This window comes from Theropithecus gelada, chromosome 8 (assembly GCF_003255815.1).
Source record: "Theropithecus gelada isolate Dixy chromosome 8, Tgel_1.0, whole genome shotgun sequence".
Taxonomy (NCBI): Eukaryota; Metazoa; Chordata; class Mammalia; order Primates; family Cercopithecidae; genus Theropithecus; species Theropithecus gelada.
The window spans coordinates 11289750-11433928 of NC_037676.1; the positions used below are offsets into that span (position 1 = coordinate 11289750).

General features: G+C 44.7%; 1 protein-coding gene, 1 long non-coding RNA gene and 1 pseudogene across 4 annotated transcripts; 2 read left to right on the top strand and 1 right to left on the bottom strand.

The window, feature by feature from the left end:
• Positions 1 to 2459: 2459 nt before the first annotated feature.
• FBXO25 (F-box protein 25) lies at positions 2460 to 67515 on the bottom strand. 3 transcript variants are annotated; one of them, XM_025394828.1, is made up of 11 exons: positions 67257 to 67515; positions 61036 to 61176; positions 41380 to 41483; positions 39895 to 39944; positions 36902 to 36994; positions 22293 to 22386; positions 20945 to 21129; positions 13817 to 13999; positions 9200 to 9343; positions 4571 to 4597; positions 2460 to 3609 (listed from the first exon to the last, which is right to left on the bottom strand). In XM_025394828.1, the coding sequence occupies exons 2-11, from the start codon at positions 61167 to 61169 to the stop codon at positions 3520 to 3522; spliced, it is 1104 nt and encodes a 367-aa protein (XP_025250613.1). In that variant the 5' UTR covers positions 61170 to 61176; positions 67257 to 67515; the 3' UTR covers positions 2460 to 3519. The 3 variants fall into 3 exon arrangements, with proteins under 3 accessions (XP_025250613.1, XP_025250614.1, XP_025250615.1); XM_025394829.1 differs by lacking the exon at positions 4571 to 4597 and having other exon boundaries at positions 3276 to 3609; XM_025394830.1 differs by lacking the exons at positions 4571 to 4597; positions 39895 to 39944 and having other exon boundaries at positions 3276 to 3609.
• A 29701-nt stretch (positions 67516 to 97216) lies between these two features.
• On the top strand, positions 97217 to 98080 carry LOC112629843 (annotated as a pseudogene).
• Positions 98081 to 121726: 23646 nt separating this feature from the next.
• LOC112630477 lies at positions 121727 to 133336 on the top strand. The gene is made up of 2 exons (XR_003120877.1): positions 121727 to 121799; positions 130989 to 133336. It is a non-coding gene; the product is annotated as an uncharacterized LOC112630477 (long non-coding RNA).
• Positions 133337 to 144179: the final 10843 nt, after the last annotated feature.

Genomic DNA, 144179 nt, shown 5'->3' on the forward strand with positions numbered 1-144179 from the left:
TTATGAAGGCTAAAAACCACATTATCTTCTCAGGAGATGCAGAAAAAGCATTTGACAAAATCCATCACACCCTTTCATGATAAAAACAAACTAGGAATAGAAGGGAACTTCCCCAACCTGATAGAGGGTATCTATGGAAAACCCAGGGTTAACATCATAGTTAATGGTGAGACTGAAAGCTTTCCCCTAAGATGAGGAACAAGACAAGGATGTTTACCCTTGCACTGCTATTCAGTATTGTACTAGAGATTCTAACCAGCGAAGTGGGGCAAGAAAGAAGAATAAAGGACATCTAGGCTGAAAGGAAGAAGTGAAACTGTCTATTCACAGATGACATGATTTTGTACATAGCATCAGGAATCTACAAAGGTGTTAACAGAACTGATAAATCTTATATGACAGTTTGGTTCTAAAAGCAGCATTTAAGGCAAAAATTGTTCACAGATCATTAATTTTTTTTCATAAAGTAGACACAGTTTGCTGTGTACAGCCCTGTACAGGACACACACACAGTGCATACAGAGATCCTGTACATCACACAGTAAACCATGACAGCTACAACTTGGTCTGCTCCTGAGAGGCTACTGCATGCCTTTCCAATTTGTGTGTATTCATAAATTAGGTGAGGAATGTGACTTTCTGACTCTCAAAATAGGCAAAAGGAAGTTGTAACTGGGTGTCAACAGACACCAGCCCTGAGTGAGCAGCGCAGACTGGGAACAGGTCCGAGAATGACTGGAGATTCTATCTTGAGAGTGTCTGGCATTGCCTTTTGCAGGAACGATGGGTGAGTGAAACTTACTGCCTGGCTTTAGGCTCTTGGTGTCCTAAATTATCGACTTCATTGCAATGAAGGCATCAGAATGTAATTTAATCTCACAGGAGTGGCATCTCTACTTTTGGAAGGCCCCGTGAGAGAAACTGTATTCAGAAATACCATTCCAATGTGGAGATTTATGATTCCTCTTCTCATCTCTGTTTGGTGTTGTCTGATCTTCTGTAAGTGCCTCAAAATTGTCTTTGTTCTGTCTTTATACCCTCCATTAACCTTTCAATCTCTCCCCAGCAATGTAAACCATCCCTGCTTACCTGCCCAGCTCCCACAACTTGTTCCTCGAACGCACCTGCAGAAGGCTGTGACTCATGCACTGGCAGTGCGGCTAGCTGTGTCCATGGCCTGTGGAAATATGCCAGCCCAGCAGAACAGCTGGAATCCTACACTATTAATATGGTTGTTTTCCAGGCAAGTACTGCGCAATTTATACAAGTTAAATGCACGTATCTGTGATTCGATAGCACAGCTGAGAACTGTTATAATGTCTAACAATTAAATGACAGTAATAGTATATGACAAATTAGGGGAAAGAACCACAACTTCAAAAGGATAGTTTCCTTCTAAGAAGAAACTAATATGAAAAAAGACTAACATCCCCCCCGACAAAAAACAGGCAAATAACACATTAAGTAACACATTACTTTTTGGTAAGTAATTTACCAAAAACAAGAAAAGCAAATGGACAATAAATATATGGAAATATTCAAGCTCACAATTTATCATACATCAAATTCTTCACTTATTAAAACAGCACCAACAGAAAAAGAAATACCTGTGCTTCAGGGATAATGGAAACTCCACGTACTTACTCCCTTTCCTAGATTAAAACGATTTCTTTTTTCAGCTGGACGCGGTGGCTCATGCCTGTAATCCCAGTACTTTGGGAAGCTGAGGCAGGTGGATTGCTTGAGCTCAGGAGTTTGATACCAGCCTGGGCAACATGGTGAAACCCCATCTCTACTAAAAATACAAAAAAACAGCTGAGCATGGTGGTACATGTCTGTGGTCCTGACTACTTGGGAGGCTGAGGTGGGAGGATCACTTGAGCCTGGGGGACAGAGGTTGCAGTGAGCCGAGATCATACCACTGCACTCCAGCCTGGATGACAGAGCAAGACCCTGTCTCAAAAACTCCAAAAAAATTTTTTTCATAAACAATCTAGAAATATATTTAAAAGCCTTAAAATATGTTTGACTCATGATGTTTGACTCATGATGTTGACTACTGGTTTATTGTAAGGAGACGGCCACATTGTTATGTGTGATGATGCTAATCACAGTTATTGATGCTAACAGCGAGACACTCGGGAACCCCAGGATGCTGTGATGATAAAGCCTGTTCCATCTGGGTGATTCTACGGAGCTAATAAAAACCAAGTTTCCAAATAACATTCAGGATATGGTTCTGTTTCTAAAAAAGGTGGGGTGGAGGGGTTGTGAAATAACAGTGGGATACAGGACATTTATGGTTTTATGAAAACTCACATATATTCATGGAGGCCCCAGGTATTTGCATCGCCTCAGGAGAAACTATAATTTGACAAATAAATGCATTCTTGGCCATTTGTGTCAGTTCACAGAAGTGGGGCTGAAAAGTCCAGAATCTTTTTTTAGTCCTATTTATAAAAGCTATAAAAGTATAATTTTATTATGCTTAGAGGAAAAAAAAAGTAGAAATGATTTGCCTGGGTTCCTTGACCCTATTCGAAAATGGAAATACACAACAATGCATTTCTGTCCTATGCCTGCTGAGGGGAGTTTTCATACTCTTTTCAGCATGCACAATCATCTTTGGGTGGTGGGACTGATTTTCTGATTTTCTAAAATGGACATGCGTTATTTTAAAAACAAAGCAATCTTTTAAGGATTTAAATATCAAAATCACTAACAACATTTCTCAGTAGGATGCAAAACTGATGAAGTTTGTATCAATAGATAAACATCATTTATTACTTTGTCTATTAAAGTAGTTTCAACACAACTGAAGGTCAGACTGCACTGGGCTGTTGCCATCACAGTCCGGGATTATGCACAGACCAGCCCACACCCCGAGCAGGGGTACCCTTGCCAGAACCTGTGCTGGATGCCTTAGGACCACAGAGACCACTGCCCGTTGTTGGGCTGTGTGTGCACAATTCATATCCCGATCCATAAGCCCTAAGACAAGAATGGCTATCATGGCCCTGGGTTCACTTTTTATTCAAAGAGGACTCATCTGGGCACAGCCAATGTAGTAGTTAAAATGCATTTTGAGAAAAAATAAATATTCTGTACAATGTATTTACAAGGATCAACTGTTTTGTCACCCACTCCCAATTAGTATAAAATTGGGAAACTGTAATTTGACAGTTAAGAAGCATATTATTGGCTGTTAGTGTCAGGTTAACAAAGAATGTGGAGCTGACCACCTGAAACATTTTTGAACTATATATATATAATATGCAAAATTTCACATTTTAATATGCTTAGAAGAAGAGTTTAAAGTAGAAATGACTTCCTTGGCCTCTGACCTTCAATGATGAAAATGCAACCATGCACTCCCCCTGTGCAGAAGGGCAGTTCTTCCCAAGCTTTCTGGAAGCAGGGGCCTCCCAGGAGCCTCCCCCCACCTCACAGAACACTCACTATGAGCCCTGCACAGACAGCATGATGCACAATCTCCAACAGGGATGGCAGGGGCAACTCTTAAAACTTGAAGAGGTCGATGAAGTGCTGCGGAGACACAGGCGTGAAGCAGCTGTCGGGGTCGGCCGCCGTGCAGGGATGTCCTGAGTCCTGTGGGGAGGTGGGAGATGGTTAGGAGGGGGCCCACCACCAGCCACACTCTAGTGATGGTGGTTGGGGGGTCGTCAGCTGCTTGTTGACATGGACCCTGGGCCCCACCTCAGAGGTACATGAGAGAGAACTTGGATGAGAATGATCAACACAAGGGCAGCCGCAGCCGATTCTACGCAGAGGTTTTCCATGGAACTCCTGCTCAGGTAGGGCAGGAGATGGTGGCCCCAGGTCAGCCCTCCAGTGCCGAATCTGGTATTGAGTCAGAGGAGCCAGCTGCTGACGCCACCCTGCATTGCCCGGGAATCTACAAGGCCACAGAAGAAACCACTGGGGACTTTCTGTCCTCCGGTCCCAGCCATTCCTTTGTCCTGTCCTGTTCCTGGTGCACTTTGGTGCACAGGGTTCCCTCCACCCACCATTCATCCCTCAATCAGCCTGGGCTCCCTGCACAGGACAGGAGCGTGGGGACACATGGCCTCAGCCCCTGAGGCTCCTGCTTGCTCCAAGGGAGCCGGCCATGCTCACATACCTAAGGATCCAGAATTTTATTCAATATGAGAAGCGACAAAAGAAAAATTAATTTTGTGGATGAAGGCTGGCAGAATCTTAGGCGGAACGTAGGTAGACGGGACCAGAGGCCTTGGGGTCAGTGCTGGGTCTCTCCATGGCATGCCCTGGCAGTGCTGCCAACCCAGGTGCTGTGTGGTGAAGTGTTTATGGGCACGTCTAGCATCCTCCCTCAGCACTCGGGTGGTGTTCTGCGAAATATTTCATGAACACTCTCATCCTTGCTGAGGTGATCAAAGTGGCCACTCAGCCCTGCTCAGGGTCCTGAGAAAGCTCAAGTCAGCGAGAGCTGGAATCGAGCTGGGCAGTGACCAGGATGACGTGCACGAGATGCAGCACAATGCAACGTTTTCATCCTGAACACGGGATGTGTGGCAAGACAGGGAAGTACCTTGAATAGTAAAGCAAGGTGGTAGTCCTTTGAGATCATGAAGAAAGAATCAGGAAGGAATGCAGTGAAGGGAGGGAAAAAAAGGAAAAGATTAGAAAGAGCCAGACTGTAAGCATTCAGGTTTGATTCATATTATTAACGAAAATAACTAAAAACATCAGGTAACTAAATTTGGACAGTACAAGGTTATTTAAAGCAAGCAAACAAGGCATCATCAGATAACCCAAATTCCCAAACTACTTGAAGACAGTCTTAAGACAACATATCTTTAAGTCTTTCAAATTGGCAACTAATGAGGCTGCCGTGCTAAATAACCTTCAAAATTATTCACTGAAAAAGAGATGCTATTTCCATGTGCAGTTTATATTAAAATTTTGTAAGTTTTTTGGGGGAAAGTTCTGTTATTTAATGTCCAAAGGGTCTGCTCTGTGCTAAATAAGGCACATTAAGTCAATTCCACACTTTAAGCCAGCCCCCACCTCTGACACTTGTTTCTTCAGACCAGTGGGTGTCACTTTCCAACACAAACCCAAGCCTCAGCTGCTGCCCTCCTGTGCTGTCCTCCCCCGCTGGTTCAGGCCGCACCAGCGAAGCGGTTCCCCCGCAAGACCAGGACCACCAGACCATGGAGACCTCATCTTAGATTCTGGCTCCAACTTTGCTCCTGATGTCCACACAGGACTGTGGGGTGAATGTCAGGTGTCCAGACCTCTATTCTGGCAACTGATACACCAAGAAAAAAATAGGACATAAAAATGCCAAACGGCTCATCCTGGCTTCCCTGACCCAGCCGACAAGTCTACAGTTTTTAACTGAGGTTTTGTACAGCCAGGAGATAACGCCACCCCTCTCAGTGACCCTGAGTGCAGGGTGCACCAGTGTACCCTCCCAGGGCCATCAAAGTCAGTCTTTGGCTCCAGAGCTGAACTCAGCCCAGTTACTTACAGACTGCGTGAAAGGCTAAGGCAGGTAGAAAAGTTAAAAAAGAACTCCAGTATAGTAGAGCCAGAACAGATGGGAAACCAGCTTGGGAGCAGATGAAGCAGCTCCACAGCACTGCTGACTGGAGAGCTCCAGGCTTATGTACTGTGGGAAATGATAAAACACCAGATGCCGACCTGAGACAGATGCACTGTGGTGTCGGCTCATGACCAAGTCCCAGGGCCAGGTAAGAATTTACAGTCACCAACACCCAGTCTCATTTTCTTACTAGCTTTGATATTACTTGAGTTTCTCAGTCAACATAAACTCCTGGGATGCTAAACAAACAAAAACCAAGCAGTAACCCTAACCCTAAGTGCCATTTTCTGAGTACCAGCTATGTGCCAGGTTTCCAGGTGCAGGACTGTTGGACATTCACAGCTCCTCTGTGTGATAGTTCATGGCATCAAACCAAGGCCCTAGGAGGGCAGCAAGCTCAGGAGACCCTGGAGGCAGGTCCAGGTCTGCCTGACTCCAATCTGGGTTTGGCCTACCAGGCCACTCACCTCCGGTTAGCCACACTGATGGAGCAGATGGGAGACAGGGCAAGAAGTACCTGACACCTTCAGGGGTTAAATTAGGAGGGATGGCTCTTTTTGAATACTTCCATGCATGGATTCAGAACTAAACACGTGGACTGCCTTGTAGAATGATACTCAGTGGGAGAAGCTGTGATGGGGCCATTCACTGTAGCTGCAGTGAAGTGGACATCACAGCCTCCAGGGCAAGACATGAACCTCCCAGAACTAAGAGATGGGCAGCTGTCTTTGCTAGGAGAGACTTGTTCTCAATTTTCATGACTTGATCAAGTATGATAAGGTTCACTAAATACAAGAATGGCAAAGCAAATTCTTTTGGAAGGCTACATCATCTCTCAATTTTAAAAAATCAGAACTTACATATTTCAGGAAACTAAGGCAGCACATTCTTATACACATGGAGCACCTGTAATCCAAAAATCTGAGATGCTCCAAAATCCAAACCTTTTGAGCACTGACATGATGCCACAGTGGAAAACTGCACATTAACAAGTACATAAAATTACTAAAACATTGTATGAAATTATCTTCAAGCTCTGTGTAAATGAAACAGATGAAAAAAATCTGAAATCTGAAACACTTCAAGTCCCAGGCATTTCAGATAAGGGAGATTGATCTGTACGGCCCAACAATGCAGAAGCGAAGGAGTGTTTTTCTTTGTTAGTTGCTTAGCAGACGGGGAGAGCTCCAATATTCATAAATGTTGTTCTAAGAAAAACACTATCACATACAAAACTGAAAGCCTTCTACCTCTTCTATGAATGGTATTTTCCTCCATAAAAATATCGTTGCTTTTAATAGTTCTATAGTACAAAACAATCTGCTCAGGAGAAAAAAGAAAAGTAACTCTTAGGAGAAGCACTAACTCAACTTAGAAATTACAGTATTGTGTCCACTCTTACTCTGTGACTGAAGACACAGCCACACGTTTTCAGTGTTAATATTTCAGAGAAGAACAGGTGTCAGTCCTAGAAGGAACTACACAGAAGGGAGGCCCTGTTCCCTCCAGGGTCAGGTGTCAAAGCTGGGTGAGAACCTGGACTTCACTCAGTTGACCCTTTTCCTTCAGTCCACAAGCATCTGCCTGTGACTTCTACTGCAGACAACTCACCCCCATATTGTGCTTTTTGTGCCATGTAACTGGGGAGAAAAGAATAGAATGAGGGCTCTCTCCTGTATAACCTAATCTTACTGATGAACTGATTCGCTGACCTCACCAAGTTGAGAATAAACTGGAATCAAGATGTTCCCTGCTCCTGAGGGATAATATTCTACAAGACAGTTGTACTACTGCAGAAACACATAACACAACTTGCATCTTTTTAATTTCAGGAAAGACAGAAGTCATACCAAAATATTAAAAATCAGAAATAAAATCTCATATTCATGTATGATGCTGTTTACCTTTGACATACCAAACAAAACTATTAAAATAATACAAGAAAAACACATCTTTACATTCTTTGCTCAATCATGGATTAATTTTTAAAGTCACACTTAGAATAAATGTAATTTGAAATGAAAAGCAGTTGTCTCTTTCCAACAGCCTAGAGCTTGCCTTATGACCTATCTGATAACAAATTTAGATAAATGTAAAGCAAAGGTAAAATCACAACAGGTTACGGTGTCTATCAGGCAAAAGCCTCATCTCCCTAGACCTAGAGAAGGCAAGAGGCAGAGACAGCCCACTCCTGCAAGAGGCAGGGCCTCATCTAGACCAGGGACAGTCAGGGGTTCCCTCCGCAGAGCAGCCGGCAGCTCAGCAGGGTCACTCCAGGACCAGCTTCTGCCTAGTTTCAACACTTGTTTTCCCCCATGGTGAAATCTCACAACATCAAACATTCAAATGCAAGGCAGACCATGGAAACATACTCCAGGGTGAAATAATATTAACATGTTAAGAAAGAAGTGGATAATAGCCGGGTGCCATGGCTCATGCCTGTAATCCCAGCACTTTGGAAAGCTGGGGCAGACAGATTGCTTGAGCGTGGGAGTTTTGAGACCAGCCATGGGTAACACGGTGAAACCCCGTCTCTAACAAAAAAAACAAAACAGACAACAGCAACAAAAAAATCAGCTGGGCATGGTGGCTCACCCCTGTGGTCCCAGCTACTCAGGAGGCTGAGGTGGGAGGATCACTTGAGCCCAGAAGTTGGGGCTGAAGTGAGCCATAACTGTGTCACTGCACCCAGAACTGCGTGGGTGTCAGAGCAAGACACTGCTTCAAAAAAACAAAAAAAAGAAGTGAATTAGTTGGGCATGGTAGCACCTGCCTGTAGTCCCAGTTACTCGAGAGGCAGGAGGTAGAGGCTGCAGTGGGCCGTGGTGATGCCACTGCACTCCAGCCTGGGTGACAGAGTGAGACCCTATCTCAAAAAATAAAAAAGAAAAAAAAAAAAAAGAAATAAGCAGTTATCTCTGACTGTGAAAAACATTCTTTTCAGACATACAGTCTGGATGGTGAGAACAGGAAGTAACTGGATGAAGGGAAGAAACTTGCAGATAAGTAACAATAGTCTTGTTAAGTTCTGATCATATGAATGAGAAAAATGCAGACTTTAAAATCTGGGACTTCTCTATGGATGCTTTTTCTCTAAGAATATGGCTTTGAGAAATGAAGCCTAAGCTGGTCCTGGCCCTACACAGATGGTGGGGACATAAAGGGCCAAGGGCTAAGTCTGGGGAAACGAGGAAGGTGCACTTGTCCTCAGATGGACAGAGGGGTCACACTGCAGCCTTCAACCTCAGGCTGGGGGTCAGCAGGGAACCTGGAGCTGCTGCCAGGAAAAGCCAGTGGCCGCAGTCCACCTGCGATGCCCTCCTACATGCTAACTTCTGCAAAAAGGAGAAGCGTTTTGGTTTGCAGCATTTCTGGTTTAAGCCCAAGTTGAATGAACATCTATTCCCCTACCCCAATATTTGGTAAAATATAGCTCCTTAACTTACTTGTAACAGTACTTTCTACTTTTTAGTCTTACACTTAGAATATAAGTGATTAGTTTGTTTCACCAAATTTTAATCCTGAGATTCCAAGAGCGTATTTAAATCAGTACCTTCCAAAAGAGAATGCTGCAGTGCCGACAGAAATGCAGCGCGTTTAAATCAGTACCTTCCAAAAGAGAATGCTGCAGTGCCGACAGAAATGCAGCGTGTCTCCGTACTGCTCCTTCGCTGGGTAGTGTTTCCGGAGTGCGAAGTACATCAACTTCCATTCAATATGACCTTTTTCTGAAAGGATCAAATGTCTACAAAACTAAACAAACAAAACCCCATTCAGAATCAGCATAAGATGACTTTCAAAGCATAATATTAGGTGTACAACTTTTTCATTTTATTTTAGTTTTTAATTTTTTTTAACTTCAATGGCTTTAGCGGTACAGGTGGGTTTTGGTTCCATGGATGAACCGTACAGTGCTGAAGTGTGGGATTTTCGTGCTCCCATCACTGCAGAAGCAAGCATTGACCCACCATGTAGTGTTTCATCCCTCACCCTCCTACCCTTCCCTCTTCTGAGTCTCTACTGTGTATTCTACCGCTCTGAATGCCTTTGTGTACCCATGGCTTAGCTCCTACTTATAAGTGAGAACATGAGGTATTTGGTTTTCCATTCCTAAGTTATTGTACTTAGAATAATGGCCTCCAGTTCTATCTGAAATTATTTTTCAAAGGCAGTGTAGTACATAAAACAATTATTTGAAATTAAACTCACTTGGATTAAATCAATGAGTGACAAATCAAAGAAATTATGCTATGCCTGTATAATGGAATACCAAGCAGCTGTTAAACAGACTTAAATATTCCAATCCAGAATAATGTCCATAATATATTAAATTAAAATAAGCTACACACATATTTGATAATGGACTTATATCTAGAATACATAAAGAACACTTAAAACTCAATAATAAAAAGACAAATAACCCAATTTTAAAAAATGGGCAAAGGACTTGCAAAGACATTTATCTAAAGAAGTCACAGAAATGGATGATAACCTCATGAAAAGATGCTCAGAATCCAGTCATCAGGGAAATGGAATGAGACCCACTTCATGCCCACTAGAATGGCTTTAATCAAAAAGTGAAATAATGAGCAGCATTGGGGAGGGGTGGCAAATCGAGAGACCTCACACTGCTGGGGGAATGTGAAATGGCGCAGCCACTTTGCAAAACAATCTGGCAATTCCTCAAAAAGTTAAACAGAATCCACCATATGACTCAGTCATTCTACTCCTAGGTTTATAACCAAGAGAAATGAAAACATGCATCTACACACAAACTCGAACATGTTCAAGGCAGCATTATTTGTAAAAGCCACAAACTTTTATCAAACAAACTAAATGTCAATCAACTGATGAATGGATAAACAAAATGTGGATACAGAGAGTAGGATATTATTCAATCTTGAATGAAGCTCTGATTTATTCTACAACATGGAGTCGTAAGGACATCATGCAAAGGGTAAGAAGCCAGTCACAAGACAACAAATGCCATAGATTCTTCTTATATTACACGTCCAGAACAGGGAAACACAGAGACAGAAAGACAATCAGGGGTTGCTTAGGGCTGGGAATGGTAGCTGAAGGGCAGAGTTTTTTTTGTTTTTTTGTTTTGTTTCCTGAGGTGATGCTGATGTTTTGGCTGTGTCCCCCGCCAAATCTTGAACTGTAGTTCCCATAATTCCCATGTGCCGTGGGAGGGAGCCGGTGGGAGGTAACTGAACCATGGGGGCAGGTCTTTTCCATGCTGTTCTTGTGATAGTGAGTAAGTCTCACCAGACCTGATGGTTTTATAAAGGGCAGTTCTCCTGCACACGTTCTCTTGCCTGCCGCCCTGTAAGATGTGGCTTTGCTCCTCCTTTGCCTTCCACCAGCATTGTGAGGCCTCCCCAGCCATGTCAAACTGTGAGTCTTTAAAAATTACCCAGTCTCGGATATGTCTTTTATTGGCAGCAGAGAATGGACTAATACAGATCTCAGTATCCTAACATTGACTGTAGTGATGGCTGATAAAGTGGAGGGTATCTTAATAAAGGTGTTACCAAAAACATCAGTGTTACAGAGTGACCTTCAATTACAGTTTTGAAAACGACCAGTGCACAGCTAGATAAATTAATGTGTATGTTTGAGTGCACATGAAAGCCTGAAATGAAACAAAATGCATGGGCTAAAGGAGTAACAGGGATGCCTTGGGGTGGGGGCCTTTAACTTGTTTGCACAACACTGTACTAGTCTTTAAGGCTGTTGCTGCAATGAGCATGTTTTAATTTTCATAGCTAAAAACAATCACTTGTATAACATACTCATACTTCAGTCATGGCTTTTGAGGACTCTGGAAATTATCATGGAGTCAATGAGGAAATCCTGTTTCTAATAAAATTTGAAAAGAAGACTACTTGCAAAATAAAAAGTAGTTATCAGCCTGTTTATATTTAGTATTAATTTCTGTGTCCTCTAGGCAGGCACTGTTAAAACATTAGTTCCCAGAGACTAAAAACAACCATTTGTTGTCTCATTTCTACTTCTTACGAATTCTGTGCTATACCAGTGTTCACGGGGAGAATCCCCTCCCATGGTTTTTCTCCTAAATAATGATCTGTGATTTTTCTGAACTCAAATGCAACATCCCACCAGATGCTCCAGTCAAGAGCATTTAGCTGACTTTTCCTTCCATACTATCTTGAACCAGTCCGGTTTTCTCAGGTATCTAGTTTTTATTTTGAGGATGCTTCCTTATCTATGCTTTCTCATAAAAGCTATTTCTGATATGCTTTTTTTTTTTTTTCAGGGCCTTAATGTTAGTTACTGACGCCTGAAGAACAGATCATTATTTTCTGATGCTGTGTTTTTATGATTCAGATAAGAAAATGTGTACAAATGAGATGCACCTGCAGGTGCTAATTGCAACTTAACTATTCTAGGGTATCAGTGCAGAACAGACGTTTAACTTATTTAAAGCAACTCTTTTAAGAATGGCAATGACCACAGAAATGGCCAAAAGACATCCTTAAGTATGTTTAGGGTCTGGATGTATAAACACCTGCCAGGCACTCTCATTAACGCCTTTTGGGAACAGCTCGGGCCTGCACGTGATAGGGAGTGTCCCAGGGCAAACTGGGAGGCAGAGGGTTCATCCCAGATGACCTTTATTTACCTCTTTTCCTAGGATCTAAATCCTCCCCACAAAAGTCTATCCACCCCCTCCCCCATGCCCAGTGCTGGCTTAAAATTCGATCCACTGATTTCTCCTACTCAAATTAATATTGGAATTCTTTTGCTTCTCCCGAACAACTCCACTTGAGACAGTTCTCCCCAAGGTATCCATAACCTCTGCTCAGCTAAATCTCACAGGCTTTTCTTTGTCCTATTAATCTCTCTGTCCATGGCTTTGAGGGTCCAGCTCCCCCCAGGTTCTGAGGCACTTCATCTATCACTCAGCATTGGGGTTGGTGCCCTCACGCCCTGCTCAGGCTGATCCCATTGCCTCCTGTCCTCTCCATATGCATCTGTCCAGGCCCTCGCTCCACATGCCTCTCAGACACACTCCATGAGGCCCGTGTTCAGGCCAGCCCCTTCCTGTGGGAGCCCCCATCCCATCCCATCCCATCCCATCCCATCCCATCAGGGTCATCTTCTGATGTCTTCCCTGATGCCCTCGTGCACTTCCTTGCCCATAACTCTTATTTTCCTGAGGCAGGATCCTGATGGATCCTCTTGTATCCACTCCAGCCTAGTCCTCAAACAAGAACAGAAGCTCTTCTGAAAGCTGCAATTCCATGTGCTTTGCTGGCTCCCCTGAGCTCACAGGACACAGACAAAGATTCTTCATGTGGCTTGGCCTCTTTTGTGCTTCCTCACCATCCACCACTCACACACACAGCACCCTCCCCATGGTAGGGTCCTGCTCTCTGCCTAGGCCCTGTCCACTGCCCTGCACTCCAAGGGTAGACTGTGCTCCTCATGAAAGGCACCCAGTCCCATCCTAGGTCTTCACAGTGCTGACCACAGTTCCAATCCCACCCCATGAGGGGCACAACGCGCCTCCCTCCAGCCACCTGCCTTCCCTGGCTGCGCCCAGCCCCAGGCAGAGCAGGTGCCTTGGACATCTGTGGGGTGATGAGGGGAACCCCCAGTTTCTGCAGAGGCCCAGGAACAGGGACCACAAGGTCTCATCGTGGATGCGGAATGAGCAGACCACCCTGGAAAGGCCTCGAGCACTGACAGCAGAACACACCTTATGCTGCCCCACGTGCAATCCCACGTGCAGCAGGCAAAAGGCAGTGGCGGGGCGCGCTGTGGACACTCAGGAGTGCCATCTACCAAGTGCTGAGAGCACTGAGGCACACAGAGGGCGCTTGACTTTTCAAAGATGTGCAGCTTGGTCAAAAGCAGAACTGGAATCTGATTCATCAAATCAGGAGAAAAGGCAGTCAGTGAGCCAGGGACTCTACGCACCTCGTTATCAACGGGAGAGAAAAGAACTCAGCTCATGCTTTGCTGTTCAGTTTTGGGTTATTTTAGAATCATGGTTCTTTTTCAACAGGAAGAATAAACCTTACATTCTGTAGGAGAGAAACCACAGCAATCTCAATAAATTCTGATTGTTCCTGGTTCTTTCAAAGTGGAAAACACTCAGCCATTCTTTCTCTTCAGGTGAGTTTATAGGGTATGGCCCCTAGGCAGAGTCTACTAAACTCCCTGCCTGAAGGGACACTGCTGCATCCCACTCACCTGCTTTTCAGCAAAATGGTACTGACACAGCTTCTTCCACAGCTGTCTGTCTTCACTGAGCATATACAGCGTGGGGGTCACCTGGCCTAAGGTGATGATGTCCCATCCGTCTGAGAACCGGTAGAGGATGTTGTTCAGCATGTGCAGAGGAAGGTCACTGAGGGTGAGGCCATTGTTCACTTGCTGAAAGGAACACACAACAGCATCTCACTGAGAAGATGGCCAGTGTTTGTTCACACAGTAACTGAAGAGTCAAGCTGGAATGAATGCTTCAAAACATGGCAACACAAAAGGAGCTCTCCAGGTCATGCATTGCAAGGCATCAAGGGGCCTGCATCCACCACCCTGGGGAGGGCTGGAGGAGGAGGGCAAGGGAGGGCTGCACAGCAGGCCAGAACCAGGCTGTTCCTGGGTGAGGCCCCACTGCTGCACCTCCCCATGCGCCACGTGTCTATCAGCATCAGGAGGTCAGTACTCCTCTACGGCATCGAGACACACCTGGAGAAGAGCAGGGTCTGCAGACGTGGCACTGCTGCCCAGATGAATCCAACGCACCAGGAGGGCAACATGACACCCATCACCAGCAGGGGGCATGGCCTGCGCCACACCGTCTGGGTGGCCTGGACAGCCCCTGGGCCTTGATGGGTCACAGCTGGTCACCCCAGTGATGAGGGAGGTTGACCACATCATCTGCAAAGCCCCTTCTAGCTTTGTGGGTTTTTTCCCTTTATTGAAGTGTAAGTGATAAATGGACTCTGTCTATACTGGCAGCACGTGGTGTTCTGTGCTTGTATGCGTTATGAACCAATGGCCATAGCCCAGCTCGCTGTCTGTCACCTCAAGTCATAATCCTTTTATTTTTGTAGTGAGAACATTTAAGACCTACTCTTAGCAAATCTGAACTGAAGGATGTATAATTATTAACTGCAGTCATCATGCTGTGTAGACAACCTCTAGAGTAGACTCCTCCTGCACTACAGAAACCTTTCACCCTCCGTCCAACATCCCCCAACCTTCCAGCTTTACATTTCTATGACTTCAAGTTTACAAACCATTTCTCCCTCACGCACACCAGAGAGTAAATGCAGTGCATCTGCCCTCAGAAGATACACGTGTGTGCACGTGCCAGGCTGAGGAAGGGTGGCTGTCCCTGGCCCCAAGAAGTGGGCTCAGTCAGTTCAAAAATTAAACTGCTCTGAGGTTGACCTGAGAAAGCCCTGGGTTGAGTGCATACTGTTTCAGACTCTTCAGGCCTCAGTTATATCTAAATGATTCCCTTCATTCTCACTAGAAGCACCTCTTCCTGACAGTGGGGTTCTGGCTGTTTGGGCGGGACAGAGGCTACCTGGTCCCGCCTCGGTTCCTGACCTCAGTCTGCTCACCCGCGAGCTTCTGATTTGTATTTTTCTTTTGTTCCCAATAGGCTGATATATGTACTTGGCCACAGGGAGAGCTAGCTTCCTTCTGATGTGTTGTGCCCTTCTATATTCCTGCTGCACACAAAGCACAGTGACCATCTATTTTTGGCTAGAATGAGCTAATTCCATGAGTTTGGTTCTTGAAATTGCCTGACCTCTGTGGACAGTGGAGTGTAGGGAGAGGTGACTGGGGCACCCGTGCCTTGACACCCCATTTTCTTCTCCTGCTCCCCTACAATGCCCTCGCGATGGAAGCAACTTCCTAGGACTTCAGAATGGAAACTGCTGCAGGGCGCTTCTCCTGTATCCCAGTGGGCAGCATGAGGATGGACCACCAGTGATGCACTCTAAGCCACCTTCACCTCATCAAGCACACTATGCATCTGCCAGACACGAGTGGGGCCTCAACACTGCCTGGCATTTGTGAAGTGCTCTAACATTCTGGACATAATCATGAAGCTTCCATGGACTGCACCACTGCACCGTGTTGTAGGCTATGGAGCTGCACAGTCCGAGACATCACTTCCCCAGCAGCCAGCATGGTGCCGGCAGGCTCTCAGCAAACTTCTTTGTTCATTACTGATGAGTCTGACACATTTGATTCAAGTCTTAGCCTATCCTTCCATCTTTATTGTCTAGCATATGGCAGAGAGCACATAGAAAAGAGAAAATGGCCAGGCTGGGTGGCTCACACCTATAATCCCAGCAACACAGGAGACTGAGGTGGGAGGATCACCTGAGCCCAGGAGTTAAAGCCTGCAGTGAGCTATGATTGAACCACTGCCCTCCAGCCTGGGAGACAGAGCAAGACCCCATCTCAAAAACAAAAACAAAACAAAACAAAACGATAACGTGCATGTAAATTAATCCCCAACTAAAAGTCTAACACTCTCACAAGAATTATGTCTTCCAGGTGCTTCATTCTAATTCCTATTGAGAAAAATTTCTGTAGCAGACAGGAGTTTACAAATACTCTGCTGCTAAAATTACAAAGTTTAAAGGGAGTATGAAGCGGTGGTATGAAGGTAGTACAAAGAAAAAAAATCCTGGATTAGTAGTTATAGAGTCTGGTGTGACAACTCGGCATTTGGGATTTCTGGCAGAGTCCAGTTTTACAGCCCTGTTAATGGCTATAACAAGAGGGTGTAGCAGAAATGCCAGCACTTCTCATCCAAACGAAATCTCGAAATGTGACAAGGCACAAAAGTCTTGCTGAACATGTCAGAAATCCTGCTGTGTTTTTTGCCACACCTCCTCCACTGATTAGCTACATGCTCTCTGCCATTATGAAATCTCTCACACCTACACCGCAATGGAAGGAAGAAACGCTGCTGTCTGCTTCTCTTGCTTCAGGAGTCTCAGCTATTGCATGCGACTGTTAACAATTCCCGTTTCTCTGTGGAAGCACTTCCCCTAACAGAAACTTGTGTTGCTATTATCATTCTATTTTACACAGAAAAAAAAAGAGATACAGATGAGTTGACTGGCTTGCCCAAGGTCGGGGTCTAGCTTCGATCAGGGTTCAGCCTCGAGCCCAGTCTGCCTGGTCCCAAGTCTGTGTTCCCAACTGCTCTGCCCTTCTCCACGGGAGGCCCATCCCCTCACTATGTGGTGAGTAACTGAAGTCTCCCTCAATTCTTCTTTCCCTCGCACCCACTTAAAAGTCACCAGTCTAGTCTTTTGCTAAAGTATCCCCAAGTTCATCCTTCCCATATAACTGTCATTCCTCATGAATGCAGTGAGGGTTTGCTTCCCTCCAACCTGGCTGGTCCCTGCCTGGCACTGAAGGGGTACCTCTAAACATGGACCTTTCAGTGACCCTTGGCAGAGAGCAGCAAACACTCTGCAATGCCCATAAAGCCCTGAGTCTGATCCTAATGCCCTGCACCTTCTTCCCAGCAGTACGCACGTTTGGCACACCACACTCTATCAGCCCCTAGACGCAGAAGTTCCCACACCTTCTCACAGCAGCCAGCTCTGCAACTTCTGGGAATTTTGTTAGCCAGTTTACTTTTCGTTGGCGGCTTGAAGTCAGTCATAGTGGGAAAGTGACAAATGCTACAAATCAAACCTCTTGCCTCTGGAGAGCCAGTTGTTAAGCACTGACCAACAGGCTTGGACACTTTCCCCTCATTTTTTTTTTTTTTTTTTTTTGAGATGGAGTCTTGCTCTGTCGCCCAGGCTGGAGTGCAACGGTGTGATCTCCATTCACTGCAACCTCCGCATTCTGGGTTCAAGCGATTCTCCTGCCTCAGCCTCCCAAGTAGCTGGGACTACAGGTGCCCACCACCACGCCTGGCTAATTTTTTGTATTTTTAGTAGGGATGGGGTTTCACTGTGTTAGCCAGGATGGTCTCTATCTCCTGACCTTGTGATCCGCCCGCCTTGGCCTCCCAAAGTGCTGGGACTACTGGTGTGAGCCACCACACCCAGCCCATTCTTTAAGCTCCACCTAAAACATCACATCACTAGTGAACCAATGTAATGTCAACAGCCCTGTGTGCATATCTGTTATAACCCACTGAGTTCTGTGACTCACCGTGGGCTCATCTCCCTGGGCCCTCGGACGCCCCACGCTAAAGGCCACGCCTGCTGATCCATGTGTCCCACCTCCAAGGGGCCTAGCAAGCCCATGGGGGCATCCAGGAAGTGCTGACTGGGTGAGGAAGCATATGAACACGTTCCTGTGTGTCCACTCTGACTGAGTCACAGAGATGTGCACATGAAAGCACTTCCAGTTCATCAGCACTGCCATATCTTCAAATGCAGCTTCAACAGCAAAGTATATTTGTTTTTTAAGAAAAAAATTTCTGATGTTCTTAGGAACTTTTCAACATAATATATACTAAATTTCTGCTTACTTTTGGGACTATGAGAATTTAGATTTAAGGGGTGTCGAGGTATTTCTTTTTTGAGATGGAGTTTCACTCTCGTTGCCCACGCTGGAGTGCAATGGCACGATCTCGGCTCACTGCAACCTCCACCTCCCAGGTTCAAGCAATTCTCCTGCCTCAGCCTCCCGAGTAGCTGGGACTACAGGTGCCTGCCAACACGCCTGGCTACTTTTTGTATTTTTAGTAGAGACAGGGTTTCACCACGTTGGCCAAGCTGGTCTCCAACTCCTGACCTCAGGCAATCCACCCGCCTTGGCCTCCCAGAGTGGCTGGGATTACAGGTGTGGGCCACTGCGCCTGGCCAGGGGTGTCAAGGTATTTCTTGTTGGGATAATCTAGAAGACAAAGACGACTGTCAGCGCACTGGAGAAAGCTGGTCCCTGTATCCTGTGAGGCTGACATGGCGGAACTTTAGGCGGTATGCTTGAAGTTCCACTGTCAGGGATCCGGGAAGGCTCTCAGCTGCTCTGTTCTAACCCCATCTGCTCGAGTCACCTCAAAATTCACATGAATAAGTGTGAGGTAGCAATCCAACATCAGCCAGCGGGACAGGAGACCAGATCTTTACCTTAAGCAGCCTCAGACCAATTTGGCTGACTGAGTCCGGCATCCACAAATGCAGCTCAGTTAACTGAATTGGTAAAGTGCTCTTTCTACTGGTTTCAAGTAACATTCCCAGAGAGGTAAAACTCCTCTGGCCAACTCCTACAAGGGAACCTGACCCTCCTCGAGGCTGGAAGCAGGGCACAGGGTCCAGAAGCCAAGATCCTCACAGAGGCACATGCCACGCTTCCTGCTTCAGAGAGCACTCAGGGACTGAGGTGAAGAGATGCCAGGCAGCATGCAACCACTAATGAAACAAAAGAAACCAGTTCAAGGTCTTTGATGGTAAGATTTGAGTGGACATGACGAAAACTGGCACCTTTGTGTTATCGGTGCTTTCTTATTCCTCAAAGATAAATCATTAATTTCATTCTTGTGCCTTATTTTTCCCACTTGATCAACATGGCACTATGCTAACACCTAACCTTCTGTGCTGAGGCAGAGAGGTACTGCCGTGGGAGTGTGCTCTGCCTACCAGGGCTGTGGGAACCATCCCAGGCCAAAAGCAGAGTGTCTTCCTTCACAGGCTATGGGCAGCCCTGAGTGGGCCAAGCTGGGGCCACATGCACTTCTGTTATCCCTCAGCCCGTGCCTCTTCCCAGGTAGTATGAACGGAAAGAAGATCCAGAAGGAAGCTCAGCATACAGCTGTGCCTTCCTGCTCTGTCTCAGCCCACCCAGTCAAAGATGCAAGCTTCTCCCTTGCTTTCTCCTTTCTCTCCTCTTGGTGAGGTGTGGCCCAATCCTTGGAGCTTTGTTGTTGTCTCCACTGGTCCACATCTCCCCACTGGCTCCCCATCTCTCTCCAAAGAATGGAGAGCCACTAATCCCACCTGGAACTTCCCAGCCAGACCAGAAAGGCTGCTTCCTGGCCTTTCCCGAACACCCCCATCCTTGGGATCCTGACCATGAAAACCCACCATGGACAAGGACACACCCTGTTCTCTCCCCAAGAAGGTCACTCGCTGGACATCACTACCAGGGACCTATCTCATCAGGAGAAAGTCACCCGCTGGACATCACTACCAGGGATCTATCTCATCAGGAGAAGGTCACTCGCTGGACATCACTACCAGGGATCTATCTCATCAGGAGAAGGTCACCCGCTGGACATCACTACCAGGGATCTATCTCATCAGGAGAAAGGGGACTTTGGCCATGTGACCTGGTCACTCATGTCAGGACTTCTACAGCAAGCCTGTGCCATGCGTGTCTTACAGGCGGACTTTTAGTACAACTCACCTATGCATGGCGAACGCAGTAAAAGAGGCAGCCAAGAGCCAGCCTGTGCAACGCTCTGAACGACTACAGGGTCACACCAAGACAACCGAGCAGGGTCCAACGTTTATAACAAACTTGCTTAACTCTTACCGACGCTGAATGTTACATTATTAATGATAATTTCAGACTCAAAACTAGGCAATCATCACTCTTTTTGTAAGTCCCATATTTAGATGGCAAATAAACAGCCAAAAGTTAAGGCATTTGAAGGGCACTTGAAAACCATTCCTTTATGTGGAACCTGGGGTGCTATGATAAAAGGTTAACTATGACCCTACCAGTACAATCTGCAGAATCATTTATACCACTAAGGCTACATAAGTCACACCACTAAGATACATCTTCAGTTTATTCTTTTTCTTATTAGTACTAGAGTTAAATAAAACACTATGTAAATACCTGGGGCAATGGTGTTAACATTTTTCTTGTTGAAACTAGTTACCAGAATTAAGAAAAAATATCAAACACAACTGATGTGATTTGCACCTTCTTTTGGCCTTGTTCATTGTTGCCAAGAACTATAAACACATCCCCAAAAAAGATAGCAAGGAAGAAGACAAAAAATTACTAACTTGGGAGAAGCAACAACTAAATAAATAGAGAATTACTGGCAATACAATTTAGCCTTAATTTACTGAATGTTATTCTAATAACTGAAATATTCAATTTCCCATGAAGGTAAATCTGTTTACATCTAATCACCCACAGGATCAGCCTGGTTTAATGATTGCTATTCCCACTGCCTTTCCAATAGCAATTATAAGCCATTAGGGGTCTGTGGTCCTTTTCTATTTTAAAACAATTTAATGAATACTTATGAAAGCATCAGAAAATCTTTCAAAAAGCTATAGCAGTCTTTCATGTATGCTTAGAAAAGATAACAACTTTTGTAATACAAAGAGTGTAGTAACTCTTACGCCGATATATTTATACCTTAGTCATCTGAAGATCCTGTAGCTGTTGTTGCCAGGCGAGAATAGTTTCTAATCGGCAAATCCAAATATTGATGTTTCCCACTAATACAGACTTCCCTACTCCTCTAATAAGAATGCAGAGGGTAGAGCTTAGGTCTTGCAGAAGATCTTTGATTAAGCGAGGATTGTGGTGGTCATCAAGAACTGGAATAAATAAAAATAAAACTATGGATTGACACAGTTAAGCAACACTTTAAAAAACAATCTGGTTTCACAACCCAAATGTCCACCGATAGATGAACAAACAACGTGTGATCTATACATGAATAGAATATTACTCAGTCTAAAACAGGAGGGAAATTCTGACACACAGTCAGCATGGATGAACCCTGAAGACATTATGCAAAGTGAAATAAGCTAGTTACAAAAGGACAAATATATAACTCCACTTATATGAGGCACCTAGAGTAGTCCAATTCATAGAGACAGAAAGTAGAATGATAATTACCAGGGGCTGGCAGGGAGGAGGAATGGGGCCTCAGTGTTTAAGGAGATAAGAGTTTCATTTTGGGACAATGAAGAGGTTCTGGAGATGAATGGTGGTGATGGGTGCCCAATAATATACACGTACTTAATGCCACTGAACTGGATGCTTAAAAACTGCTAAAATGGTAAATTTTATGTTATGTGTATTTTAGCACAATAAAAAAGATGTAATTTCACTGCAACTGAAAAGTGACATCATTTTTGAGATATCACAAATATAATGAGATTTTTCAAAACTTTAAAATTTTATCTGATAAATTTTCAGTTGGGTCTACAATTTTGCCTTTAAAATGGTCAGTTTATACTTTCTTTTGTACTTATCATAAAGTGGCTACTTTAAAGTGGCTTAAATATGGAGTCATATATTCCTATGTATGTATAAAGTCATGGTGTAAAATTTAAAATTCCACTTACTAACAGCCAGTAACTTACCAAGGCAAGCTCATTAAATTAAAAAGAAAATTACTGGCTTATCTGATGCCTAAGTGAGTAAATCACAATCCTGCTAATTTTGGAAGCATACATCTAAAATGAACTGTGATTAGCTAACCATGAAAAGGTAAAACAGCTTTTTAAGTTCTGGGATTAGTTATTTTTCCTAGTATATTGCTTTGTATGCAAAAGCAACTTTAAAAAAGTAAACAGCAGTAACAGAACACTGGGAACTAGAGGGATGACCTGTATTTCTGATGTTATCACATTATTTACACAACTGTTTTTGACAGCATGTGTACTAGGTAAAGATAAAAGAAAAATCCCATCTCGTTGCACCAAATTTCTAATTAAGATTTAGAGTATTAAAAATACAGTGATCATCTTACCCTTTTGAACGATTTTATCCAAAATGTTGAAGTAATTCTTTTGTGCCACACCACTCAATGAAGTTAACTGGGATTTTGCAATTAGCTGCAATAGCTTAAAGGAAAGACAAAAAAAAAAAGCTGAGCAATATATAAATCTATTTAATATGGAATTACAAACCACGGCGATATAACACACATGCATGAAGATTTCTAACATGCCATCCTAAATTAAGCCACTGTATCAGAGTCCGGGTACAAGAAACAGTCACTACCCATGCAAACCTGAAGAGACCTTTGTACAAGGGAGCTGAGGCAGCTGCGGCCTGCAACTCTGTCTTCTAGTCTTGTAGGCATTCATTTACTTAGTGGAAGCATATCTCCTCCCAGAGCCCAGGCTGCAAGAGTCTGAAAAGGAGCTTTTAGCTTTCCAGTCTCTGTAGCACAAGGGCATACCAGAAAGAGGCTAGAATGAATGGTTGGGCACTAACAAATATTTTCACAGCCTAAGCCCATACTCGCAGTTGTTTGCCGAACAGACAATCAGAAAATCAAACAGCCCTTCCATGTAGAAATTAAAAAGGAAAAACATCACCAAACTCATTTTTAAATAGCATTTTGTATTTAAAAACTCATTATTAAATAGCAAATAAATTGCATTAAAATAAAATACTGTAGAATTTGTATTCTAGGAAGCCACAGTAACAAATCCCTGTGACAGAACCTGTGAAGTAAAGGTCTCCTGTGGGAATGACAAGCAAGGCCCTCGCCGCTGCTCTGCTTGCCCTCCTGGGATGCTCTGCTCTTCCAGTTGCCCCTACTCTGATGTGCATTATGGCAGGAAAACGTGGGCTGCTGCTTTCCTTTAATGCTTTTTGTCCCACTTTATTTTTTATTTTTGCCTAATACATCTTTTCATTCTTGTATTTTCAACTTTTGTAAATCACTGTTTTAGGTGTGCTTCTTACATACAACTTCGAGTTGGGTTTCACTTTTTGATCCAATCTGAAATCTTTTACCAGCCTTCAGGTTATGTGTTTACATGTATAGATACAACATGTTTGGTCTTAACTTTATGACATGTTTTTGTAGCTTTTTTTGAAAAAGTTTTCATTCTCTCTGTAGTTCTTCTGAAACTTGGAAATGCTTGCACTATTTTGTCCTAGGGGTTACTTTTGGAATTTTAACTCTACGTAATTCCCTCTCCTTTGGACTCCTCATACAACACATCTTCGCGTTGTTAGTTTCCTGTTCCACACTGTGATAAAACTGCCGTTCATCTTGCTCCTTCCTTCCATCCCTCTCCTGTACAACTTGATTTTCGTGAACGACATCTTAGTGCCTCCCTGTGATCACAGGTGAGACAGTCAACAAATCTCTAGCCACCGACCTTTTCTCCTCTGCCCTCTGCTCACACTGCTCCACCACCCTCAGCCACACAGCCGATGCTGTAGAGATTCACTGACATCCAGTCTGATGGACGCTGTTTCTCCAGCCAAAAATGCTCATGAGAACAATAAGTATTCCCTGAGTTCTCACGTGATCAATACTGTTTGTTTGCAGCCTGGCAGCCAGACAGTTTGACTGGACATAAAATTTACGGGCCATCCTTTCTTCCTGGAGGATCCCATAAGTAAGGATGACTCCACTATCTGAAGAATTTGGAGAAATCTGAAGCCACCCTGATCTCTTCCCTTGGTAAGAGATGACACGCTGTTTACCCATTGGGAGGTTCTTGCCTCATCTTCAGAGTTTAATAATTCCTGTAGGATGTGGCGCACTCATGACCTGTTCTCAGTCAACCTTCCCCAGCATAAAATTTGCCCTCTCACAATGTACGCTTCCATCTGTTTTTACCTGAGCAGAATTTTCCTGAACATTATCTTTAAATATTTGTTCTGTCCTTTTGTTTTGTTTTCCTGCTTGAAGATTCCAATGATAAATATGCTGGAACCCCTCTCCCTGTTCTCTACAGCTGTAATTTTCTTTCTAGTTCCTCTTAAACTCATGATTATGGTTTCATTCTTATTAATTTTCTCATTCGTACTATTTCCATCACCTTTTTTTGTGTTTCCCAAAACATCTGTTTTCTCCTGGGCCCTTCCAATCCCACCTTCGCCTCTGTGGTGGTTCTCCCGGCAGATGCCATCCTTCCTTCTGCCAACTTGGCTTTGTCTCCTGCTGTCTCACTTGGTTATACAGGTTGAGCATCCCTAATTCCAAAATCCAGAATCCTCCAAACTCTGGAACTTTTTGAGCACTGACAAGTGGAAAATTCCATACTTGACCTCAGGTGATGGGCTGCACAAAATTATTAAAAATACTATATAAAATTACCTTCACGTTATGTATATAAGGTGTATGTGAAACATACATGAATTCCAAATTTAGATTTGTATCCCAGCCCCAAGATATCTCATAATGTATACGTAAATGTTCCAAAATCTGAAAAAATCCAAAATCGAAAACACTTCCAGTTCTAAGCATTTGGGATATGGAATACTCAACCTCATTAAAATCTCTTTTCTGTTTTGTGGCATTCCTGCACTGGGATCTTCTGCTACAGAACTGCTTCATGAGTTTCCTGGTTTTTTTTTTTTATTCATGATGAACTGTCTGGTCATGATTCCATCCTGCTTCACAGACACATTTCCCACAATTTCCTTAGAGAATATCCATGCAGTGACATCACCTTCTTCTCTAACAGGCATTTCAGAGTGAGGTGGGACTTCCTAGGGTGTCTGTTTTGCAGAGGCCCTCAGGGTAGGGGGAACGGCAGCTTTCAGCCTTCCCAGTTCCAGCACTCTGTCCCCCAGCTGCTACCTGCATGTACGTGAATCCCTGGGTGACCCCACAGCCCATGTCTCTGAGTAAAACTGGATCCGGAAAGCCCTTTGCTGTCAGTGGTCCTCCCTGGAACTTCTGCACTCTGCAAGCTGGAGTTAAACATCTGTGACTCAGGCTCTCAGTGCACAGGGCATGTGGGGCTCATCTTCTAGACTGGGCCCTGACAAGTGCTTTTGTTAGCCTGAGCCCTTCTGCTCAGTTCTGCCTATACTATCGCTGCCCAAGCTTAGCTACTTTTGGTAAGCTTCATGCACATTTTAGAGTCTGTGAATTGCATCTGCCTCTTATTTCTCCGAAAATGGAGTTTTTCATCCCTTCCTTCCAATTCTTCCAGCCTTTCTTGATTTCCAGAATGAGCAACCACTAAGTTGTATGCTCAGTCCCAAATAACATTATAAATGTGACAATTACATGATAATCTTTGGGGGAAAAACATTCTGTGATTTCTAACATATTTACATAAAAATATCTTACACTAAAATACACCAGTTGAGGGCACTGGCCAGAGATAAGATCAGGTTACGCCAAGCAAAGCTGAGACCATTGTTAAAATTTCAATCCTGTTCCTTTATCTTTTCAAATTAACTGAATGTTGTTATTGAATTTCTTCCTTGTTTTAATGTTGAATAGCACCCCTTTTCCCTGCCTCACTTTAGAATCAATTTAGAGACAAAAGATTCAGGCCAACTGAGGTTATCAGCATTATTGCTCATAATAGCTGGACTGGCGGATGCGATTCAGATTCACACAGCAATGGATTTCCTAATCTGAATCCTAGACTGAGATGATGCCAGCAAGCCCTAAGCATTGCTTAATAACCAAAGCCTCCCCAGACAGGCTTCTTGCCCTACAACACTGAAGACATGAAAGAAACAGACCAAAATGTACAAGTATCTTTTATTCCTCAAAGGAAAAAAGAAGAGTTACACGTGTCTGTTTCTCACCAATAAGAGGGGTCAGGGCAGAGGGAGTCTGGGAGAGACAGTTCTACCACCACGGTTCCCAAAGCATCGTCTAGGGGCCTCTTAAGGGAGCCCAAGGTCTAAACTATTTCCACAGTTTCACTAAGATAGGATTCTCCTTTTCTACCCTGACATTCATTAGTGTGCAGTGAAGTGCTCCAGAGGCCTCAAGATGCTACCTTACAGAAGACTGAACTCAGGAGCAGAGATGAGGAATAATCCCCTCCATCACATCAGACACCAGGCGGGTGTGCCAAGGTGTGAGATAGTCCTGTTTTTTTTTTTTTTTTTTTTTTTTTTTAAGACGGAGTTTCACTCTTGTCTCCTAGGCTGGAGGGCAATGGCACGATCTCGGCTTACTGAACCTCTGCTTCCTGGGTTCAAGCGATTCTCCAGCCTCAGCTTCCCAAGTAGCTGGGATTACAGGTGCCGCCACCACGCCAGGCTAATTTCTGTATTTTCAGTAGAGACAGGTTTCACCATGTTGGCCAGGCTGGTCTCAAACTCCTGATCTCAGGTGATCCGCCCACCTCGGCCTCCCAAAGGCTGGGATTACAGGCGTGAGCCACTGCACCCAGCCCAATCGTTACTTTTAAATAAATGCAGAAATATTTTACAAATTGTTTTAATTTCTAATGTGGCAAACATTGATAGATACAACTCACATGACCCAAATCTCTTTGGGGTCCTCAGTAATTTTAAAAAGTGAAAAGGACCCTTGAGACATTTGGTTTTGGAACTGCTGCTCCACTAGGGGAGGAAATACCAGGAACAGAGAATACGTGTCCCCTGGGAGATAAGCCTCCCCAACCACCTCCCCTCCCATCATCGAAGTACGTTTTCTACATTTCTCTAATATCATGTTTTAAAATTCCTTTTAAAAAGACTGAGCTCATCAGCAGAAGGCATGGGATTAGCCTTCTGATCCTTCAGAAGCACGGTCAGTTTAGACTAGTTACACACACAGGACTACAAAATGGACACCACCAGGCATACATAAGCATAGAGGTGAGAAGGGCCGTGGTGTTCATAGTTGAAAAGATTGCATTTCCGGTTAAAATGGTAATTAAGATAACAGGGCAAAAGACATTTAACAAAGAAACCATCATCATTCACAAGCCTCTAATTAGCTATAAAGCAAAGTCTGTTGGGAATTTAATGAATATTTGTTAAAAACACAAATACTGTAGGAAGTTTTTTATACAGTCATGGGTCGCTTAACAAGGGGGTTACAATCTGAGAAACGCATTGTTGGTAATTTCGTCACTGTGTGAACATCACAGAGTGTATTACACAACACCTATACAGCTAGACCACAGACCTTATACAACATGTTCATGCACAACATACAGTTGAACAGCAACTGTAACATAATGGCAAGTATCTGTGTATCTAAATCTACTTAAACACAGGAAAAGTACAGTAAAAATAGGAAATAATCTTATGTGGCCACCACACTACACGCAGTCGGTCACTGACCAAAACCTCGTTATGTGGTGCATGACTGCGTATCTCCTCAAATCTGACAATTCTAAACAAGTAAAGATGTGGAAGAATTAGATAAACAGAAAGAAAGTACATCCTTCAAATAGAGAATCTGTATTTTTCTCACACATCAATAGAATATTTATAAAAATCAATTACAAAGAAGTCCACAAAGGAAAACTTAATCATTTCAAAGAATTAGAGATCTTAAAGGCCAAGCTCTCTGGTGATAATATAATAAAACTAGAATTCGATAAAGTTAAATAAAATCACAGCTATTTGAAATTCGAGGTCCATTCCTGAACACTCTTGGATCTGGGAGCAAATTGTCACTGCATGTGTGCCTGTGATCCTGAAGGGCCTCACGTACATGGGGAAGGGAAGAGAAACAACAATGTCCGCTACCTCTATTTTTAAAGTCAGCCTTACTACAGAACACAGAAAGTATTCTTCACTGGGCAGACCAAATCAACTTTGCTCAGTCTTCACCTTTGGGTTCCTTTAGATTTGTAATTAACTGTAAGCATTTACTGAGTGATTATTATAAACGCACCATCTGAAGTACTTGATGCCCTTCTAATGCCTGTAATGCCCCTGTGAGGTAGGTCTTACTATTATCCCCGCTCTACAGATGAGAAAACTGAGGCAGGGAGAGAAGAAGCTGGCCCCAAGGCCACATCACTGAGGAGGGAGGCGCCAGACCTGGAGAGCAGGGGGATCCCACAATCTGTGCTTGTGCCTTCCTGCTCTGCTGCTTCCCATCTAGTGTGTGTGCCAGACAGAATTAATAACCTGGAACAGCCCTCAGTGATCTCAACTTTGATTATCTAATTTTAAAACTTCTTAAGTTCATTGTCTTTTACAAAAAAGGGATGTAATCTAGCAAGTCAATGCAGAACCATGCAGACTTTGTAGTTTTCATCAGTTCTCTGGAAGCTCCAGCCACTTTCCTCGGTCCTTTAGCAGTGTGTGGACTGCCTGCCCGCCCCTGCCCCGAGGTAAGGAAGCACCACACTACAACCTCATGCAGGCTGGACTAAAACATGTCCTCCACTTCAGGCTTAGGAACCAGCGCCCCTCCTACAACTCACAAGTTGCTCAAGCAGTGGTCTGTGAGAGGTGATTCTATTTTGGGGGTTGTCCCTTTTCTCTGCTTTTCTTGGGAACCATTTTGACCCTCTGTCAAATGTTCACTGACATCTAGCACTGGCAGAAAGACAGACTGCTTTTTTATCTGAAACTGAACTATTACACAACATATAATTTTATTTTGGTAAAAGCATTCTTAGTTGCTGTGTTTAGTCATACTCTACAAATTATCTTGTTGATAGGATAAATATGGTAAGAATTAAAGAAAAATGAAGATGGCGGTGGATACTTGCAGAGTATTATTAATACCGGCATTTCAAACTTCCAATATAATCTGGATATTTGCCTGGAGAACAAGCTCTTTTTGGCATGCCATCTAATGAGGAGACTTATGTTCCCAGTGTGCTCAAACTGCCTGACACCACCTATCCACCATTGTCAGCAATTTATGTTCAATTTTTCTTAAAAACATCAGAGCTACAAGGTCAAATTTAATTCAACTGAGGTCAAACTCTCGGATGAGCCGAGTAGCACTTCCTTCAATGGAAATGGACATTTCTGAATGGTGACAACACCGTCATTTCTTGGACTTTCTTTAACAAATCTGTTCTTAAGAGCATTAGCATACTTTGTTAATACACTTTAATCTGGCATTTTTAAGGGGGCAATTATAGGGAAGTACCTGGAATTAAATAGCCTACAACCAATTCTTGAATCAACAATTAGGAAAATTGAAAAATATATATGTAAATATATCTTTTTCTGTATAACTAAAGTCCCGCTAACTTAGGAAATTAGAGGACATCTTTGTGTAGAATCTTTTTATAAAGTGGAAATAGGCCGGGCGCAGTGGCTCACGCCTGTAATCCCAGCACACTGGGAGGCCGAGGCAGCCGGATCACCTGAGGTCAGGAGTTCGAGACCAGCCTGACCCATATGGCAAAACCCCCTCTCTACTAAAAATACAAAAATTAACTGGGCGTGGTGGCAAGTGCCTGAAATCCCAGCTACTCAGGAAGTTGAGGCAGGAGAATCTCTTGAAGCCGGGGGCGGGGGGGGGGGGGGGGGGGGGGGAGGTAGGGGAGGGGGGGGGGGGGGGGGGGGGGCGGAGGTTGCAGTAAGCCAAGATTACACCACTGCACTCCAGCCTGGGCGACAAAGCTCTGTCTCAAAAAAATACAACATAAAATTTAAAAAAAAGTGAAAATAACTTCCTCTGTTTCTGACTATGCAGTTTGTTTGAAGGAAAAAAACAAAAAAGCAATCTGTAGGTTCAGTACAACAATCAGCAAAAATGTAATTATCTTAGAGTATCTTAATAGTTCTTCAAGTAGAATTTATGGAGGAGTTTAACTGTGGTAAAAAATAATTGGAGTAACTTAGAAAATATTTATGTATACAACAGTTGGTTTGTATGCTCAGTCACTCATTCATTTTAGGAATAACAAGTGCCTACTACTTGCCAGGTGCTTGGGATATAGCAGGGCCTACTGAATAAATTAATATACAACAATAAATTAGCATTGGATTGTGTCGCTTAAAACAACACTCACCAGAGCAAACAAAAGCTTGATTAGCAATACGATCTGAAATTTTAAAGACAGCCCTTTTCGACAGTTCCATCTAATTTGCCAGGTCATTATTTTAAAATGTCATATGGGATTGCTGGGTCAAATGGTATTTCTGGTTCTAGATCCTTGAGGAATCATCACCACCACACTGTCTTCCACAACGCAACCGTTGCTCCCATCAACAGTGTAAAAGCGTTCCTATTTCTCCACAGCCTCTCCAGCATCTGTTGTTTCCTGACTTTTTAATGATTGCCATTCTAACTGCTGTGAGATGGTATCTCACTGTGGTTTTGACTTGCACTTCTCTAATGACCAGTGATGAGCATTTTTTCATATGCTTGTTGGCTGCATAAATTTCTTCTTTTGAGAAGTGTCCGTTCATATCCTTTACCCACTTTTTGATGGGATTGCTTTTTTCTTGTAAATTTGTTTAAGTTCTTTGTAGATTCTGGATATTAGCCCTTTGTCAGATGGATTGATTGCAAAAACTTTCTCCCTTTCTGTACGTTGCCTCTTCACTCTGATGAGAGTTTCTTTTTCTTTTTTTTTTTTTTTTTTTTGAGACGGAGTCTCGCTGTCACCCAGGCTGGAGTGCAGTGGCCGGATCTCAGCTCACTGCAAGCTCCGCCTCCCGGGTTTACGCCATTCTCCTGCCTCAGCCTCCCGAGTAGCTGGGACTACAGGCGCCCACTACCTCGCCCAGCTAGTTTTTTGTATTTTTTAGTAGAGACGGGGTTTCACCGTATTGGCCAGGATGGTCTCGATCTCCTGACCTCATGATCCGCCCGTCTCGGCCTCCCAAAGTGCTGGGATTACAGGCTTGAGCCACCGCGCCCGGCCGATAGTTTCTTTAGCTATGCAGAAGCGCTTTAGTTTAACTAGATCCCATTTGTCAATTCTGGCTTTTGTTGCCCATTGCTTTTGGTATTTTAGTCATGAAGTCTTTGCCCATGCCTATGTCCTGAATGGTATTGCCTAGGTTTTCTTGTAGGGTTTTTATGGTTTTAGGTCTTATGTTTAAGTCTTTAATCCATTTTGAGTTAATTTTTGTAAAAGGTGTAAGGAAGTGGTCCAGTTTCAGTTTTCTGCATATGGCTAGCCAGTTTTCCCAACACCATTTATTAAATAGAGAATCCTTTCCCCACTGCTTGTTTTTGTCAGGTCTGTGAAAGATTAGATGGTTGTAGATGTGTGGTGTTATTTCTGAGGCCTCTGTTCTGTTCAATTGGTCTATATCTCTGTTTTTGGTACCAGTATCACGCTGTTTTGGTTACTATAGCCTTGTAATATAGTCTGAAGTCAGGTAGCATGATGAAAAGATTATAAATCATTCTACTATAAAGACACACACACACACATATGTTTACTGCAGCACTGTTCACAATAGCAAAGACTTGGAACCAACCCAAATGCCCATCGGTGATAGACTGGATAAAGAAAATGTGGCACATATACACCATGGAATACTAGGCAGCCATAAAAACAGATGAGTTCATGTCCTTTGCAAGGACATGGATGAAGCTGGAAACCATCATTCTCAGCAAACTAACACAAGAACAGAAAACCAAACACCACATGTTCTTATTTATAAGTGGGAGGTGAACAATGACAACACATGGACACAGGGAGGGGAACATCACACACCAGGGCCTGTCGGGGGTTCAGGGGCTAGAGGAGGGATAGCATTAAGAGAAATACCTAAAGGAGATGACGGGTTGATGGGTGCAGCAAACCACCATGGCATGTGTATACCTGTAATAAACCTGCACATTCTGTACATGTATCTCAGAACTTAAATTTAAAAAAAAAAAAATTGAAAAAAAAAAGTCATGACGCATTTAAGAAAGTCACTTAATTTACATGAGAGGAAAATCAAAGTTTATAGACTTAGAAAATGACATCTTAATGAAAAAGCTCTTCACGGCTGTCAGGATGACTGCACTTTTGGTCTCTGTCCTTGATTCCATTGTGACCTTCAGCCCATCTCTCTGGGCCCCATTTTCTCATCTTTACCTCTTGGGTCATAAATGGATCTCCATGCAGCTGTCATCCCTCTGCCTAAATCCTCCTCAAAAGAAAATAAAAATAGTGGCTAACACAGAGTACAGACTGTTCTAAGAGCTTCCTATGATGGAATAATCTAATCTTTATAACAGTGCTCTGAGGTAGATGCTAAAATCTACCAGATACTATGGATGAGATAATGAAGTCATATGCTTGAGATCCCTGAGTAAATAAATAAGAAAGAGAGAGAACTCCAACAGCGGCCATGTGGCTGCAGAGCCTCTCTCCCTCCCTGCCTCACCCTCAAGTCCACACCGGGGAGGGCTGAGGGTCACTCACTGAGCATCTTTCCCATGCGCTGCTGTGAGGCTGCTGCTATTAACTTGCTGCTATGGCGTAGTCATTAGCAGAAATTATGAAAAAAATTGAAAAAAAAAATCTTCAGATAGCCAGAGATTCTAGCCTGAGATGTCTTTCCTTACTTGCTTATTATTATCTGTAAAAACAGGGTCTCCCTATGTTGCCCAGGCTGGCCTCCTGCCTCGGCCTCACAAAGTGCTGGGATTGCAGGTGTGAGTCACTGCACCTGGCCACTTTTCCCCATTTAATAGATCCCCAGGATACTGGGAAGCAGAAGTCCATCTCCAGACATGAGGAGCAGGTGGGCTAAAGGAAACGGGACTGGGGGGTCTTGGAGGGGCAGAGCAATGCCCAGGGACACAGAAATTTTTGAATAAAGACAACAGTGACCGACTCTTTGCCTACATCTAAAGCAAATGAAAACATAAAAATAAATGGTGGCAAGACACTAAACTAAAAATACTCTACCCCTGAAAGTATGTGACACTGGATGTACTATCTAATTGGTCCAGCCATAGGCAGAGAATGAAGTACTTCAGATAATTTACCAAATAACTAAAATTAGATATATAAACTTTACAATTCTGAAAATGTTTTTTCTACAGATGTGTGTAGCAAACACAGCATACTTAACATTTTTATAAATTTCAGTTGCACACCGTGTAGCTTTCAGGAAGCTTTCATGCCGTGCACTGCCCTGCATGCACCTCCCAAGCCTGGGGCTGTTCGCGCCTGGCTGTCAGAAGCCACCTCCTGACTGCCAGTGGGGCGAGGGAGCAGGCTGTTCTTCTCAGTGCTATACGCAAGCCCAGGACTCCAAGGGAATGACAACAAATGTGTAAAACCCACAGTCACATTAACCTACAGGCTCAGGACCCAGTTCTACTTCCTCCAGACAGCTTTTGGGTACTGGTCTCCCTCTCTGTGTTTACAGCCGTCCTGGGTTTGCTGGGCACCTCCGAGTTCATGGAAGTGCAGCTCCTCACTGCAGCTGGGACATACTTACTCCACTTTGACAAACGGGGTGTTATTTTCAGCAGTGGGTGAACAGCAGTGAACAAACCAAGCCCCTGCTCCTGGGGCTCAACTGGGACGGGGATACAGGCAACTTAAACACGTGACCACTGGCACACTTGAGGGCCAGGGAGGTGGAGGTGCTGCTGATATGATGGGGGTGGCGAGGCCAAGGTCCCAGCCAGGTAGGCTTGCGTTGGTATTGCCAAAACCCTGTGATCACTGGCAAACAAGATTTCATGGTGGGAGTGTGAACAGAACTGGATTTCAAAGTTTCTTGAAAGGATTAGTTAGAAAAGACAAGGTACGTTGATCTGCACACAGGAGGTGCTCAGCGATGCCAACACTGACAGGCTCCTCCTGCCTTGAGTGAAGAGCATCTGCCCCTGGACAGTGAACAAAAGCTGGGGCCATTTTATGCCTCTAACACCACACCTGGCTCAAACTCAACTTCAAAGATTAGAGTAAAAACGAAATTTCCATTCCAAACTACGTATCTTTGACAACTGAAACAATCTGTAATTGAACACTATATTCTATACTAGCTTTTATCCTAAGACTAGTAATTATTGATTAGTCTCAGTTTAAAATTCGTAAGTTTAGATGGACAAAATGATTTTACATAAAACAAAATGTTAGTTGAAAGATACAGGCTGGGCATGGTGGCTCACACCTGTAATCCCAGCACTTTGGGAGGCCGAGGCAGGTGGATCACTTAAGGTCAGGAGTTTGAGACCAGCCTGGCCAACATGGTGAAACCCCATCTGTACTAAAAATACAAAAAAGAATTAGTCAGGCATCATGGTGCATGCCTGTAATCCCAGCTACTCAGGAGGCTGAGGCAGGAGAATCACTTGAACCCAGGAAGCAGAGGTTGCAGTGAGCAGAGATCGTGCCACTGCACTCCACCCTGGGCAACAGAGTGAGACTCCACCTAAAAACAAAACAAAACAAAACAAAACAAAAAAGATACATATTAAGTTTTGCACACAAATTCTTAAGGGCAGATATTACTAAATGCTGTTAGAAAAAAAGGAAACCTTTTATCAAGCATTTCAAAAAAATGCTTCTACGTTTCTAGTTTATAGGTATTCTAATAATACTGAGTGACATTATGGACAATTTAGCCTAAATTATGGAAAATCATATTATTTAGAAGAACTCCAAGAGAATCCTCTCAGTTGTTGCAGTAAGTGTTGCTATAAACATTTAAAACAGCAAACAAATACCAAATACCTGCACAGCATGCATGATAAATGCACTTGATAAAGTAAAAAAAAAAATAGTACACACTGAAAGAAAGCCAATGGAAGAGGGTACTGGCATGGGCCAGGGAGGGCAGAATTAGGATGGGGACATGCAGGAGCTCAATCCAAGGCAAGACACAGGCTCAGGCTTTCCCACAGTCACAAAGGCTGCTGCTTGTTTTTGTTTTTAGCAGAAGGTAAGCATGAGTAAATCACCTTTTAGAGGTAACTTTGCTGGACTTGTGAAAGGTCTGGAGCGACTGCAGGAGAGGGAAGGTGGGATTCCCACAGAGCAGGAACACAGATGAGCCAAGCAAGGCTCTGCTTCGAAGGCAGCAATCAACAGAGATGCACAGACCTGTGAGGCTGCTGGGACAGTCATGCAACAATGCAGCCCTTCTGCTTCCTAGGCTCACCAGTTCCCTTGCTTCACCTCTGAGAGGTGGTTTGGAGAAACACAGCCCTTCTCAAGACGGTTGCAAGGTAAGTTTAGTTGGTACATGAGTGCATAGCACATTTTAATTTTTATAGTTATGCATTTATTTTATACGTATTAGACAAACGACCGACAGAAAATTTACCATTTCACAGGTATTAGTGTTTAGGATGAGGTTAAGTAGGTATTTCTGTTTAAAAAAGTAAATTTGAAGAAAAGCTACTTAGCAAATTATAGTAGTATGTGGTACACAGACAAAAAAAAATCATGCAGTCATTCAAATGACTGAAACTGATAAAATACTGGCCCTGGTCTATGGACTCCCCCTCTGATAAAGCACAAAACACTCGCACCTTCTCCAGAGTCAGTGACCAAAGATGACAGAGCAGGGCACCCAGCACAGAAATGACCAGGAGCCAATGACTTCCTCCTGTGCCCCATCCTACTCTCTCACTCACACCAAGAATTAAATCCTTTTATGTAGACAGATGGTCGAGAATTGCTACTATAAAGCAACTCAGTATGGTCTGAACTATCAGAGAGCTACATGGAGAAATAGTTACTGCTAAACAGACCTCTCTGCTGATGTTTTTCCTGCCTACTTAAGTCTTGAAAATTTCCACAAGGCTGAGTCAAATGTGCATTCCATCATCTACAAGAAAGGTACCTATCGAGAACACCCTGCTGGCCAGCGTGTAAATATCTAAAGGAGGACTCAGAAAACACCGGGGAAGTCCAGCCTGCATGTGTTGGCTGGGCTTCAGTGAAGAATGGAGCACAACAGGAGTTGTAAGTAGTAGTTACATAAGAAGCCCTGGAAATTCTGCTCAGAACCAAACATAACAAATAAAATTATCTAAGACTTACAGTTATTTAATTCCCTAAATTTTCTGTCCTCCCAGTAGCACTTTTAAATGTCTAAAAGCAATTAAAGGAAACATTTTCCAATGTCTCACAGAACCATTAGAAACACAAAATTAATAGCTTCATAAACTACAGCTTCTATTTTATCCATAGAATGAAGGTGCATAAATCACATAGTAATTAATCTTTAGACAAAAGCAAACAATAAATGGAATATATGGCTATGATTCTTTCTTTTTGAGTGTGGCCCAAGATAAAAGTTTCTTCCAAAAGGATATCATTAATGCAATAAGGCTTTTGTGGAATTCTATTTTGTATGAAATTCCTGTTTTCTATTAGCTACTTCTTCCTCTGTGACGTAAGGCTCATTCTTTGTGAAAAACGTGAAGCAGAAAACATTTGCGAAATCATCAGGTAAAGATCCCATGACCGTTCTATCACTGACACGGTACGTAGATGCATGGTGCAACCCCCGGGGGACCACTTTGTGGCATCCTCAGCAACCACAGAGCCACAGGGAGATGACTGTTTGCTCCCACTGAGGCTCTGCAACCTCTGCCACCAACACTGGAGAAATCCTCCAATCTCACTGTTTTCTCCTGAACTTGTTCCCTTCTGTTTTTCGATTATATGCAGCAAACAGGCACAGCTTCAAGCTGCCAAAAGCATCTTAAACGTTGTACACTTACAATCTTCAAAATATAATTGTTCAAAAGAGTCATCAAAGTAGTTTTTCATGTAGAACACTTACTTTGACCACATAATTAAACCTTCGGATATCTTGAATTGCACTTGAGAAGTCTAACCGATTAAAGGCCTCTCCCAAGGTGCAATAGCCATGCCTCTGGAAGAGCAACACAGAAGTTAAAATTAGTCAATCAGCCAAAAAGAACTGGCAGTTAATGTCAATTAATTGTGCAATTAAAAAAACATTTTGGCAAAGGACATTTGTTTTTATCCTGAAGACTGATTTTAGATTTAGATGAGAGAATAGTAAAATTATAGCAATGCTAATAATTTAAGCTGTTTATGTATAACTGAGACACCGTTAACTGACATTTTTTACCACCTGCTGAAGTAATGACAAAGAAAAATGTATATTAAATATCTTGCTGGTTTGCAGAACAGAAAACCAAACACCGCATGTTCTCACACATAGATGGGAATTGAACAATGAGAACACTTGGACACAGGAAGAGGAACATCACACACCGGGGCCTGTCGTGGGGTGTGGGGAGGGGGCAGGGACAGCATTAGGAGATATACCTAATGTAAATGATGAGTTAATGGGTGCAGCACACCAATATGGCACATGTATACATATGTAACAAACCTGCACGTTGTACACATGTAACCTAGAACTTAAAGTATAATAGAAAATTTTTAAAAAAATCTTGCTGGTTTATTTTGCTGGGGACAAACTGGGGTGTGGATGACGTTAAGGCTAAGATCATAAAAAAACTGGATTATTCTAGGCTACGCAACTAAAAATACATAAATCACGTGCTTAGCTGCATTGTAAGGATGTAGGTGTTATAAATATACAGTTGAAACACAGGATTTCTCTGCGGGGGAGGCATGCACTGCCCAGGTTGGAAGTATGCTCAACCACAAGGATCACAGCTGGGAGAGGCGCTTCGGCAGCAAGAAGGTGCCTCTGAAAACCAGCATTGGGATGGAGAGGGCTGAAGGCAAGTGCTGGTTGTGACCATGGGCAGCTTTCAGGCTGGGAGCACGGATGCCAAGAACCCAAAACACCAAAAAAACTGGTGATTAGATCCACAGGTCCAAGAACCAAAGGAAGAAAATGAAACAATTTATTTTCAGTACTGTAAACACTGCTGCTATTCTCTTAGATGTTTTTCTGCCATGATACACCCTTATCCTATACTGGTTTGTGTAGATTAGCACATTAGGTTTCAGAAGTCATTTTAAACTCCATTTCCATCCTCCATATTTGAAATATTTAAAATCTACAGATTTTCATTTCAAAGTTGTAGAGATAAATAAGCTGGAGAACAATAATAAAAAACATGAGATGATTGATCTCAAATTCCAAACAGGTGACTTGAGATGTCCTAGAGAAAGCAGCTGGAGTCACAGCACCTTTGTCTCTGATAGCTGATATACTCAGAGGCTCATGTGCTTCTGTGCGTCAACCCCAATCGCCCTACTGTGTGCACAACTCAACGAAATTCATTTAAAACATCCAAATATGTTGACTGAGTGCTTGCTATGCAGAAAACATTTTCCTGGGAACTCTGGGGGAAAGGAAATGCTAATTTTGATATAGATAATTATCTGAAATCCCTCACAGTTGATATTCCTATTTTATTTCTCTCTCTTAATTCTACATGATGGTGCAGCAGGCACTTTCCAAGGTCACCACCCATCTCACAACTGAAAATTAAATCTGATTCACAGAGCAGACCACAAAGAGCATGTCTGGACCTAGAACCACAGCATGTAACCTCAGAGCGGTGAGACACCAGCTAGCATGGATAAGCAGCAGGCACTTGCTCTATACCAGGTGACGGTGTGGAGACATGACACCAGCGCCCAGTCCTAGTTCTGGTCCCTCTCAACCTGGTTCTAGGATCCTGGTTCCTGGGATTCCAGGGAACATTCCCATAGCCTCACAATAAGATCCTCTTTTCCTGCACATGCTAGCTTGGATGGGATCCTCCGCTCTGTAATCAGGATGGCAACAGAGCAGATGAAATATTTAATGGTCTTTCATGAGCACTAAATTTCGTTTTTTAAAAACTAGGTTAGATTCTGTCAAACAATCTTCTAATGGTATATTAGAGTGTATACTAAGGATCTGATTCATTCTATACCCACTAACCATAACCGAATAGATTAAGTTTTCTTTCTCAGAATCTAATCCTTCAGTTTCTAGGAAGCTGGACTAGCTTCAGAGCATCTATAAACATTTCTGGAATATTTAACTTACCCTAAAAAAACAGATGATAGACAATAGTTCCCTAAATTATTTTCCCCAATTGTTGCAAAATAAGGCAAATGCAGAGTTTCTAGGACTATAAAAGGAACTCAACTTCCCTGATCCTAGTAAAGAAACAGGAAACAGCTTGAAGCTCTCTGGTTTGTCTTATGGCTCATGAAAAAGCTTTAGCCTAACTTGGGAAAAGAAAGGCAGGGAAGGAGTTCACACGGCTCTGCGCAAACCCAACCCAATTACTAATTTCATGTTAGCCACTCTTTACGTGGAATGAGGGGGCTCACAGATGTCCTACGCTCCAAAACATGCCACAGGGAGGACACACGCCCATCAGCATCAGAGGTTCATGCTAACACAGAGAAAATGCGTATGACTGCAGGAGTCCATGCTTGGTTTAAATAGGCCTGCTGCTGACTCAGATATGTACAGGTAGGCAGGAACCACACACTGCACACATATACCACATGCTAACACACACCATACATCCCACACACCAATGTGTGCAAATACATGCACAACCATACATACACACCATATATACAACACACACCAATGTATGCACAAATACAGTCACATACCACACGCACATGCAAGCACACACAATGGAGAACCACTACCTCAAAAGCTCCTCATATGCTATTATCTGTCAGAATTTGAACCATAGATCTGATATTGCAAAAGAAATGTGTTTTATGCAACTTTATTAATAAATGTATTTAACGTGACTCCACATTGAACAGAAACAATCCAAGATACTCTCTTATTTATAAAAGAATACTTACTTCTTTTGTGCTTTCTTTATGGACATAGATCCATTTTTCACGATAAAAACCTAGAATAAAAATTAACTTGGTTTTTTAAATCTGGCAAATCATTTCAAAAATGAAGATTTTAAAGGAATTTAAATAATTGGACATGTTAACAAAATTATCTGACTTACTATATTCACAAGAAATGCTTTTACTTGGTTCAATGCAAACAGAATTGCCTTGTTTCTTAAATCAGTTTAAGATATGAACAATGATTTCAGACAGTACCAAGTCCTAGTAACTTAGAAGAAAATTAGTATTATTAACAACTGAAGCCATATGAAGACATAAATGATTATAAAATGCAATTACATTACTAAATTCCTACGTACCCTAATAAAAAGTTCTATTCTTCTATTGCTCTGTATGGTACTCCACAGAAACACATTTTTCAGATAAATCTTAAAAGTTTCAAGAATCACACTAACTGTATTCTCCATGTGACCCTATCTTCTTCATAAAGTAGTCTCCCCCATATTCACAGTTTCACCTTCTACAGTTTCAATTACCCACAGTCAGTTTTGGCTTGAAAACATTAAATGGAAAATTCCAGAAATAAACCGTTCCTAAGTTTTAAATTCTGTGCCGTTCTGGGTGGTGTCATGAAATCTCACACTGTCCTGCTTTGTCCTGCCTGGGATGGGAATCCTCCCTTTGTCAAGCAAGTCCTACACTACCTGCCCCTTGATCACTCAGTAGCCGTCTTGGTTGTCGGATCAACTGTTGACGTATCGCAGTGCTTGTGTTTAGAGAACCCTTATCATACTTCATAATGGCCCCAAAGTGCAAGAGGAGCGATGGCGGCCATCTTGCTATAACTGTTTCATTTTATTATTGTTGTTAATCTCTTGCTGTGCCTAATTTATAAATTAAACTTTATTATAAGTGTGTATATATAGAAAAAAAACCCATAGTATCCATAAGGTTCGGTACTATCCACAGTTTCAGGCATCCACTGAAGGTCTATCCCCTGAGGTAAGGGAGCCTACTATAGACGAACATGTGTCTTGGTAACTCACGGATATACTGCAAGGCAGTGCCATGATAGAGCCCTACGCCCTCTCACAGACAGGTCCCACCTCCAGCCTTCCCCTGCTGCCATCTAACATCCTAAACTACAGCTCTGAATGTCTGTCTCCTGCTCTGAATCTTCAGTCACTTCGAAACTCAAGTCAGGACACCCCTCAGTTTGGCCTCACTGCTCAAGAATGAGTTGAATTCAAGATCATATGCATGGCTGTTTTGTGGGTTGTGCCATCTCTCATTTTGTTTTTGCACATCTTACCCACTGAAACGGTTGAGCTGCAAAAAGTCTGACCACTAAATAAGTGGGTGATGCTGGATACTGGGCTGTTATTTACATATTTGTATCACCTTTTATTTCATAAGATAGCATTGTCAGAGTAATTTAGTATTTCAACATAATCGACAAAATAAAATTAATGAGAATGATCTTACTTTGAGTATTTGTGTCATTTCTAAAATGGTCCTTTTTCCTTTTTTTGGATGCATATTCACGCTCTTCATTATTGAATATTTCTCCATCTTCACTATTTAAGATACTGAAATAAAGATATATTCTATTAAAATATTTTTTCAGGGATATCTTCATTTGGCTTTTGTAAAACGATACAAACACTTCAAAGTGACAGATTGTGGGCTTGAAATTACAAGGGTAATGTCTAATACTTTTTTTTTTCATTTTGAGAAATAAGATGTGTCCTGGTTCTTTGAGAATATTATACCAGAAAGTGCTGAACATGTTTTAGAACCTCTCAAGGGTCTTGATATGCTTATCCAAGGTAGTTTCAAACATCGAAATGCTTTATTAAAACATAGAGATTTTTTAAAAACAACTACTAAAACTCCAGAAAAAAAGATGGTAAGAATATGATGATACCCGATACTGACCAATGACTTGCTGTATCCCTTACCCCATGCTGAGTAACCACTCAATATTTCTGTTTACTCCCTATATTTTTAAGGGTTTAGCTGAAGTTAATTATTCGCTGAACATTTTTTTATTAAGCACCAACCAAATACATGTTAATACATTTAAGTGGAACCAGGAGAAGTGACATGTATATTTTTACTATTTAAACACATTTAATTAAAAGTTTTTCTTCTTCGTGAAACAAGAAAATCAAATAAGGCAATAACTAGACAATGTGAACACCTTTTACTTTTTAAAAAATTTCTTCCTTATAGTGAAAAAAAAAAAACCTGTAAATAGTAATAATCCATATCTTCAAAACTAAAGATGTGTAAAATTTTTATTTTCCACACACTGATAACAGATTTTCAGCCTAAAGTGAGGAAGGAAGCTCTGTGGAGACAAGCTGGTTGGTGGAGACAAGCTGGTTGGTGGAGGCATGCGAGAGTGATGCTCAAATCCAAGGAACTAAAATTGCTTATTTCCCGCTCATTGTTCTTGGACAAGAAAATTGTATACAAGCTCCTTTCTACTCACCAGTATTCACTTTTAGTAAAAACCGCTGACTCTGCCAAATGAGTCAATTTCTCACTGTCAGAACAGACTTTAAACAGCAGTGCCAACAGTTGTAAATCATCAAGACAAGCAAAGCGCATTTGAAAAACATACAAACAACTGAACTTTTTGTAGCAGACATTATAACACCAATTTATAGAAATGTGTTGATGTTTGTATTTCATATTTAGTCTTATACCAGTTTGTTATCATTGATTGAAATACTGAATGTAGAAGCTTTAGAATCTAAAAGGGCTTTTCTAATGAAAATTACAAACTGAGCTGGAATCAATTCTGCCCATAGGTGGTGGGGCCAGGTTCAGATACTTGCAGTAACCGCGTCCTCCTGTGAATCTGGGCCTAGATGGCTGTGGCTCCCTGGGGGCTACCCACACTGTGGATTCCACAGGTGGAGGTGACCTTCTTGGGCACTGCTGGGACACTTCTTGGGCCCACGTGGGCAGTGGCAGGGCTCAGAGAACTTCAGTGTTAGGGCCTTGGGGAGTCTATGTTAGACTTGAGGACTAAGCCTGGGCTCACAAATGACAACCAAGGGAAAATGGCTACTTTAGAGAAACCAGTAACTAGGCTACTATTTTTACAAAGTATTTTAAACGGGGAAAAAGCCATTATTTTGGGGTTGTGGGTTTTACACTGTCAGGTAAACAAAAATGTACAAGTAGAGAAGAAAGATGAATGCTTCTGAAATTTAAATTCAACACATTAAAATGTTAATAAAGGAGTATTTAATTTATAAATCTTTCCATTCTGCATGTATCAACTACATTTCATAGCAAACATGTTCTTTTTTTATAACCTTTGTTTCATGAGCAAGACAAACATCACCTACTCTGACTTAAAAACAAGGGAAACTGCCCAACAATTTGATTAAAAAATGTCAAACACCTTCAACAGACATTTCTCCAAAGAAGAGATACAACAGCCAACAAGCCCATGAAAAGATGCTCCGTATCACAAATTGTTAGGTAAATGCAAATTAACACTACAATGAGATACTACCTCACACTCATTATGAGGCTACTGGCAAATTAAAAGAAAGAAAGAAAGAAAGTAACAAGTGTTGACAGGGATGTGGAGAAACTGGATCCCTCGTGCAGTGTTGGTGGAAATGGAGGACGGTATAGCTGCTATAGGAAACAGTATGGAGGTTCTTCAAAAAACTAAACATACAATTACCATATGATCCAGCAATTTCACTTCTGGGTATATTTTCAAAAGAACCGAAAGCGGAGAATGAAAGATACCTGTATACCCACGTTCACAGCAGTATTACTTGCAACAGCTAAACATGGAAACAACCCACATGTCCATCAGTGGCCGAATAAACAAACTGTGGTGTACACTATACACAACATGGAATATTATTCAGTCTGAAAAAGGAAATGCTGACACATGCTACAACAGGGCTGAAACTTGAGGACATTATGCTGAGTGAGATAAGACAGTCACAAAGGGACAGTGTCTGATGTGACTTATATGAGGTACTCAGAAAAGTCAAATCATACAGACAGAAAGTAGAAAGCCAGTTACTAGGTCTGGGGGTGCTGGAGAATGAAAAGTTAGCACTTAATGGGGACAGAGCTTCAGTTTGGGAAGAAGAAAAAGTTCCAGAGATGGATGGTAGTAACGGTTGCACAATAATGTGAATGTACTTAACAGCACTGAACTCGTACATTCAAAAATGGTTAGGATGGCAATTTTATGCTATGTGTATTTTGTTGTAATTAAAGATAAAGAGACAGTGTGTAAGAGAGGAGAGGAAGTAGCAGCTTGTCTTGTTCATGCTGTCTGAGGTGCATGTCGGAGGGATGGGGTGGGGGCGGGAAGTGTTAAAAACAAAGAATAGAACCTCATACAACACAAGCTGAAAATACAGGGCACAAATGCACTTGTAAGAAACACAGAGTTTCCATAAACTTAAAACATGTCTGAATGATGGAGCTAACAGCCCTCAACTCCCCACACCCAGGCCACACCACAGCATATGTCACCCCCTTGCTTGCAAATGTGCCCAAAAGGCAATGACATTCCAAGTTTCCTCTGACAACCCAAGGCCAGTGCATGACTTTCCCAAGTTCCTTTCCACTCAAGAAAAGGAAGAGAAGAGAATAGAGAAGAATCAACAAAACAACTCCAAACAGAAGTAAACTAGAGCCAAAACAGAACTATTTCCCATAATTAAGCCCCAATCTCTATACATTATAATCCTCATTCTCGTGATGACCTATAACAAGATTTGCATTTTCCTCTGATGGTATTTTCCTTAAGAGATGGACAACAAGGTCTTAATCTTCATCTCCCAGACCACTCTAGGGTTCTAAGCACAGGCTTTACAGGAATGTGGTGTTATGGGCCATTATCTTCAAATCATTTCCACACAAGTCTAGGAAAGTAAGACAGGCTAGGGTAAGCCTCTGGTTTTTAAAACTGCTAATCAAGGGCATCAGTTCTTAACTATATTGCTGTAAGATATGTCAGAAAACTTTTATTACCAGTAAGAAAAATGATATTTGTGAATGACTTAAGTTTTAATAATTATTAAAGTACTATACTACATGTAGTAAAAAATAATACATACTCATAAACTCAACTTTCCTGAGTTGCCATTAGGAAGCAACCCTGCCAAGCCCTTGATTTTGGATTTGTGGCCTCCAGAACTGTGAGGACAGACATTTCTGTGGTTTTAAGCCACTGAGTTTGTGGTTATGGAACCCTAGAAAATGAATACAATTATCTATCTTTTTAAGTTACTTCAGTTTGATATTGATTATGAAAGGTACATACATGCTATCAAACAGAAGAGACGTCAGGGAGAAAAAATCTCAGCATAAATGCCATGATTCCAAGTGCCAAGGTAATATAACATGCAAAATGTGATAATTTCACCAAAACCAAAACAAAGTGGAACAAACCCTCAAATACAGTTGTTTACATCCCCACCTGGCCTCCTCTGACATTTCCTTTGGATCAGTTTGGCTGTACCTCTTCTGTCAAGCAGGAGTTGGACTACATTTTGGTCAGCTCCTCCTCAGAAGGGAGCTACAATCTCTGCTCTAACAATCCCCAATGGTTGTCTTAACTTACTCTGTTCATCAATGGCTACCTACTAAACTTAGCTTTTTATCCATACATTTTCCAATCAGGTCATATTATTTTCTCCTGGTAGGCGAATGTTTACATTTATCCATTTTCCTAATACAAAGCTACTTCATATCAGTGTATTATTAGTCTCTAATTATAAAAAGATAATCCAGAAGAAAAAGTCCAGTCAATTTTATATAAGTTAAAAGATGGGAAACCTATTTTTAGGATTAACATTCCCTTCCTAAATATCTAACACAACACACTTACAGACTCTTAACACACCCTCGTTACATGAAGGGAGCAGCAGAGCAGAGAGCAATAAGCACCAAGGCCAGGTGGAGCCACAGACAATGTGGGCCCATCTCACTCCACAGGGAGAAGCAACTGCACTGTGCACAGAGTGCAATCTGGCCGAAGGGAAACGCCGTCTTAAAGAGCTTCAGATGCAGCAACCTTAAAGAAGGGTTGTGCCAGGAAGTCCACCAGATGAGGCTGCAAACCCATCAAAGGGCATCACACACTCTGTGCACAGGGCACACAGAACAATGCCTCCCACATCCTGTGACTTCCTGCGTGTGCCACTTGGACCACCACACCCCCTACCCGCACCATCTTACCTGGACAGACAAAATCAGCCACCTCATGACTAGGGTATTCACATGGTTTTCAGTTCTATAAATTCCTCCCCCTTAAGAATACATGTCTGTAAAATCAGAAATGATGAAAACTGGACTTGTGAGTGGCTTTGCAGTAGGGATTACAGGTCCAGAATAGAATAGGTTCAGTAACATATTTAAGATATTCAAAGGAAAACAATACAAGCCAAAGATTTAACATCTAAATAGTGACCATCAAGGATAAAAGTCACACATATTTTTTATGAGTACACACAAACACAGGAAGTATGATGACCAGGAGCTGAGGGACGACCCACTAAAGAATAAGCTCCGGAAACCAAAATGACTAGAGGCAGAGGCAAAGTTGTGGCTGCCGGGTGGTCTGTATTTATTTGTGGAGCTGCTGGCACATGATGGTGATAAAGGTGCAGCATGCCATGGTTACCAGCTCAGACAATGCAGACAAAGAACCACCACCAGAGAAGTGGTAGGGACGGGGAGAAGATGTGCAGGGGCCAACCGGGAGTGGGGTGTCCATCAGCTAACTGCAGTATTGGGTACTGTGGGGAGCCAACAAAAGAATCTAAGGGTTTGCTATAAAGGCATTAGGGTAAAAGGGAAAAAAAAAAAAGAAAGAAAGAAAAAAAAGAAAACAAGAAAGCCCTCTTAAATACCAAAAGGGTAAAAGCAAATAAAACAGAACAAGGTGGTTCCTTGTTATCTGTCATGTAAAAAGCGGACTTGGCTCACCTATTAAATGGAAAACAGTCTTGGATCGGTTCACAAAGCAAAATCAAGCACCATACTGCATATAAGATATACAGCTATAAAAGGCTGGGAAAATATAGAGAGAATGTATAGGACTCAGAAAATGTCACAAGAAACTTTATAGCTTAAATACCTATATCAATACAAATTTAAATAATAAAAATAAATTATTTAAACATATAACTGAGAAAGCCAGAAAAAGAATAAGTGAACCAAAAGAAAGGGTGGAATTATTACAAATAAAAGCAGATATTATTAAGTAGAAAAAGAATAGAACTAAGAAGCAAATCCAAAAGCTGGCTCTCAAGAGAAAATAATCAATCAAAACAAACCACTAACTATCTGATTAGGAAAAAAAAAAAGAAAGTTACAAGTGCTAAGAGAAGAAAATTTAAAAATTGTAAAAGATAAGAAAAAGAAAGGGATAGAGAGAAAAGTGTGTAGATTAAAAGAGACTTTAAAAAAAAACATATCAAATTTTAAGAATAAAAAAACACTAAATTATAGTGTCTAGGGATATACACTTGGTGATAAAACTATAAAGATTAGGGAAATGATTACCGTAAGAGTTTGGGAAGTGGTTATTTTTTGGGAGAGGAAGTAGATTATAATAGAAATGGGACATGTGGGGGGTGCTTCTGGGATGATTATGATCAAGTTCTATTCCTTGACCTGGGTGTGGTTACAAGGATGTTTGATTTATAAAAATGAAGAAAACCAGTAAAAAATCATTACAGGCAATTTTATAAAACTCTCTGCAATAAGTTAGAAGTAGATGAAACATATTTTTTAAAAAAACATTAAATTTAATGCTATTGCAATATAAAATCATGTTTTTTTCTTAGCGCTAAACAAATTAATTGTAAAATGCATTTAAGAAGAATAAGAAACTATTCTAAAATTCATATGGAATGAAAAAAGAGCCCAAATAGCCAAAGCAATCCTAACCAAAAAGAATAAAGCCAGAGGCATCACACTGGCATCACACTCAACTTCAGACTATACTTTAAAGCCCCAGTAACCAAAACAGCTTCTGTACTGGTACAAAAACAGACCCATAGACCAATGAACAGAACAGAAAACTCAGAAATAAAGCCACACACCTGCAACCATCCAATCTTCAACAAGGCCAGCAAAAACTGCGGTGGAGAAAGACCATCCTATTCAATACACGGTGCTGGAATAACTGGCTAGCCATATATAGAAGATTGAAGCCAGACCTCTATCTTTCACCATATACAAAAATTAACTCAAAATATATTAAAGATTTCAACGTAAGACCTCAAAATGTAAGATCCCGGAAGATAACCTAGGAAACACTCTTCTTGACATTGGCCTTGGCAAAGAATTTTTGGCTAAGTTCCCAAAAACAACTGCAACAAAAAACAAAAATTGGCAAGTAGAATTTAATTAAATGAAAGAGCTTCTGCACAGCAAGAGAAACTACTGACAGAGAATACAGACAACCTACAGAATGACAGAAATTATTTGCAAACTATGCATCTGACAAAGGCCTAATATCCAGAATCTACAGGGAACTTACGCAAAAAAACAAATGACCCCATTAAAAAATGGGCAAAGGACATGAACAGGCACTTCTCAAAGATATACAAGTGGCCAACAAACATGAAAAAGACTCAGTACCACACAGCACTAGAGAAATGCATCAAAACCACAATGAGATACCATCTGACACCAGCCAGAATGGCCATTACTAAAAAGTCTAAAGACAACAGATGCTGGCAAGGCTGAGGAGAAAAGGGAATGCTTTATACACTGTTGACGGGAATGTAAATTAGTCCAGCCACTGTGGGAAGTGGTCTGGAGACTTCTCAAAGAACTTAAATAGACGTACCATTCTATCCAGCAACCCCATTACTGGGTATATATCCAAAAGAAAATAAATCATTCAACCAAAAAGACACACGCACTCATATGTTCATCGCTGTACTATTAACAATAGTAAAGACACAGAATCAACCTAGGTGCCCATCAATGGTAGACTGGATAAAGAAAATGTGGTGCCCATATACCATGAAATACTACACAGCCATAAAAAAGGAATAAAATCACATCTTTTGCAGCAACACGGATGGAGCTTGACTTAATCCTAAGCAAATTAATGCAGGAACAGAAAACCAAATGCCACATGTTCTCACTTTTAAATGTGAGCTAAACATTGAGCACACATGGACACAAATATGGGAACAACAGACACTGGGGACTACTAGAAGGTAGAGGGAGTGGGGGTGGGTTAAAAAAACTACCTATTGAGTACTACGCTAACTAGGTGACAGGATCTGTACTCCAAACCCCAGCCTCATGCAATATTTTCATGTAACAAATCTGTAAATAGACCCTCTGTATCTAAAATAAAAGGTGAAGAAGAACCAGTAAGCACAAATAAGCAGACTACTCTGAGTAAGAGCTGCAGTGGTGAAGACTCTAGCCCCAGCTGACATGAAAACGCAGTATAAAGCCTCTCTGTTTACATCAGTGTGATGAGAGAAGTCCAGGAAGACAGAGAGAAAACCCCGTAGTCCCAACTGCCCATGGAAATTTAGTATGGGAAAAAGAGATATCTCAACACAGCAGGGAAGGGGCTTTTCAGTTAGTGGTACTGCTACAGTAACTGGACAGCTACTGCACAAAGACACAAACAGATTTGTTCCTCACAGCACGCTCCAAGATAAATTCCAAATGGAGCATAAGTTCTCTTCTCTCTCCCCTGAGGCATAATTCATACACAGCAGAATAGACTTTTAAATACAGTTCAGGGAGTCCTGACCTGTGTACCTCCTGTAACACATACCCAATCAAGACACCATAGAAAGCTCCATATAGCTGTTAAGTCAATCACCAGGGAGGCTCTCAACTCTGCCTCTCCTTGGGAGCTAAGAGGTAAGCCACTATTGCGAGCCCTGTGCTGATGCTGGCCCCAGACACGACTGACAGTACAGTCAGACTACGTGACGTCTGGCTTGCCTATTAATTTTCTTAGTGATAACTTAAAAAGACTTTTAAAGACGATTTTAGACTTGCATAAGAGTTTCAGAGGCAGGGCACACGGTGCCCCAAGTTTCCACCCACCTTCGTGCAGCCACAGAACAAGGATCAACACCATAAGAGGAACTCTGGCATGGTACTCCCAGCTCAACCATAGGCTTTGTTGTTTCGCCAGGCCGCCCACCAGAGCCCGTCTGCTCCTGGGCCCGGTCCAGGATCCACGCTGTGCTTAGCTGACACACTTCCATGGCCCCCCATGCCAGAAGAGTTTGCAGTCTCCTCTCATCACCTTGAAGAGTACTGGTCAATTATTTTGTAGAATGTCCTTCAAATTGGGTTTGTCTGCTGTTTTCTCCTGATTCAACTTAGGGAAAACCACCACAGGTGATGTGCCATTCACACAGCACCACAGGTACCTGCTGCCAATACGATGTCACCTTTGAGCTCTTGGTTGGGGCAGTGTCTGCCAGGTTTCTCCACTGTAAAGTATTGTTCCCTTTGTAATGAAGAGCTATTTCGGGGGAGACTTGGCAGATATTCTATTTCTCCTAATTCTTTCATCTATTAGAAAGATTTCACCTTGCTGCATCTGCCAAGGGACTGTGCTTATACCAATTATCATGGTGGCTTTCTATTTCCCTTATTCCTTCTACATTTATTAACTGGAATTATCCTGCAAGGAAGAGCTGTTCCTTATCCCTTACTTATGCATTCATTTATGTATTGATATCAGCCTAAATGGATGGCTATTGCTTTTCTTTTTTGGTTATAATCCATTACTACTGTTGTTTATCCTGTGGCTAGAACTGCTCCAGCTTTGGCCAACGGAGCACTTTTTGGCGGGCATCTGCCCTTCTGACATCTGACAGGCTCCCATCACTCACCTTTCACTTGCCCTACCCCAGCCCTGGAACCAAACCCTTCCCTGAGGAGCCCTTAGGATCCAGTATCTCAGCCTGGCTCTGGTTACTGATGCAGGTGTCACTGCTCTAAGGCCCTCTGTGGGCAGACTTAGGAAACAGATGTGTTATATATGCATAGACCCCCATTTCTCTCTCTCTGAAAAAACCAACAGCCCTAGTTCATGCTGACACCTCCAACCCTGATCCAGAACCACAGGATAACTCTAGTACCATCCTTCCTTATTTGTAACTTCTTCCTAGAATATACACAGTTTTGAGATTGCTCACCCACGCCCCTATGAGAAACAAGTACACCAACTAGAGGTTTTGTCTTCAGCCTTACAGCATCCTGTCAAAACACTGTTTTCCAAAGTTACTGATAGGTCAGCTAATTCCACATCCACTTCACTATGGTTATTGCAGCAGTCCCTAACCTTTTTGGCACCAAGGACCAGTTTCTTAGAAGACAGCTTCTCTACAGACTGGGGCGGGGAGCGGGGGATGGTTTTGGGATGAAATTGTGCCACCTCAGATCATCAGGCATTAGTTAGAGTCTCATAAGGAGTGAGTGCGCAATCTGGACCATTCACATGCACAGTTCACAACAGGGTTCATGCTCCTATGAGAATCTAATGCTGCTGCTGACCTGACAGGAGGCAGAGCTCAGCCAGTAATGCCTGCCTGCCCTCTGCTCACCTCCTGCTCCGTGGCCCAGTTCCTAACAGGCTACGGACTGGTACCGACCCGTGGCCTGGGGGTTGGGGACCCCTGGATTATGGGGTAAGTCTGCAATACCATTTGATTCATCTGTCACAGTTTGTATCATTTGGGCACTCCCCCCAATAACACACACACACACACAAACATCCTTGTTGATTTTAGTGAAATTTTGTGGGGCACAGTTCCATGGGTTTTGACAGGTGCACAGTCAAATCTAACACAGTCCCATCGCTCCCCAAACTGCCTCTCACTCTCTTTGTGATCAACTCCTTTTCCCCAACTCTTAACCCCTGGCAACCGTTGATTTGTTCTTCCTCCTTACGGTTGTGCTCTTTCTACAGCATCCTTTAAATAGAATCATACAGTATGGAGGCCTTTCATGTTTGGTTTCTTTCACTAAGTAAAACGAATTTAAGATTCATCCATGTTGTGTGAATCAACAGTTTGTTCCTTTTGACCTCTGACTGGTATTCTGTTGTAGAGAGGTTACCACAATTTGTTTATTCATTCACCGGTTGAAGGACATCTGGTTTTGAGTGTTGGCAACTACTGAATAAAACCCTATTAACAGTCACATGCAGGTTTTGTGTGAGCATGAATTTTCACTTACCTTGGGTAACACCTAGGAGTGACACTGCTGGGTTCTAAGGCAGTGTAACACAGTAAGAAGCTGCTACACTGTTTTCCAGAGCAGCTGTGCCATTCTGCATTCCCAGTAGCAGGGCTGGAGAGCATATTCCTGCTAGCGCTTGGCACTGTCCTTGCCAGCACTGGGATGCTTTGTGGTTGTTCTTTCATCTTAGCTACTGATGTAGGCCTGTGCTGGTACCTTATGAGGAAGGTGCACAGCCTTCCAAATCACCTGGGCCCACTGTGGCAGTCTCATTCTCCAGAACATACTGTTACATTTCTAGCTGGTCAGCTGCTTGCCCCAAATGGTACTGTGGCCTCAGGCTAGCTGCAGTGTTTATCTTCTGGATTGCTTGCATTTGTTTCCCTAACAATAAATTATGTTGGGCATCACGTGCTTATTTTTCTCTGCTTATTTGCATGGGCTTCTTTGCAATCCATGCAAGTCGTCTGGTGAAGTACAGGTTCACCAAACCTACTGCCCAATTTTTTACTGGGTTGTTTTCTTATTGTTGAGTTCTAAGTGTTTTTTGTGTGTTCTGGATACTAACTCTTTGTCAGATATGTGACTTACAAATGTTTTCTCTGAGAGCAGAATTTTAAAATTTTAATAAAATGCAAATACAGATTTTTTTTCTTTTATAGATTGTGCTTTTGGTATGATATCCAAAAAACTCTGCCCAAGATCATGCAGACTTTCTTTTGGGTTTCTTCCCTAAGTTCTACAGTTTTTGCATTCTACATTTAGATATATGATCCATTTTGAGTTCATTTTTGTATAAACTGTGACCTGTATAGGTCAATTTTTTTTCTCTTTTTTTTTTTGCATATACACATCTAGTCTTCCAGCACCTTTTGTTGACAAGATTACATTTTCTCCATGGACTATATTAAGAGATGCCTTTACATCTCTGCCAAAAATAAACCAACCACTTTTGTATGGACTTATCTGGGGTTCTCTATTCTGTTCCACTGACCTGTGTATCTATCTTTTCACCAACACCACATACCACTCTCTTGATTGTGGTGATTTTATATTTTATAGTAAATCTTGTTCTTTTTTCTTTTTTTTTTTTTTTTTGAGATGGAGTTTTGCTCTTGTTGCCTAGGCTGGAGTGCAACGACAGGATCTCTGCTCACTGCAACCTCCGCCTACCAGGTTCAAGTGATTCTCCTGACTCGGCTTCCTGAGTAGCTAGGATTACAGGCACCTGTCACCATGCCCGGCTAATTCTCTTTTTTTTTTTTTCCCGTAATTTTAGTAGAGACAGGGTTTCACCATGTTGGCCGGGCTGGTCTTGAACTCCTGAGCTCAGGTAATCCGCCGCCTTGGCCTCCCAAAGTGCTGGGATTACAGGCCTGAGCCACGGCACCTGGCCATCGCTCTGCCTTTCTAATGATGACTTTAGATACGGAGTTTTTAATATGTAGAAGTTCATCATTTTTTTTCTTTCACAGTTTGTGGTTTTTGTGTGTAAGCAATCTGCCTACTCTACATTGTGAAAATATCCTGTTTTCTTCTTAAAACTTTACAGTTTTGGCTTTTACAGTTCATTCTACAATCCATCTAAAATTAATGCTATATCCACAATAAGAGTTAGTAGTAGAGGTTCATTTTTCCTCACATGTTTATCCAGTTGAAAAATCCTTCCCTTCCCAATTGAACCATGTTGGTTGCAAAAGCTTTGCTTTCTCCGGTTGTTGCACTGTGCATCCTAGTGTTTTGTAAACTATTCTTATCTTCTCAATTTTTTATAAGTGTAAACAGAGAAAATATAATTTCTTTTAAAGGGTTCTCTTACTTAATAAAGAAATAGGCTAGGTACAGTGGCTCACGCCTATAATCCCAGCACTTTGGGAGGCCAAGGCCGGTGGATCACCTGAGGTCAGGAGATCAAGACCATCCTGGCCAACATGGTGAAACCCTGTATCTACTAAAAATACAAAAATTAGCCGAGTGTGGTGGTGAGTGCCTGTAGTCCCAGCTACTCAGGAGGCTGAGGCAGCAGAATTGCTTGAACCCGGGAGGCGGAGGTTGCTGTGAGCAGACAGCACGCCACTGCACTCCAGCCTGGGTGACAGAGCGAGAGTCTACCCGCCTCCAAAAAAAAAAAAAGAACCAACAACGAAAGAAAGAAAAGAAAAGGAATAAAATGTCTAATGTTTTTCGCCCACCAAACTAGCTAAAGTAATTACAAAGACAAGGCTGCTGTAAACATCTTGTGCACTGTCCCCAAAAAGCAGATGGCATGGAGCAGACAGCATCTTTAGATGAAGACATACATGCAGCCACACAAGGCACACAGATGCATTTCAGCCATTATTCCCTCATGATGAAACCCTCCCCTTGTGCAGTGTGTAACTTGCACTGACACACACACATCTTGGGTGAAGTGCGAAGTAATGGGAATTTGTGTACACTACTATTCAGAGTATAAACTCGTGCAAAATTACAGAAAGTAATGTGGCAATACTAGAATTTTAAATATACAATTCTATTAGGAACTTAGATTTCATAAATACTCACACAAGTATGCAAAAAGATATTCACAGATGACCCATGCTATACCATTAGAAATAATGAAAAGTGGCCGGGCGCGGTGGCTCACGCCTGTAATCCCAGCACTCTAGGAGGCCGAGGCGGGTGATCACGAGGTCAGGAGACCGAGACCATCCTGGCTAACACGGTGAAACCCCGTCTCTGCTAAAAATACAAAAAGTTGGCCGGGCGTGGTGGTGGGCACCTGCAGTCCCAGCTACTCAAGAGGCTGAGGCAGGAGAATGGCATGAACCTGGGAGGCGGAGCTTGCAGTGAGCCGAGATAGCGCCACTGCACTCCAGCCTGGGCGACAGAGCGAGATTCCGTCTCAAAAAAAAAAAAGAAACAATGAAAAGTGGGAAATAGCCAAAATGATGCCCCTGGAAACTTGGACAAATAATTTATGGTGTACCTAAACAACGAAATGCCATCATTATAATGAATGAGGAACTCAACAGCACAGACATGGAACAACTTTCAGGAAATACAAGTGGCAGAAAAGGACGAACATGCAATGCATTAGGAGAACATGGTGACACCACCTCACTGGAAAGGGAAAGAGGTGCATGACCTGTGACCCTGCAGTTCTGTTTCTAGGCACAGACCCAGGGACCCTGTGCAAGACAATGCGGATTTACAGGTTATTTCAGTTAATGGAACTCTACCTTCCAGCTGCTCAGGCCAAAGCGTTAGTCTCACCCTCAACCCTCTTAGTGCACCATACACATTCCATGTGTCAGTTCCACCTGCAGAATACACCAAGGATTTGAGCCCTTCCTCACCCACCACCTCCTTTCTCTCCAAGCCATGATCATTCCCCATGGGGGTTAACCCAAGCCTCTTAAGAACTGGTCCACTTGCTTCTGTCCTGCCTCTTGGAAGTCTGTTTTTAACACAGTAGCCAGAATAATCCTGTTAAAGCATAGGCCTGAACAAATCACTCCTCTGCTCAAAACCCTGATTCCCCACTTCACTCAGAAAAGCCCTAGTCCTTACCATGACAACAGACAACAGCTACTTCACAGCTGGGACCCAGTAAGGCTAGGATCTTGTCTCCTACTGGCCCCGCTTCCGGGCTCCCCTCCTCAATGCTGGAACCCTGCTCTCCCTGAATATGACAGACGATGTACTCCTGCCTTGAGGCCTTTGCACTTTTTCTTTCCCTGCTGGGGAGGCCCTGCCCTCAGACATCCATTCAACCTGTTCTCATTGCCTAAGTTTCCTTCCACAGAAGCCTTCTTAGAGGCCACTCTCTGTAGATTTTCCTCCAACACCACCCGTCCTTAGCATTTCTTATCTCCCACATATTACCACACTCGCTACACTATGGAACTCATCTTGTCCATTGCCTATCGGTTTCAGCAGAATGCAAGCTCCATCAGACATGGGTTTTTACGTTTCATTTATCGCTGTATCCTGACACCATAGCACATAGTAAATCCTTAATACATTTGGACTAAACAGTTGTAACAGTACGTGTAATAACAAGACCAGAGACATCTCTAAGTCTGGCTCCTGGGTAGATTTTATCTGCCAACAAAGGAGTAGAGGTAGGACTCTGGCCCATTCCATTTCTAAAGAAACCCTTTCTGGAGGGGGGGAAAGCTGTGTCCTTCCCATCCAGAGCAGAGCAAAGCCACTACCCCTCACGTAGGAAAAATACCTAGGACTCTACCCCTGGGGGTAATCAACAGGCAAAGGGCAACACACTTACTGTTCCCTGTGAGATAATTAACGAAAATGAGCCTCTGTTCAGGTGTTCTGGACAAAAAATAAAGATTCAGGATAAAGTTAATAAAGATGAAAATTTTAAAGCAACTTAAGGTTCTGAGAAGAAGTCTGATGGCTCTGGATTTCCTGGTGACACAAGAGATCTGGTGGTTTTGGAAAGATGGGGAAGGAGGTGTGTAGGGAGCCAAACATCAGAGGAGAGGGAAGGAGGTTTGAAATACTGATGACACAGAGGGGAGTAGAGCAGGCCAACCAAGCAAACACAGTGGGGCTGTGGGCCGCATGGAGGCCCTACAGGCACATAGCAGATGACCAAGAAACATCAGTTTACAGAGTGAGTGGAAGAATAAATGAGTGAGCAAGTGAAAAGAGCAAATCAACGAGTGGGTGAACAAGGAGGAGCAAGCAATGGGAGAATAAATTCAGGAGAAAGCAAGTGAGTGAATGGATGATGTCCCCGCTGTGTTCTCTGGTTGGAATCTTCTTTCTTACATTTATTAGCTGCTCATGTGTTAGTTCATTCAGGGTTGGGAATATGCCATTTGAGTGTGTTTTTTTAAAAAAGACTGGGATAGAGTTTAGGGTATTGGCAAGAGTGTTACTGAAACAATGGATCACGGAATATAAGCTGGACAAAAGGAGACATGAAAAAAAGATGCATAGGATAGAAAAAATAAGTCAACAGTTGAGGTGGTAGTCAGAAAATCTGGAAGGTGAGAAGATTATGCTTAAGGACTCGGATGCCCAAATTCATGGGTTTGGACCATGGGAGTGGGTGGCTGAGACAGAGAAGAGGAGAGAAGGAGATGCTAGGAACAAAGAGGACAGTACCAAGGCCAGAGACTGTGAGTCCCACGGGTGGACACTGAAACCACCAGGCAACAGCAGGGATTGGGGTGGAGAAAATGACTGTAATTCTTTGCAGACTCTGACATCTGGTGAGCATGACCATGCAGGGGGTGACTGTGCAGAACAGGATCTGAGCTAGAAAAAGGGAACTTCACCCTTCACGTTCTATGCTTCAGGACACATGAATTTTTTGGTGTTTTTCATTTACAATGAGCACATGTTGCTTTATAACTGACAAAACCCACAAATTTGGGGAAGAGATAATATTAAAGTCAGAGACAAGAGTTTACGATCCAGAGAAAATCATTAATTTAAGAAGCACTAACAACAAATACTGCTTGAAACAGTTATTGCTGAGTCCAACACTGAAATTAATTTTCTTTTTCTTTCCTGTCACTAAAGAAAGGCTATAAGGAAGGTCATCTGGATTTTTGCTGAAACCTGTAACAATACTCTAAACATCCTAAGGGGAAAATGTCAATGTGCTAACCAGGATATTTACTTAAATGGATACAGGATGTCTCCTCTCCAAGGTACAGTGGCTTTTGAGCCCAGTACATACTTCAAGGGCTAGAAGATCTCCTGAATTCTCTATCCCTCACGGTAACCACAGACTATGTTCACATTCTCATAAGGGAACCAAAAATGTAGCTTCTTCTATCTTGTTTCCTTGGGGGATGCACAATTTAAAAATGCTTTTTACAGAATTCCATTATCTTGGGATATCCTGGGAACTACTAGAGTTGTAGATAATTTTGGTAGAACCTTAAATTTATGATGGCTCCCATTGCCAAGCCCACTGAGAACCAAATTACCAAAATAAATGTTAAGACATTCAAATTTGAATAGAAAATATAATGTTTTATGAGGTATAAATAAAAATAATGTAATAAAAATGATTTAGTAAATTCAATGCAAAGACCCCAGAAGCACCTCTGCCAAAACTGAGCTGAATGTGTTACATTTGACTACACACTCCCTTGTCAAATGTCAACTTCACAAAAGACAAGGAACAACTTCTTATATATCCGCAACAATGCCTCTAGTTATACTGAAATAACAATAGGCAATTACAGTGCCCATAATAACACTGAACGCTGACGGAAAAAGTTAGAAATTCTTAAACATATATAGTATTTAGACACTCTTCGTCAATATCTTTCCTTTACAGGAATCATACAATTTCTGTCGTCAAACATAAAACTGAGTGGCAGCAACACCATGCTGGAGAGAAGACCCAGCCAGATTATTTACTTACATTTCCCCAGCTGAACCTTCAGAGTCCTTCTCAGGGCCACCCTTTTGTCTTATCCACTCAAACTGTGACTCACTCTTTTACTGATCCTGACCCTCTGTCCAGCTGTGCAGACATCACCAAAGGCAGCACTCAACATTTCTCACCTGTCTACTGAAACCCTTAACTGGCTGTCCTCTCTTCAATCTGGATCCCAGCCGACCTACCGTCTATTCTGAATCAACAGCCTAATAAAAGGCTTCCTTAGGTCAGGTTCAAGATGAATCCTCTGTCCACCAAACTATGCTTAAACCTCAGTAATATCATGAATGTTGTTTGAAAGAGCAGCTTAATCAAGGATTCAGAGTATGAACTGGCTGGCTGCCCCGAGATCAACCATGTTGAATTGCTTAATTTCTTACCAATGTTATCTAAACTTTTAATACTAAAATGAGTTGAAAAGTAAGCAGAAGGATACTAAAGGCCTTCTATTTTCATGCACATTCACAAAAAAGAAAATTAACAAAGTTAGGTAGAATCTTGATTACCTAAATTATTTTCACTATAGTTCTTTTTCTACGTTTAGAAAGTCCACCTTAAATCAAAGAATCGGAAGTACTATGTTTCTCAAAGACATGTGGGGGAAAGAGAAGGCCATTTATGTAGTGATTTTAAATGGTGGTTACATATGGTCTTTCTTATCTTTTTAAAATCTATTTTAGGTTCAAAGTTAAATGTTTTTTCCTTCCAGAGAAAGGATTATATCTACTGCAGTTTCAGGTCACCAATAGCCTCTACCCACAGGTTTGGATTTGCATTTTGGTAGGAACGAACAGAAGTCAGAGGAAAATGAACAAGACGGCAGAGTAGGAAAGGGGGGGTCCCAGTACCGCAAAGCAACTAGGTGGGGTAAAGGGTGGTGCTGACTAGTTCTCGCTCACTGTGCCCCACAGGCGGCAGCCAGGGTTGCCGTCATAAAGCCTTTTTGCTCAGGGATGTTTGTGTTAACAGCAGCCATTGGTCAGAGGGGTGGATCTGAAGCTAAGTTTGGGGGAAGGGGAAAGGGAGACAGAGGGGTAGCAAGTTATGCAGAGAAAACATATCTCGACTGTATTCTCCAATTCTATGTGTGCAGAGTAAAAAAAAAAACAATTCTCAGACATTTAAAATGTGTTTGAGATGATGGGAAAAAGAACACATGAGGGAAAAAACAAATTCCCACAAATTCCTTACTGTAGATGCAGCAGTAACACTGTACTTCAAGCATTACAGCTTTTTTTAAAACTGACATTCTGTAATATATCTCCCCATACTAAAATCCACATTTAATAGTGGCTATTGGGAGTAAATGTGAGACACCTAACATTTCTAGATATAGTCAACCACCTTTAAATTTTTAAAAAATTGCCATAAAAATTGTAAGATAGTAAAAATGACCTAGAAAATTCATAACTGTATAACATTATGCAATACCAACAGCATAATTACAAGTCTTAAATAAGTTTTACAGCTATCAACATTAAATAAATCTTAGCATGGCAGAGAACTGCTATAATATAAGTTTAACATATTATGTGTTATCCTCACAAAAACTAAAATAGAAAATTAATTTCTGCTTCAAATACTGCAAAAGCCAGTCTCTGGTCTAAAGTTACTCAACTTCTGTCAGAAAAACATACGGCCCACCAAGTACACAGTTGATAATTACCCAAATGTAAAATAATATACAATAAATGACTAGACTCATGACATTCCAGGGAGGCTATCTCAACACCTTCCTAGCCCTCCAAATTCTCAAACACTACTGTGGTAGGCACTGCAGTCATCATACTATACCCACCTACCCTGGTTCTGTGCTCATGCAGTCTCTGGTTTTTACCTGGACACATGGCTGGGCCACAACCCCCAGCCTCCCTTGCACTAGTGCTCTAGCCAGTAAGGTATGGGCAATAATGCAATGCATGTAACTTTTGGATTGCGCCACTGAAGCACAGGTTGCGTGTCTACCCTTCGGCCCGAGCACAAATGTGGCAGGTAATAAACACACCGTTTTGGACCATGCAGGTAAGACCGCACTCTTGGGATGGCAGAGCAACAAGACAGACTGTGCTCGGCCCCTTGACAACGTTACGAGCAAAGTCATCATGCCAACTCAGGTTTTTAAGGGAGAAAAACTGATGTGTCTTGTGTAAGTCACTATTATTACATCTCTGATATATGCCACCAAAACTGTATATTTTAATTTCCTCAGGTTCCTCAGCTATAATGTGGGGTTAATAATACCTCTCTCCCAGATTACTGTGAGAATTAAATGTTTTAAATTTAAAAAAAAAGAAAAAAGCATCTATGTATGAATATTAGGCAATCTACTAGCCTCATTTTTTAGCTAAATAACTTGTTTCTTCACACCAGCCTTCTGGGTGGGCAAGTGTCAAAAGTTATGGAGCTTTGCAGGGACTTGAAAAATAGGTAAGACCATACATGCTACATTGTCAAATGACTGGTTCTGCTCAGCTGTAACTTACATGCTGTGATTGATGTTACAATGGTTATTCTCTCTTTCAAGTTTCTGACTACAGGATTCACATCTCTTCCAGCCATCTTCTGTCTTAATCCAACTCCATCCAGGAGATCTCCAGTCCTGACCCAAAAATGGCATAGTTCTCCTATAAAAAAGTTAATTTATGTTAAAAAGTATATATAATGCACAAGTTTCTTTTCACTTAGAACATTTATTCATTAACTTTAAAGATTAAAGTTCTTAACATTTAAATAGCTGCTCATTAATTAAATGTTGGCTGGACAGTAGTGACAGTGACAATAACATAGTACTTTGATTGTACTAAAGTGATAAAATGGGGTAAGTAAAGGTGGTTTTACTAGCCTAACACTGCATATGCCATGAAAGGTTTACCAGAGGTGACATCCAAGCTCATACCTGAAAAACAAGCAGGGGTCAGTGAGTGTGGAATAAGGAATATAATCCCAAACAAGTATTCTCTCTTTGCCAGAAGTTGGGAGCAACCGAAAATGAAATGTACTCATGTTCAGCAACTCCAAGTAGTTCAGTTTGGTTGAAGCTTACAATAGATGAGAGCCAGCAGGCCAGAATTAAGGATGGAGAAGTCATTTAAAGCCTGATCAAGTCAGAGGAGCTGGACACTATTCTGAGGGCAATGAGGGGCCAAAAAAGGGATGTAAGCAGGTAAAGTGATTCAATTAGATTTGTGGCTTACAAAGAACTCAGTATCACACTGGGAGAACGTATGGGGTGAGGGTCACCTGGAGGAAAGGAGTTAGGACTGGAGGCTTCTGAATGTTGGCCTTTAAAAGGTGAGAGTGTACAGTGGCAGAAGAAACAGAAGAGCAGAGACTGCAGAAACATTTAGGAGACAGAGTCAAACAGCACCCGACGACTGGCTGGAAACGTGAGGAGGAAATCAAGGAAGTTATCTAGATTTTGTTTTGTAGCTTCTGGTTCTGGGATAAGGCACACAGGAAGAACAGCAGGGTTTTATTAGGGGAGGAGAGATAAGGGATATTAATTTCAGCTTTGGACATGCCTGTTCAGTCTGAAATACTAGACTCCAGGTATAAAAATTATGACTTAAAAAATGATGCAACTTTGTGATTGACTTCATGAAGTTCATGATTTGATAAGAACAAGACCTCGAATGCTAGTTCTTCCCATTGACTCGATTTCTGCTCCTCTTGGTCAGTGGTTTACAACCACTGCTGTGCATGAACATCACAGGAAGCTTTTTAAACATTCAAGTGCTTAGTCTCATCCTGGTCCAGTTAAATGTGAATATTTGGGGGTGAAGGCTAAGTTTAAGTAGTTTTTAAAGGTCCACAGATGATTCTCATACACAGTGAGACTGTGCATGAGGCTAAAAACCACCTCAGATGTTCACACTGCTGACTGAAAATGTCACATCCCAGAAAGGCTCCCTGACTCCCTGTCCAAACAGCACCCTTCTGCTGCCTCAACACCACCCCTACCAGCCTAAGCCATTATCTATTGCCTTCATAGTTGTAAGGGCTGTCTGAAAAGATCAATGTGTTTATTATCTGTTTTCCTCCAAGAAAATGCAATGTCTCATTCAGTTCTGTATTTCATTACCTTGAACAATGCCAGGAATACAACAGGAGCTCAGTAAGTATTTACTGAATGAATAAATATATATAGATCCATGGTTCAGAAGAGAGTTAGACTGGAGAGAGAGGAAAATCATGAGCATTTAGATACTAATCAAAACCACACAAACAATATCACAGAATATGTAGAGAGGGAAATCAAGAGAGAAAAGAAAAAAAAAAAACCTAAGAAATATCACCATTTAAGGGACCAGCAGATAAAAGCCAAGTAGGAAAACTGAAAAGGAAGAGACAAAAAGGTACAGGGAGAAGTAGGAAGTCAGGAGAAAAATGTATTTCAAGAAAGAAATGATCGACAGAAACGAAAATGTTATAAAAAAGCCAAGCATGGCAAGAGTTGAAAATATACGTTGAATTTAGCTACAGAAAGGTAGCTGAATTACTCAAGCAAAAGTGGTTTCTGTAATGTGTTATTTTAATTTCATGTCCCGAACAGACTTAAGGGTATTTCATAATGTAGAATATTTATATCATAGAGAATAATGTAGAATATTTACATCATGGAGAATAAATGAGAGATGAACATCTCCAAACACCACCTCCCAACTATATCTAGTATAATAAACAAAGAACCAACTATTAAAAGGGCACTTATACAATCCTAGAAGATACAAAAAAAAAAAGAGGAAGGAAATTACATAGACTTCAACAATATTCCTGGATCAACCACAAATGCTTAATTCTTGACTGGTGTAGGAAATGTATGATGAAGTAATTATTCTTTACATGAAGAAAATCTCAAACCTTGTTAAACTCACTTATAGTCAAAACATATCTTTTTCAGTCACATAATGATTTAAATTCTTGCTTTAGAAAATACTTTAAATATTTCTTAAATTTCAGCACGATTTTGATAAACTGTCTCACAGATCTGCTTCACAACTACTGAACATCCTAAAATGCAAAACTCAATGGCCACGTTCAGTCAACCTAGAGTTATCTAAAACCGTCTCTAATAGCATACAGCTGATTTTATGATTTTCAAGAACATTCCCACCAAAGGCAGCAAAGACCATGAAGTAGCACATAACTGTTTGAAGTAGCACCTTGAGTCTCATAAAACACATACAACAGAAAACGGCTGCCAGAACATCTCTGATAATTATTCTCTCTCAATATCAGCTTGAAACTGTGGATTCAGAAATCTATGTTTTAAAAAAACCAAGTGGATAATCCTGGAAAATATTGCTAACAGACCAAATACAGGATTACTTCAATGACAAACATTTGAGCACCAACTAAATGTTACTATGCTAGGTGTTCCTGCCCTCAAAAGTGTGCAATTTAGCTAAGGAACTAAAAAAGAACAATAGCAAAACACACACAAATTCCATACAAATGTAATATAATAAAGTATGTTTATGTGTAGATATGTGCGTGTGCATGTATACATACATACACATTATGTCCACAATCTTGTAACTTGTGGTAAAGAGAGAATAACTAAATTTGAGCAGAAAGCAAATCAGTTGGGAAAGCTCTGATGAGAAACTAGGACTTGATCTTCGCCCTAAAGTATGGTTAGATCTTAAATGAATGGAGAGGCAAGGCAAAAAATATCAATCATGGGAATGGTGGGTGAATAAGTATAAAGGTCAAAATGTGTGCCACGATTTGAGAAAAATAAGCAGAAAAGATTGGATAAAATGGAGAAAGTTTACGGGAGGACTGGTACATAAGCTGCAAAAATGACTAGAAGCCAGATCATAGAAGAATATCAAAGAATATCAAAGGTGTTTAGACCTTATTCTGTAAGTAATCAAAAGTTTTTCAGCAACAGATTAGTGAGCAGTGTTGTTTTGAGAATAAAAATTTTCTAGGGCTTGTAGGATAGATCAAATGAAAAACATGGAGACAGAAAATAACAACTAGGCAACAAACATCTTGCCAACAGAACCTTATCTAGTTGACTTCCTATGTACATCCCGGTATCCTCAGCTAACAAAATATTTTAAAACTTGGTAACACACAAACATCGTACTTATTTGTTGGGATACTATGCCCACTTATCATTTAATACACTTATCTTCTAGTTTCACAATCTCTAAAACATTTACATAAAGAGCCTGCCTAGTGTTTCCATTACTATAACCAATTCTTTTACAACTACCTAAACTCTACAGATAATTCATTTTAGCAACTCAGTGAGAAATGAATAGTTTGGTCTGAATTTCTCAGCTGCTAAGTTTGATTTTGTAAGGGTTGAAAGGAGTGAAATGCAGCCATAGAAATAAAAAAATAGTCCATGCCCAAATTCTTTATTTTCAACACAGAGGAAAAGATTTGTTTTTCTGAAGATATGTGTACCTCACAGATTTGTCATGGTATGCTCTTTGGATCACAATGAAGTTTTATCTTAAAGCATAATCTATACAGCTCATGAACTAAAGCACAAACTCTGGATGCAGATTAAAAAAACAAAAAACAAAAAAAACAAAAAAAGACAAGTTGCAATTTAAAAGGTCTGGGGTCTGGATCTCAAATTTTCAAAAATACTCCCAATCTGAGGCATCTGAGTTTATAAATCAGAAAACAATGTTACTAAAGTTTTATAGAATGATGACGACCCACTGCTTTTAATGGGAATGTATTTGTTCAGTTAAAAAATAATGTGAATTGCTAGAGCTTTATACGCTTAATTAAAATTACCTTTGTTTTGGGAATCTGCAAATACAAAAAAACTAGAAATTACTCCTGAAAATTATTAAATTTTTAAGAGCAAGCACTCAAAGGGTGTAGCTTGTATAATTTGCAAATTTTAAGCACATTTTATGCCAATTTATTTCAGAGAGCCTGCAATGATGAACTATTTTAAATCTTCCCTTAATTTCTATTTCATGTGGTAGGACATGTGGGTGAGGTACTTCAGTAGAAAAGGACTTTATGAAGTTCATTTGCTGGTGGAAACTCTTGTCATGAGAGACTCAGAACAAAAAAAGGTATTTCCTTCAACAAGCATATTTTTTTCTTAACAATAATAAAGGCAAACATTTATTAGAGCCTACTGTAGGCTAGGCATTACTCTAAACAATCTACATATGTTGTCTCATTTAATCCTCACACTGTCTTCCAAGGTAGAAAACATTATTCTTGTTTTACAAGTTTAATTACCTCTTTTATAGACGAAGACACGGAGGCAAAGAGTTTAGCAGAGCTGGGATTCAAACTGATGGAGTCTCACTCCAGGATCCATGCTCCTAACCACTATATGTTTATAATAGCAGCTCCTGAAAACCCTATAAAAACAGATGCCATTAAATTATAAGCTTTCTAACATTTTTTAACCGTCTATTACATATCACTAATATGATCTCAAGTAATGATGAATCTAAATATAAAGACACTAAAACAAGGAAAAGGAAAACAAGATAGGAAAGAAAACTCCAGTCCATTTCAAAAGACCACATGTGATTCCCTATTTGTTTTGCTTATAAGTGTGGACAAATTTGATCCAGAAAGGACATCAAAAAAATGGCAAACTGAGGGCCGAGAGTCAAAAATAAGATTTACTCTAAGAAGGACTCAGAGATAATCACAGATTCCTCATGGGAAAGGAAAACATGTAAAGACGAGAAAACAGAATATGAAAGAGTAAACGTCTTTTCTGATTAGGGCCGGATGCTAAGGATTTGGAGGCAGCAAGAGACAGCTTCATAAGGGAAGAAATTATTCTCTAGATTCTTTAGTTTTCAAAATGAGTTTGAATAGGCCCAAGGATAGAAGTGGAATCTAATTGAGAAAAAGGTCAAACTGAGCTTACTGTAGGGGGAAGGAAGCAAACTTAGTGTCTGCTGCGAGAAAAACAAGCATGGAAAAGAATTAAAGGGAGGAGACAGAGCCAGAGCCACAGACCAGGAGTAGGGAAAAAGAAGAGTAAGTTAAGGTAAGCAGCAGACGGGGCAGAGTGGCCTGGAGAAACGCAGGGTCACACCCAGGCAGGTGTCCACCGGCGAACAGGCAAGGGCCGGGCCCGGAGGGCAAACGCGGGCAGGAGGAGTCCCCGAAACACCTTGCCCAGCGAGGCGGACACAAGCTCGGGCCCGCAAAAGGGCCTAGGAGGGTGGGGGCGGGAAGGGGCGGCAGAAGGTGGGCAGGGGAAGCGGCTGAGGACACGCGGTGCACCTGTGGGCGGCTCCCCGAACCCTCCACACCCGCCGGCCGCCCCCGAGACCCCACCTGACGCGCCCGCGGTCCATTGTCCCCCCCGACGCGCCCGCGGTAACCCCGACCCCACCTGCCGCGCCCGCGGTCCAAAGTCCGCACCTGAGGCGCCCGCTGCAACTCCGACCCCACCTGCCGCGCCCGCGGTCCAACGTCCGCACCTGCCGCGCCCTCGGCAACCCCGTCCCCACCTGACGCGCCCGCGGTCCAACGTCCGCACCTGCCGCGCCCGCGGCAACCCCGTCCCCACCTGACGCGCCCGCGGTCCCCGGCCCCCACCTGACGCCCCCGCGACCCCCACGTCTTCACCTGACGCGCCCAGCGTCCCCGGTCTTCACCTGACTCGCCCGTGGCCAGCCGTCCCCACCTGACGCGCCCGCTGGTCCCCAGTCTTCACCGGACGCGCCCGCGGCACCCCTGTACCTACCTAGCGCGCCTGCGGCCCCCAGTCTTCACCTGACGCGCCCGCGGCCCCCAGTGCCCACCTGGCGCGCCGGCTACCTGGGCCCGCACCTGACGGCGTCGCGGCGATTATTGCCGGAAGTGGGCCGCTGACTCCCGGCGCGCCGCAGGGAAGCCCCGCCCCTGGCCGCGCTGATTGGCCGGCGCGGATGCGCGTGGCAGTGTTGCTGCCGGGTCCTGACGCCAGCAGCGTGAGCCTGCGTAGTAGGCACCGCTCCTCTGTCCGCGCGTCTAGAGAGCAGGGCGTGGAGGCCCGGAGGCCCGGAGACGCGGAGGCGCGGAGGCGCAGGGTGGGGCTCGGGTGGGCAGGGACGGGCGGGGTCGGTGCCCGCGATCCCTGCGATCGCCCGGAGATGACGGTGAAGACCTGAGATTTAGGCCTGCGCGGGGGAGGACGATGCCGGTCCAGGTCTTCACGGGAGGATGCCGGCCAGGGCCTTCAGGCGTTCGCGTGTCTTGAAGAGGCGCGTCCCCGAGGATGTGCGTGCCCGTGAGAGCATGCGCGTGCCCCACAGGAGCCTGGGCAGCCCCGCCGCCGCATTTCCATCCTGCGGCCGTGTTTCCACCCGGCTGGGCGCCTAGCCCGGGGTGCCTGCACTCTCGGGCATCAGTGCGCGCTCACACTCAGCATTCAGGCACGAGCACCTTCTCTTTATAAGAACAGTTTGGAATCTTGTCAGATCTTTCTAGAAGGTTGAAATGCCCTGGAAGAGCAGCGTGAATAGTTTTTTCCAATTAGGAAAAAAGAATGTGGGGCGGCTGGAGGGGGAGAGGCAGGCGTGGCCGAGAAGGCCAGGTGATTCCGGGAGCCGCAGCCCCTGTGCCTCAGTTTCCTCCCAGAAACATGGAGGTGGCGGTGAGCTCTACAGGATTTCTATAAGAACAAATGAGTTAGCGTGTGCAAAACATTTAAAGCAGCGTCTGGTGTGTAGCAAGCGAATATGAGTATTAGTCTTTTCCTTGTTAAAAATGTGTGCATCTACATTTGGTGCACATTACAGGAAATGTATAGTATGGATTCGTATTTTGGAAAAGTAATTTTAGAAGTTATTTCTGATGTGCTTATTAGAATAGTGTTTCTTGACCACGTTTTTAAATAATGTGAAGGCAATGAAGTAGGCAATACTGCTTGCACATCCCCAATTTAAACACCTGTCTGTCCCTCCCTCGCTCTCTCCTTTTTCTTCCTTTCCCTCTCTCTCTATTCCTTCCTTCATTCCTTTCAAGGTTGCAGACTATTCCGTTATATAAATGTATCAATTTATTCGAATAGTCTCTATGACGTCTACGATGGGCTTTAGAATGTTTGCAATAGTTTGCCATTATAAATAATGCTCAGGAGCTCTGTGATTTAACTTGTGAAGGTGTATTTACAAATCTATGATTGGATTGTTGTGTAAACCAAAAAGTGTCTGAGGCAGATCTCAATTGATTTAGAGGTTTATTTTGCCAAATTGTGGACGTGCCTGGGGAAAAAGAAACACAGGTTACACTAGGATTTATGGCCTATACTTTTTTCCAAGTATTTACAGGGAAAAGCGCCAGCAGGAGGAGAAGGATGGGAGAATAGGCTATGAGGCAAGTGGTCACATTCTTCTGAGGCTCTAATGACAGTACAGCAAATCTAAATTTCACATGTGGAAAGACAGGTATGGGGGAGGGTTATGCATCTATCTCATACTCAGTAGATCTACATTTCACAAAAGATAAAGTAAGCTTTAGGGAACAAAAGGAAGGCTGTGTGTGTGTGTGTGTGTGTGTGTGTGTGTGCGCGCGCGCGCGCTTTTCCCTTTGGCATAGTAAGTTTGGAGGCCTGAGGTTTTATTTTTCTTTCACTAATGGGTCAAGGTTAACTGCATATGGCGTATTAGAAATTGCCAAGCCAAGACCCCACCACCACAATAGGGGACACAGTAATATTAAACTTAGCCCAGCTGGCCAGCATCCACACAATTCCTAGTGTAAGAATTCCTGTCTGGATGGTAAAGAGGTAAACTAACTGCAGAAACTCACAGAGCAACAAAAGAAGTCCACAGAATAAGAGCAGGAATTCAGAGAGATCCACAGAGTAACAGTAGGAATTCACAGAGTAACATCAGAACCCATAGTGTAATAGCAGAGCCTACAGAGTAACAGCAGGAACCCACAGAGTAACAGCAGGATTCCACAGAGTAATAGCAGGAACTCAAAGAGTAACAGCAGAAACCTACAGAACAGGATCAGGAACCCACAGAGTAACAGCAGGAGTCCATGCCGCAGCTCCCTCCAACATGGGTCAGCATATGCATGGTCTTGGGTCTTCTTTGTGTGCTTTCTACCAGGCCTGGGCTTAACTCTGTGCTTGTGAAGAGTAACCCACTCAATGCCCTCTGGAATTTCACCGCTGGAGGAGGAGAAAAACCCGAGGGGCAGGGAGAAACGCATTTGTAAACACGTGGTGCAGCTGGAGATTGTGGAGCAGTTGCCCAGGCAGAAGGCTTGGCATGGGGAAGCAGTGACCAGTAGGGAGGTGCCTCCTTAACCACAGAGATTTTTTGGCAATCAATTTGTTGAAAAATCATGTTTTAAAATTTTCTTTAAGCCAAAAACCTTACAGTATCTAAGGAGTTGGGGAAATGTAAGCCCATCGTTACGGCCACTGTCCAGAGTTAGAGCTCTTCCTGGCAGGAAGCTGGGAGAGTGCTGGTCACAGTGTACCAGGTGCCCCCTGCCTCACAGGGGCTTAAGGTGGTGGTGAGCACAGGGGACCCACGCTTCTCCAGTGCACACTACACAGTTGTCTCCTCTGACCTTCCCAAATGCTGCACAGACAGGTGTAGTCCCTGACTCTCAGGATAATGTAGACTTGGTTTCCTTCCAGCACAGGGAATCCCTTCCCTCTTCCTGTTCCTGCCTCTCTGAAGCATGTGGCGTCTGTTTAATGGGGTCTTTACACAACTTGGGAAGACTACTTCTGCTTTCCATGCAGTGATAATACTGCAATAAGAAAAAATGAACCAAGCCACCAAAACAAAACACTACCACCTGACGTGGAACTGGGAGGGCAACTCTCAGAGCTAATGCGGCAGCCAGGCACCACGACAGTGCCATGGGTACAAGGAGGAGGTGTCTCAGAGCTAATGCTCTGTGCTGACAGCAGCCAGGCACCACGACGGTGCCATGGGTACAAGGAGGAGGTGCCTGGTTTTCAGGAGATTGCCATCTGAAGAGACCGAGGGTGGCAAATAACACAGTGAGAAAATGGGGCCATGAGTGCTGTAATTACCTACAGAATGTTTAGGGGGACTGGGAGAAAAACAATCCCCTCTTACAGAAACCAGTCGTGGAAGGTGCTGGAAGGTTGTACTAGCTGTGAGAGTCACAGGTCAGCAGGCAGCTATAGTGAACTCAGGCAGGCCGGTTTGCTTATTTATTTCAAATTCCTCAGTCTTAGGTCTCCTTATCTTTTAAATAAAGAGTTAGAATAGAATTTGGGGGCTGTTCACTCAGGCACCCATGGTGGCTGCAGCACAAGGAGTGAGTGGTGCCAGGATGGGAAGGATAACATGGAGACTGTATGGCCACTGACGTTTGAAAATCTCTGGTTGCTAAAAAGAATCAATCTACAACAGGATTCATCCTGACAGCAGCCAGCAGGCAGCCTAGACCTGGCGCGCCACAGCTCCTTTAGGCCCTGAACCCCTCTCAGCTGAGCCTGGTAGATGCCAGCTGGCCGGCTGCAGCCCCGTCCTAGCAATATACTAGGGCAGGCGCACAGCAGACGTGGGACCATCATCTGGATTCCTAGACGTGCAACTCCAAGTGAGCACGTAACCTCCTGAGCTCCAGCTCTCACCTGAAAGCTGAGTTAGGCGCACACACGGGAAGGCAGAGGTGGGCCCAGGGCTGGGCTTCTGGTTCCTCTGCTTAAACTCTGCTGCTCCCTGCCCCTCTGCCACCCCTGCAAGTTCCTCACTGACCACGCCTGTCTCATATGTTCTCTCTTCCTCCTGACCTCCTGGGGACTTCAGAAACCCAGTATCTTAAAAAAAATCTGTTATTTTAGGTTAAGGGCTACATGTACAGGTTTGTTACATAGGTAAACTCATGTCTTGGGGGTTTGTTGTACAGATTATTTCAACACCCAGGTATTGGCCTAGTACCCAACAGATATTCTTTCTGATCCTCTCCCTGCTCCCACCCTCCCACCTCAAGTAGGCCCCAGTGTGTGTTGTTCCCCTCTATGTGTTCATGTGTTCTCATAATTTAGGATATGAGGATAATGGCCTCCAGTTCCCTCTATGTTCCTGCAGAAAACAGGATCTTGTTCTTTTTTATGGCTGCATAGTATTCCACAGTGTATATGTAGCACTTTTCTTTTTTATCCAGTCTATCATTGATGGGCAATAGGTTGATTTCTTCCCTTTGCCATTGTGAACAGGGTGGTGTGGGCTTATGGTCCCAGCTACTCAGGAGGCTGAGGTGGGGCGGTTGCTTGAGCCCAGGAGGCGGAGCTTGCAGTAAGCTGTGGATTGCAATGAACATACACATGCATGCATCTTTATGGTCGAACAATTTCTATTCCTCTGGGTATGTACCCAGTAATGGGATTGCTGAGTCAAATGGCAATTCTGCCTTTAGCTCTTTGAGGAATCACCATACTGCCTTCCACAATGGTTGAACTAATTTACACTCCTATCATCAGCATATAAGTGTCCCTTTTCTCTGCAACCTTGCCAGCATCTGTTATTATTTGACTTTTTAGTAATCGCTATTCTGACTGGTGTGAGATGGTATCTCATCATGGTTTCAATTTGCATTTCTCTAATGATCAGTGATACTGAGCTTTTAAAAATGTGCTTGTTAGCCACATGTATGTCTTCTTTTGAAAAGTGTATGTTTGTGTCCTTTGCCCACTTTTTAATGGGGTGTTTTTTTTTTTTCTTGTAAATTTAAGTTCCCTATAGATGCTGGATATTAGACCTTTGTCAGATACATAGTTTGCAAATATTTTCTCCCATTCCATAGATGATCTGTTTTCTCAGCTGATAGTTTCTTTTGCTGTGCAGAAGCTCTTAAGTTTAATTGGATCCCATTTGTCAATTTTTGCTTTTGGTGTGTTCGTCATGAAATCTTTGCCCTTTCCTGTGTCCAGGATGGTATGGCCTAGGTTGTCTTCCAGGAAACTCAGCATCTTTCAGTTATTTAAATCTTAGCCCAGCCCTGCTCTCTACTAAAAAAAAAAAAAGAAAAAAAAAAAAAACCTGAGTTCCCCATGGAGACTGAAAGCCCTCTGAAGGCGAGACGAAAGTCTTATACTTTTTGGAGCCTTGAATATCTACCTCTAATGGTGGAGAAGGAATGGAAAGAGAGATGCAACAGACGGGCTGCAGATCTAGCTGGAAATGCACAATCCATTTTGCTGAAACGCCGGGAGGGGCCACGGCCACAGTCATGTCAGATGTGGTATCAGTGTTTGCTCATCATGTTAATGGTTATTTCCATGGTGCCATGGCTTTTTTGTTTCTCTGTTGCCTTACATGAGATCTGAGCAATGAGATGCACACAGCCCAGGCAGGGATGGCAGAACTCAGACCCAGACCAAACTCCTGGCTGCAATTTGCTCATACAACAGATGGTGTCTCTCTCTGTTGTCATTTGAGCCTGGAATTCCTAGACCTCTCTCCCTATGTCCACCAAATATGAGGCCACTGGTGGCTGGGTATCCAGGCAGCAGGACCTCTCAGCTGGCCCTCAGACAGCCTCTGACTTCACTCACCCAGATCTCCTGCCCACTGTGACTGGAGGGGAGAGGCAGCTCTCTGGGGTCTCCTTCTGAGGGCACTAATCCCATTTACAGGAGCTCCTCTCCGTGACCTCATCACCTCTCAAGACCCTGCCTCCTAACACTGTCACCTGGGGATTAGGATTTCAACATAGGAATCTTAGAGGTGAACCAAACGTTCAGGCCCTGGCCATGGCCCAGGTAGCCAGGGGCATTATGTCCAGGGTGAGCTGAAAACCCAGCTCTTCTGAAGAGGGGCAGGAGTGTGAGGTAGCCTTTATTTGTAGCGTTTGCTAATTTCTGTTATGTATAGACTCCAACCACGGCTAATTTCACACTGCCCATGAGACAACACTGAATGAGAAGCCGGGAAGGGGTGCACTTGGTCCACTCCCCCAAGCCGATTCCAGCCACCGCCAGCCCCGCACTGGGCCTGTGCCTATTGTACACTATGAGAGCTGTTGGTGTTTTCTGTTCATTAATGAGTCTTTATTCTAACACATCTTGAGAAGAATGTTTCCATGTGCCAGACTGTCCAGGAGTGGGAATTTTCCAAGTTTCCAGTTAGGGCCACTAGTTGTACAAATGATGACAACTTGCCACAGATGCCGCGCCACCAGGGTTTTGGCAAAGAAGCTAGTAAACTGAAGATAGGAAAATTGCGTGTTAAACAGCATGGGTTTTTCCAAGCGGTTTTGTCAGCAGAAGTTTATTCCTTTTTTATTGAATTTAAAAATACAGAAAAAATAGAAAGGCAATATTTTCTAATGCAACTGGTCTTAGCAAATCATTATGGTGATATGCTGCACATTCTGGAAAATTAATTTGGCTTATAGAAATAATATGATGAAATGGTTAATGGGCATTCTTCCAATAACTTCTGGGAGAAAAAGAAATTAAAGCCAATTCAACTAGCAGAGATCCTTACTAAGTTAGAAGAGAAAGTAGAATTGAATAAGTGAAGATGTCAACACAAATGATTCCAATCTTTTGGAGAAAAATGCCTGATGTACACATGGAAAAGGTAAAATCGGGACGTAGAAATTTAGCTTCTCTATTTAGGTGAGAACCTCCGCTCCACCGGGAGAGCTGAAGATGGCAAGGGGGATGGATTCATGCCAACTGGGGTCTGGATCTTCAGAACGAAGTTGGTGAAACAACTTGGCTTGAGGAATAAGTCAGTATAAAGGCCAAAGTTTATTTCGTATATCCCAGGACCCAGGCTTGCCTGGACAGCCAAGTTCAGTGTCTCTGGCTAGTTGTAAATGAGGGAGGCACTTCCCAGCCTAGTAGCAGCCTCTTCTCTATTTGCTAACCCACACTTTCCACTTCCCAGGTGTCTTGATCCACCTCTGTAGATAAGTGAAGCAAAGAATAGCAAAAATACCCACACTTCTGCCTGTTTTCCGAAAAATTCTCTATACTTTTACTCAACAGAACCAGGGCTCTGATGTTGCATGTGCATAAGTTTATTGTCTCAATTTCTAGGAGGGAGCCCTGCCAAGCAAGTAGAACACAATGTAGGGTCTTCTAAAGATCACCTTAAAAGGCATGAATAACAGTTAAAATACTAATGTCTCCACACGAATCTAAGAGAATTATCAGTGAATTTACACGATAATTTCAAAAGGCAGAGACATTTGGGCACCAAAATTGGGATTTTTGTCTTCAATTAAACTTCAGATGGGCACTTCCTGGTGTCAGGAGTGGGCTCCATTTTCTAGTCCCACCAAAGCACTGGTGGGGATATTTCCTCCTCAGTCACCAGGTTCTTAATCCAGTGCCCCTCCCTCTCATATGGAAAGTAGCTTGCACATGTTCTGGGCCATGGTCAATAGAGGGCTCCCTGTGTAGCTACCTAGGTGGGACTTGGCAAGGTCTGTGTCTTTCTGCTGTCTGATCCATGACTAATGCATAGCCAGCTACTGATGGAAATTCCAAAGCACATTGATGGGAGAAGAGCAACTAATAGGGCCACTAGGCATGAGTGACTTTGTGAAGCTGCTCAAGTGATGGTACAAAGACTGAAGATATTAGCCTAATTTCTGTGCATTGATTCCACTTCCTCATGTTGTACTGTTCCTGTTTGGGAAGCAAAAAAAAAAAAAAAAAAAAAAAAAAAGGAATATTTAATCTTTCTTCCACTTTTCATTTCAGCTCAAAAAAAAAAATCCTACTTCTTTTCAAGGCAATGTGGATGCTGTAATCAACTAGTGAGTGCGGAGTCATGTAGAAGGAAGCAGAGGAAAGAAATGCAAGAATATTATTATTTCGAGATTTTTTTGCCCTACCGGGAGCAAATTACACAAATAGAAAAGATCCTGCTAACATTATGAGCCAGACAGCCTTAGAGGTCCATGGCAAATGGCAGGTATTTTAAAGAAAGAGCTTGAGAAGAAAATAAATGACATACTTTGTGTAGATGTTTCTCCTTCCACTGAAGGACAACTGTACAGTCTACAATACTTGTTGAGCTATCAAACTTTAAAAGGGCACTCATGAGAAGGAAACACAGATTCATTGTGATTCTTGCTATGATGTGTAAAGTGCCCTCTGGTTTTACCTTTTATTATCCTAGGATGGAAGGAAAGTTGCCCAGTAAGACAGTATCTGTGCAGTATCACACAAAAACTGTATCTTTCAAGTTGAAAAGTTGGCGTGAAATGAGGCACTTCTCAACCTGAGGACACCCTAACCTGCAGGTGTCTTTTACGGCATGAGTAGTTCCTCACCTCATCAAGGGTTTGCTCAAAAGCCACTGCTTATTAGCACTCCCCTTACTATTTCAGTTAGAACTGCCACTCCACACACTTAGAGACCCCTCACACGTACTTATTTCTCCAACTTTTAACATACTGTGTCTTCTACCTATTTATTCTGTCTGTCTCTACCCGCAAGACATAAGCGTCACCAGGGCGGAAATTTTTGTCTCTTTTGTCTACTGCATCGGAGGTCCAGGCACATAGCAGACACTAAACAAATACTTGGTGAATAAATGAATGAATGGACAAATTACAGAACACATTTCTCATATAAGCAGTCTTCTCTATGGATGTTATTGTTCTGGGCCAGAAGAGTCTATTCATTACACAGTGTAACTGAAAGAATGCATGAAGAAGGTTGGTAAAGGGAGATATTTGCAGATTCTGTTGCTGTTTTACTTGCTAAAGTTTGACAGTCTCCTTGCTTGTTTAATACAGCTGTAGAACATTAGGATGCTGATTTGCTACCATTGTCAGTACTTTGTATGAAGCTTTTCCTATATTAACTAGAGATTCAAAGCAGGGAAGATGACAATAAAGAGAAGTGTGGTTATGAACAATAAGAGGCTGCAGAAAATAAAAAGATAAGGGAAAGGAACCTGAAGAAAAGAGGAAGCCTCACCCCGCACGTTTGTAAAATAGATGAGTCAACTCAGAGGGAGCAAATAAAATACGTCAGCTTGCTATTGATTAAATAGGCTTTGACAAGGCCCTGGGTAGTGTATATAATATGATTTCTATGAATGAGGAGGCCAAGAACCAAACTATGGAGGATAAAAATGCCTCTCCAAAATTATTGCTTAGAAAGCAGACAGATTTCTTAGTTGTGCTTCTATATTAATTAGTATATTGTTACATTATTAATCACTATCACTTTGCTGAAACAATATAGTAGGTGGCATATACTATATGCTTAATATTTATTGCATCAATAAATGGATAAAGATAGAAAAAAAACCCAGAAAGTTCAGACAAACATAAGGAAGACACATTTACAAACCACTCATCATTCCACCACTCAGAAATATCCACTGTTCTTTTTAAGTGAAGCCTCAAATGGTTATAAGGGAAACCACCATCTGTGGAGCTGAAGCCATCATCTGCAGAACCCCAGCCACGGCACGTGTGCTGGTGCTGTGCTCCTGTATTTCGGGGTCCTCTGCACCATGCTTCTCCACCTGTGGTCCCCAGGCTGCTTGCACTAGAGTCACCTGCAATACTGCACTGTTTATTTCAAATATGGATGCTCAAGCCCTGTCATGCCCACACAGATTTTCTGGGATGGAGTCTGGGCATAAACAAGCAGCTTGTCGCCCTAATGCCCAGCACCACCTTCACCCCGGGTCTAGACACATGGCTCCCAAGTCTGCCAGGCTGTGTACCCAGGCTCGCCTGCAGAGCTTGCTAAAGCTCTGGAACATTCCTCCACCAGGTGTCGCTCATTTTAATGGTGGTAAAACTGCACCCTCCATTATCAAACATCTTTCCAGCTGATCCTGGGTAGACAGGCTTGGAACCCTGCTACAGATCAGTGCGTTCCTACCTGACTTTTAAACCCTCAAACTCTTTGTTCCAGTTGACTGATTGGGCTTTCACTTAACATGTAAAGCAAATGGAAGTGTTATTGCTCTATTCAAATCAGAGAATCTGGGCAGACTCAGGCTCCCCAAATCTCCACACTAGTCCTGAGGGGCTCTGGGTAAAAGGTGGTCTTGATGGTGACCTCACGTGGCTGGGCTGAACTGCAGTCTCTCTGAAGACAGCACCAAGTCATTTTCATTTATTTGACCTCCCACAGGGGACGTAACAGAGGGTCTGGGTGTGGTCATTGTGCCATCAACATTCGTGGAACAAATGCAGCACAGGAGGAGCAAAGCGTGACATACTCGGATGTCTGCCAACCTCCGGACGAGGCCCAGCTGGATGCCAATATTCAGTTCACACTTTGCTCTTCCTGTGCTGAGCGGCCAGGTGCGGTGTGGCCCATGTGGGTGCCAGCAAGAAGGACAAATGAAACGCTCGTGGCTCTACTATATAAACTCTGTGTGCCTGGAAAACATTGCTTGACATCCTATGAAGAATGTTGGATTCCAAGAACAAATGAGCATTTTCCACAGACGCTATAAATAACAGAACGACCACAATTTCCGAGGTAAAACTAAATACTGACTATTTCTGTATGCTTGACCCAATGTCAGTTTCCGAGCACTTTTCATGTGGGTACAGGGAAGTGAGGAAAGTATATTAGACAGCATTTTGGTTGAGAAAATAGGGGGTAGGAAGGATTCTTGGCAGAGCGGTGCCCAGAATTCCCCGTGGTCCTGCAGGCGCTTGGGTACTCATTGTGGTTTGCTGTGGCGTCGACATTTCTCTGCCCTTCTCTCAAGAGGAGGTGAGGGAGAGATGAGTGAAGTGGCAAGTACTTACACCATCCAAATTAAGACAGACAACAGCAACCACGTGACGTGTGTATTTGCCAAAGGGGATAGAAAGAGGGTCTATGTTACATTGTTGATCCTCCTCTGCCTTCTCAGGGGTGTCAGTCAGAGTCCCACTAGAGAAAAAACAAAGAAACATTCAAGTTAGGATCGTTTAAGGAGGATTTAATAAAAGGACTGTGGACAAAATTGTGAGGAGAGTTTAAGAAAACCACAAGGGATGGTGCAGACACCAGGCTGGTAACAGTGAGACCTGAACCCCAAGTTGGCACTTGGAGCAGAAACAATCCAGGGAGACGTCAGCAGGGCACAGGAGAGGCTGTTACACATACACAGGAGAGAAAGGGAAGACTCCCTGAAAACCCTCAACAGCAGGTTTATGAATATTACGGGACAATGGCTGCTTCTCCTTGAGGAGGAGTAGAGAAGCAAACTTGCTTACTGTTTCTTCTTTTTTCCATTTTTTTTTTTAAACAGGGTTTCACTCCCGCAGCCCACATTGGAGTGGATCGGGGCAATCTCGGCTTACACCTCCCAGGCTCAGTGATTCTCTGCCTCAGCCTCCCAAGCAGTCGGGACTACAGGCATGCAGCAACACGCCCAGCTAATTTGTGTAGTTTTTGTGTAGGAGGGGTCCTGCCACATTGCCCAGGCGGGTCTCGAACTCCTAGGCTCAAGCAATCGGCCTGCCTCAGCCTCCCAAAGTGCTGGGATAACAGGCGTGAGCCACAGCGCCGGCCTGTTTACTGTTTCTTTGCATGTGAACGTTCGTTCTTTCTGAACTCTCACAGGGTGATGGCTAAATGTGCCACTAAGTGATTTAACCCAGGGTTTGGAAGTGAGCCCTCTGACACCTTAACATCAGAAAGGCAGTTCTCCTAGAGTCAGGCCTGAAGTGAGCATTCTTCCCGGGAAACACCTGTTATTGCAGAGGGGCCTGTAGAAAGGGAACTGTGGTGGTTGGAAGGTGTGCGCACGGCCCTGTGATTTAGGACTAGAGTTTGCAGAGCCTGTGCCCTGTGCCATGACCTCACAAAGTGCTGCTGAGTTTATATCTCCCCTTCCCCCTTGGGTGGGACAGGAAGGCCAGAGGGGGCTGGAGTTGGGGTTTGCTTTTCCCCAGGTAAGTTAGACTGATGAAAACCTCGGGTCTGTTAGACTCTGGTGAAATAATTCCCCCTGAAGCAGCCCTCACGAGAACAGGGTGTATTTCAAAATAGTCCCTTTCCTCTGGCTGTAAGTAAGAGGGGATTTTTCCACTCTCCTTTTTTTTTTTTTTTTTTTTTTTTTTTGAGACAGGGTCTCCCTCTGTCACCCGGGCTGGAGTGCAGTGGCACGATCTTGGCTCACTGCAGCCTCGGCCTTTGGGTTCAAGCGATTCTCCTGCCTCAGCCTCCCGAGTAGCTGGGACTATAGGCGCCTGCCACCATGCCTGGCTAATTTTTTCTATTTTAGTAGAGACGAGGTTTCACCACGTTGCCCAGGGTGGACTCGAACTCCTGAGCTCAGGCAATTGGCCTGCCTCGGCCTCTCAAAGTGCTGGGATTACAGGCGCAGCCACTGCACCCGGCCGATTCTTCCTCTCTTTACTGTGGGAACCTGGTCGAGCTCTCAGAGGTAAAATTCACCAAGTGCAGGTCCCCCATGACTGGGTCCCCCTGGATTTTTTCTCTCTCATTTGTCCAGGTGGCATCTCCAGAAATTCATCAGGGGCAGCTCAGATCCCTGGCGCTGGCCCCGCAGAGGTTCTGCTCCTGTCAGCCGAGGTCCTCGGAACCCGCTTGTCTGTGCCTCCAGATTCGGGGTCCGTGCTTTGCCCGGTGACTCAGTTCTCTGACGGGTGAAGAAGAGTTGTTGATTTTCAGTTTGTTCATCCTTTTCCTTCTGTGTGGGTGGGAGCCGGACTGGACCCTGGAGCCCAGAGCCGAGAAGTCAGGAAGATGATTCCCCAAGTGCTCAGGTGTGTCTGTCGCCTGCACCCATGGCCCCTCCCCGAGAAAGCAGACCCCCGGCCCCTTCGAGCCCCTCCCTCCGCGCTGCCCGCCCTGCAGCAGGGCCTTCCTCATTCCCCTTCACCCGTGCTCACCTCAGGTAACCGAGGGGCTGGGTGTGGTCATTGTGCTGTAACCGAGGGGCTGGGTGTGGTCATTGTGCTGTAACCGAGGGGCTGGGTGTGGTCATTGTGCTGGACCCCAGAGCATCTGGGCTCATGCTGATCTGAGCATAAGCCACTGCAGGGGCCCTCAGAGAAGGGAAATAATCCAACGGAGACAAAAGTCTATGTTTTAAAAAAACAAGAGGATCACCCGAAGGACATTATCAGCAGCTTCTTAGCAGTGCTCATCCCTCCTGCAGAAGCAGCTTTCTGGGTTTTGATTAATTCACTACTGGCTGTGAGATAAGGCTAGGACAGTCTGTATAGCCTGCTTAGAAATTAGGAAAAACATTTCTTTTGCTGCAAACTCCTTCCTACTAATCTTCCTTCTGGTCTACCATGGGCAGGGTGCACGGGTGGGAAATGCATGCAGCCATTCCACCCCTGAAAACGAACTAATAGAAATCCAGGCTTTGAAGAAGATGCCTCCGGGGCAGCAGCCCACCTTGCAGCAGGGTTCTTAACAAGCCCCACAACAGCATCGACCTGAATCACGTAGGCACAGTTTACACGCACAATGAGGGTAAATGACAGGAAGTGTGTCGACACCAGTTAAAAACAGTCAAGTGCTTCTGCACAGCAGGACAACACCTGGCTGCTGGGGAGGCTCAGAGTTGGGGTGCTCAAGGGTGTACAGGTGTAAATGAGCTCCCATCTTGGAGGCTGCTCTAGAAGCTAAGAACGTGCAGACCCGACTAAGGGCTGTAAACCTCATTTTGGGGTGCAGAGTCCCAGGCTGAGGTCTTGGGACCCCTGGGAACATGTTGAGGTATCACAAGCGCCCTTCTAGCAACTGTGGTCTGAGACTGACATGTCTCCAGGTGTGGTTTTGGGTCCACCAAGGTGCTTAGATGCTTTTGTGATGAATTAAATACGAATTCAGTAAAATGTTACTAAACAAAGTGTCTTTTTGTCCTTATGCCCTTTCCCAGTAAATATTCTGAGAACAAAAATATCAAGTTTGTGTTTGCAAGAAATTTTGAGATAAATGTGTTTCATGCTGGCAGAGTCAGGAGCCACAGCAAATACCACGTGCAGGTGCATTCTGCCAGCTCCTGGGCCGGGAGGTGATATGGGACCCGGGCTCTAGCCCACCCGGCTTGGCAGCTGGCCCCCACCAGCCTGCTCAGCCATCGTGCCCCACTGGGCACCGCCCCATCATGGTCCTTAGTGTCTTCCCTCGGGACCCTGGCGTCTTCTAGATGCTGGGGCACACATGGTGATCACAGCCTCACATTTCAGGAATCAGAATGTATCTTAGTTACATGGCTTGTCATAGTTTAATTGGAAGTGTTTTTCCTCTCTTGGTTCCACGAAAGCAATGGTGTGTCTACATTCTAGAGCATCTTCGTAGGAGCAGAGCACAGCTGATGCTGCTGGAGTCACTGGAGTGCTGGAGCTTAAAGGGTGGCCCAGTCTCAAAGGGCACCAGACCCTGTCCTAAGTCCAGGGACAAGGGCTCACAGCTCCCTCAGCCACCCCCGCGTTGCTATGAGGGGAGGACTGCCTTGTCACTGTTTTATAAAAGAGGAAACTGAGACACAGGTGGGTGAGGACTGGCCTGCAGGAGAGCCAGGCCTGCTCACTGCATATCTGTACCATGAGCCATCTCTGCAGAGGGACAGACTGAAGCTGCCCAATTGACCCCAACACACAGTTAGCTGCCGATCAGCTGCTGCATTGGTGACAATGTCACTGAGAGGGAGAATCTGCCCCCACGGCTGCATCTCCTGCTGTCACCATCTCCTCTCAGCCTTCACTTCACTCAGCTTCATTTAATGGAGGATGTGCTCATCTGTTCACAAACTCAACAAATGTCAGGTATTTCCTAAGTGTAGGCCCTGGGTTGAAGCCTCAGTGTGGGAATAAACAGGTTCGCGTCCCCATAGAGGTCATGGTCTAATGAGAAGAGAGACCAATCACATCACTTGGTTAATAACAGTTTCTGAGATAGCTGCTGAGAGCGACAAGTGTGGGGGCTATGAGAGTCTGCGAACCCACCCTGAATGGAGACCTGGGCTTTCTGTTCACCTCAAGCGTTGCATGAACTCTGAGGTTCAGAGGCACTCGACAGAAACGGCCGTGCCTGTCGGAGCAGGGCAGACAGTGGAGAGAAGCAGAGAATGTGGCGATCTTTTCCGTGGGAGCCAGGCAGAAACCAGGGAGCAGAAACCAGGTTCACAGCAGGCGGGAAGGTGGAGAACTGCTGCCTTCAGGCAGATGCCCGTGGTGACAGCCAGGCAGATGCCGGCACAGGACCCACGCACCCGCGGCGCCCTGCTGGGGCAGGTGGAGCAGTCACCCAGAGATGCACAGACCCTGATCCCCAGAGACTGAGTGTGTTGGGCTTGGGGGAAAGGACACCCAGCTGAGGTGGACTCAGGCTCCAGGCAGGGCCCTTGGGTGGGAGATCACGCTGAGTTATCCAGGGTTACCCTCGGGGCCCTCATGTGGGAAGGACGAGGCCATCACTGCTGTGACCATGGAGGGCCCTGGCCAGGACCGAGGGCCTTGGAGCCTCTGGAAGCTGAAAGAGCGAGAAGCGGGTATATCAATTTTATACGACGCCATTTAATCTTTTTAGAAAGAATGTACCTACGTGAAGTGAGGAGAGAAAGGAGAAGGGGAATTCGTGACCAACTCCGTGAACTGGTCCTCTCTGGACCCCGTGGGGTGCAGACGCGGTCGGTACAGCACCCTCTCTTCACAGTGACCGTTAGGTAGCAATTTAGAATTCCAGACCCCAGTGTGAGGTCCACTTCACTAACAATTCCAAATCGTCACGAACACACAAACTATCGCTTTAAGAAGAGCGATGGTAAACTTGCTGAATGAAAGTGAACTTATTAAGTCATCAATCTCTGGAAAATAATGATCCAGAGAGAGGTGTGTGCGTGGCTGATCTTCCTGGGCTTCGCAGCCGATCACGGGGCCCTTTGGAGGGAGGGGTCAGAAACCTCAGAGCAATGTCTCCATTTCATTGGAATGGCATGAAATGATTCCAGTTAGAAAAGAACACAACGCTGAAGGTCAAATATGATACAAGGCACTGGATATATTTGCTAATTAGCACGTTAAAGAATGAGTCAGCTACGGGAGCAGGAGTGATTGCTAACCCCGTAATAATAATCTCTGACTCTAATTGGAGAGCTGCCCTTTGGAAGCAGAGCTTAGAGAAGCAATTTGCAGAAAACATCAAAAGAGAGATTTAATCATATGTCTTTCTACTTGAAAATGTTAGCCTGTCGCTGTGTCGACATACAGCCATTAATCTACCAGGTGAACGATAGGAAACTCAGCTGCCCACTAATTCTTTTCAAAGTGTATTTTCTCTGATTGCTTGTTTTCTAACCAGGACACTTACTGTGTATGTGGCAGTTACCTTCCTGCTGCTAAACCGTTAATTGTTTAACTGTCCTGAGGTGATAACATGGCAAATCAGACGACTGGGAGCTTCTCAACATAAATGATGCAGACAGATGGAAAATAGAGCCCACATTATCAGCTCAGTACCAGGCACAGGGCAGAGAGGAGGTACGGTGTGACCCAAGCAGGCTCCCTAAGTCCCCAGGGTCACAGGCCCCCCCACGTCCAAGCTCTCTGTCCCTGCTGCATCTCATGTCCACACACTTGGCAATGAGCAGGGCAGGGGAGGGAAAGAGCAGGTAGACAGAAACAGGCCCAGCCAGGGCAGAGTCCTGCCCTCTGATCCCTGCCAGGCCCAGCCTTTGTGGGACACCTAGGAACCCCCCACCAGAGGTGAAGTTTGGGGCAAACCCGCGTGTCACTCTGCCTGAATGCCCCACCCCATTGACCTACTCCGTGGAGTACTCGTTGCCCCAAAGCCAGGTTCTGCCCCAGTGTTGGCTGCAGACGGCACCACGGCTGGGGGCCACTGGGAAGGAGGAATGGAGAGGTGGGAGGTGAGAACGCACCTGAGTCCAGGAGCCGTTTCCGTTGTCTGTGATTAGGGTGTCGGCCTGTGATGAGGTGGACAGGAACGAGAGGCCGCCTCCACGCACTGGTGATTCGGGAAAGCTCAGAAGAGGAGAACGGAGTGGGAGAGGAGGCTGAGAGTGTTGAAGGTGTTCGGAGGAGCAAGCCCAGGTGGACGTGTTCTTCGCGCAGCTCACTCCCTCGTCCTGCCTCCTGCCGGGCCAAGGGATGTAGCTGGTTCAGCAGAGCTGCCTTCTTCCCCAGAGGAACGACACCAGCCAGGAATGGCACAGGGCTACACAGAGACACCAGGAAAAATCAAACACGTCGGCAGGAAAAAGACAGTAGGCAGATGGAAAGCATACACTGCCCATAAATATCAGGAACACAAAAGTGCTGCCAATTATCACTGCTCTTATTCAGCAACACATTGAAATTCCAAGGCATTGCCATACAATTTAAAAGTACAAAAAAACCCACAAAACTATAACAATAAAAAAGTAAAGCAAAATATTGATTTTCTTGCAGATGCTATGATTCTATACAGATAGAATTCAAGAGAATCTATGATTAAATTACTGACATCAATACAAGAGTTCGGCAGGATTGCAGAGAACAAGAGCCATACCGGGATTTCTTAGCATTTATTTACTCTGCAGTCACCAGACGGGGAATAGAACCCCAAACGTGGGCCACTCATGGCTACAGTAAAATCTATGACAGTCAGGGTTGCAGCAAAATCCAAAAATATGTGCAAGACCTTCCTTTAGAGAACTATAAACATGTTATTGAAAGGCACAAAGGAAGAATTTGAGGAGGAGAAGCACCAGTGTTTCGGACGCGAATATTAGACTTTGGATAACAGTAAATTCTCCAACATCTTAGCATTCAGTGAACATTCCATCAAGATTCATGAAAATATATGGGGACTTTAACAAACTGATTCTAGAGCACATATAGAAGAATATACGTGAATAAATACCTTCAGAAATGCTCCCAGATGACATGGTGTAGTACTGTAATTGGCTTTAAAAGAGTCTGCGGGAGGAGGAGAGGCTGGTGGGGGAGCAGAGGCAATGAAATTGGGCCTGATTTGGTGATTTTTTGATGCTGAGGACAGACACATAGGAGCTGACTCTCCTATCTCATCTACTTTTGTTTTTAACATTTTTAAAAATAATATAACATTTAAAAGGTTTGAGAAAAAACAGTTAAAACATTTTTTGGGGGAAAAAAAAGCCAAATTGGAAGAGAAAGCAAATATATTCAAAGGTATGGTAATGAAAACAGTGTGGCATTAACAGGTCAGCAGAAAAGTGCAGAGCTCAGAGGCAGAGTCTCGCATGGGAGTCAGTGACTCCAGGAGGCAGCTTCCCAAGTCGGGGAACAAGGCACCCAGCACACAGCCCGGGGACTGGGCTTCCATCTGCGGAACAGGGTCCCTGCCTCATTCCACCCTCAAAAGGCTACTTTAGATAAATAGCCTAGATAAAGCCTAGGTGTGAACAGCCAAAAACTAGTTAATGAAATAGACCAAATGGGTTTTGTGATAACTAGCACCGTGAGAAGAGGAAGGAGTGGAGTCATCAAGGCCAAGCAGTGCCCTTTATGTCAGTAACATGCTCAAAAGACAGGCTTATGTAATGGATAAATGCAAATATATAGATATGTGAAACTTAAAAGACAATAATATAAAAATGCAAACCAAACACCTCAAACTGGCCGCCCGGGGTGGGAGAGGCTGCACCTATGTTATTTTAAGGATCCCTCTACCTCGCCGGAGTCCTTTTCAAAGGACTAGAAAACAATGTGACAAAATATTTTGTTAATTCTGGTTGTGGGAATATGACTGTTTTATAAAATTATTTGTTCTTTTTTTGTCTTTAAAATGTTTCAAGGCTGGGCGCGGTGGCTCATGCCTGTAGTTCTAGCACTCTGGGAGGCTGAGACCGGCGGATCACAAGGTCAGGAGATTGAGACCATCCTGGCTAACATGGTGAAACCCTGTCTCTACTAAAAATACAAAAAATTAGCCGGACGTGGTGGTACATGCCTGTAGCCCCAGCTACTCAAGAGGCAGAGGCAGAGGCAGAGGCAGAAGAATTGCTTGAACCCGGGAGGCGGAGGTTGCAGTGAGCAGAGATCTCACCATTACGCTCCAGCCTGATGACAGGCTGTAATCCTAGCACTTTGGGATCTTAAAAAAAAAAAAAAAGCAAAACTGAAAAGGGCAAAGAAGGAAGAAATCATCCAAAGAAACAACAAAATAGCTCAAAAATAAGAGTCCAGTTAAACCCTTTTGGGGAAAAGAACTGAAGGGTGTAAGGGCCGGGGGAGGTTGTGGAGTGAGGAAAGAATCAGGAAATAAACGCAAGAGGAAAACCTTCCAGATGTAAACAGATGTAAGCTGACAAAGAAGCCCGAAGAAGTAGAATTGACAGGAAACAGCCCTTGACGTGTGGAACAGATCTGAGGAAGTCACACAGGGTGACACGAAAAACAGCAATGCGACTGCAGTGACCTCCGAGAAGACAGTAGCTTTGGAAATGACAGGAAATAGCATGTGCACAGTTGGTGCTCTTAAAGATGACTGAAGAAATGAAAAAAATCAAAGATCTGAGAACACAAAGCATCTTAAAAAAAAAATGAAACATTTGTACCTGTTTATCTTCTGTTCCAAGAAAAAAAGTGATAAAGATGAATATCGTAAAATACCTTGATTTGTAACCAGACCTCAAGGACAAAGGCATCTTTTGGTAGCTCGTGGAAAAGAAAATCTGTAAAGGCAGGAGAGGTATGGGCCCTGAAAAAGCTTTCTCTTCAGTAAACTCTAACTTAATGTTTCAACTTCACAACATTTACATTCTCTTTATTTATAATGCTCACATTGATTGAGTCTTAGTTTCTCTGACAAAGTGAATTTTTTTTTTTTTTTTTTTTGAGACAGAGTTTTGCTCTTGTTGCCCAGGCTGGAGTGCTGTGGCGTGATCTCGGCTCTCTACAACCTCTGCCTTCCGGGTTCAAGCGATTCTCCTGCCTCAGCCTCCGAAGTAGCTGGGATTACAGGCATAGGCCACCATGCCTGGCTAATTTTGTATTTTTAGTAGAGACGGGGTTTCTCCATGTTGGTCAGGCTGGTCTCGAACTCCCGACCTCAGGTGATCTGCCTGCCTCAGCCTCCCAAAGTGCTGGGATTACAGTCGTGAGCCACTGTGCCCGGCCTGTTGAAGTGAATTTTAACTTTGCCATCCTTGTTCTTGGCCTATTTCTTTGGTTGACTTTTGTCGTTGTTTGGATGGATTTTCATTGGGTTTTTGATGGCCTGAGAAAGATTATCAGTTGCCTTTTTACTTAAACGAAAATGTGGCTGGCTAGAAGAGGACCACACCCCTTCCCTTGGGACCACACAGAAGCGGACGTCTCAGGCTCCAGGGAGGCTGAGTCTGAGGCTGGCCCGGCTCTCCTCCACACCCCTGTGCTTATTCGTTCTCAAAGGACGTTGATACGTTTGGTTTTCTGCTAAGTTTCATTTTCAGTGTTTTGTTTCAAGTGCAAGAAACTGTGTTTATGTTCAGGCATGTTCTGTACATCTGGGTCTTCCAATGTCTCCAAACTCAGCCACTTAAAAGGGCCTCCGCGTGGACGCTTCCCACACCAGAGCTTGGGTAGGATCACACAGATGCAGCAGAAAAGCCTCACAGTTTCCTGTGTTTTCCAAACACGGCTTTTTCTCCCAGCCTCCTCAGTTGTTTTGTTCTTCTAATTTACTTCGGGTGACTTTTCCTTTTCTTTTTTTTCAGTTCATCTTTGTTCAAGAAGATCATAATGAAAGCAAACATATTTTTTCTTTTTTTTCCTTTCTCTCTTTTTTTTTCTGAGATGAAGTCTCACTCTGTTGCCCAGGCTGGAATGCAGTAGTACAATCTTGGCTCACTGCAACCTCCGTCTCCCGGGTTCAAGCGATTCCCCTGCCTCAGCCTCCCAAGTAGCCAGGACTACAGGTGCCCAGCACCACACCTGGCTAATTTTTTGTATTTTTAGTAGAGACGGGGTTTCACCATATTAGCCAGGATGGTCTCAATCTCCTGACCTCTTGATCCGCTCACCTCAGCCTCCCAAAGTGCTGGGATTACAGGCGTGAGCCACTGTGCCTGGCCCAAACATATTTTTTTTCCTAGGAATTACAGCTGAACATCTTCTTTCTGCCTCTTCTTTTTCATTTTGACTGCTAACAAAGAAAATGTGGTCAGGCACAGTTGCTGATTCTTGCAATCCCAGAACTTTGGGAGGTCTAGGTGGGAGGATTGCTTGAGCCCAGAGGTTTGAGACCAGCCTTGGCAACACGATGAGACCCCATCTCTACAAAATTTAAAAAATAGCCAGGTGTGGTGGTGCATGTTTGTGGTCCCAGCTACTTAGGAGGCTGAGGTGGGAGAATTACTTGAGCCTGGGAGGCCAAGGATGCAGTGAGCCACGATCGCCAATGCACTCTGGCCTGGGCGACAGAGTGAGATCCTCTCTCTGATTAAATAAATAGGAAGAATAAGAAATAAATTTAAATAATTAGCAGGCACATGTATTTGACTTCCACTTTCTGGCCTCCAGGTAGACGGCGCCCCTGTTAGTGTCCTCAGGCCACAGACTGGGCGGGGACCAAGCCTGGGTGCAGGAAAAGGAGTAAGGCCTGCACTCCACGAACGAAGGGTCTGAGGCACCTGGACCCTGGGCAGAGGTTCAAGGCCAGGTCTGAAGTGACGGCTGCGGCAGGGACGGGTGGGAGAACGTCCTCTCCGAGGCCAGCACCAGGGAGGCAGCCTGGGGGCCAGAGAGAGTCTCCTGCCCCTGGGGGCACCTCAGGCTGCTTCACAACCAGGTGGCACGTGTCTGGACGGAGGGAGGAGGGAAACAAAGAACAAAAGGGACTAAGATGGCGTATTTCCGGGTTCTTCATCACCAACTTTCTCGCGCCCAGGGAAAGACACAGGTCAGCTGCGCAGGCGCAACCTGACTTCTGACCCAGGAAACCGAAACCTACCTGGCCGCGCCTACCACACGGCCCCGACCCGCCCATGTCCAGCCTACTGGCCGCCCACTCCCAGGCCCAAGACATAAAGCCGCTCTGGGCAGACACGCGGCGGGAACTTCCTCGGCCCCTCCTCATATGTGGACTCAGGAATTTCGCCCGAGAACGCCGGAGCGACTTCCTTGGCCTCCACCGCCGGAGACCGGTGAACTTCGCCCCTTCTTTCACATTGGCTAGCTAATAGTTTCTTTTTACCTTGCCTACTTGCCTTTTCTCTGGCGCCTGCTCTGGTGGTCGCACAAAACAAATCAGCACGTCCTTCGGAGCCGCTCACCCTGCCCTGCACACAGTCCTGTGGGTCACACCCGCATCTCGGTGCTGAGGGACACAGTCCCGTGGGTCACACGCAGAATCTCGGTGCTGAGGGACAGTCCTGTGGGTCACACCCGCATCCCAGTGCTGAGGGACACAGTCCCGTGGGTCACACGCGGAATCTCGGTGCTGAGGGACACAGTCCCGTGGGTCACACGCGGAATCTCGGCGCTGAGGGACCGCACAGCCGCTCCGCCCCTTCTGCGCTAAGGACAGTCCTGGGCGCGGACCCGCCGCCTCACTGACGGCTCCAGCGCCGCTTAGCGGCAGGAGGGACTCAATGCAGGCTTATTGGGACTCCGCGTCCACTGTGTGGAAAGATCAAACATTTGATTTATTTCAGACACTTTGTTTCTGTTTGTCATATATTACAGTATAATGTAGGCTACATTTTACATGTGTCCCACACTTGTGTGTGTCACATAATGCATGTACCACAGGCATCCAGGTGTGACGTGTGCATGTCACATACATGTGTCATACATGTAATACGCATGCATGTGTTGTGTGTCGGCGATGTGCGTGTGTCACCTATCGATATGGGGCCATTCCTTTGTGCCCTCGTTGCTGGGCTGGTCTCCAAGGCCCTTTCTCTCACCTCTTTTCTCTCCTGGACGCCACGCCCGGAGTTGAGGATCTTCCACGTGACCCCAAGGAGGCTTTTCCAGCCCTGTGTCCGGGGATCCAGTGTCTTCGTGGGTGATAAGACTGGTTTGTATTTTCTCATCTATGGCCTTTCTTCTACATAGTGTTGCACTACGCTCTCCTTTATCTCTTTCCAGCATCTGGTGTTTTTTCCATTAGCACGAATCCTGCCATGTTGCAGTGTGTGGTGTTTGCCGGGAAACATGGCCTGTGGCACAGCTCATGTAGAGGACATTGGCTGCACAAAGCTGCAGACCAACAGCAAGCATCACTTTTCTCTTGTACGTTCAGGGATGTGCTTCATTGGTTCAGAAAACATCCTCTATAAATAAACTCCGTGAGGCTGGGATTTAAATGCAGGAAGCAGCTGGCAGCTGAAACTACCTGTTGGACTATCTGTTTAAACATGCAAGAAGATCTTGTGAAGTCTAAAGCAAACACAACGGCTTATTTGAGCTGTATATACGAGAGACTTAAACAAACCTCGTTTAATCCTCTTAAATGGTGCATCTTCCCCGCAGAAGCAGAACCTGCCAATTAGCTGAACATCCTGACAAAACCTCCCAGGGCTGCAGTGTAGGGGAGAAAGGTGTTTGTTTAAAAAGGTCTTTCAGAGGGAAGCCAACTGTGTGTCTGAACATCTCCTTGGGAGCAGTAAATGAAGACAGTACAGTCTAAAGGGAGGTCAGTGCCAGCAAGAGCCCCAGGAGCTCTGCAGACAAAGACAGGAAAAGCTGGGAGTGGAAAAGCTGAAAGTTCACACGTAAGGAAACCCACTGGTCCCTTAGTACAATCATGACTGCCTGTTTCGCCCAGTTCCTGAGTACAGTTGATCTTCGTTGTGAAAATCAGTCTCGATTGGCCAGTGCTGGTGCTGGGATTGGAGCCCAGGTGGTTAGAGCCCTGCTTCCAGGTGTGTAGTCCATGGAATCCCACAGGTGTCCATTCTACGGAAGGTTCCCAGCACCAGTGGGTCTCATGCATGATCAAAGTTAAAATCAGCTGGGCACGGGGGCATGGGGGCACGGGGTAATGCACCCACAGTCCCAGTGGAGGTGGGAGAACTGTGTCAACTCAAGAGTTCCAAACCAGCCTGGACAGCACAGTGAGACCCTATCTCAAATAATTGTTTTTAATTAAACCTTTTTTGAAAAATTTAAAGTTAGTCCAAACACTAAGAGAAGAGAGTTAGGGTGTGAGGATGCGATAGTTGTGTTATTAAATCCAACTACTTGGCTTCCGTCGGGGAAGGGCCCGCCCTGCCTGTGTCCCTTGCGGGGACCATCATGTTCTGCCCCTGTGATGGTCAGCGGGCCACGGACTTGCTCTCACTTGTGACATGCACAGACACTGACATGCACAGATAAGCATGTGCCAAAGCTAAGCAAACCAATTAAAGTCCATTTTGTGGCTGACTCTTGCTTGCTCTGTGCAAGAATGGCGCCTTCCAGATGGGAGCTGCTCCTGGAGCCCAGGCCCTGGCACAAGAAGGCGTGTGGTGACTGTAGTCATCCGTGTGCCGTATGGGCAACAGATACGGCCTTGCTTTGCTCAGCCACTGAGATATTGGGGTTCAAGTGGCCATGGCCAACTGGATTAATCCGGGGAATCTGTGCTCTATAAACCACCTTTGGATGGATCCAGGTTCAATTTTGCAAAGTAAACCAGGTGATTTCCTTGGAACTTAGTGACTTTCTGGGTGTAAAGTCCCAGTCCCACGTGGGGTCCCAGCATCAGTGGTCTGGTTGCTGATGAAGATCAGACTCCAAGTCTAAATTTTCTGGAGATCTATGCCTGCCACAGGAGGCTGGTGAGTCCTGGGGTGGCCCTTGGATAGCTTCTGTGCAGTAGCAGCTGCTGGAAGACCACAAAGATCCCTCAGGCTTCTGATCAGAAGAGCACCGACTTGGTTCTCAGGGACCTGGACGTACGCTCCTGCCCACCCCCACTGGGGCCTCTGTGGCTGCTGGGGAAGGCTACCTCCTGTCCTCACTCAGTGACTGGAAAGCCGCACTGGGCTCAGGAGAATGTTACCTCAATTTAAGGTATTGGTGATATTAAGATGGGAAAATAATCTTTATTTTTTATTAAGAAAATGTGGTAAATATAGAACATACATAATAGTATACGGAAGCTTTGAAATTTACTGATGAAATGAACTCCTGTGGAGAGGCCGATCCCCCCCAATCTATCAAAATCCCCCAGACCTCTGAAGCTGCTGCGGCTCCTTCCTGGCCCTGCGTTCCTGCTTCCCTGGGAGATGTGGCCACTCTCCGGCATTAAACAAAGTATTCCTTCATTTAAAAAATAGTTTCAATATCTGTACAATACATATTTTAGCATTTCTGAGATTTATTACGATGTTATTATTGTGTTCTCTGTGGCTTGCTTTGTTCTTCTTTTTACCTTTCTAAGATCCCACCATGTTGCTGTGTTTCGTTCAACCAGTGCTGATAGGGACATGTCTGCACTTGTCTCTCAGTGAACACTCACAAGAGATTTTCTAGGGTAAATATCTAGGAGTGGGAATTTCTGAGCCATAATGTGTGTGCAAGCCTGAACATTCATGATTTCCTCCATATTCACTAGTAGATTCGTCTTCTAGTTGGTAAATGCAGCCACCCCTCAGGCTGGCAGTGTCCCTCTGACCTTCCATATGTGCCAGTGGGTGGTGTGAGTTCAAAGCTCGCTGTCCCCTCTATCTCACTCTGCTTCTCTTTCTGTCTCTCTGTCCCTGTCTCTGCCTCCCCCTCTCTCTCTGTTCTTGTCTCTGTCCCTGTCTCTGTCTCTCTCTATGTCCTCATCTCTGTCTCTCTCTGTCCCTGTCTCTCCCTCTCTCTGTCCCTGTCTGTCTCTGTCTTTCTCTCTGTCCCTGTCTCTGTCTCTACCTCTCTGGGACTCTCTCCCTCCCCACTGCAGGCTCCTCGGGGAGCAGGGCCAGGGTACCCCAGAAGACCTGCAGGAGAGATAGTGGTGAGCTGCTCCCACTTAAAAGAGGAAAGAACAGCGTCCCACGTTGGGCATCGAGAGGTGTTTGCGGCTCACGTCTGTCTCTCTTTCTCACTGTCTGAAGCTGCCTGTCTCTTTCTCCGGCTATGTTTTGAGAAAGTAGTGGCAGAAGAGGCAGCCCTGTGGGGAGTCAGGAAGAAGAGACTGTGATGGTGTCCAGAGGCTGGGGAGGTAACTGTGTTCTCAGAGGATTCCACACTTTCTGGGAAACTGAGGCAGGAGAGCAGAGCTGGGGCAGAGTGAGGAGGAAGTAAAATGGGCAAATCTGAAATTCGAGGTGAAGACAGCTCTCAATGTGCCTACGTTGCTCATTGAGGAAGAAATGCTGAGGCCGTAGGAGCCAACATTGGGAATGCCCATGTTTCAGTCTTCTGGGAGCTGGAGTGCCGGGTCTAAAGGCGGGAGAGCTGCGGAGGAGATGAGGGCCTGCAGAGGTTCAGGGCCAAGGGAGGGGCCTTCCCCGCTGGCCTCTCGGGGGCAGGTACAAGTCCAGAGTCTTTTGATTGAGTTTCTCCGGTTGTAACAAGCTAAAAGGTAGTGGGAGAAGATGTCCTTTTCCCAGGCGAGAGTCACACCTGGGGGAGTTTCAGAGAAGTGGGAGCCCAGGTGACAGAAGGGCCCCCTCGTTTCAGGAAGCCCCTGGGACTGGAGAAACAGAGCAAAGGCCTGCTTTGGGAAGTGCAAAATCTTGACCTAATTTGAACTGGTCAAGACCCTGTTCCCGGTGTTCAGGGCAGCCTCATGCCAGCCCCGGTGCCTGGCCACGGGCATGGTGGTCTCTCACTGGAGTGAGGAGGACTCGTCCTTCTCCATGGAGAAGGTTTGGAGACAGCGCCCACCCGAGTCTGCAGGATTTACCGATGCGGAAGTGGGGGGAGTGGGGTCTGCAGCAGTCAGGGCTGTGAGGGAGCTCTCCCTAAAGAGATGAACATGTTTTCTTAGCTGTGACAGTACAGCCCTCAGTGTTCTCTTATTTAATGGATTTTTTGCTAACGGGAACCTCAGAATGGAAGTTTGTGCTCGCGTCGGAAAATCTGCTCAGCCCGGGCTCCTGACGGGCCTCCGTGCACCCCGCACCCCTGCTCAGCATTGATTGCTCTTTGGGTCGTATCATCATCCGCGTCTTTGTTCCTAAGTTGTTGGTCTAAATAACATTCTAGAATATGGCAATGGCAACGCGAGAGAAGACGGGGCCTTGAATCTGAGAACTGGGCTTGGGATTAAGAAGTCAGGGCTGGATTTTAGGGCGTGGAGGTGGAATGACGGACGGGCCTCTGCGCTCCCGTCTGCAGCCTCCAGGCAGAAGCCGCTGCTGACGGGAGAGTCTGGTGAGGTCCCAGGTGGATGGTTTGCTCCAAACTGTGGAGCACGAGGTGCGATTAATTTCCGGACTATGTAACCTTGTGAACACACCACCAGCAGCGTCCTGGAAAGTTACTTCAAGGAACATCTGGTCCCTAATATTTTGTTTATGAACGTCATCGGTGGAGTGACATCATGTCATTTACTGACATGGCGTTTGATTAAGTTTAATCATACTAAGTTATTGCCGCAACGAGGCTGTACGAAGTCGCCAATAAGTGTTTTGCTGAATTAATTAGCCAATGTGAAAAGTCACTGGGGAACATTGAATCTCATAGTGCTCTCAGCAAACCAGCAAATACAGTGACAGAGAAACACTGGGAACAGCACTGGGAACATAATAATAATGTAGGTGTCGGCCGTTTTTGCCACTGCTATTATTGCATGAAGCATCATGCTCATTGAACATATCTTACTTGTAAATATTTGTGTGTGATCCAAAATGTTTGCTTTTGCTGTCGTTGTCTCCACTTGAGGAAACAGGCAGGGGCTTGCCCTGCCGATGTGGAAAAATTTCACCAAAAATCGATATTGATGCTCGGCACAGGTGAGCAGAGTGTGCGTCCAGTCAGGACAGGTTACGCCATGCGGACAAGCAGCTTGAAAATCTCAGTGATTTGAAGGAAAAAAACATTCTTTTTTGTTCTTGTCGCGTGTACATAAAATTTGACCCAGGGGTTCTGCTCTGTGGTGTCCCCCAGGACCCAGGTGAGGGGCTCGGACACTGGACACACAGGTTTCTCGCAGGCTCAGAAGCTTCCACTTGGAGCTGATGTGCTGGTTTCTGTTTACGTTCCATCAGCTGGAGGAAGTCACACAGCAGATGCCAGAGGACCAGCATGGGAGAGCTGTTCTGCAACCAGGACACCTGCCGCGGTGCCCCACTTTCTCCAGGAAACAAGGACACCCGCACGGAGTGCCCGGGCGAGAGTCAGCAACCAGCCTCGGCTGTGGGGTTCCTGCAACGTGTGTTCCTGCTGGCGTTCTCCTTCCTGCCATTCCGAGCTACGGTGGGGATCACGCACCCCATACATGGAGTCCAGGGACAGCGCAGCCTGGGGAGTGCCCCCCCAGCCAGGAAGTCTGACCTTCAGAGAACGGGGAAGACCATCTTCCACTTTACGCTGCCTGGGCGACTGTAAACGTGGATTCCACCGTCTCAGACAGTAGACGATTCCCAGTCTTACTGGGAGGAGCCTGTTGCTCATCTAGGTATGTGGCTGCTGTCGGCTTCCAGAAACGCTGCAAGGAAGGGCATTGCTTTGGCAGAACGTGTGGGGAGATGGGCTGGGAGGGGAGGCTTTCCTCTCCCCACACGGGGAATTCAGGTTCTAGCCCCAGGGTCCTGGTCGTGTCCAGCATCCCAGGAGCATGAGCGAGACGCTGTTGTGTCCACCTGCTATGTGCAGTCAGGGACCAGCTGCAGAGTGCACTGTGCATCATTTAGACTCTGCAGGCTCAAGTGAAAACCTAGCTCTGCCACTGCTCTCTGGATGACCTTGTCACCTCCCTCTCCTCCTTTGAAAAGTGTGGGAAATGCTGCTTTTCATCATTTCCAAGTCACCATGTATTGTGGCTTAAACAGCAGTGTTATTTTCTTTCTCAGTGACACATAACATATTGCCGTGTTTTTCAACAGATGCTGTCTTGGATGCAGTGAAGTCTGGCGATGGCTGTTTCAGAAGCCGTTAGGATGGTGAAGTGAGACAATGTGAACGGGGTGTTTTGTGAGGCTCGGTGCTGCATAAATGCTATAGCCATTATTTTAGAGCAAGAATTGCTTGAAATGTTTCTTTCTCTCAAATTTATGAAAAGATTAGAAAATAGTTCTAAAAATTAAAAATTGTTCTGGTCAGAGCGGCTTACATGATGGCAGTAAAAATGTGCACAGATTCATGGTCCCACCGCGTGCGCTTGGCATGGAGAGAACGAAATGTGGAGGCCGGTGATACCAAGAACACCCCGTGAGCCGCGCTGGGTGCAGCCTCCACGGCCGGCGAGCAGTAACACTGCAGTTTCCTCTCCTCCAGCGTCCACGCTTCCTGTGCCCACGTGCTGGAGGCTCACTCTTCACACCCCCCCCTCAGTTACGTGTCTATGGGGCTGAGACGGGGAAGGAAGTCGGTGAAGCTGGTTGGATCTTCCCAGGGGTGTTCTGTGTGCAAGGCTCGGGGGCAAGGCCGGCTGGGGGAGTCAGCCCGTCAGAGAAGCTGAGGGGTGGATGGAGCCTCACCATGCCTGAGTCCCTGTTTTCCAGCTGCAGGTGCTGACCCTCCAGAGCTTTGTTTGCCAGCCCCTTGCAGCTGTGATCTGGAGTCAGCCAGGCATTCCTCCTTTTCCAATAGATTTTATTAAGTGCTTGATGTGTGTCAAGCCAAGTGTCTGACTTACTGCATGCCCAAGAAGCCATGCTGTTGCGGGAATTTCCTCCGCAAACCTGAAGGAATTGAACTTCAGGAATGGCTGGAACCCTGGAGAGAGAGAACCAGGTTTCTGGAGGAAAATCACTCCTTTTAAGGAAGCAGCATCCTGGATCCTCGAGGCCCTGGAGGAAGTGGGCAGCACAGCTAGGAGTCAGGTGTGGCTGGAGGACGGCCGTCGCACCTGCGAAATTCTGTCTGTGGTACGTGGTTCCTTCCCGGCGCTGGGAACCACCTGGACACTTGCATTCTTCCCTTTTCCTTTCTATTCTCTTTCAAGTCATCCCCCTTGAGCCAGCCCTCCAGTCCAGGCCAAATCCCAGCCTGCCCTCGGTCTGCTGTTGTTGGGCCTGCACCCGAGCCATGAGCACACACAGTGATTGTGGCAGCAGAAGCTTCTTCTGGGCTCAGACTGAGGCTGATGCTGTGCGTCAGGACCTGCCGCAGTCTCGCTGGGCTTCCTGGGACTCACTGGTTGTGGGCTGGGATTGTAAAGCGTGGAATGACTCTGGAACCTGGGCGTCATTCCTTGTGGTTTTCCAAGCTTGGTCTCTGATGTGACCCCAGGTCTTAGGAGACATGCTGAATATTTATTATGCTTACATTCAAGCAACATTAACCCTCAAGGTTGACCTAGCTCCCCGACCTTTTTTCTCAGAAGGACGAGCACTGACGGGACATTTTTCCAGTATGGATTCTTCCCAACTCTGAGAAGTTGGAGACACATGGATTCCTCAGCCAGCTCCCATCTACGGACGTGCTGTAGTCACAAGGACTGTGACTAAGGCTCAGTCCCTGAGGAGCACCTTGGCATGGGCTGCTTTAGGCCGTACAGACCCAGTTTTATCCACTTTATGTGAAGAAAGCCAACAAGGGACATGGAGTGTGTTCTGCAGGTTTTAGCGGCTGCGGTGGCTGATGCTCCGTGGGGATGACGGAGGGAAGGCTCCTCCCTCTGTGGGCCCCAAGGTCTGTGCTGGAATCAGCTCTGCAGCTGTGTCCGGGGCAGCCAGAGACCACACACGGCAGGCTCACAGCTCTGTTCCACGAAAACTTTGTACACAAAAGCAGACGGGCTGGGCTTGACCTCTGCATCATAATCTGCTGACCCCTGGGTAAGAGATTTTAAATATTTACTTAATTCTCTTCAATGGAAGGGTTGATATACTGAGGAGTGAATAATGGGAAAGACCTGATTCAGCTGTATCAGGAAGGACTGGTGTAAATTCAACTTATTAACTGAAATCACAATAGTCAATGTATTATGCCTTTAGGGGTAAAAGTGGGTCACACATGAGCAGCATGCGCTTCACTGGCCTGGCAGGACACCTCGCGTTTGGATAAACGGTTCCGACGCTTACCCAGGTTGGAGGCTGTTAGTAGTGAAGTGCGTCCGGAGCTCTGGATACTTTTCTGGCTTTGCTATATTTGTGTGAGCTTGTGCACAGTTAGAGGTTTGGGCTAAATTTGGGTAGAAATGGGTGGTTCACAGGCTGCAAAAGTTCTGTGGACCCTTTTTTCCCCCAGTTGATTAATGTTGTAAAGATTAGAATATTGTTACACAAAAATCTGGATTTTTAGTTTCTTTCACATTGGAATAGCTGCCAACATCGTGCCTGCATTCATCTCTCTAGGGTAACGCTGGCTGCAGCGGAGACGGCTGCTCCCCAGTGGGGCGTGTGTACTCAGCCCGTAGCCCCCGCCCTCCGGACTCCATTTGCCTCCTCTGTCAGGTTTGCACCTCATCATTGGCTTCTAATTTTGTGTCCCTGGACTGCAAGACCTACAAGTCTCCCAGCACAACCAGATTCTATGATTCTATTCAAAAAGAAGCCAGTGAGGCTAGCGTATCACCGTGTTGATGAATTCACAGGATTAACTCTGGGAGCTGGGGGCAGTTTGTATTCTTCCTCCAGATACTCTCTGCTTCTCCTGGCTGGAAAGGTTCTGCTACTCATCCCGTGGTCAGGCCCAGCCAATGGAACGGGAACCGAAGTGACTCTGCCCCTTACTGGCAGAAACTTTAAAAGCCGCACAACGTTCCTGCACCCTCCCCCTCTGCCACGAGCCTGGCAGTGCTCAGGATGGTACAATTATTTCACCTGGGCCTGAGGATACAGGAGCTACTCCCAGCCTGCAGTGGAACAGAAGCATGGACAGGTGATTAAGCTTTGCGTTTTCGAGCCACAGAGGTTTTGAGGTTGTTCGCTACCATGCTTTGTCCCTACAAACCCAGTCATGGAGAAGGCCAGTGGCAGAGCCTGAGCCACTCGCACATCTGTTCACCAGTATCCAGAATGACAATAGATTTTTAAAACATTCCTGAGAAAATTCTGGGAGTTGCATATTGGCCAGTCTTATTCTCTAACGTCGCCCCTTCTAAACGGTGGGATAACTGAAAATTTCAGAAAAGCAAACCATTGCTGAAAGGCAGCATTATTTCTGTTGGCAGAAGGCGGCTTGAGCAATCTAGATTTTCCACGGTTCACCAGTTACTTTTTGAGGAAATATGGCCATGAGATGAATCGAACATGATTCCTACCTTTAAGGAACTCAGAGAAGTGAATTAAAGGAAGTCACAGATCAGACAACCAACCACACAAAGTTTCCAGGAGCAAACTTTGTTACGTTCGGCAAGTCACTCTTACCCGCTGTTTTGCCTTCTGAGGTTTCAGTTACTCTCCGTCAATCACGGTCCAAAAACATTCAATGAAAAATTCCAGAAATAAACAATTCATACGTTTTAAATCGTGTTTCATTCTGAGCAGCGTGACGAAGTCTCATGCCGTCCCATTCAGCCCCACCTGGGGTGTGACTCCTCCCTTTGTCCGGCAGACGCGCCCTGTCTGCACCACCTTGTCCAGCAGACCCGCCCTGCCTGCACCACCGGCCTGTCCAGCAGACCCGCCCTGTCTGCACCACCGGCCTGTCCAGCAGACGCGCCCTGTCTACACTACCTGCCTGTCCAGCAGACGCGCCCTGTCTACACTACCTGCCTGTTAGCCACTTAGTGGCCCTCTTGGTCGTCAGATCCCTTGTTTTCAAGGAACCCTCGTTTTACTTAATAATGGCCCCAGAGGGCCAGAGTGGTGGTGCTGTAATTCAGAAATAGGAAAGAGATGCTGCAAAGTGACTCCTTTAAGTAAACAGGTGAAAGTTCTTGACTTACTAAGGAGAAAATCCTGCGCTGAGGTTCCTAATGTCTATGGTAAGAATGAATCTTCTGTGCATGAGCTTGTGAGGAAGGAAAAAGAAATGCATCCAGGTTTTGCTGTCACACCTCAGAGTGCAAAAGGTACAGCCACAGTGCACAGTAAGTGCTTGGTTCAGATAAAAAGGCCATTGGGGGTGGAGGGGAGGACAGGAAAAGAATCATGTTCTGATTGATGGCAATTGGGCTCAGTACCATCTGTAGTTTCAGGCATCTGCTGGGGGTCTTGGAAGGTATCCTCCTCAGATAGAGGGGGACTACGAGCTCTCTCAGTATCCACAATAACAGTAGATTTTTGAAACATTCCTGAGAAAATTCTGGGAGTTGCATATTGGCCAGTCTTATTCTCTAACGTTGTTCCTTCTAGATTTTGGGATGACTGAAAATTTCAGAAAAGCAAATCATTGCTGAAAGGCAGCATTATTTCTGTTGGCAGAAGGCGGCTTGAGCAATCTAGATTTTCCACAGCATATGCATAGATAGGAATAAAAGGCATGGCTGTTGGTAATTTATATAGATTTAAAAGCAAATGCAAAAACCTGGCTTAAAGATGAGAAAGACGAGGTAAGGGTAAACAGGAGCTTCTCTGGAAAGAAATGGAAATGTTGTCCCTCGGGGATCAATGCCGAACCTTGCGGAGTTGAAGCTCCCCTGAGTGTGTGGCAGAAAACATGGATGTGAGGTGGCTCCAAGCCCGGCTGTGGGCAGTGGGAAGGGTGTGATGATAGAAGATGAATGAACCAGTGTGCAGCTCAGCTGTGAGGGGCTCCCAGAGCCTCTGTGTGAAGGGCCTTCCTGCCATTCCTCCAGACTGTCTCTTCCAGAACATCCCCGAGGAGTGGTCTCTAGACTTGGGGTTGCCTTCCAGGAGAACAGCCAGGGCCTCGCAGAATCCGGCCTTGGGAGCTGCAGTGCAGTCTGGAAGGATCCTGGATCAGAACCAGTTTGGTTATTCCTCAGTTCTTACGCCGGATGTTGGGCATTCCATGTTGATGAGTGGTTGTGGAGATGCCAACTGAAAGATCAAGCTGGACAAAGGCTTACAAAAATTGCAAGGAGGCATATCCAGAAAGGAGATAGTGGGAAATGTCATAAAAAATGGAAGCAGATTGAAAAGATGGTTTGACATTAAGGTATCAGTGATGCAGAGTCCCATTTTCCTCTTGGTCTGGACCCTAGACAGCAACAAGGTACACTGGAAATTTGATTTCATTAAATCAATTCTTATTTAAAATATTTCAAATATTTTTTAGAAGAATGAGCTAGATTTCTCCAAACACAAGACAGAGGCTAAAGGTTTCTTTTCGCCATTTCCTACATTCTTAAAAGTGAGATCCAAACTACTCCTTTTCCCGAACAAATTATTTTTCATGAAAAAGAAAGATTTATGTATTATTGTCATTAGTAAGCTTAGAATTTTTGGTTTCCTATGAAGTCCTAAAAATGTCTGCAGCTGTATCAATAACATTTCCTGTGCTAAAGGCAAATAGTCAATATTTTATGCATTAATTTCACATAATATTCACACCACTTCACAGACTTCGTTTCCGTACTTCCAATTATAAACATATATTAAGTTGTATTTGGTTCTGAATAGTGAAATCTGTTACACATTTTCAGAAAAACTTCAAGTAGAAATGCAGACAAATTTGTGCTACATTTGCATACTTAAAATGGTCACAGTGAGTTATTGTAATGTCTGAGGATCTTCCACTCAAGATGCAAAATCACATGTAATGATATTTTAAGAACATCTAACCCATTTGTGGTCCCCTTAGAAATCCAGGCACAAAACACAGAAAATGCTTTGAATGCTTTCCAGAGGGTCACAGTTTCCAGCAAGAACATTGTCAGATGCTATATGTATTAACGTGGTGAGAGTTTTAAAGCAACAGGAATAGTCTTAAATGTTTTGCAAACTTGTTGTTGGAGACATGCAGCATACGCATTCACATATAAGCAGCCTTGGGGTTGGGAACACGAGAGAGTTAATTCAGTAGTCAACACACACCCAAGAGAAGTGCAACAACAGAGGCAGAGCCTGTGCTGCCCTGCACTGAGATCTCATGCTTCCCAACCCACCATGCGGCAACCGGGCATTCGGCACCTCCTATGTACCAGGCCCCATCCTAGACACAAGGGAAGCAAATATGATGAAAACCTGGATCTGTTCTTTAGGAGTCCGAGTCCAGGGTTAGGAAACAGACACATTGGCAAAAGCATTAATGACACTATACAGCATCGTACGCAGTGCTGAGTTGCTGTGATCCGCACAGGGCACCCTCGTTCTCCTTGATGTGACAGTCACTTGTAATGCCACTGCTCACCTACTGACATGTGCAAGTCTCTGTTATGTTTGGGGGAATTATTCCCTTATGAACCTTGCCTCTCTAACGAGAGTTCAGGAACTGCTTTCCAAGCTTTTCTTGGCAACTCAGGCCCAGGTATGCCCTGGCTTTTTCCATTTGTGTACAGCGTTTTCAGACTTGATTCCGAGCAGAGGGATGAAAGAGGGCAGTGCCGTGGGAGAGAGATCTGAACCCGGAGTTCAGAGGCCTCCTGGGAAGAGCCTGCCCTGCGTTGCAGTGAGAGCCATGTGCCTGTGCCCGGTGTGGAAGTAGCCGTGTCTTCAGGGATACGATTGAGGTTTTGTTCTTGGCTGAGTGTCCTTCCAGTCTGATTCTGTGGGCCTCCCCAGAGAACGATTCCCCATAAAATAATGTAAAATGGCTCCCGTTTGCTGAGAGCTTGGCACGGTGCCGACATCTTTGTGTGCATTTTCTCGCTCAAGTATCGCCAAACAATGTGAAGTCTTTTTCATGCCCATTTTTCAGATAAGGAAATGGAAGCAACATTAGAAATAGCAACATTAAAGAACTTGACTCACCTGAGGTCCTACGTTTGTGAACCTGAGCTGGCTTAGCCAGGTAGTCTTTCCTCCGGCGTGGCAAAGAAGCTGAAGTGGAGGGTAAACGTGAGTCCGAGACCAGTGAGCATCAAGGGTCAAGGGCAAGTTCAAGGGGCAGAAATGGGAAAACTGAAACCGAGTCAGGGCCTGGTGTTGATGTAGACGACGATGAGGTGGGTCAGGAGTGGCTGCCGTGGACGGGGCAGGAGAATCCACAGTGTGACTTCGCGGCCTTCCTGTTTTCTCCGGGGACACACGCATGACTTGGGTGTTTGGCTTCCTGTATTTGGGGGACTGAATTCCTGTAAGATGCAGAACAGGGCCGGCAGGTGCAAGTACCTTGCGTGACCTGGAGCACGTGTGACACTCTGCTGTGACGTGCTGGCTTTCTCCCTGGCAGTTCTTAGATTCGGGTCAGGGAATCCTAACTACACAAATATTTAAATTAAAAACATCATGGTGACAGATAACTGTAGATTTAGTTAGTCTAACCACATGTGGGGCATTACATGAAGAGTTAGAGTTGAGACATTTCAACAAAGAATTCTAAGCTTCCCCATGGAATGTTGGTCATGGTTTTCAACACACATTTAAACTCAGTCACCCAAGGAAATCAGAGATTAAGTGCATCTTTATATGTGTAGGAGTTTATAGCTGTAGGATTAGCTTAATATGTTCATTTTGTGCTTTGGGAGGCAATCGATCCTCTGAATTGATTTTTGAAGTTGATCACAAGAATCTTTGATTCAAAAAGATTTTATTTTATTTTTTGATGCTATTGAATTTGGCAAATTCTGCCACACTTCCTTATTTTAACATATCTGTCTTTGAATAGAAATGGTCACTTTATTACTTGTACTAATCTTAATTCTTTTTTATTCTTCTATGAGAATCTTCAGTTTAAATATTACATTGTCACTAGTTCACTTTCAATGTTCTACTAGTTCTTCATGTGTCACTTATAGACTCTATTCCTCTTTTCATTGCATTGTTCATGTGATAATTCCATGGCCTGAAAGGGTTACTGCATCTCCTGAAAGTATTCCACTACAGCTGTGGGGTGTGCAGGAGGAGGCATCAAGTGTGCCCGCCAACCCTGAGAAATAGCTCCTTGACGGTGTTCAGGACACCGGACCACAGGTCTGGCCTCTGCCCTATTTTAGCCTAAAATTAGAAGAGGAGCTTTACCTCCCTGGTAGTTTTTTCCTCTCATCTACAGAAGAAGAGACTTGAAACACAGTGTGGATGCTTTCCAAGGTTCTTTCTGACTCTAGGTTTCTACCGTACTTTATGGCAAAGGCTGACATTGTTGTGGAAAGTCATAACTTTGGGACTTTCATGACTGTATTTTCTTTCCACATTTCTTTGAGCGAACGGTGGAATGTTGGCAGGAAGTCCATTTACAAAGTCAGGGAAAACTCACCAAGTCTTAGCAGAAATTGTAACCTGGATTCATTCTCATTCTCCTAATAAGACGGTGTCAGTGAGTGATGAGTGTCGAGTAACAAACGAGAATGACTAAACAGGAGGCAGTACCAGCTGTCTAAGGCAGCACAAATTGGGTAGTTTGAGGCATGTGCTTGGAATGCAGGAACGACACCTGCCTTAGGAGCCGATGAGGCAGGTGGCAGCGTGAACACTGTTACCACGATGTATGGATGGCAAGAAACACGCACTCAGCACCTGAGTCAGGAACTGCAACCATTGCATGAGACGGTTGCACCCAGCCCAGTCGTGATAATCCTCACAGCCAACTGGGATGCAGGAGGGACAGCAGGAGATGATTCCGTCAGCGCTTGTGCATAAAACTGTGGCTCTATAAGGGTGCACAAGGGGTCAGGTGGCCTCTGACAATCAGATTTGGCAAAAACTCACAATGTCACAGAAGACTTTTTAGATGCTCAGGGAAGGCAATGGGCTTCTTCCCTTCCTCTTAATGTAGATCACCTTGGAGCTGTGGTATGCCGCGCTCACCTGTGTGCATTGTGGGACATGGTATAGGGTAGAGGCTGAAGTCCACTTGCCCCATTGGCACAGGGGCTTTTCCCAATCTGTGAAGAAACTTTTAAAGCTATTCATAGTGAGTGTATTTGATTTAAGATAAGCAGAATAAAAATTCTATGATCTTTCAAAGTTTTCAAACCTGCAGGATTCTTGGAAGCTGGGAGAGACAGTGCATTTTTGAATCTCAACTAAGTAGCAAAACCCAAAACATCATTAATAAAACCAAGTGACTAAAGACCCTAAACTATATTCGGATGAGGTTAAACCAAAAGCCTCCAGACTGCATGATGCTGATGTCTGTGTAGGAGGAGGCAGAGGCTCACACGGAGCACCAGGAAGCGTCCACAACCCCAGACGTGCAGGAGTCACCACGGGGAAGCGTCCACGACCCCAGACATGCAGGAGTCACCACGGGGAAGCGTCCACGACCCCAGATGTGCGGGAGTCGCCACGGGAAAGCGTCCATGACCCCAGACGTGCAGGAGTCGCCACGGGGAAGCATCCATGACCCCAGACGTGCGGGAGTCGCCACGGGGAAGCGTCCAGGACCCCAGACGTGCGGGAGTCGCCACGGGGAAGCGTCCAGGACCCCAGACGTGCGGGAGTCGCCACGGGGAAGCGTCCAGGACCCCAGACGTGCAGGAGTTGTTACAGAGAAGCACAGCAGCCCAGGCCAAGAGCTGTGACTGACACAGGTGGGGTTTACTCATCCAGTATTTGATGAGTCAAAAAGGACTGAGGGACTGGGGCCTCTGACTCCTGGGAACCCTTGATACTGATAAGCCAGGCTCCTTTCTATGAATGAAAAAAAATTATTGGGAGTAGGCTGGGCACAGTGGTTCATGCCTTTAATCTCAGCACTTTGTGAGGCTGAGGCGGATGGATCAGTTGAGGTCAGTTCAAGACCAGCCTAACCAACATGGTGAAACCTTGTCTCTACTAAAAATACAAAAATTAGCCAGGCGTGGTGGCTCATGCCTGTAATCCCAGCTACCTGGGAGGCTGAGGCAGGAGAATCACTCGAACTGGCGGGGAGGAGGCTGCGGTGAGCTAAGATCGTGCAGCTGCCGTCCAGCCTGGGCAACAGAGTGAGACCCTGTCTCAAAAATATATATATATACACACATATATGTGTGTGTGTGTGTATATGTGTGTGTGTGTGTATATATGTGTGTGTGTATATATATGTGTGTGTGTATATATGTGTATGTGTGTGTATATATGTGTGTGTGTATATATATGTGTATGTGTATATATGTGTATGTGTATATATGTGTGTATGTGTGTGTATATATATGTGTATGTGTATATATATGTGTGTGTATATATGTGTGTGTGTGTATATATGTGTGTGTGTATATATACGTGTGTGTGTATATATATGTGTATGTGTGTGTATATATGTGTGTGTATATATATGTGTGTGTGTATATATGTGTATGTGTGTGTATATATGTGTGTGTATATATATGTGTATGTGTATATATATGTGTGTGTATATATATGTGTGTGTGTATATATGTGTGTGTGTGTATGTGTGTGTGTATGTGTGTGTGTGTATATGTGTGTGTATATATGTATGTGTGTGTATATAGTGTGTGTGTATATATGTGTGTTATATATATGTGTGTGTGTGTATATATGTGTGTGTGTGTATATGTATATGTGTGTGTGTATATATATATATGAGGTAAAACAAAAAATGAAGGGCAGGGCAATGAAGACCAAGTGAAGAGAAGGTCTAGATAAAAGTGGAGGAAGGGAATAGAGTCAAGAAGTCTCAGAAATCAAACTTCCATATGTTTTAACATCATGTAAAAGCAACCAAAGAGGGACTTCGTAAAGTTTTAAAAATCTACATCAAATCCCACTTTTTCTAAAACTTCAGGATATCCAATTTTACATATAAATTAACATTAGGAAAGTACTGAAGGTAAATCCCACACAAAAGTAATATTAGAGAATAGAGAGTAGAGGGCAGAATGAAATGCCTACAGACAATGAAAATGCCCCACAAGAAGTTCGCCCACAGCAGGGCAAAAGTGCAACCTCTGAGTTCACGACGAGCTGAGATACACTAAGGAAATGGCCCAAAACTATAAAGGGTAACACAAATCAGAATTAGAACACTGTGAGGCAATAAAACTGAGATAGAATTGTGGCATACAAGAAAAAAATCATTTCTGAAATGAAGACTAAACTAGAAGGAAAATAAGAGCAAATAAGGAGGAATAGAAGGTGTGAATAAGAAAAGATTTAAAAAATAAAAAAGAAATGACAAAGATTTAAAAAATTCAACAGAGAGTGACACAGTAAAAATAGGTAAAGAAGATTAAACACAAGCATAATGGGAGATGCTGAGGGCGAAAAGCAAAGCCAGGACACCCAGCCGAGCCCCGACGTGCAGGCTGAGAAGGTGCTCAGCACAGGGAGAAGATTTAAAGATTTAAAGGACGAAAAGCTCATCCTTTACTGTAGACTACTGCCCCAGGCGACTTACACCAAGACACATTCTAATCCAATAACTGGGCTTTAAAGAGCAAGAAGCCATGTGGGTGTAGGTAACTGAACCGGGAAAGAAAATAACTAACTTTCTAACTTTATAAAAGAAGAAAATAGAGTAACATTTTTACAATACCTACGAGAATAAAATAAGCCAAGATTTTACATACATATAGCAAACTGACTTTCAGGTATAAAGGGAACAGAAAAACTGTTATCAACGTGCAGTAATTTGGGAAATATTATTCCCATGAACACATTTTGAGGAATCTTCAATAACTCATTTCAAGACAACCAAAATAATGAGAGACACATCAACTTAAGTATTGGTGGTGAAAATTGAAGGTATAGTTACTTGTAAAACTAAGATAAATGAGGACTGAAAGAAAGAGAACATCATATGTGTTCGATGTGCTCTGACAATGTGACAAACTACAATGATAAAAAGTGGGGGATGGTGGGCACGGTGGCTCACACCTGTAATCCCAGCACTTTGGGAAACTGAGGCGGGTGGATCACCTGAGGCCGGGAGTTCAAGACCAGCCTGGCCAACACGGTGAAAGCCCATCTCTATTAAAAACACAAAAATTAGCCAGGCGAGGTGGCAGGTGCCTGTGGTCCCAGCTACTCGGGAGGCTGAGGCAGGAGAATGGCGTGAACGCGGGAGGCAGAGCTTACAGTGAGCCGAGATTGCACCACTTACTCCAGCCTGGGCCACAGAGCGAGACTCCATATCCAAAAAAAAAAAAATGGAAAGAAAAAACATCCACAAGGGAACAATCACCCAATTACCAGTCAGTGGTCACTGGGATGGGACCTTGGAGGGCCAGCTGGAGTCACTGCCAGTGTTATCCTTACAAGAAATCCTTAAACTTTTGTGTGTTATTTTGTACCTGTGATTTATTCACAATTAAAGAGTTTTGAAAACCTAAAAGATAGTTGAGTTCAAGAGAAGATCAGTGCTGCAATGGATCAGCATCCGACCAGATGGAAGGTGGGAGATTTGGAATTGACGTGGGATCCACAACCCTGCAGCCGAGTTCACTTGGACCAATGACTGTTCCTCTTTCTCTGTTAGGACTTGAGACACATTTTCCCTGAAGTTTCCTTTTGCCTTTAAAATTGAGTGTGTCATTCTCTGTGGTCGGCACGGGCTGGGATGCGGCTGCTGTGGGCCTTAGCAGGAAGGAATGGATGTTGGCCCAGCCTTGAGCCAAAAGCCAGCATCTGTGGGCGGACGGAGGGTGAGATGGGAGGGCTGTGGTGAGCCGCAGCAGAGAGCAACCTCAGAGCAAAGTCAGACGAGGGTCAAGAGCTGCCAGATCAGCAAGGAGAAGACAGGCGGCAAGCCGACTTCCTGGGAGCAAAACTCCCTCCTCTCGCCCCTTGCACCCACTGTCAAAGGTCTTTGAAGCCAGAATGCTTTCAAGAATTTTACCTTCATTGTTTTTTGATTTTTTGCTTATGGTCGTTCTTGCAGGAGTAAGTTGATATCGCACTGTGGTTTCGATTTGCATTTCCCTGATTATTAGCAATGTTGAGCATTTTTTCATACGTTTGTTGGCCATTTGTATGTCTTCTTTTGAGAACTATCAATTCATGTCCTTAACCTACTTTTTGATGGGATTTTTTTTTTTTTTTTACTTGCTAATTTGTTTGAGTTTGTTGTCGATTCTGGATAGTAGATGTTGGCACAGATGCAGTGAAAAGGGAAGACTTCTACACTGGTGGTGGGAATATAAACTGGTACAGCCACTATGGAAAACAGTGTGAAGATCCGTTAAAGAACCAAAAGTAGAATTACCATTTGACCCAGCAATTGCACTCCTCAGTATCTACCCAGAGAAAAAGAAGCCGTATGAATAAGATGCTTGCACACACATGTTTACAGCAGCACAATTGGCAATTGCAGAAATATGAAACCGATCCAAATGCCCATCAATCAATGAGTGGATGAAGAAACTGTGGTATATATACACTATGGAACACTAATCAGTCAAAAACAGGAACAAAGTAATGGTATTCATAGCAACCTGGATGGAGGTGGAGACCGTTATTTTAAGCGAAGTAACTCAGGAATGGAAAACCAAATATCATATGTTCTCACTCGTAAGTGGGAGCTAAGCTATGAGGCTGCAAAGGTATAAGAACAACACAATGGACTTTGGGGACTCAGGGGGAAAGGGTGGGAGGGCGGTGAGGGATAAAACACTACTAATTGGGTTCAGTGTGTATTGCTCAGGTGATGGGTGCACCAGAATTTCATAAACCACCACTAAAGAACTGAATCATGCAACCAAATACCACCTGTTCCCTGAAAACCTATGGAAATAAAAAAATTTAAAAAAAGAACTTTCAAATAGCTTACAATGTTACGTATTGTGCTGGTCAAACGTAGAGCGACTTGACGTGTGCATTGTAATCAGCATCTCCTGAGTCCGGCTTCTTTCACTGTTACTGAACGGCCTCCCTCCTTCTCAGTGTTGACAGGCAGAGCGGCCTTTGCCTGACAGGGATGCTTGTTTGTGGATTTGTGGACTCAGGCTGCTTTCTGGTGCTTCCAATGCCTTCTAAAGGTTGCCTCAAGGAATCAACATGTTTTTGACAATTGTTCTTCATGAGACCTCAGTCATCTGACAGAAGCAAACAATGCCAAGATTCACTTGGAAAGTTGTTTCCGTAAGAGAACTGGCTGATCTGCAGATGGACCCAGGTAGCCTCCGTGCCTCTAGCTGTGAGCAAATCCCACTTCACCGTTGTGAAATATGAAGTGATTCACCTGCTTTCAGTGCATTCACATGGATACCTCATTTCAGGAGATTGGAAGTCAGCTCTTTCCCCAGCCCCAGCCCCAGCCAACCACCCACACTACACAGTAACTGAGGTGCAGGCCTTGCATGACGTGGTGTATTAAAAGCACGATTTTTAACGGTACTCAGTCTCAAACAGGTTGGCAAGGGATTTGGCAGCAACTGTGAATAATTTGCAGAAGGTTTCTCCTGGAACACTCACTTTTATTAATTTGCCAACTTCCCTAATTTAAACAGTGACTCATGATTCATATAAATTTCTTCCTAGGACATAATTATTCTGACATTGAATACTCTGTGTATGGGAGGTGATCTGGACGTGAAAATAGCATTTTTTTTTTGAAAAGTCAACCTTTGTTTCACCGAAATTATAAAAGCTCCTGCAAGTAGATTTATTCAAATAGAAAGCAAATGAGACAGCATTCCCTGCTGTGAATGCATCACAGCCTGTGCTCACTGGAAACAGGGAGAGAAAGCTGGGCCCTAGGTTTTTGAGTAGAAAAGTCTCTAGTTCTTTGTTTTCAGGGCTATGAATACCTTAACTCCAGGTTTGACTGACTAGCTTGGTTGGTTGCTGGAGAAAGGCTCTGAAAAGAATCATCTGCGTCCCAGCGTGGTGCCTCACACCTGTAATCCCAGCACTGTGTGTGTGTGTGTGTGTGTGTGTGTATATATATATACACACACACATATATAAATTAGCTGGGCGTAGTGGTGTGCGCCTGTGGTCCCAGCTACTTGGGAGGCTGAGGTGGGAGGATTGCTTGCGGTGAGCTATGAGCTGTGCCACTGCATTCCAGCCTGGACTGCAGAGTGAGATTCTGTCTCAAAGAAAAAGAAATTACTTGCTTAGCTTCATAGGTGCAACTAGAAACCTATGGAGACACCTCAATTACCTTCCAATCATTAGTATTTACTTTCAGCAGGATAATGAACATATTTTACCTACTATGAAAACACTCTGAGTGTAAGTCCAACCTAGTTCACTAATTAAAATATTCAACAGTAGAGCAGCCAAAAAACTAGTCAAATAAGGCATCTCGAGGGTGGCATTTTGACCAAGTCTACCAGAGAAGTGATACTGAGAATTCTAATTCCAATTTGTTTTCCAAAAAAAAAAGGATTCTCTCTTTTATGATATGGATTCCTGAACAACGTAGAGCCGTATTTTCCAAACCTGATAACTCTGAAAGTTGTCAGAATCAAAATGGAATCACCTTTGTTAAAAGCAAAAACAAAAACAAAAACGAAACAAAGCCTGGCAACTGCAGCAGGGAAGGCCACGGAGAGACACCCTGAAGCTTGTACCCCCCACAGTAAAACTGTCACAGGAGCCTGCAGGACCCACGCTGGCTCACAGGACGTCACCACCTTACACAAAACACACGTCCTTGAGGACATCTGCCCAGCAACTGCCCGTCCAACCTCGGACTGACGTCACCCTTGGTGCTGATCCTAGGATCCATAGCCCAGGATAATCCTCTCAAGAACCCCTTTTGTGTGCATGTTTCAGGACATTCTCAGATTGCGATGCTGTGGCTGTTCCTAACCCAGGAGAGGACCTGTGTTTAGAGGACCTGTGTTTAGAGGATCTGTGTTTGGTCACTGTTCACTGTTCAGATAGTCTCTCAATGAGAAATTTCTATTATATATATTTTTAAAAACGTAACATTAGAACTGTTAACAGTCAAACAGGATTTTTCAGATAAGCCTTTTCTGAGCGTAACTTACCTTCTGAGAAGCAGTGGCTCAGCCGGGCAACTTTAGTCTTGTAAAGCAACAGACTGGATGCAGACGCAGGTGGGCTGCTCCTCACACAGGAGCCCCGCGGGTCTTTCGTTATTCTGAGGGTTTCACTTTAGCAAGCAGAGCATCCTGAAACATGAGGGGTAAAACTGCTCCTTCATTCTCTGGAATTTACACACAGAGGAAAAGGGAGTGTGGATGCAGGACGGTGAAGTGTGTCCGTGAGCCCTGGGCTGACTGTGCAGAGATAAGGAATCTCTCAATGCTACTGACTAGTCTCAGTGCACTGAGAGTAATAATGAAAAAGCTCATTTTCTGGACAGTGCAAAAGTATGTGGGAGAAGAATAATAACCAAATTAAAAGGAGACCAAAGCAATTCAACCCAAAGTTGCCCATGCTACAGTGGCCATTAGATCATGCCTTTGTGCTGCTCACTTTGTGAATAAAGCAAAAAAAAAAAAAAAAAAAAAAAAAAAAAGAAGAAGAAGAAAAAAAGAAAAGGGCCCAAGGGCCCAACATGCAAATACCAGGAATAGTTTTTGAGGAAGCAGGCTCTGTAGTTACTGCTGAGGGGTAGCTGAGGATAACAGTCAGAAGGCTTCTGGCCAAGCATCTGTCCTCTCCTGTCACGGGCATTTGCATTTTTAACCAGAAGGGATGTTCGTAATAAGACATGAATACAGACAAATCCCTCTGCCACATATTCTGTTTAAGAATAGAGTCTTTTCAGAAATTTAAAATAAAAATGTTTCTGCAAAGAACCTCTCCTTACACAGAAAGCTCACCCGTAGTGTCTTACATTATGACAATGAGAATACCAGCTTTCTCTGTGGGTCATTTTATCATCTGCATGGTCCCTTCTTATTACAGGACAGCAAACCATCCTTGCAGCAGCCCACAAAGATAGAAGTGACAGGTTCTTATTATTCCCAGAAAACAGACAGGGAGAGGATTCACCCAAGAACACCGAGTTTGGGAATGACAGAGCATGGGTTTGCACCAGCATCTCTGACTAGTGGCCTTCACTCCTTCCAGAAGGCCCCGTTGGCTGAAGAGCAGGCATGTTTACAAAGCCAGAAGAGGCCGGGAGGGCCTTGCCTGAGCCGTGAAGACACAGTCTGTCTCCAGCAGACATCGCAGTTGCAGGAGGGATGGGAGACCTAGGACATTCCGACAGAGGTCAATTCTGCACTCAATTCTGACCACTTTGCCTTGAACACAAACACCTTCTGCTGACGGGTACAGCGGAGAGGACTTCCCAATCTGTAAAAAACAATTTTTATTTAAACTTTGAAATTTAGCTGGGCTAACAATTTTAAAGAAAACCCTCACCGATTGTGGACATTGTTTCTGCATACGAACGGAACTTTTGTGTAGGGTTCAGCTCTTCCTCTGCCGTCGGATGTCCTCTGCAGCCGAGGACATGGTGCCAGCAGCATGCGGGCTTGAAGCGGCCACATCACAGGCGCTTGTTAGCCATGGTTGGTGCTCCTTTAAAATCGCCACTGTTGCTTGTCAGCACCTCCTCTTCGGCCATCTTCAAGCGGTTATTACCTCGACACGGAGTAAGTAAGAGCGTCTGTCAGTCACGAGAAACAAAGCAGCAAGCATGTTTGTCGGTGTGTGCTGAATGGTGTCTTATTTTGTTGTGCTTTTTTTCTACATGGTATATTAGTATCACTTTTATCCTACTGCGAATCCTACATATGCAGTTGTGATTCCTCACCCTTCCCTTACTAAGTTCTGAAGTTCCTGCCACAGTTTAGCAGCAGAAACCTGCAGCATGAATTCGTCTCTGGAAGGTGTTATGTTTTCATAGAGATAAAAATTTAAGTGAAAAATAGCAAGCACATTAATGAAAGTGCTAGTACCTACACGGAAGTCTTATAAAAGTAAAATAATTTTAAATTGCTATAAAGCATTTAAATTTATTCACATAATTAGCTGTCTTATTTACATGTGCATTTTATGAGCTTCTCCATTTCTTTATGGGTGTAGATGGCACATAATTACAAACCAGTCAATTATTAATTCACTATGGTGTTTCCTGCAGTTCATTATGCTGAGAAATGCTTTCTTAAATATTGTTCTAGTCAATCCAGCCCATTATTATCCGGTCAGAATAAATGTTACCCACTGTTAAAGGTATTCTCCACAGCAGAAAATCTGTTCTTTAACTCCTTATTGGTAAAATACACACAAAAAGTCACCATTTTGATATGTGGAATTCAGTGGCATTTTGTACCTTCATGATGTTGTGCAATCTTCACTACTATCTATTCCAGAATTTCCAAGAGAAAACTCTGAACCCTTTCATGGTCACTCCCTACCCTTCCCTGGCCCTGGTCACCCAGGGTTGCTTTCTTTCACTATGGATTTCCCGTTCTGGACATTTCATATGAATGGAAGTGTGTAACATGTGGTCTTTTGTGTCTGGCTTCTTTGACTTAACATGACATTTTCATGGTTCATGCACGTTGTAGCCTGTGCCAGAACATTACATTAACCTTGAAATGAAATTGTCCAGACATATGGAGAGCCTTTCTGCCTATCTACCTACCTACCATACCTTCTACCTACCTGCCTACCTAGCTAGCTACCTACCTACCTGCCTACCTGCCTATCTACCTATCTACCTACTTACCTACCTGCCCCTCTACCTGCATACCTATCTAGCCACCTATCTACTTGCCTACTTACCTCCTACCTATAAAGCTGCCTACCTACTTACCTACCTATCTACCTACCTGCTTATCTACCTACCTATCCATCTACCTACCTATTATACTGTCTGCCTACCTGTCTGCTACCTACCTACCTATCTACTATCCCTATTTACCTACCTGCCTACCTATCTACCTACCTACCTCCTACCTACCTAACTACCAGCTTATCTGCCTACCTACCTATCTACCTACCTAGCTACCAACCTATTTACCTACCTACCTGCCTGTCTACCCACCTATCTACCTACTTGCCTATTTACCTACCTACCTCCTTATCTAGCTACCTACCATACCTACCATGCCTACCTATCTGCTGCCTGCCTATCTACCTGCCTGCCTACCTGCCTACGTATCTACCTACTTACTTGCCTGTCCATCTACCTACCTACTCACCTACCAGCCTACTTACCTGACTACCTACCTATCTACTACTTACCTACCTGCCTATCTACCTACCTGTCTACCTGCCTAGCTACCTACACACTTGCCTGTCTACCCACCCTCCTACCTACCTACCTGCTTATCTACTTACCTGCCTGCCTACCTACCCACCTGCCTACCTACCTGCCTATGTATCTAGTTACCTATCTGTCTACCTACCTGTCTACCTGCCTATCTACCTACTTACCTGCCCATCTACCTGCCTACATATCTAGCCACCTACCTATCTATCCACCTACCTACCTACCTGCTCATCTATTTGCCTATCTATCTACGTATCTACCTACCTACCTGCCTACCTGCCTGCCTACCTACCTGCCTACCTACCTACCTACCTACCTGCCTACCTGCCTGCCTACCTACCTGTGTACCTACCTATCTACCTACCTGCCTACCTGTCTGCCTACCTACCTATCTACCTACCTACCTGCCTACCTACCTGCCTACCTACCTACCTACCTGTCTACCTGCCTGCCTACCTACCTGCCTGCCTATCTATTTCTCTATCTACCTACTTATCTACCTACCTGCCTGCCTGCCTACCTGCTTACCTGCCTGCCTACCAATCTAGCCACCTACCTGTGTACCCACCTACATACCTACCTATCTACCTACCTGTCTACCTGCCTATCTATCTACCTTTCTACCTAGTTATCTACCTACCTACCTGCGTGCCTGTCTACCTGCCTACCTATCTAACTATCTTCCTATCTACTCACCAACCTACCTGTCACCTGCTAGGCCCCAAGCATTAGGAGTAACACTGATCGGAATGCGTCAGTGACCAACAGGGAAGGACCCTGGCTATCGGTCACGTTCACTGCCCTGCTCAGGCACAGCTGTGCATCAGCCCCGTCGAGGCTGCAAATGCTTTAGTTTGGGTTAAATATATGTACACACACACACACACACACACACACACACACGGCTCCATTACCTTTAAGAAAAATAAAAATGGGATCATTCTACAATACTGTTTAGACTTAAAAAAAAACTATACCTAGAGGTCCTGGAAGTCTTTTTATATCAATGCATAAAGATCTACTTTATTCTTTGTGATAGCCACACTATATTCCATGTTACGGCAGTATCATAGTTGATTCAGCCAATGTTCTTTTTATGGACATTTCCAATTGATTGAGGGGTTACTATTCTGTAACCTCATTTATAGCAACTATTTCTTAGTGGAAAATAATTTATGTTTATTTTTAATTGGCACTTAAATTTTATCATCTTTTCATATACCCACTGTTTATCTGTATTTTGCTTTTCTTAATGAGTTTATTCTTTTCTATCCTTTGTCTATTTTTTGCTTTTCCTTTTCCTTGTTGATTTATAAAATGCTCTTTGCATATTAATGTAGTCATTTTTCTGTCATGCATCTTGAAAATAGTTTTTGCCAATTTCTCATTTATATTTTAGCATTGTTTATAGCATTTAAAAAACAATATAGAAGTACAAATTTTTATATGGTCAAACTTTTCATAGTTCCTTCATAATTTCCATAGCTTTGGAGTGTTTTGAAATAATTTTTTCACTCCAAAATGATAAACTTCTATCGGTGAAACTTCGATCAATTCATTTGAAAAAAATCATGTCTTAATGTACTTTTATTGTTTTATTTACTTGTTTAACTATTTATCTATCTGGAATTAATTTTCTAATTTTGGTGTAATTAGTATAATAGAATTCAGTTTACTTCATTTCTGAACGGCTAACCACATATCCCCAAACTACCGAGCCATCCGTTGTCCCTCCAGCGATTAGAACTGACGTTTTGTCTCGTACTCAATTCCTTCATGCACTTGGGAAGGTTTCTTTGATGCCTGTTAACTGAATCCATTCAGAGATCCTAGACCATTCCTAAATCCACATGGGACGCTTCGCTGGAGGCCACGTCCTCACTCACAGCTTCCTCCTGCTTTGCCCCATCATGGCCCGTCCTCTGCTGGGCTCCCCGGAGCTCATGAAGAAGCCGCCCCTGTAGGTCAGGTCCTTCTTGCATGGGCTCTGCACAGTTTCCCTCTGTCTGTGTTCCATCTAGTCTCCGGCATCAGGGCAGAGGCCTCCGAGCCTGGAGGATGTGGACAGAGGGGCAGTGCCCTTGTGGCTGCCTGCTAGGACCCCAGTCCCAGTCCCAGCTCAGTGCTCCGGGGGAACGTCCCTCGTGGTCTCTCCAAGTGATGTCGTCTTGTAGGCTCTGTTGTATGGAGGCGCCTGTGGCTTAGTGAGGGCCACAGGACACTTCCTCTGTCTGGCCTTGCATGAGGTTGGTGCCCTGACCTGGGAAGACCAGCATCCACGGGTCTGGGTTCTCCAGGCACTGCGTCCCCACCCTTCTGCTCTGCGTCTGACTCACGTGGGAGAACAGAGGTCTCTCAACCCTCTTCCCTAAAATGACATATCTCTCTGGCTCCTTCTGCAAACGGATTTCTGACAAACCCAGAATTGTCTTCAATCCACACTGAGCAGGCTTCAAGCCTAAGCTGGATCCCTCCCCTCCTTTGGTCCGCCCATTGCAGACACACTACAAAACGCACATCTCAGACAGGCTGACATAATACGATATATTTGCACACACTGAATTCTCCATGATAGTGCTTAAAGTTTTCATGATATGAATTAGCCCTGGAGCCAAACAGAGCTGAGCAGGAAGCTGACCCTGGTAGACGTCTCTGACTGACTGCAAGTCTGTAGATCATTTATCTTAAGGAGAAATATTTAGTTTCTCTCTGTATTATAAAAAAAACACCACAGGAGGTTGTGAGCAAATATTTTCTATTTTCATGAGAAGTGAGCAAGAAAACATTGGCTTGATTTGCAGTGAAAATAATTTGATGGCACAAACAGAGAATTGTAGCACAAGAACAATCTATTTAGACTTACAGAATCCCTATGTGACAATGATTGGAACATGTTTCCTTTTGTCAGCTTTCAAGTAATGCTGGATACTGCATCAGTAGGGGAGAAATCAGTAACAACAGAGCAGTGAGTCAGGAGCCAAACAGAACGTGTCGACGAGGGGCAGCTGGTGGCTCGCTGAGCCAGTGCGGCCCCTGGACAAAGCTCAACTGCCTGGAATCAGAATTTAGCTCTGCCACAGATGAACTATGACCTTGGACAAATTATATAACCTTTGTGGCCTGTTTTCCTAGTCTGTGGAGGGGATAAGAGCAGTGCTCACCTCATTAGGGTCATAATGGAGATTGATGTGAGTTGATCCAATGCACTTAGCACAGCTCCTGCAACGAGTGACTGCTGCACCCAGAACCTGTTATTCTCCCAGCTCCTCGAAATTCTCAGCTCCTTCCTCAAGTCCCTGCTCCTATGAGTTGGTTATGTGCATAGCCACCTCCATCATGCTGCAAAAACTAATTTTGTTTTACACCTATGTCGTTCAGTAAGTCAAACAAATTGGCATAACTTTTATAACAAAAAACAACCCCACCCCTCCACACTGCTAACCGATACCTTTGCCCCAGAGGCAACTGTTTCAACTTTTATCTGTTTTTCAGTGTTTACCTCTAAACTTTAAACAGCATGGCTTTACTACTCTTTGATTTTTTTCTTTTTAAACATTATCAATGCCTTTCCAAGTTATAAGAATTATCTTTTTTACCTCTTCTTCTTTCTTTGTTGTTAACACACATCTCCCTCATCCAAATAAAAAAACCCATAATTTTTACATCAATCTTCAATGTTTATATTAATATTTTATAAATATTATTTACATCTGAGCCACAGATTCAAGCTAATATATTTATATTTCCCTTGTTGGATGACATTTTGCTTGAGGGGTAGTCAATAATTATCTTTTTTGTTGTTGTTTTGTTGTCTGTGTATCCACAAATAATTTATCCCTGAACTCTGCCAGGTATGTGAACATAATCTTGATAAGGTCAAATGCATCAGGTAATCTATCTGCTTGATTGTCTTCTAGGAGCTATCATTCCTGAAGCTTTTGGTCCTGCTCCAACAGTGGTGTTTGCAATCCAGGACTGTCGTGCAGGTGTATGGTACCAGTGTGCGGTGTGGTGTGCTGTGCAGGTGTTCTATGCGGGTGTACTATGCACGTGTGCTGTGAAGGTGTGCTGTGGGGTATATTATGTGGGTGTGCCGTGCAGGTGTGTGGTACAGGTGTGCTCTATAGGGATGTTATGCAGGTGCATTATGCAGATGTGCTGTGTAGGCGTATTATATGGGCAGGCAGTACAGGGGTGCAGCATCTGAGATCTGTCTTCACCTTAATCCCGAGCACTCTTTTCACCTCTCACCCGCACTGCAGTGCTGTTTCCTGGATCACATTTTGTTTTGTTTGTTTGTTTAATTCCTCCAGGAGAATGACTGCATGGGAAATATGGATGTTTCTTCACATTTTACTTGACTAACAGTTTCTCTGGTTATAGAATACGCTTTGGATTTAAAGTTGAAAACACTGTTTCGTTTTCCACTTGCCACCTCCTCTGTTCTAGAGAAGCTCAATCCCAATCTCCTCCCCCATCCTCAAGGTTTACACTTCTTTTTTCTTTATTACCTGGAAGCATTCAGGGTCTTTTCTGCATTTTCGGCTTTCTGAAATTGCAGGACGATATGGTGTAGGTTCATTTTTATCTCTTGCTAGCTCTTTTCATTTGGAAACCTGTGCTGCATTCTGGATGCTATGGTCTGAAAGTGTGCCCTCAAATTCATATGTTAACACTTAATGGCCAATGGGATAGTGTTGAGAGGTGGGGCCTGCAGGTGGTGGTTAAGTCACAAGGGCAGAGCCTTCACAGTGGGATCAGTGCCCTTACGGAAGGGCGAGGGCCTGGGTTTGCCCTTTTGCCCTTCCACCTCCTGCCACGTGAGGGCCCAGCCACAAGGCACCATCTGTAAGCAAAGCCCCAACCTTTGCCAGACACCAAGCCCACCAGTGCTTTATCTTGGACTCCCAGCCTCCAGAACTGTGAGAGATAAATTTCTGTTTTTTATAAATTACTCGGTCTCATGTATTTTGTTGGAGCAGTACAAATGGAGTAAGACACTAAGACATTTTCTGGAATTCTTTGATTGATAATTTTTTCTTCTCATTCTTTTATCTTCTCTCTTCCTTGAACACATTATTTCTGGTGTTGAAAGTTCCAGACCACTTCTGCAATTTTCTTATTTCCTTGTACTTTTTTCTCCTATTTTTCACCTTTTAGATCTCTTTTTGTTGTTGATTTACTTTCTGTGAGGTTTACCAACTTTATCTAGTACAAGTTTTATGAAATTTAAAAATTGTTTCAGAGTTTAACTTCCCAGACCCTGTTTTTTAACTGTTCATTTTTCATGACTTCCAGTTCTTTAGTGGTGATGTATCTTTTCTGTCTGAAGAGAGTCATTACAGTTACTGGAATTCCTTCCTGCTCTCCACCTGTCTTTGGTCTGTTCTCCTTTTCCCATTTTGATCTCTGTCCTTCATGGTGCATCCTCCTGTTGATTCCTGACTATCTATTCACATGGAGCTGCTGTGGGGTGACCGGGCCACGCAGTCTCCCTTGGCAGCTCTCAGTTCTCTGTATCCGTCAGCATTTTCTCTTGGTCCGGTCAGGTTTTCTCAGAGGGCACGGTCCATTCTCCAGCCTGGGATGGAGGTCCGGGGTGCATGTGCTCCGTCCCTGGTTGGCTCTTTATATGGTGAGTGGCAACTGGGTTTGGACCTCTCTCCTGCAGGCTGGGTCTGTGGGATGTAATGAGAAAGCAACTTCATTTCTATCCACTTACATTTACTCAATGGAGGAGGAGTTTCTCTTTCCTAGGGTACACGTGGCCACACCTATGACTTTTCTGCTTTGTCTTATGTTTAAAAGTGTCCTTCAGTCATTGCAGGTCACAAGCAGGCTATCAGCTCAGTAATTAAAATAATTCAGTTCTTCATAGTGAATATAATTCTAAATTCGATTTTAAGTTGAAACTCCCTGCTTCAGCATTGGTGATGGGGCTTAGAAACCAGGGTACCTGAGCTCCATCCTACAGGGGACCATACCGGGACCTTTCTGTTTCCAGAGGCTTCTCTTTGACAGTGAAGTGTGATGACAGACATGGGGACAGGGCAATGGCTACCTTCTGAAAGGCTTTGGCACTTTAGTGAGAGATTTAAATTAAGTGACAGCTAGCGAGGTGTTTGTCAAGGAAAGTGCTGTCCAAATGCTAAATACTGATTATTTCTGCAGCAATGACTGCAATACTTCATTCAATCTCTGTCGTTCTTGAAGAAGTCGTAAATAAACATGATGAATGTATGTAGAAGCAGTAAGTCAGAAAGATCTGTGTGTCTCATTACATAAACAGTGGTTTGTCATTATCTGACAGGCTTGGATTGTGAGTTGTTAATGAAACTGATGAGATGCTGGGCAGATGAACTCCCTCTTATTTCAAAGATCTTATCTAGGGCTGAGTCATGGGACCTGATAGTGTCTTGTGGTGCCGTCTTCTTGTAGATACATCCGTGTTTTAGAGGATTTAGTTTTTTAAAAGTTTCTCTTAGAATGTGAATTTTACGAAAAAGGACCTCCCAAGTGGATGATTATTTGAAAAATGAATTGTTAGACAAAACTGACACATCAGTTATGGAGAAAACCGTTCAAGAACTGGCTTTAAATGTGTTTCAGTGGAAGCCAGAGTGTGGAGAGAAACAGAAGGGAGAGGAGAGGGCACCCCTGTTTCTTCTCGCCACAGCCAGGCCTTCACCACCTTTCTCGGTGTCTTCAAGAATAAAATGCCTCCCTTGTTGGTTTCAGCTGCTTTTCTTCCTCGGAGTAGGTGAAGTGACTCCAAAACTACAAGCATCTTGTAAAGTTGGAAGGGCTGTGTCAACATTAAGCTGCGTGACTTTGGCTATGAGGAAAACACGGCTGCTGAGTGCAGAGAAGAATCAGAGCTGCAGCAGGGCTCCTCTCGCCAGGTCACCGTGGAGAGGGGCTGTCATGTGTCCTTAAAAGCCTGGGTCTCCGGGGTGACTCAGGCAAGGGCTGAGAACGATCAGCTCCCTCACCTGCTAAACGGGCACCATCCCCCTCAGCACACACCCTCCACCCTCCAACCTTGCCCAAGTGCTGGTCCGTCACGTCACCAGGACAGGGCACGGAGACTCGGGCTGATTATTTTCTCTCCCTTCCTCCCTCATTTTTCTCTTCTCTGACTCCTCCCTTTCCTTTCCTGCTAATCCCTGGTCTCCTGTTTCTGCCCTGCAGTGTCTGCAGCTCTGGACGGGGTGGGGTCGACATGGACATGGACGTAAGCAGGTGGGATGGACATGGGTGGAGGCAGGTTCGACGGCCAGAGTTCTTTCAGCTCACAGTAAGTGGTTTTTGTTTTGTTTTGTTTTGTTTTGTTTTAGATGGAGTCTTGCTTCGTCGCTCAGGCTGTAGTGCAGTGGCGTGATCTCGGCTCACTGCAACATCCGCCTTAGAGCAATTCTCTTGCCTCATCCTCCCAGGTAGTTGGGACTACAAGCCACATGCCTGGCTAATTTTTGTATTTTTAGTAGAGACAGCGTTGTCTGGCTGGCTGTTGGCCAGGCTGGTCTCCAACTCCTGACCTCAGGTGATCCGCCTGCCTCGGCCTCCCAAAGTGCTGGGATTACAGGCGTGAGCCACTGCGCCCGGCCTCAGCTGACAGTAAGTTTTAGATATTTACAGACTAACTTGCCAGAAACATATATGACTTTATTATTCTAATTGATTCTAGGAGATATTATGAACTCAAATCCAAAGTTAAGTCCCACCTATCATGACAATCTCATTACGGAAAAAAGTCAAACCGTTTTGGAAACGATTTAAGTGAGCAACTTGGAAAAATTTTCTACAGTCCTAACTTACTTTCCAGGGGGTTGTTCCTGACTTCACATCTGTCGGGCATCTTAGCTTATCTCTTTTTACTTCGGGTTTTTCTCGCCTCCTTGGTGTGCTGGGAGTCCCACTCCACCCAAATGCCCTCAGGTCTAATAATTAACTTCATTGCAGGCTCCTGGCAGGCCTGGGTGGGAGGCAGCCGCATCCACTCCTGAAGGAGATTTAAGTTGGGTTTGGTGAACCGGTAGAATTTGCATTTTGCTATTTCTTTCCCTCTCCCAGAATTTGTACCTTTAAGTAGGTTTTAGTGTCATTAAGTATATCAAAAGGAAACCAGTGGGGCAAAGTGGCCAGACTCTGTAGAGGTGGCCCTGTCTAAGCCTTTCAGCTTATCGATGAGGAAAGACAGGACCAGAGAAGTTGTCAACTGTCCCTGGTCCCACCGCTTGATTTGGGGCAGTTTCCTGAAAATAATATCCAAGATGCAAAGCATATGGCTCTGGTGAGACGTGTATGAGAGGAGCTGAGAATGAGACGGCTGAGTGTCCGGAGCAGATCAGGAAGGGCTGTGCTCACCATCAGGAAGTCTGGACTCCGCTGTGAAAGACATGGAGACCCTCATGTACGTCCAGGATGAGGTGACAGCTAGGCTTGTAGGAGTCAGGTCCCTGCTGTGTAGCGGTGAAGCTGAGGCAAGATGATGCCCAGAGCTAAGAGATGGTCACAGGAAGTCCAGCAAGAATTAACGAGGACTGGACAGTGACAGGCAGGCCAAACAGTGAGAGGAACCTCGGTGGCAAGAGCCAACAGGGCTTGTTGATTTAGGAGAGGAGACGAAGGGCTGAGAGGTTTCTGGGCTCGTGGGCTGGGGCCTGGGAGGATGGAGAAGCTACTCTCTGTTTTATGGAATGCAGAGAAGTATTCAGTTCTGCACACAGTGAGTTCCCTGAGAGGTGTCTCAGTGGGATCGAGATGCAGTTGGAAATGTTCATTAGAAAGATGAGAAGCGGCACCAGCAGCAAACATCTAGGAAACCAGAAACCATCAGCACAGGTGCCTGCTGAGTCCCAGAGACCCACCAGGGCCCACCAGGACCCGCCAGGAAGCAAGTGTGGAGCTGGGAGTGAGGGAACTGGGTGTGGAGATCTGGGGGAAGACTGACATTTAAAGGGCAAGAGTGGGAAGGATGGAGTCATCTGCAGCTAAAGGGAACCACCGTTAGTCACTCCTTGTGATGAAGGTGCAGATGCTCCTGCTTCCATGCACGTCGCTCCTGGGCCGTGGGCACGTTTGGAACTGCCCTTGTTCCCCAGCATAGTATCAAGTGAGGGGAATGACAGTTTCCTATGGAAGCACAGTTTCTACAGAAAAAGAAGGTGTGGTTGAGAGCATGAGGGCTAAGGAAAAGGAGGGGATTAGAGACAGCCAGCAGTGAGGGAGACGGCTCCAGATACGAGCTGAGTGGGCAGAGCAGGGAATTCAAGAGAGAGAGGCGCATATATTATGTAAATTTTAAATTTTTTAGTAGCGAGCAACCTAGCAAAAACTGGCTGAATCCAAAGGGAATGTATTGGCTCACGTCATAAAAATCTAGTGAAAGATTCTAGCTGAAGTCATAACTAGATATACAAGTTTAAATAATTTTGTCAGAAATTGTTTCTTTGCTACTCATCCACCTATCCATCCACCCACCTATCCATCCAACCCTCCCTCCATCCCTCCATCCACCCATCCACCTACCTACCCACTCACCCATCTCTTTATCCATTGATCCACGTGCACATCCATCCTCTCATCTCTACTTTCCTCCATCCCTCCCCCATGCCTCCCTCCGCATCCATCTGGCCATCCCTCCACCCACCTGTTCATCTCTCCATTCCTCCCTCCCCCATCCCCCCACCCCCTGTTCACCCACCCATTCATCCGTCCCTGCGTCTTTCCATTCACTTCTCTGTCTTCTTGTCTCTGCTTCTCTTTGTATTTTGTTCTCACTATTCTCTGTTTCATAAGGCTTCCTGAAAGCAGCCTCCATTTATTCCTTGTAGTAGGATTCCTAGAGAAAGACTGATAAATTATTTCTCAGTATTCATAAACTCTCAGGGTGAATTTTATTTGGCCTGACGCGGATCACCTTCTAATATCTGAACGGATTGCATACCCAGGTGATGGAGTATTTTAATCACTGCAGACCCTCCACCCTCACCTGACCAGCGCCCCACAGCAGGACCACGTGCAGGGCCAAGGCGGCTCCAAGGTGCTGAGCAGCTGAGCACTCAGCCAGCCCATGGCCACGATGGTGTGCCATCGAAGCCGTGCTGCTTACTTCACAGCCAGGATCTGGGGTCAGGCTATGTCCCATGCAGCCTGATGAAGGGTAAAAAGAACTAAATGCAGAGTGCTGGGGCAGCATAGAGAGAGCCGGGGCGTCTGACCCAGCCTGGGATGGTCAAGGACAACTGCCATGCAGGAGGTGGCATCTGAACTGTTCCTTAATTAGAAAGCCTGGCACAGAATGAAGACCGCATTCCTCAAACCTGAGTCAGGATGCAGGGATCCACATGACCGTGCTCCTCTTATTCTTAGGAAGGGACAAGAAACTTCCATCCTTTGGCCTCCAGCTGCTGAAATGACCTTTGCAAGTACTGAGTCATCTTTAATGAAAAAATACACTAATATGCTGCAAATTTGGAGCTTACTGTTTCTGCCTAATCCATGAGGAAGGTGTGAGTTAAAGGCTCTGTGCCTGTGCTGGACACATCGGGGACTTTTGTTCATGATTTCCTTTCCTTCTGATGCTTCAGTTATGGTGGTTCAGCTCTACAAGCTGTGTGATATGGGCAATTCATTTCACCTTTTGACCACTATTGTTCTTATTAGTGAAATGAATACCTACAAGAATGCTTGGAGTTTAATAGTGAAACGTCTGATACTCACGGGCACCATGTATTGGCTGAATTCATAAGTGACTATAGGACACCTTTAAGTACGTTCCAGGGCAGGAAAACCGAGGACACCGCCTCATATGCCAGGAAAGGAGGGGCCTGTGTCCACCAAGACCCCGGCTCCACGTGGCTCTGCTGTTGCGCTTCTCTCGGACCCTGGTGTGGTCTTCCCCTGCCACTGGGCCTTTGCTGGTGATGCCCCCTCTGCCCGGAGTATCTCCATAATGTCCACTGCTGGGGCCTTGCCCACATTCTCTACACTGCAGTGCCCCCCAGCCAGCTCCCAGGGGCCAGTGCCCGTGGTTCTTTGTCCAAGATCTTTGTCCTGCAGCTAAAACCCAATTTGCTGCCACTGGCTCCGACCACAGGCAAAAGTGCCGGGGAGGAAACGCGTCAGGGCACAGCCCTCAGGAGACCGTGGTTATGGACAGCTGTCTGTCTCCTTGTCCTCTGGGGTGGATACGTCTCCAGTGCTCTTTTTTGGGTATTTGGTTTTGCTTTTGTGGCTTGCATCGGCTCCCAGAGCCTGACAGTGGCAGAAGGCTCCAGCTGTCCACAGTGGTGACTGGTTTTAAGTATACCCTTTCTTGGCCATCTTCCTCACGCTTGGAAATAAACAGCCTGCACTCCAATCCTCATCACAGGGTCAGCTCCTGAGGGATCTTCTTAGCCTTGCTAATGCTTGCTTACCCTTCAGAATTTAGCTTCCATTTTCACTTCTTCGTGGGAGTCTCCCGGAGTATAGTCTCCTCCCATGTCTGCTGCTTCTTCCTGGATCTCTTAGGCTGTATCTATTATAGTCGTGGTCTGACTTGTATTTGTGGCCAATGTTTTCTTCTTATTTTTTTTGTAGAGACAGGGTCTCGCTATGTTGCCCAGGCTGGTCTCAAACTCCAAGTGATCCTCCTGCCTCAGCCTCCCAAAGTGCTGGGATTACAGGCTTGAGCCACCAAGTCTGGCCTATGTTTGTGGTCTTTTTGACTAAAAATGATCTTTTCTCCCAACCTGAAATCTCCTGAGGGATGAAACTTTGTGTCTCTTTGGTTTATCCCAGCATACAAATAGTTACATATTTTTGAATTAACAAATGAACACAAATTTCTATCAAATTATTATCTAGGGCAAGCACTGGAATAAAAATCCTGTAAAGGGCCAGATCACTGTTTTAAGCTTTTAAACAACAGTTTCTATGGCAGTTACCAGCTCTGCTGTGGAAGGGTGAAGGCGTGGGTAGGCAATATGTAAAGGAATGAGCATGTCTGGATGTTCCAATAAAACTTTATTTACAGAAAGAATCAGCAGAGGAGAGCTTCCAGAATGGCTGTGTGAGGAGCGTGGCAGGCCCTCTATGCAGGGAAATAACCATTTAACCACAGAACATTAATTTTTTTAAAACTAGAAATTATCCTAAAGGCATCCAGCAGGTGGATAAATATTTACTCAAATAAATTGATCAAATCTCAGTAAGAACGGTAAGAATCGGTGGTATCAGAGCCACAATCCACCCCGCCCCACCCCCAAAGCACAGTGTGATGAAAGCTCTGCTCCAGGAAGTTCCAGCTAACAAGATGCTGTGGTCTGTCTCCCCAGCTCCTGGTCTAGGGTTGTGGTTTCACCCCAGGAAGGCAGGCCACCGGCATCTCTCGTCCCTCTCAGTTTGCACTGCAGAAGCACTGTTCCAGGAGGACCCTGCTTCAGCCTGTGCTTGTCCTCAGAGGGTGGCAGCCCCATCCCAGACGTGGCAGACTGAGCACATGTGCCTGGATGGCCCCACACCAAGTCACTCACAGGGTGGAGGTTCCATGTCTGGAGGGGCCAGCTAGGAAGGCGAGGGGCTACCGTACCGACCCGGCTACCGGCTCGTGCAGCAAGGGTGTCACTCCGGTGGAACTGGGTCACGGTCTCCGGGAGCAGAGGTGGGACGAAGAGCAAAGCATGTCCCTGAGGTGACAGACTTTATTTGGAGCACTGCATGGGGAAGTTCAAGCCCAAGGGAGTTGGCAAAAATCGTGGAGATTTTGTTGATGAACAATTGAGAGCAGGTGAAATGGCAGACTAGCTGGAACTTGAACAAAGGGAACCGGGAACAGAGATTGCTGAGAAGAGCTCCAGGGGTCTGAGTGGACTTGAAAAGCTGGCAACACTCTGCCCCTGCCAAAGGGCCTGGTGTTGATTGAATCAGTCTGTGGAGCAGTTTATGCCCCAGGAACTTTTAAAAACGACAGAGCACTTGCATTTAGTGGGTGTTAACACCTGTGTGTGACACCAACGACAGACAGACCAGCAGAAGCTTAACAGAGAGCCCAGAAGACACCACAGACACCGCAGGTGCCCAGAAGACACCACAGACGCCGCAGGTGCCCAGAAGACACCACAGACGCCGCAGGTGGCCAGAGAGACTCTGTGCAGGTCCAAGCTGTGCCCTCTGAGGAGCAAGGTCAGAGCCACGTCACTAATCACATAATCAAGCAAGCAATGAAACAGAAATAACAGCCCCCGGGGTCAGGACCAGAGTCCAGATTTGCTATGATATGTTACCTAAAATGCCCAGTTTCCACGAAAATGCAAGAAAACAGGAAAGTGCAACCCATGCTCAGAAAAACAGAAGGCGACAGAAACTGTCTATGACAGGCTCCAGACATCCGATTAACAGACAAAGTCAGCCAACGTCAAAACAGCCTTAGAAACACATTCAAATTACTAAAGGAGACCATGTTAAAAGAAGTAAAAGAAATTATGATGACAATGTCTCCTCTAATAAGGAATATCAATAAAGAAATAAAAGTTATTTTAAAAAACAAAAAATTGTGGAGTTGAAAAGAACAATAACTGAAATGAAAAATTCACTCAGGGGCCCAGGGGTAAATGGGAGCAGTCAGAAGAAAGAGCCAGCAGACTTGAAGTTATATCAATAGAGATTATACAACCTGAAAAACAGAGAGGGAAAAATAGTTAAGGAAAATGAATAGACGTGCGGGACACCCTTAATGAGCGTACCAGAGGAGATGTGAGAGAGAAAGAAGCAGGAAAAAAAAAAATTCCAAGCAGAAAAAATGTCCAAGAAATAATAGCTGGAAAGCTCCCAAACTTGCTGAAAAGTGTTAACCTACACATCCAAGAAGCCCAACAAACTCTACACAAAGAGATACATACCTGGACACATCATAATCAAAATGTTGAAAGACAAAGGGGAGGAGAAATCGTGAATGAACAAGAATAAAACGGCTCGCCACAAAGAAGGGAACCCAGTAAGATTAACACTTGACCTCTCCATAAAACACTGGAGGCAGAAGGCAGTGGGATAACATACTCCAAGTGCTCAAGGGAAGAAACTATCAATCAACAATCCTATATCCAGCAAGGTCATCTGTCAGACGTCAAGGTGAAATAAAGAAATTTCAAGATAAGCAAAAACCAAGAGAATCTGTTGCTAGCAGAACTGCTTTATGAGATGCTAAAGGAATTCTTCAGGCTGAAACCAAGTGAACTCAAACGATTTTCAAATCCACACAAACAAACAAAGAGCAGTAGTAAAGGTAAATGTGTACTTTTTTTAAAAAGTATAAATGCATATATTTTCTCCTGTTTTCTCTTGTTTTAAAAAGCAACTGCAGAGAACAATAAGTATGGAATTGTATTATTGGACCCATAACATACAGAAATGTAATGTATTTTACAATAACAGTACAAAGGAGGCAAATGGGAAAAACTGTAATGAATTAAGGAAATGGTCACATACTGCATAATCCCATTCATATGAAATGTCCAGAACAGGCAAATCCATAGAAGTAGAAAGTAGATTTACAATTGCCTGGGCTTGCGACATGGGTGCAAGAAAGAAGGAAATGAGTGCTAATGGGCATATGTTTCCCTTAGGGAATGACAAAAATGTGATGATTTCACAGCTCTGTGAATGTACTAAAAACCATTGTAGTATTAAAAAGAAGAACAAAAGAAAAGAAGAATAGAATTTTGTGTACATAATTGTAAAACTAGTCTTTAGTGGAGGGCTCTGTTATCCAGAAACTCAACATTAGCTACATAACTTCCCCAGAGATTTTCATCCACAGCAAATATTCATCAGAGACAGAATCCAAACCCAGGTCTGTGAATCTAGTTTCTTTTCCTCCACCTGCCTTAACAACAAATTATTGAGTAACTCAAGGACACGATACCTTGAAAGACTCTGAAACGTTTCTGTGATGAATTTACTTATGAATCCCAATACTCTTGATTCTAGATGATGTGTTTTGTTCAGCATCTGTTTCAGTCATGTCAAGTAAAACCATATCCCCCAGGTAATAGACTTTCTCTTTTTACTTTTTCCCTTGGCCTCAGCATTTACAGCCCATGCAGACTGTTTTAATGAACGCGTTGGTGAGGTGTGGTGGAATCACAGGCAAAGGCACACTTCGTTATGTTGTGTGGGTACATATCAAACACTTGCCAAGAAATTTTAAAATATTATTCATCGCAGTCTTTTTCTTCAGTATTTTATGGGCTAAGTACAATCTGGCTTTTGATAACAATGGCTGAATAATATTTGAGTTTGCCAGCTGAAATGTCCTAAATGTCTTATTAATCCATGTATTGCCTCTTCAAATAACAAGGCAACAAGACAGTGTCAGAATGCTCAGCATTTTTGCTTTTTTGTCTACGATGTGATGGTATCAGTTTCAGGAAAATCGATGCCTCTTGTTTTGTAGGAATCTCAGCAGTGACCGGTGTTTGTGAAAAGCTGTGAATATTCAGTGCCTCAGGGTTAAAGCCAGACCCTACTGGGCAGAGAAAGGGTGACCTGGAAGGTGTGTGAGGGCCCCGCCCACGGGCCCCTGTGATGGTCGTGGCCTCAAGAATCACGCTGCAGGTGAGGCCCTGAACCTGCACAGCCAGGACCAGTGTTCTCTGCACGTGGGCACCGAGGCCAGCGGCAGCCAGGAGAGGGCTGCAGAATCAGCCTGTGCAGCTCTGTGATGACAAGCAGAGATGCTGGTTTAGAGACTTGCTACTCACAGGGCAGTCCAGGGGCCTCCCGTATCCACATTACCTGGGACTTGTTAGAAATTCAGAGTCTCAGGCCCCAACCCAGACGGACTGAATCCAAAGCTTCATTGTGGTAAGACCCTCGGGGCACACAGGTCTGGGAAGCACAGGTTAGTGTCCTGTGTCGCCTTGGGCAAAGCTCTCAGCATTGCGAGCCTCTGTTTTCTACTCTGAAGAGGAGGCATCAATATCTACATTGTAAGTTTGCCATGAATGTTGAAAAATAATGTCTTAGAAGCACAGGGCAGAGTCTGGCATGTAGATTGTGCTCAGTGCACAGCAGACAAGAAACCACACGCACCAGGCCCGGGCAGCTGTCGGCAGCCCACGCTGAGCGACCATGGGTCTCTTGGGACCTTGCTTCTTTCATTTCTAAAATGAAAGTTTTGGACTGTATTTCCTTTCACTTAAAAATTTCATCTGTGTGTATGATGGCCTCTGTCGTCTCTTTCCTGAAACTCCTGCTAACATACTGGGAGCTGAAGAAAGCCTCCGTGAAGGCGAGCAGGGGCGCCTGTCCTCCCAGGAGGAACTTCCCTCCTCTCACGAGCCCTAGTGCTCCACCAGCTCCAGCTTCAGGGCCCGGACAGTAGGGGAGGGAGAGGAAGCGCACGCACCCAGCAGTTCCGCCCCCCGAAGGTGTTCGGTCCTGATCTGCAAAATCAGTTCCACGTCTCCTCGTCTGGCAGCAGATCAAAGGGCGAGGGGTCTGGGACGGAGAGAAATGGCTAGAGAATGGATGGTGACGTGCCCAGAGGCCCTGGTGGGCTACACCACACTCAGTGGAAGAGAGCAACACCATCAAATCTCCACACTTCGTTATCCACAACTTAAAGGAAAGTGAACAGGGAGGTGGACAAGTGTGCAAAGATTGGCTGGAGTCAAATCCCGGGCACTGGCGAAGCATCGAGAACGCTTGTCACACATTTGAATGTGCGGGTGGACTCTGACTGGAAGCTCCTAGCAGAGGCTGGAGACGCTGGTTAGGTGCTGCAGCGTGCTTTGGGATGCATCCCAGGCGACAGGCCCAGCAGCTCGAGTTCACGTCCACCCGGCTCACTGGGGAGTCCTGCACCCTCCTTCAAACCTAACTAGAAGAGACACTGATCCTTCCTCCCACCTAAGGGCTCCCAGAGCCACAGGTCTCCGCCTCTCCTGCTGCCTGTTCCGACCGCCCATGACTCACTCAGTCACCCTCCTCAGCAGCACCCGACAGCCTCTGTGTGTCTTTCTCACTCACCATTACCAGCCCCTGGGTGCCCAGTGCGTGTATGTTGGACAGAACAAGTGCACGGCGGCCTTCAGCAGCGCCGGCCGCGTCGACCCCTCTCCGTGCTCACACCGGGAGTGATCAGTGCACTCGCCCTCCCACGGGATGGGAGAAGGTGATAACACAGCTGAGCGGGGTGTCCAGAAGCCAGCCCCACCCACAGCCACTACTGAGAGGTTGTGAGATCATGGCCTTGTTCCTAGAAATGCTGTGCAGCGAACTGGGACTGTTTTCCTCTGAATTCGAAGCTGGGGGCAGTCTAGGCACCTGGACGCAGGGTCTGCTGTCTGTCCCGGCCCAGCGGCTGCTCACCGTGGGGATGCTGTGCAATTAGACAGTTACTTTCTTTCCCTGGTTGACGGATTAGAGTTTCCTTTTTCTGAGCATCTTTTTTTTGAAGTGATCCGAAGTGTTCAGGATTAAAGAGCGTGATTTTCCCAAACTATCCAGAAAATAGAAGCAGGTCTGCAAGAGGGGGGTGCCCAGGGCCTTGAGATGAAAACGAGATGGGATGAGACCTGGGGAGCTCTCCAGGCCTCCGGGAGCTCAGTAAAATCATCCTCTGGACCTCTTTGCTGACTGTGCTGTCACCACAGCAGCTGCCTTCTCTCATCTGTAAAGAGGATTTTATGTAACTTTCCGTACACTTGATTGTTGACAATAAGTAGATTGTTTTTAAAGATACTTGAAATGACATCAGAATTTCCTAAACGTATCATTAAAACGGAAACTTAGTTACCTTCTTACTTGAATCACTAGATAATACCAAATAGGAATAGGAAAATAACGCAAAGGTAAGAGAAATGTCCAAAGCCAATCACAGGAGTCAATGCTCGCGATCAAATTAGCTCTACCTGGGGAGGCCGCGCTCAAGGCACCATCAGCGACAAGTGGGTGACTCTGGGGCGAGTTCCAGGGTGTCACCCCTATGGCAGCAGCTCAGGTGCAGCCCTCATGCAGGCAAAGTCACTGAGGGCCCCTCGAAGCCCCTACTCTGAGATTCTGAGACAGGGCTTGAATAACGTTCCAGCGTCTGAACAAATGAACCCTATGACGCCTGCTGTGAGAGAGAACAATGTCCCAATTTTGCCCAGGTGATTAGAACATCTCGGTGTGGATCTGTTATGGGTTGAATTTTGTCCTGTCCAAATTCTTATGCTGAAGTCCTTACCCCCAGTGGGACTAGATTTGGAGACAGGGCTTTTAGGGAGGTGATTAACGTAAAATGAGATCACCAGGTGGGCTCTGATGCAATCTGGCATCCTCCTAAGAGGACATGAGGACACAGACACATACAGAGGGAGGATTGTGTGAGGACACAGGGAGAGGATGGCATCTGCACGCCAAGGAGAGAGGCCTCAGGAGGAACCAGCCCTGCCCACACCTTGATCTGGGACGTCCAGACTCCAGGGCTGTGAGAGAGAAACGTCTGTTGTTTAAGCCACGCGGTCTATGGTGCTTTGTTGTGGCACCCCCAGCAAGCTAACCTAGGATCTAAAGTGATGCTTCAACTGCTTCAGTGTGATTCTAGGATCCTTCCACCAAGAAACTACCCTAAAAACTGTCCTAACATCCAGGAGGTGAAATCCCACTGGGGGCTGATCCAGTCCCACATGGATAAATATGTCACAAAGTGTTAACTTCTCTGCTTTTCAGCCTCTGGTTATTTATCTACTTGTAGTCTATGTATATTCGTGGTTATATAAATACAGTATGCAGCACCCATGTTTATATTTTCAGATATTATCTGCATGTGATATGTGGTGTGTACCTTATGTATTAGGTTTATAATCTGCTCTCTATCTACAGTGGTTACGGTGTCCTTGCATCTCCCTCCCATCACAGCGTTGGTGGCCTTCCCTGGGGCCTGCTCCTGGGGAATGCGGCCTTCTCTGTCCCCATGGCCCTGTGGCCCCATTGCCCAGCTGCTTTGTCTCGCCTCCTGCCTTTGTCCTGAGCACCTGCCCCTCTCCCAGCCTCCCTCATCTCCTTTCCCTTCAACGTTTCCCATTTTCCAGACTGGCTTCATGTGGCCTCCAGTGATCCCACCTGTCCAGCCCTCCTATCACCTGTGGTGGCTGGTGTGTGAAGCCTGAGGACAGGGACAGCCCAGCGTCTACCGACAGCCACAGCCCGAAGGTGTCCAGTGCTGGAGACGTGTGTGCAGATGAGTGCGCCACGGCCTCTCTGCAAACTCCAAGTGTTTCTTTAGCTGTAGATGGAAACTCGGAGCCTCCCAGCAGGTGAACCCCAAAACACTTTTCCTCTCTCACAGTTCAGGGCCCCCCCAGTGTCTGCACCAGTGGAGCGAGGCCAGGCTCCCTCACTCTGAGCAGATGTTGGTCCCTTTGCAGGCCAGATGCTGTGTGTGATGATTGCTTAACAGGTTATGACAGTGATCTTTAAGTAAGTGGGAATCTTGTGAGTTTTGAGTTTTTTTTTTTTTTTAAATGAAATCTACGTGGAGTATTTCAAAGAGCAATAGCAGCCTCTGTACACATTTGTCAAGCCGGAAGCTGGGTCTGCGGGGAGTAGGTGGGGCTGGTTCTCCCACACTCCTGCCCCTTTCAGGCCCTTGCCTTGCATGGGCTGTGGTGGTTCTGCCAGTGTGGATTCGAACCGATAGGTTTCTCTGCACCTTGATCAGCGTCGTGCTGCCAAGAAAGCCGAAAAGGGCTGGAGCAACCCTCCTGTGTGCCGTGTGAGCCTGCTCCTTTCTGCAGGCACCAGTTCATGCAGCAAGTGTCCGAGCGTTCCTGTGAGGCTCTCCACAGCTGCCGGGGAGCTTTCTCCGGCGGGATCTTCCTCCCTGTATGTCGGATATGGCAGCCTTCGAGGCTGGGGACCTGAAGTTTTCATGTTATTCTATTTTAATTACTTTAAATTACAGTGAGTATTATCACTAAGTGTACGCAAACATGTGAGGCAATGCTGGCTTAGAGCTTGTGGCCTAAGGTCACAGAGCTCCTAAGAATCTCACGTGGAAGCCTTGTTTCTCCAGGTTTTTAGAGTTTGTACTGAATCACGCATCATGCTGCTTCCCTATTTTTTCAGGGATTTACAACACAGATTTTCCTGAGTACCCTGGATTAATCTCCTTTTGGATAGGTCCATGGGGACCCTGCTGCTTTTCCCCCTTAGCCCTGGGTGAGGTCCTCACAGAGCGGGAGTAGCAATGGCCCACAAGGTACTGGTGGGGCCCAGTAAGTTACCTCAGAGCCCGCTTGGAACGCAAGTGCTATGTCCCCCAAAAGCTTTGCAGTGAGTCTCCGGTGGGAACAAACTCAGTTAAGGACAGGCCCAGGTTGGGGTTTGCAGGCTGCAGATTCAGAATGGTTTATGAGATGGGAGCCACACTTTCTAACAAGACCTGAATTTCTCAATTTAATCCAAGTCGTGACTTAAGCTAGCACCCTTCCATTCCTCTATTACATTTCTGTTTGGCATGGATCAAATTGCCTACAAGGTAGAACAGATTTGAACTGCAATCTCTGAACCAGAAAATTCACTTACTCTCATGAAAGTTTGTAATCTTTGGAGAGTTGCTTAAAGAAACACATAAAACCATCTTTCCTCTTTCTGTACTCCAAACTTACCTGCTGCAATTTCTTGCTAAGAAGCAAAGTGCTCTTTGCCTATTCCTATCTCTCTTTACCTTCAGACACTCCTAAATTAAGAGCTAGGTAATTCAGTCAGCCTTGGGCCAGGCTGAGCCTCACTCTAGAAGTCACATTCCTGAGGTGTAGGGGGTCAAAGTGCCTCTCATTGTTCAGAACCAGGTGAGGAGCCAGCCAGGGCACGTCCTGCTCTCCAGGCTTGATTCAAATAACTGTCAGCCCAGTTTTCAAGAGCACACACCAAAAATGCACCAAAGCGTACATCCATGCAAACACCTGCACTTGGATGTTTATGGAAGCTTATTTATTTTTATTCATGATCGCCCAAACTCAGAATCAACCAAGATGTCCTTCAGTAGACAAATGGATAAACGGTGCATGTCCAGGCAGTGGAATATTATTCAATGCAAAAAGAAATGAGCTATCAAGCCATGAAAAAATACGGGGGAATTTAAATGCATATTACTGAGTGAAAGAAGCTGGTCTGAAAAGGCTACACTCTGTGTGCTTCCAACTATAGGACATCCTGGAAAAAGCAGAATTACGGACACAGTGAAAGATAAGGACTGGTGGTGTGGGGAAGGATGAATAGGTGGAGCACAGGGGACTTTTAAGGCAGCCAGTCTACTCTGTGTGATGCTGCAGTGACGAGTTCATGCCACTAGACCCTTTACCAAACCCAGAGCATGTACAACACCGGCGGTGAACCCTGATGTGAACTGTGGACTCTGGGTGACAACAGTGTGTCAATGGAGGTTCATGGACTGTAACAAACGCATCACTCTGGTGGGGGATGTTGATAATGGGGGAGGCTATGCATGTGGGGAGGTGGGTATGTGGGAAATCTCTGTACTTGCTGCTCGGTTTTGCTCTGAATCTAAAACTGCTCTAAAAATAGTTGATTTAAAAATACACCAAAGCAATGAGGCCAGGCGTGCATACAGCCAAAGCCAATGATATTTGTATGAGTCAGGTAAGTCTGAGTCCTGGAAAATGATCACTCCAGGGAGGCTGAGCTGTCAAGGGGCACTTATTGACAACCTACTATATGCCCACCTGATGCTTAAAATTTCCTATTGGCTGTTATTGTTACTAAACAATTCAAAACAAGGTCACTTCTCTCAAGGCGCCTTCAATCTTGCTGCCATCAAAGCTAACCAAAGTGGAAACAGAACGACGATACGTGCAGGCACATTTCCCAGAACGTGCCCGGGGGAGCCCTGGCCCTGTTGACTGTGCATGGCTGTCACTTGCAGGAGGCTTCCATGGACAAGTGAGTTTGGGAAATGCTGGGTTAGGCAAATATCCACAGGCTTCCTTACTGCAAGATTTCTCATACTCAACACACACTTTAAATCTCCAAGAGGATGGTACGGAGAGTCCTGTTTCCCGTAATTAGTTGGCCCCAGAAACGGTTTCTTCTGGGAACATCGTGTAAGATGGGTGCTCCCTGAAACACACGGAGGGAGTGATAGAGATTCATAGACTATTTGGACTCTGGCCCCAGAGTGAAAACGGCCAGGGGGAAGGATGGTGAGGTGGAGAAGGGAACGTGTTTCTCCACTACCCACAGAGCGGGCTGACAAGTCCTGGCACATGGGCTGAATCTGGGAGGTCAGAGGGTGAGGTGAGAGGACAGAAAGACAGCCCACAAGACTTTCAAAGGAAACGGTGAATCTTGCCATGGCTGTCTGGGCTGATGACAGGACCTGGCACAAGGTAGGAGCTCAGAGTGAGTGCAGGATGCACCCAGGGCTGAAATGTTCAGGAGGGACCCTAGGACATGAACAACCCGGGCTGGGCCCTCACGGAATTTGAATGGCTGGAAAGAAGGAAGGGTGATCCTGCTAAGACAGGGTGTTATGAAGGTTTCCTTTCCCTCCGAACGAACATCTCACTCACTTCTATCAGTTTCCACCATTATCTTCTGTGGAGTTCTTCATTCCCCATCTGTGGCCCTTAAAATCCTGCTGTTGAGTGCCTGCCCTGGGTCGGCAGTTGGTTCGTTACCTTGGTTCCCAGACGATGCTCGCAACAATGCCATGGGATTCGCCCACTCCTGGATAGATGGAGACATTGGGGCTCAGGTGTGGGTAAGTCATTGTGTGACTCCCTGCTGAGTGGCAGAACTGGGACTAAATTCACACAGATCTGATTCCAAACCCTGTGGCCCTAAGCACAGTGTTACATTAGACAATAAGCCCTCTGCAGGGAGATTTCCAGTGTTGATGGAAGGGTCCATCATGAAGGAGGCCTCTGCTGAATTTTTGTTTGAACCCCAACAAGTGCCTGGCACAGTTCTCTGCAGAAATTAGAATGCAGCCAGCGGTTACTAAAGAAATGAATAAATCAAGTAAATGGGCAGAGCTGTGTGCTAATGAGGTGCTCTTGGGACTACAGCAATGGGTCAGAATTGGAAATGTCTAGAAAACGCTCTTGGATAATTATGAAAGCCGCGTACAGGAGTTCGGGTTTAATTCCATATAACATGAAGAGTCACAAAAGAAAATGAGGAGAGGTGTGTTCAGGCAGACCTCAAGCTTGACAGTGCTATGAAATATGTTTGGGACTCAGAAAACAGTTCCTGAAAGAAATGGCACATTAATGAATGAAGGTATAGTTGTTCGGAGAAAATGAACCTGGATATAAGAGTGACCATATCAAAATGTGTTTCTTAAACTGGGGTCTTCAGAACCCATGAGGTTCACTGATATATTCTTGGGAACTATGTGTGTTTGAGAAACATATTTCTGGTGCCAAACTGACAGTCACCTCAAATCCATCATAGCACCTATGATGAATTCTTTTCAAGTTAAATGCTGTAAAGAAAATACTTCTCTTTTGTACTGTTAATTCACAGTTTAAAAGTGTTTTTTTGGTGAACCACACGTTGGTCCATCAGTAAGGATTTCTCAGGTCTCAGGTCTTTGGGGTCTTTGAGGAGTGTGACTTCTTAAATTGGATGACACTGATCTAAGTGGCTGTAGTATCCGTTCAAGCATGAGAGCGGTCAGAGCCTGGGAAAGCTCAGGTCCAAGCAGCTCCTGAAAGCGGACGTTGGGGAGCAGGCTGCTCTGAGCATAGGGACCCGCAGACACTGAGAACGTCAGCGAACCAGGAGCCAGCCCTTTCACTCTGCCCGGCATGAGGCTGTGGGGTTCCCATCTCTTCCTGTCTCCTGAACTCACAGCAAAAACAAAAAACTCAATTGTTTGTTAACACACCTAGTTCAAGAGGGAAAGGTTTACACTGAACCAGAAAGGATTGGGGTTTATCAGCATCGTCGCTTTGAGGCCTCATAGTGTACTTCCCGTGGACTATTGTTCACCTTCTTTAGAGGATATTAGCTAAAGATAAAGTGAATATTCAAAAACAAAAATGTATACAGGGATTATTCAATGGTTTTCACTCCACTTCACAACTCAACTTTCGGTCAATGCAAGAGGGATGCAAAGGGAGAATTGTGCTTGTACTTCCGGCGTTGGGATGGAATAAAAGAGCAAGCATTGCAGCTGTTGAATAGAGTTTTTTCTTTTTATAGGCAGTTTTACGAAGAATGCATTGATTCTACAACATGCTGTTGTGAAGCCATCCGGGACTGCTCACTCACTTATTTAAGACAGGTATATTTTCCACTTGGGGAGTGAGAAAAAGCATGGTGTTCACTCATTGTGCTTTTGATCTGACTTTTATTTTTCTTATTTTTAGAGAAAATAAGAGAAATATCATCCCTGAAGGATGAAATATCCTCAATATGAAAAGGTCTGCTCTCTGAAGACCAACTGTCTTAGTCTGTTTTTTGCTGCTGTAACAGAATACCACAGACTTGGTAATTTACAAACAATAGAAGTTGATTTGGCTTATGCTCCTGGAGGCTGGGAAGTCCCAGATTAAGGGGCCGCATCTGGCAAGGGCTTCTCGCTGCCTTAGAACATGGCAGAAGGCATCACGTGTGAGACAGTGAGACAGGGCCGGTTTCACTTTCACAGCAGACCCACTCCCATGATAATTAATCCATTCAGCAGGGCAGAGCCTTCGGAACCCCATCACCTCTTAAAGGCTCCATCTCAGCATGTTGCACTGGGGGTTAAATTTATAACACATGAACTTTGGGGACGTGTTCAAACCATAGCAAGGGCCCTGAGAAACACATTTCCACTGACTTCAAAATGGTTCATAAAAATGGAGTGCTGCGAGGGGAGCCGGGCATTCCCAAGAATGGTTATGAAGAGGCCTCACTGTGCCAGGCACGGCCCTCAGGGCAGGCAGCTCTGTGTAGCCCCCCATGGCAGCAGCTGGTCAGGCTGCCCAAACTCACCGCTTTGGGATCACTTCAGCACCAGCCAGATTCACTTGAACTCAATTGTCTGCAGATTTTATCTCGTTTCTATGTGCCCAGTAGGCAGAGAAGCCTTCACAGAAGGACCCTGACTGGGTGGTTGGTGCAGAGCAGTGACATTTGGCAGTGTTTGCTTGGCAAGCGAGTCTTTGAGGCTGCCCTCATGCTGCTCAGTGGGCACACCAAGAACAAGAGCTGGCCAGGGATGATGGATGCATCTAGGCCTTCTCGGCTTAAGGGTAAGTCCCATTTTTCCTTAATAGGTCTTTAGAAGTACCAGTCAGCAAATGTCATCCCCCTCTGCATTCACGTCACGCTGTGCAGGGAATGCTAAACAGAGGCAGATCCAAACATAGGAGTTAGGCTGCTTCTCCATGGAGACGTGGATCTGCACAGACAAAGTGTGCAAGTGGGATTTTCCTGCTATTTCAAGGACTGCTGCTGCACCCTGCCAGCTCTCCCTGCTCTCCCTGCGTCCAGGAAGGACTGTGTCTCTTTGAGTTAGTGACGTCATCAACATTTTTAAAAAGCTTTTAGGAGCTGCTGGTTGTAAATGATTACTGAGAAATAGTATTTCCCTCACTTGCAGCCGTCTGCTTCTCTTTTTGGTTCTGGAACATTCTAGAACCTTGGGAAGTGGCTGGGGCTGAGTCTCAGCCAGCAGGGATGCCCAGTGCCCCTTGTCACCCCCCAAGCAACACAAGCCAGGCTGCGGTTATTCCGGGTCTGTGCGTCTGGGATCGTAGTTTTTACATCTGCCCCAGGCTCCTCCCGTCCCAGCCGTGGAAAGTTGCCCTCAGAGGGTGAGGCGGGCAGCGCGCCTCTGTGTGAGTGGCCCCACCCTTCACAGTGAGTCTGTGTCTACTGAATCCCGGACTCTTGGAGCCTGAGGGTTACGGGAGGTCGTGTGTCTCAGTCGCCACTTCACAGCTGAGGACGCTGCGACCTGCTTTGCTCAGTGGCTGCGCACGATGAGTAATGGCCTGAAACAGGGAAAAGGTCTTGGCGACATCTTGTGTAACGGGAAAAGATGCAGCCATGTTGCAGTCCTGATAAAATACTCTGTCAGTATCCTGCCGTAAAATGACAGGTTAATTTTCAGTAGTAGATTCTCTAATAGTTCTGTGGTCTTCTAGATGCTAAACTCTTTAAGTATCTACATTTTCTAAGCGTCTAATGGAAATATTCTCAAAAAACATAAGCCCTTCATTCTTTCTCAAATAGGTTACGTTAGTGTTAATATTCACTCTGGAGGTGACTTGACCTGTCGTTGTGAACAGCTGTTGCTCTGGACGACCCAGGACACAGGCCAGCCGCTACCTACCCCAACGTGTTGGAGAATCACACTCAACTTCTTCCTCTGTGCTGAGTCATTAAAGTTGCCGGAGCAGGTGCAGTTACATAACCTCCAGGCAACATCACATGATTGCTTAAAAAGCAATTATCAAGTCCAGGATGCAGCATCTGTCTCAGTGCTTGGCATAGGATGATGGTCTGAAATACACTTACTGAATTTGGATAAGAACAAGCTCAGGTCAGTGATTATCGCTAGTGTCTCATCAACGCCCTGTGGCTTTTCAGCATTAGCCCCCATGTTCTTGTCCGGTGTGGCAGTGACAGCAGCTTAACTGTTGCTGGCGTTGGTTCCCAGATGGTTTCCATGACTGGTGCAGGGTCAGGTCCACTGCCAGCTGGCTGGTGTTGAAGCACTTGGAGCAACACAGACATTCTGATCCTGAATTATGCTTTCAATGCCATGTGTTTTCTTATCACAAAAATCCTTGTTCTCAAGTTTCTTTTTTCTTTATTTTTATTTCATTTCATTTTTTAGCATTCCTCCACAATTCATTGCCCAAATCTACTTTTTACTCAATTTACTTGCTTTGGTCATATTTCAATATAGCACTTTAATTTCTTAGGCAAACATTTTCAACATTCTCCTGTTTTCTCAAGGATGTCTGTTTTCTCCCCAAGTATGATCCTGTTTAAGGACTGGTTTAGGATAACTACTTACAGGTTAAAAGTCGCAGAGTGTATGGATGAGGCTGGAGTGATCTGGGACCAACGGTACGGGTGATTAAGCAGAGTGTCTAAGCATTTCCTGGGATTGATGTCTTTTAAAAAAGTAATAATAATGCATTTACTTATTTTAGAGAGAGGGTCTCACCATGTTGCCCAGGCTAGACTTGAACTCCTGGGCTCAAGGGATCCTCCCACCTCAGCCTCCTGAGTAACTGGGACTGCAGGCATGAGCCACCACACTCAGCTCACTCTCTTTGTTTTTTGCTTTTGTTTTGTGTTTTTTATTTTTTTTTTGGAGACAGAGTCTCGCTCTGTCCCCCAGGCTGGATGCTGCGATCTTGGCTCACTGCAAGCTCCACCTCCCAGATCCCAGCGATTCTCCTGCCTCAGCCTCCTGAGTACGTGGGATGACAGGCACGCGCCACCACGCCCAGCTAATTTTTGTATTTTCAGTAGAGATGCGGTTTTGCCATCTTGGCCAGGCTGGTCTCGAACTCCTGACCTCAAGTGATCTGCCCACCTTGGCCTCCCAAAGTGCTGGATTACAGGCATGAGCCACTGTGCCCTGCCTAGCTCACTATCTTTTAATCAGTAGAGATTCTTTAGTTATTTTTTAACTCCATAGATCCCAAGCTTTGATTTTAGTTTTCCAAACAAATTGCATTTATAAATAATAATTTTTATTTACAATCAACAGACATCTAGGCTTGCCATCAAGGCTTCTGATCGACATGAGATGACCGCTGTGGAGTAAACCGATGAACCCTGACCCAGTAGGTTTTGGCTACAGAATGTGGAAAGAAGTCAGGTTACTACATGTGTGTGATCCTAGGGGTTCAGGACACAGGCCAGGTTTCCACAGAGTGATGGGTTGTGCAGGTGACTCATGCTCTAGTCCTCTGTAAGCTCCTAGAAGGAAGAAATTATGTCCTTTAGACTAAGAAAATTCCTCCAAACCAAACACAGCACCTACTGTAAAGACACAAAGATACTTTTAGAATAATAAAAAGTTTATCCATTGAGAAATTCCTTAATGAAACAGCGTAAGTATCCAAGAGGTCATTTGCCAGCAGATTTCTTGAGGTGTAAAAAAGCAGAGGCCGTTGCCAGTCGCCACAGCGGCTGCAATAGCTCCTCTATCGTTAAACAGTGGGATAGCTTGTACAGGTTTTTCAGTTGATGATCAATTTTAAAAATTAGTTTCGGTCCCCACCAATCAATTATTTATTAACCCATCAATAAAAATTTAAACACTCTGCGAAGCACAATAGCTATTAAAGAAGAAAGAGGCAATTTCTGTATCCAGAGGAGCTTTTAGTCTGCTCTGGAAAGCAAGATGTGTGAAATTAGTGATGCAGTGCATCGCGTGGATGGAAAGGGAGGGACTCACATGGGAACCAGAGGAGCCACAAAGGGAGGCAGCGGGGACTAAGACCTGGAAATAACACAAGAATCGGCAACAAAGGTGTCTGTTCCTCCCCATGCACTTCAGTCCTTGAAAACCATCTTACCATGGAATTCCACAGCGTACCCAGCAATTCCATAGCTTGATGGCACACTCCCCTTTCTCAGCATTCTTGAAAATGGCATGTGGGCCAAGCCATTT

What these genes read in the sequence shown, in the direction of transcription:
- FBXO25 (XM_025394828.1), bottom strand. Translation starts at nt 61,169, where the DNA reads ATGCCATTTTTGGGTCAGGACTGGAGATCTCCTGGATGGAGTTGGATT. An exon ending in ATAAAGAAAGCACAAAAGAA is followed by an intron (nt 36,995 to 39,894) that starts GTAAGTATTCTT and finishes TTGCTCTTCCAG; the next exon opens with AGGCATGGCTATTGCACCTT. An exon ending in GCAGCATTCTCTTTTGGAAG is followed by an intron (nt 4,598 to 9,199) that starts GTACTGATTTAA and finishes ATGATCTCAAAG; the next exon opens with GACTACCACCTTGCTTTACT.